The sequence below is a fragment of the Lactuca sativa genome, chromosome 1, assembly GCF_002870075.4.
Source record: "Lactuca sativa cultivar Salinas chromosome 1, Lsat_Salinas_v11, whole genome shotgun sequence".
NCBI lineage: Eukaryota > Viridiplantae > Streptophyta > Magnoliopsida > Asterales > Asteraceae > Lactuca > Lactuca sativa.
The window spans coordinates 201,187,394-201,331,572 of NC_056623.2; the positions used below are offsets into that span (position 1 = coordinate 201,187,394).

Here is a 144,179-nt window from a genome sequence, read left to right on the forward strand (position 1 = left end):
TCGCGGGCGGAGAAGGCGGAAAAATCACTCAGATAGGAACTGTGACAAACGGAGTGCTGATTTTCGAGAAAGTCAACTATACTCCCGATTTAAAACATAGCTTGTTGAGTGTCTCTCAGATTTGTGACAAGGGTTATTCAACACATTTTACTAATAAAGATTGTCTGATCTTAAATCCAGACATTGTCATCCCGGATGAGTGGATTCTTGTTAAGTCAAAGCGGGATGGAAATGCATACATTATGAACATGAATAGCAGTATTACTAAGCGAGTCACTTGCCTCTTTTCAAAAGGCTCAGAAAAAAGTGCTATGTTGTGGCACCGACGACTCGGTCATGTGAACACTAAGAATCCGAATCGTCTTGCTAAACATGAAATGGTGTGTGGCCTGCCTTTCAGAGACTTCATAACATTTGAAAAGTGTGTGTCATGTGCCCAAGGAAAGCATCACAGGAAACCACACTTGCAAAAATAGATAAATTCAATCAGCCAAGTCCTCCAATTGTTGCACATGGATTTATTTGGTTCGGTCAATGTCCTAAGCATCAACAGAAATTCATACTGTCTCGTTGCGATCGATGACTTCTCGCATTTCACGTGGGTTTTCTTCTTATCCAACAAAGCTGGGGTATCTGATCTGATCAAGAAATTCATCGTAATGATAGAGAACCAAACCAATAACCGGGTGAAGGCGCTTAGAACTGATAATGGAATAGAATTCAAGAAAGTAGTTCTTGATCACTTTTGTGCAGAAAAGGGTATCTTGCATCAATTCAGTTCTGTTCGCATGCCTCAACAATACGTTGTTGCTAAACGGAGGAATCGAACGTTGCAAGACGCTGCAAGGATGATGTTGTGTGACTCAAAATTACCTGTTTTCTTTTGGGCTGAGGCGATCAATGCCGCATGTTATGTTCAGAATCGTGTTTTGATCAACAAAATCTAAATGAAGACTCCATACAAAATTCTATATGGTCACAAGCCATCTGTCAGCCATTTTCGTGTATTTGGTTGCCCTTGTACCCTTCTTCACCTGGAGTCCAACCTGAAGTTTAATGCCAAAGATGATGACTGCTATTTTGTGGGGTACGCTGCTCGCACTACGTACAAGGTCTACAACAAAAGAACAAAGCAAATTGTAGAATCCTTCGATGTGCTCTGGCTGGAGGAGAATGAAACGGATGATATAGTGGGTCCTGATTAGCTATTTGATTACATGTCATTGTTCAAATCGTTCAATGTGTGTTCAGATAGTGTATATGGTTCTACTTCTAGTTCCAAGACTATACTTGAAGATGAAGACGAAGAAGTTGTCTACAGACCGTCGATAGTATCTTCTGCAATTCCTGCGGTGGAGTCATCTGTTCCAATTTCTTTTCCATTCCAAGTAAACTAAATGCTCCATATGCCGATGCCACACCTTTAACTCCTGATGTTACTCAAACTTTTATGGAACTTCTCTTTCCTGAGCAAATCGCAAATGAGTTTGTGGCAGATACTACTATTGAGACCGGTTTGTCTGAAGTGGAACATTCAGCAAATGATGCAGTTAAAATTCACAATCTTCCTATTTCACCCAATGACATCAGCTAGGTGATACCTTCATGTATTCAACGCGATCATCCGATCGATAATGTCATTGGCCAACTAGGTGATGGTGTTCGAACAAGAAGCCAGAGTGGAGATGTTAATCAATGTCGCACCCCAAAACCGGTAACGGCGGAATATGTTTCGGGGTGGAGGACGTCATGTACAGTATCATCACAATTGTATAATAGTAAAAACAAGAAACATGCAACCATTTCATTTACATAGTGAGTATAATTACAAGTGTGTTCTGTAAAGTTCATCAAACACCAAAAGTATGCAAAAATAAGAGATGGATCTTGTATGCTCCACCTACTCTAAAATGTAGCACCTGTACCTCTCTCTGTTTGACCTAAGGATAAAAGTTATTTTGAAAATGAGTATCAGCATAAAGCTGGTGAGTTCATAAGAGTTTAGTGTAAATTTTAGTATAAAATGTATTAGTACAGATAGTGTGAAAAGCTGCAGTTTACATTCGTAGGTAGTAGAAACTCTAGAAACTCCTATATTTCCAGAAAATACCTTGTAAGTGAAAGCCTTTAAGTTGCATGTACTTATCTTCATTTAAAACCATTTGTTGTAAGGTATATTAGTGAGTCACCAATAGGTAGTGTAATAAGAAAAATTATGCATGATATCGGTAATAGTGGGGCAAACTCCCATAAGAAATAGATACTTAGTTAGTTCGGGATTTTAACTTATTCTTTAGTGTTAGTATTTTAGTGTGAATGTAATGTATTCCTTGTATGCTACTGATAGTGTGAGTAATAGAGTACCCCATGACCTTCCCGGTCATGCATAGTGTAGAGAAGTAGCGGCATCCCTGGGCCTGCACGGCTCGGACTGAGGTTAACAGTCAGAATGTAATAGTGTCTGCCCCGTATAGATCTATACATGTAGTGTCGTCTTCCTGTTGGAAAACTCTGGGCATAGTATGTAGCGAATAGCGTATCTCGTAGTGAGTTAGTGTGTTATCCCCTGATTACTGCTTTCTCTTGTATTATAGTGTAGTAGTCTTTTGTATAGCTCATAGTGAGTTCTCTTACTAGTGTGATGTCTCATAATAGTGTGTATTATAGTAGGTAAAGTAGTGACAGTAACAAGTAGTAGTGGCCTTAACTATACCCATTATAGTTAACTTAGTGTATATGGTTCTTGGTATTTTAGTAGTATAGGCATCGAATGAAATGAAAATACTCATATCCAACACCAATATACATGATATATAACTAAGAATTCAACGACAATCGGACAGATAACAACTACCCTAAGCCCACAATCAAACAAGAACAGGAAGTAAGGCAAGCTATCGGTCCTAAGTCCTTCAAGTCTTACTTATATACATATATTAGAGTGGTTACATTTTTATAAGAAAACAAATTTAATAAAGTCTTGTCAAAAGGGAACATTTAGAAAATAGTTTATTTATTCAAAGTAGTTTTGAAAACGCAAAGTTCTTTTATAAGGCATAGCGATAAATCACATATGATTTGAGTTACGGATAGTGAATCACATGTGATTTATTTAAATAAATATGTATATTTGACTTGTATCCCCCCCTAAAACATATAAAAACATTTGAAAGGTTCATTAAAGGGGTATGAACTCACAGTTTATCGTAGGGTTCGAGTGTCAACGAATGCCCTGAATGCCAATGGTCCCTATAAATCATGTGATGACACATAATTAGGTTAGAACTAGGGTGTTTCATGCTTAAACATGATGGAAAAACATTCTTAGGGCTCGGAATTACTGAGTATAAATGTCTCATGATCCATACTTAGTGATTCATGCAAGTATAGGGCCAAAAGTGGGCATTTGAGTGAGTGCAAGGCCTTGATACTTAGTGTGCGGCTGAGGTGTGCAGCCAGAAGGGTGTGTGAGGCTGCACACAAGTGTGTGCGGCCGTTCAGAGTGTGTGTACGGCCGTACACAGGAGTGTGCGGCCGTACACTCCTCTTGTGAGTCCATATGAAGTGTTTGCTCTTCACACTAGGGGGTTTTGAATGTGTGCTGCCCCCTTCATGAAGGTTTGCGGTCGTACACCTTCAAGGGACTATGAATATGATGAAAATGATGAGTTTTAAAGCTTGGGGTTCAAGTGTTTATTACTAATAAGCTTGAAGATGAACTAGATCACAATATGAAGCCTTCAAGGTGTTCTTGGTTGAAGATTTTAGAGAGAAGAAGTAGAGAGAGAGAGAGAGTAAGGAGCATCCAAATGAAAGAATGAAGAAGGTATCCAACTATATATAGGTTTGGGTGTGAGGCTAGAGGGTGTGCGGTTGGGTGTGCGGCCGCACACATGGGTGTATGGCCGTACACACAAAAGTGTGGCCGCACACACCTCCTTTGGTGTGTTTGATCTGATTCCATGATGCAAAACACTTTCCAACACTTCCTAAGACCCATAGTTAGACTATATTATGTCCAAAACACGCATTTGGAACCACAAGATTTACAAAGGATGATGAATTCAAGATTTAAAGACAATACGCGGACCAATTACATAGGATGAGAGTTTCGGGTTGTCACATTATCCCCCTATTAGAGGGAATTTCGTCCCGAAATTTAGAATTCCTACAGAGTTTGGTTACAGAACTATTAGGAAAAGAGATAGGGATATTTGAGTTTCATTTGATCCTCGCACTCCCAAGTGAATTCCGGTCCCCGCTTGGCGTTCCACCGAACCTTCACAATTGGGATGCAGCTTTGTTTCGTTCGTTTCACTTCTCGATCCATAATTTCCGCAGGCTCTTCCACAAATTTGAGGTTTTCATTGACCTCATTCTCGTCGAGGGGAATCACGAGAGTTTCGTCGGATAGGCATTTCTTCAAGTTCGAGACGTGGAAGATAGGATGTATGTTACTTAGCCCGAGGGGTAAGTTTAGTTTGTAAGCTACAGGGCCGATTCTAGTAAGAATTTCGAAAGGTCCTATGTACCTTGGGTTCAGCTTTCCACGCTTTCTGACGCGTATCATGCCCTTCCAGGGCGAGACCTTCAAAAGGACTCGGTCTCCCACCTGAAACTCCAAGGGTTTTCTTCGTTTGTCCGCGTAGCTTTTCTGTTGATCCCTAGCGTCTTTTAATCGTTCACGAATATGTACAATCTTCTCGGTCGTTTCTCGAATGATCTCTGGACCAGTGAGAGTGCTGTCAGGAACTCGTCCTTTAGCTAACTGAGTGTCACCCACCTCAGCCCAACACAGAGGGGATCTGCACTTTCGACCGTAGAGGGCTTCGAATGGAGCTGCCTTGATGCTCGTATGATACCTATTATTGTAGGAAAATTCTACAAGAGGTAAGTGTGTATCCCACGATTTACCGAAGTCGATCACACAAGCTCGCAGCATGTCTTCTAAAGTTTGAATCGTTCTCTCACTTTGCCCGTCAGTCTGTGGATGGTAGGCCGTACTCATATCCAGCCTTGTCCCTAGTGCTTTTTGTAGTGATGGCCAAAATCTCGATGTAAACCTACTATCTCTATCTGAGATAATAGATATAGGGACGCCATGTAGACGTACTATCTCCTTAAGGTATGTTCTTGTGATCTTCTCCATCTTGTCTGTTTCTCTGATGGGTAGGAAGTGTGCGGACTTGGTCAATCTGTCGACAATGACCCAAATGGTATCCAACCCACCCGTTGTCTTGGGCAGCTTGGTTATAAAATCCATTGTGATCCGTTCCCACTTCCATTCCGGTATCTCCGGTTGTTGGAGGAGACCTGATGGTTTCTGGTATTCGACCTTGACCTTCGCGCAAGTAAGGCACTTACTCACGAAGGTAGCTATCTCAGCTTTCATGTTAGGCCACCATTATAGCTTTTTGAGATCCAGATACATCTTATCCGAACCTAAGTGGACGGAATATCGAGTGTTGTGAGCTTCCTTCATGACCAAATCTCTGAAACCTCCGTGGCGTGGAGTCCATATTCGGTCCATGAGATAGTAAGCTCCGCCACCTTTGATCTCCAAACTTTTATCCATTCCGCGCAGGGATTCTCCCGTCACATTCTCAGGCTTTAATGCTTCAAGCTGAGCCTCCTTGATCTGTGTGGATAGATGCGATTGGATAGTCATTGTTAATGACTTGGTTCTTTGACCTGAATACTCTTTCCTACTCAGGGCGTCTGCTACCACGTTGGCTTTCCCCGGGTGATATCGAATTTCGCAGTCGTAATCGTTGAGTAGCTCAACCCATCGGCGTTGTCTCATGTTGAGCTCTTTCTGGTTCAGTATGTGTTGGAGGCTTTTATGGTCAGTATACACTACACTCTTCGTCCCATACAAGTAGTGTCTCCAGATTTTTAGTGCGTAGACGACCGCACCTAGCTCGAGGTCGTGAGTAGTGAAGTTCGCCTCGTGTGTCTTTAGTTGTCTTGAGGCATAAGCGATGACTTTACCTCGTTGCATCAAGACACAGCCGAGTCCCTGATTCGATGCATCACAGTATACCACGAAGTCTTCGGTTCCTTCGGGAAGGGATAATACTGGTGCGGTGCATAGGGCTCGCTTCAGGGTCTGGAATGCCTTCTCCTGTTTCTCTTCACAGTTGAAGGATACGCCCTTCTGTGTCAGCATAGTGAGAGGTTTCGCAATCCGAGAGAAGTTTTGGATGAACCTGCGATAGTAGCCAGCGAGGCCTAGAAATTGACGAATCTCCGTAGGCGTCTTTGGTGCTGACCAGTTCTCAATAGCTTTAATTTTGGAGGGATCCACGTGGATTCCTTCTTCACTAACCACGTGTCCTAAGAATTCAACTCTTCGGATCCAAAACTCGCACTTAGAGAACTTCGCATATAACTTCTCTGATCGCAGTGTTTCCAGGACTCATCGCAGGTGATCCTTATGTTCTTCCTCGCTCCGAGAGTAGACGAGTATATCATCAATGAAGACGATGACGAATTGATCTAGATACGGACGACATACCCTATTCATTAAGTCCATGAATACTGCGGGAGCATTAGTCAGTCCAAAGGGCATCACTACAAACTCGAAGTGCCCGTAACGGGTTCGGAAAGCTGTCTTCGGAACATCTTCCTCAAGCACTTGTAACTGGTGATACCCGGACCTAAGATCAATCTTGGAGAAGTAACTCGCTCCTTGTAGTTGGTCGAATAGATCGTCGATACGAGGGAGAGGTTAGCGATTTTTGACAGTGAGTTTGTTGAGTTCTCTATAATCGATGCACATACGGAACGATCCGTCTTTCTTCTTTACGAACAAGACCGAAGCTCCCCAAGGTGAGAAGCTTGGTCTTATAAAGCCCTTGCTGAGCAGTTCGTTAAGTTGACCGGATAGTTCTTGCATCTTTGCAGGTGCTAAACGATAAGGCGACTTAGCTACGGCAGTAGCTCCTGGGACCAGGTCAATTCTGAATTCAACCTGACGTTTGGGAGGTAGACCCGGAAGGTCCTCCGGAAAGACATCGGGGAAATTGCATACAACGGGAATGTCTTTCGGATCTTTCGTTTTCTGACTAATGTCAACAACGTGAGCAAGAAAGGTGCGGTATTCCTTACGTAAGTATTTATGAGCCTGAATACTGGAGATGATACGTAGGTTCGTTCCGAGTTTATCTCCATAGATCAATAGAGTTTCGTGGTTCGAAAGATTCAGGCGAATGGGTTTGTCAGAGCATAGGATATCGGCACGATGGAGACTCAACCAGTCCATACCGACAATGACATCGAAATTTTTTATAGAGACTGGTATGAGATCGATTGGAAATCAGTGATCGTCTAACGTGAGGGTACAACCTATGTAGATTTCGTTAGAGTTTTCGGTCTTCCCGTTAGCCATCTCTACGACGAATGTTTCTTTTAGTGGTTGAGGGGATTGTTTGAGTAAGTGTTTAAAGTTTTGGTTTATGAAGCTTCTTTCTGCACCACTATTGAATAAGACACAGGCATAAGAGTTGTTGAGAAGAAACGTACCCGTGACTACTGTGGGATCCGCTACCGCCTCGTTGTGACCAATAGCGAGTAGCCTTCCAGTTCCCCCAGCATTCGCAGCCTTTGGACAGTTCTTCTTGAAATGACCAGCCTCACCGCAGCCATTACACGTCGGGGTCACTCCCGAACCGGAAACTTGCAAGATAGGTTTGGGAGGGGCCTTGCAGAATCGCACAGTATGGCCCTTTCGACCGCAGTTGGAACACTGCAATTCACGGCAGGGGCCGTTGTGGTGGAAAGGGCACTTGGGACACTTGGGCAGATTTCCACTATAAGCTTTTGGTGGTGTAGGAGTGGCTGGAGTAGTGGCAGCATGGACAGCCACAATTTGCTGGTCCTTGGAGGAGGTTTGAGTTTTCTTGCCTTTCTTCTTATCCCATTGCTTCCTCTTTCTATCAGATGAATCGGGTGGTGCAGTGGTAGTTGTGGTTGCTGTTGCTGGAGTGGAAGAGACTTCATGGTTGATCAGACTTTGGGCCAATTACTTGGCACTGTCGAAAGTGGTAGGGCGCGAGGCTAGAACATTTCCTCGATACGGGGGCATTAGACCCCATATGTATCGTTCAATATTCTTGCTTTCGGATGGGATCATGTTGGGACACATAGCCGCCAAGTCGCAGAACTTGGCCGTGTAAGCTGTTATGTCAGTCCCTTCCATCTTGAGGTTCCAGAGTTCCTCCTCAAGTTTCTGAATTTCGCCCCTCGGGCAGTATTCCTTTCTCATGAAATCCTTTAGAGTGTCCCAGTCCATGGCATTGGCTGTGACCAAGGAGAGTGCGTTGACATGGCCGTTCCACCATGTCAGGGCCCTGTTAGTGAGAGTGGCAGTAGTGAACTTGATTTTGCTCTCTTCGGGGCAAGAGCACATTTCAAATACAGCCTCGGTTCTTTCGAACCATTGGGATAATGCCAGAATTCCTCCAGTACCTCGAAGAAGGTAGGTTTACAGTTCATGAAGTCCTTATAAGTGCATCCCTGCACTCTTTGATGGACTTCACCAAATCTAGAGTTACCACCGCTCGCATCGCCGGAGTTCATTTGAGCCATGGCTGCCGTTACAGCCGCAGTCACAGCCGTTTGGAATAGCACTAGATCGAACTGCGGAGGAGGAGGTGGTGGAGGAGAGGTTTGAGTTGCTGGTCTTCCTCTGCTTGGACGCTTTCGTGGAGGCATCTTTTACTGGAAGATCACAGGAATGATAGCAATAGTAAGAGTCTATTGCGAAATAGGAATAGGGTGTTTCATGGATTAATTCAACATAATCCAAAATTCAGATTGAGAGTCATAGTAATAGGATAGTTAGCTGCCAATATACTAGTATTGATGATGTAATACAAGTTCAGGAAAAATTGACCTAACAAAAGGTCTTACATCAAACCATAGGGAAAATGTTGGCAGTTTAGAGATCTAGTTAGCGTGCTTTCTAGAGCTAGGATTATTTACAGACAAGAGATCTACAGAACATTGAGAGAAAAGGCTAGTCCTTTAGACAAAAGAGTGAGGTAATTGGGTGTCTTCTACTGGTGACGGTTACTTGTTGGGCGAACCCTCAGATCCGCTAGTCGACGCATAATTTCCTGAAGGTGTCGATCATGAATCCTTTGACGTGCTTGGAGTTCCCTAACTTCGGCTCGGGATGCAGCCAGCTGATGCTGCAGAGCCTCGTTGGTCCTCCTTGTCCTGTCCATGGCTTCTTCGAGTTGGCAGATGCGAACCGTGTTGAGATTCGAGTTGGCATCCACTTCTATAACTCGACCAATGGCTGCTTGACCCTGCTCGACATTCCTGGCAATTCTTCGGACCATGATGGGCAGAACCCGATCCGCTGATCCTCCTTCGCTTACGTTGTAGAAGCTTCGGTCTCCATTGTAAGGTATAGGCTGGCCTTGCTCCTCGCTCCATCGATGCAAGGATATGGCCCACATAGGGGTGCGACCCTGAAATACCGGACGGGGGTTGGGATTTGGAGCTTCAGGAGGTTGGTTGTTAACTTCTGGTTCGGAGTTGGAACTATCAGAGAAGCCTTCAGCATGATGATCGTCCAAAGGGATCGGGTGATCATTATCTGACTCCTCATCGAGCCATCCTCCATTGCCCTGGTTTGGATAGTACGGATCGCCGGGTAGGTGGAAGCCAGCCATGCTATCTATGCGAGAAAGGGGAAAAGAAGATTAATAGACGTACTAACCTAAATTACTTATAAGATGAATCGTTACTAGTCGACCCAATACTTGCGTAGTGCATACCAATTACATGCAATCGAAGCAAGATAGTCCTTCGAATAAGCAACCCTCACTCTAGATCCCCAATCAAACAAGAACAGGAAATGAAGCAAAGGCTACAAATTCTGAGTCTATAGCACCCTAGTCACATGTAACCGTGGCGTATTCACTTATCAACTATTGTCCTACCAGTAACGACCCTTTTTGTTCTCACATATGTATGTTTTAGAGATACAGAATACTCCTATAGTATTCTTAGGGTAACGTTATTGTGGTAGTGTTGGTAAGTTTTAGACTTGTTGCAACACCACAACTAAGCTTAGGCACATGCTAGTCACTCCCAGGAAAACGTAGTTGATCAGGCTACATTCCTCCCAAATATGACTATATGTCTCTAAACCGAATTTGTGTTGTCCAACAATCTTAATACTTTTTGTTCTATTCTAGTGTGATACTAACTTCTGTGTTTTATACAGATGTGTGTGTATATATACTTAGTTAAACCTTTTAAATACTTAACAATATATATTCTTGGTCAGAGTGTTTTAGTCCCGAAGTGTTTATAGTTCGTATATCTTTTATAGGTTGATATACTTGATTCACTATAAACAAATCTCTGATACCAATCTATCGCACCCCAAAACTGGTAACGGCGGAATACGTTTCGGGGTGGAGGACGTCATGTACAGTATCATCACAATTGTATAATAGTAAAAACAAGAAACATGCAACCATTTCATTTACATAGTGAGTATAATTACAAGTGTGTTCTGTAAAGTTCATCAAACACCTAAAGTATGCAAAAATAAGAGATGGATCTTGTATGCTCCACCTTCTCCAAAATGTAGCACCTGTACCTGTCTATCTTTGACTAGAGGATACAAGTTATTTTGAAAACGAGTATCAGCATAAAGCTGGTGAGTTCATAAGAGTTTAGTGTAAATTTTAGTATAAAATGTATTAGTACAGATAGTGTGAAAAGCTGCAGTTTACATTCGTAGGTAGTAGAAAACTCTAGAAAATCCTATATTTTCCAGAAAATACCTTGTAAGTGAAAGCCTTTAAGTTGCATGTACTTATCTTCATTTAAAACCATTTGTTGTAAGGTATATTAGTGAGTCACCAATAGGTAGTGTAATAAGAAAAATTATGCCTGATATCGGTAATAGTGGGGCAAACTCCCATAAGAAATAGATACTTAGTTAGTTCGGGATTTTAACTTATTCTTTAGTGTTAGTATTTTAGTGTGAATGTAATGTATTCCTTGTATGCTACTGATAGTGTGAGTAATAGAGTACCCCATGACCTTCCCGGTCATGCATAGTGTAGAGAAGTAGCGGCATCCCTGGGCCTGCACGGCTCGGACTGAGGTTAACAGTCAGAATGTAATAGTGTCTGCCCCGTATAGATCTATACATGTAGTGTCGTCTTCCTGTTGGAAAACTCTGGGCATAGTATGTAGCGAATAGCGTATCTCGTAGTGAGTTAGTGTGTTATCCCCTGATTAGTGCTTTCTCTTGTATTATAGTGTAGTAGTCTTTTGTATAGCTCGTAGTGAGTTCTCTTACTAGTGTGACGTCTCATAATAGTGTGTATTATAGTAGGTAAAGTAGTGACAGTAACGAGTAGTAGTGGCCTTAACTATACCCATTATAGTTAACTTAGTGTATATGGTTCTTGGTATTTTAGTAGTATAGGCATCGAATGAAATGAAAATACTCGTATCCAACACCAATATACATGATATATAACTAAGAATTCAACGACAGTCGGACAGATAACAACTACCCTAAGCCCACAATCAAACAAGAACAGGAAGTAAGGCGAGCTATCGGTCCTAAGTCCTTCAAGTCTTACTTATATACATATATTAGAGTGGTTACATTTTTATTAGAAAACAAATTTAATAAAGTCTTGTCAAAAGGGAACATTTAGAAAATAGTTTATTTATTCAAAGTAGTTTTGAAAACGCAAAGTTCCTTTATAAGGCATACCGATAAATCACATATGATTTGAGTTACGGATAGTGAATCACATTTGATTAATTTTCATAAATATGTATATTTGACTTGTATCCCCCCCTAAAACATATAAAAACATTTGAAAGGTTCATTAAAGGGGTATGAACTCACAGTTTATCGTAGGGTTCGAGTGTCAACGAATGCCCTGAATGCCAATGGTCCCTATAAATCATGTGATGACACATAATTAGGTTAGAACTAGGGTGTTTCATGCTTAAACATGATGGAAAAACATTCTTAGGGCTCGGAAGTACTGAGTATAAATGTCTTATGATCCATACTTAGTGATTCATGCAAGTATAGGGCCAAAAGTGGGCATTTGAGTGAGTGCAAGGCCTTGAAACTTAGTGTGCGGCTGAGGTGTGCGGCCAGAAGGGTGTGTGAGGCTGCACACAAGTGTGTGCGGCCGTTCAGAGTGTGTGTACGGCCGTACACAGGAGTGTGTGGCCGTACACTCCTCTTGTGAGTCCATCTGAAGTGTTTGCTCTTCACACTAGGGGGTTTTGAATGTGTGTTGCCCCCTTCATGAAGGTGTGCGGCCGTACACCTTCAAGGGACTATGAATATGATGAACATGATGAGTTTTAAAGCTTGGGGTTCAAGTGTTTACCACTAATAAGCTTGAAGATGAACTAGATCACAATATGAAGCCTTCAAGGTGTTCTTGGTTGAAGATTTTAGAGAGAAGAAGTAGAGAGAGAGAGAGAGAGTAAGGAGCATCCAAATGAAAGAATGAAGAAGGTATCCAACTATATATAGGTTTGGGTGTGAGGCTAGAGGGTGTGCGGTTGGGTGTGAGGCCATACACAGAAAAGTGTGGTCGTACACACCTCCTTTGGTGTGTTTGATCCGATTCCATGATGCAAAAGACTTTCCAACACTTCCTAAGACCCATAGTTAGACTATATTATGTCTAAAACATGCATTTGGAACCACAAGATTTACAAAGGATAATGAATTCAAGATTTAAAGACAATACGCTGACCAATTACATAGGATGAGAGTTTCGGGTTGTCACAATCAATATCTCTATTCTTGCATTATCTCTCAAATAGAGCCAAAGAACATTGAAATGGATTTGAATAAGCCCAGGTGGGTTAATGCTATGCACGAAGAGTTAAATCAATTTGAAAAACTCAGGATTTGGATGCTGGTTGAACTTCCTAAGGGCAAAGAGTCTCTTGACACACGATGGGTATACCGCAATAACCAAGATGATTCAGGAGTCATAGTGCACAACAAGGCAAGGTTGGTGGTTCGTGGTTTTAGATAGATTGAGGGTCTTGACTACACTGAGGTTTATGTTCCGGTGGCTCGCTTGGAGACTATCTGTATATTTCTTGCATACGCTTCCTACATGAACTTCACTGTTTATCAGATGGATGTCAAGACAACCTTTTTGTATGGCAAGGTGAAAGAAGAAATCTACGTTGATCAACCCCCTGGGTTTGTTAAATCGAACTTTCCTAATCATGTCTACAAGTTGGACAAGGCATTGTATGGGTTACATCAAGCTCCTGGAGCATGGTATGCAACTCTCACAAAGCACTTGCTCGAACATGGATATTCTCGCGACACTATCGATCAGACTTTGTTCATTAAGCATGCAGGTAATGATCAGATTCTAGTCCAAATCTATGTTGACGACATTATCTTCGGGTCTACAAGTCCACAGCTTTGCACAGAGTTCGAAGGAGTGATGAAAAAGCGGTTCGAGATGAGCTCGTTAGGAGAAATGACCATGTTTTTGGGGCTTCAGGTCCAACAAAGATCAACCAAAATCCTAATCCATCAAGAAAAGTATGTGGTCGATATACTTGAGAAGTTCGAGTTTCAAGACGCAAAACCTGCCTTGATGCCAATGGCCGAGAGACCCCTGCTGACTCCAGATATTGAAGGCAAATCTGTAGATCAAACTCATTATAGATCGATGATCGGTTCGTTGATGTATCTAACTGCAAGCCGTCCAAACATGATATTTGCAATTTGTCAATGCGCACGCTATCAGGCTAATTCTAAACTTTCACATCTTATTGTTGTCAAAAGAATTTTTCGGTATCTCAAAGGCAGCCCATATTTGGGTCTTTAGCATCCGAAAAACTCTGAATTTGATTTATATGCATTTGCTGATAGTAATTATGGAGGCTGTGAGCTTGATAGGAAATCTACATCAGGAGGGTGTCAATTCCTTGGTGACCGGATGGTGTCTTGCCAGTGCAAAAAACAACACACCGTCTCAACCTCAACAGCAGAGGTCGAATATGTTGCTGCCTCTGCTTATTGCTCTCAAGTTATATGGATCCAACATCAGCTGTTGGATTACGGTTTGAATTATTTAGAAACCCCTATATTTTGTGATAATGAGGCTGCAATTCATATTGCTAAAAATCCAGTACAGCACTTGAAAAGCAAGCACATTGACATCAAATTCATTTCATCAGAGATTGTTATGAGCGTTCGCTCATTCAGCTGGAATAGGTTCCCACTGCTAATAATGTGGCGAATCTGTTCACAAAGCCGTTTAACAAAGCTCGATTCGATGTGCTTGTGAGCTTGTTGAAAATGATTCGTTTTGAGGACTAATTTTTGCTTTAGGTTATTTAAATTTGCGTATTTTAATTTCATTCTCACCCATGCACAAATTTATGGGGGGAAATAAACAAAAACCAAACAAAAATTAGAAAATCAAAAAAAAAAATAGTGTTATTTCTGTTTTATTTTTTTTCAAAAAATACTCCAAAAACCCAAAAACATTACAAAATCAGAAAATTAAAAAAATAATATATGTTGTTAATAGTTTTGTTTGTAGGTGATGTGAAGGGAGGTGATATAATCATGTGATAACAGATAACCTGAATCTGTGTAAGGTGCCTAAGTCGAATTGTCTGTGCTCTGTGTTTGATGTGCTGATAGGCATGAAGGATTTTAAAATGGACTTGACTAGGATCAGATGAACTTAAGGAGTTTAGAGTCTAGACAAATCTTGACCTAGATAGTTCCATTGAGTGTGACAATACGACGCTTAGGTAGGTTGAGCAGAGAGATATACATGGGAATTTGGGGATACACTAAATGATCTGTATTTAGAACTGTGGATTGACTTTTCCTCGATGTGCAGACTTTGTCCTTAATTCCTATATTGACGGGGCGACTGGGGAATTCCGATAAACTAGGTCTGTAGAAAGTTATTATCTTTCTTTCTTACTGTCAGTCATATGTTACTTCCTTTGTGTGATCGAAAGATCCGACTTGGACTGTAACATATGCAATTTTGTCTCTCTGCATCTTCTTCTAGGCTATTCTTCCTACCTGTTAGCCATATGTTGTCTCCTTTGTGTGATTAACAATCCGACCTGGTACACAGCATATGCAACCTTCTACTTCTCAATCCCTCTAAACTCTAGTTAGTTATACGTTTCACTCTCTGCGTGATTGGTAGAGATCCAACCTGAGTGTAAAACATATGCATTCTAAATCTATTTTCCTCCTTAATAATTGTCTGCTCATCTGAAGTAAGGAGTATTCTAGAAGTCCTTGATTATTGGGGTATATTAGGAAGCGGGAAACACGTTCTAATACAATTAAAATTGAACACTTATAGGTTGTCTGTAGCTCTTGCTGCTCAATTTAGGTGGACAACAATATCCTTGGTTGTCGTCAGCTAAATGGTCTTTAGGATGTGTATCTAGATTCATAGGATCCAAGGTCTTGTCACTCTTATCTTGTCCAAAACTTATCACAAATCTTTCGTGTTTAAGTGGACCACAATACCAACGATCGACTAGACATAGACATGAAGGTAGATGTAACGCCTGTGTTTCCGGGCTTGCCATTTGTAGCAATATAATAGTCTAGGTTAACCTTTGTAACCCGTTTTGAAATAATAAGATTGTATTATTTTAGTATTGTGTGTTTTGTGCTTAATTGCTTAATTATGTGGTTTGATTAATTAAGAATAAAAATAAGCGTCAAAAATTTAAGTGTAAATAAACTTAATATCTTTGGTTAATGTTGTAGTAATTGAAACGAGGTTTCCGAATATATATAGAACGCCCAAATCTGACCTCGTATGAGGAAGTTATGATTTATCGAAGTTCCGGCTTAGCGGTATGCAGCCTGAAATACTCGATTTGAGATCGAGCGGTTTTTAGCCGAAGCAATCTAAATGAGAATCGAAGATCTCATTGTTGGTATCGAAGCGATAAAAAGTTAGGCGAGAACGGACGTCAAACGAAGAAGTTATGAATTTATAACGAAAGTTTCTGTCCCGGCCTATTAAAAATAATTAATAAAAATAAAGTCAAAATTAGCCGACGGAGTCTAAACGAAAGTCGTAGAGCGTGGTCTCACCTTTCCGTGGATATAAAGAACGTCGAAAACGGAGTTCGTATGAAGAAGATATGAATTTCCGAAGTTTGATAAATAAATTGTATTTATTTTTAAATCAAAAATCCGGCATTATCCGAAGGGGGAGTCACCAGTCCGATCCGACGTACGCCCCGCGTACTCCGAGAGCGTCGACACTTCGGATGACGCATGCAGTGACGATTTCGGAAGCAGTACGCGCTGCGTACTGCAGTACGCCCCGCGTACTCCGAGGCTCCAGCCTCTATAAAAGGGATCCGAAGGCAGCCGAGAGTTTTGTTCATTTCTTCTCCTCTCTCCCGTTTTGCATCGTTTTGCATGCCAGCAATATCCCGAAGCCCCGGTAATATTCCCAAGTCCCGAAGCAAGTCCCAAGATCCCGAAGATCCCGAGAAGTGCGGTTCCCGAGCCGAAGCTCTGCCCGCGAGAAGTTCGATTTTTGAAGAGATCTTCCAGATCTGCTGAGGAATACTACTTCCGTAAGCCGTAGTGCTGTCAGATCATCTTCTGATCAAGTGAGTGTGTAGCTATTTTCTTCTAATACAATAATACGAAGTATTTTATATGAAATACGTGCTATGTGTATATATTTGGTTGTGTTACGTGTGAATGTGTATTCACTCTCTTCTATCTTATAGATCTAATTATTTCTCTATGAGATATGTGTTATGTGTGTGTGTGCCTCATCTTTTATGTGATATATGTGTTGATTAAAGCATGCTATACAGGTTTTTAAACTATGTATACAAATGTATATTTTTATCTACTAATATGCTGGGTAGAACATGGGTAGACAGTCGGTGTGTAATAAACAGATGAGAGGCCTCGTTGTTGTTTGATTTAGTCATCTAGCGGAGTTTAGATGACGACCACATACTATTCTAGACAGTCTTGTGGAAACATTAGCAGGTTCGCCACCTGTAGGTGTTAATGAACTTGGGTGTTCATTCGCTGTACTCCATCCCCCTCATGGTTGCCTTATTTGACTTATATTGCTGAGGTACCCCCGAAGCATGTGTTGTCGCCCCGATGAAATATTCTTAGACTAGGTCCCTCATGTTAGTTGTTTTAGGGACATTAAAGTGAGAATAACGGGAATGGGTAATTGGGTTATTGTTGGTTGGTGAAAATTAAATATGATATTTATTGTGGGTTGAAAACCCTATATGCTCACCAAGCTCCCAAGCCTGACCCACTCAGTTTTAAATTGTATTACAGGAAGTGGCGGAAGGGCATGAGATGGATGAACTATCAAGTTGTTTTGTTTACAAGTCTGCATATGTTTATATTTGTTATATGACTTGTAATGTATTCGTTTATGCTTATTGGTCTGTATCGGAACATGACACCCCGAGTTTTGATTATAATGAAAATACATTTCTTTTATGAAATGCTTCGGTAAACATTGTTTTATCATGTTTTGTTTTTGGGAACAAATTCCGCAACTCTTTCAAATCAAAAGGATTTACTCTGAAAATATTTAAAAGCATAAATGAAAATCGGTCTTTTCTGGCCGAGATTTTGGGGATGTCACAGTTGGTATCAGAGCATTAGTTTAAGCGAACTAGGAATTTGTAGGATTTCTAGACTTAAACTTAGAGTGCTAAGTGAAATTTTGAGATGTGTGTCTGTTGTGATTTAGACGCAAGCACTAGTTTATTTTAGGAAAGTTGTCTAAAATGCTTTATGTGCTAAATGTTATATGTTGCCATATATGATATTATTTGTTCGGATCTATGGTCTGTTGCCGACCGGATCTAGAAACCTTATGTGTGTAGGATTCTAAGCGTACGTCTACGATATTAGAACTAGCATGTAAACATTTCGGAGTGATAAGGATGATTTGAATATCTATCATGATTGAGGATCTAATTTCACCTTATTCGATGTGTAGATCAAAATGGTGAGAACAAGAAGTGGAGTTGGAAATGCTGACGAAAACAGGAATCAACCACCAGTGATTGAGCCAATACCTGTCGTAGCAGCAGCACCTGAGCCAATAACCATGGCTGGTGTGCAATTGATGATTCAGACGATGTTGGATCGTCAGATGGATGAAACTAGACGGTTGCTTCAACAAAATCGTGAAGAACTGTCGATTCGTGTGGAAGAGCCTGAACTGAATGAAGGGCACTCGGAAGGTGGAAACTTCAGTGGGTCTGTTGGTCAAGCCAACCCACCGATAGTTAGGCAAGACAACCGTGATGGAAGGAATGATGGAATGGGATGCAAGTACAAGGACTTTTTGACTTGCAAACCATCGACCTTCAATGGAAAGGAGGATCCGATTGGGGTTATGGATTGGATCTCCGAAATGGAGCTAGCCTTCATGACGTGTGGCTGCAGAGGTAAGTTGCAAACTATCTATGCAGTGCGTCAGTTCCGAGGTGGAGTCGTTCGTTGGTGGAACACTCTAGGGAAGACTTTGAGCCCTAATGAGCCACTGCAATTGTCATGGGCAGAGTTCTTGGTGCAGTTTAAGCGCAAGTTCTGCTTGGCTCAAAATCTGTTGGAGTTGAAGAATAAGTTTTTGACATTGACGAAGGGTAGCATGTCAGTTGATGAGTACACCAATAACTTCACCGATAAGATGGAGTTTGCCTTGCGTATCGTTCCAGACGAGCTGACAAAGGTGGATCGGTATGCGAAGGGACTTCCATGGGAGTACGAGGTGCCAGTACGTCAGGCACTTACCCTAGAGGCAGCTATCTGGGCTGCCAAGTCTGTGGAGAACATGATCAAGGGGAGAACCACCGACAAGGTTAATGTTGGTGAGAAAAGAAAGTTTGAGGGAACATCTGGTTCCGGTAAGAAAGGAAAATTTTTGAAATCTGATTCGAAAAAGTTTGGAGGAAAAGGAGGCGAAGCAAAGTGGTGTGATAAGTGTAAGAAAAAGCACTTTGGGATATGTAGCGAGGATGTGACCTGCTACAAGTGTGGAAAGGTTGGACATTTTGCCAATGAATGTCCGAACAACAAAAGGATGTGTTTTGGGTGTAATGAAGAGGGGCACATTTTGAAGGACTGTCCGAAGAAGAAGGAGGCAACAAAGCCCAACATTCCACCAAAGCCAAAGGCGAGAGCATTCCAGATGACACTGGAAGCTGCTAAAGATGAAGCTGATGTCGCTTCAGGTACCTTTCTCGTTAACGAATTGCCTGCCCAAATTTTATTTGATTCTGGAGCCAACTACTCCTTTATTTCGCATGAGTTTGGTAGAAAGCTAGCTTTGCCTATTGATAGACTAGATAATGCTTTATTAGTCGAAGTAGCTAGTGGCAAGTTTGTACCTGTTAGCCATCGTATGAAAAACGTCTTGATCGACCTTAATGGGAATAAGTTTCGCGAGGCATTATTGCCTATCGAACTTAATGGTTTCGACATCGTCTTGGGAATGGATTGGCTTAGCGCCAATGATGCCGAAATTTTATGCAAGAAAAAGATAGTTAACGTAAACCCGCCTGGAAAAGATTCGTTTATGGTGTATGGGGACAAACGGCGAGTGAATTCTGGGATCATTTCTCTAATGAAATCCAGAAAGTGTTTGACCAAGGGATGTACATCATATTTAGCATTTGTGATTGATGCTAAGAAGGAAAAGAAGGTGATGCAGAGCATTCCAGTGGTGTGTGATTATCCGGAAGTATTCCCCGAAGATCTTCCTGGATTACCACCTGATAGACAAGTGGAGTTCAGAATAGACTTGTTACCAGGAACCACGCCAATAGCAAAAGCACCTTATCGATTAGCACCGACGGAGATGAAGGAGCTAATGATGCAACTTCAGGAATTATTGGACAAAGGTTTCATTAGACCTAGTTCATCGCCCTGGGGAGCTCCGGTGTTATTTGTGAAGAAGAAAGATGGAAGTATGAGAATGTGCATCGATTATAGAGAGCTGAACAAGGCAACAATAAAGAATAGATATCCGTTGCCGAGGATTGATGACATGTTTGATCAATTGCAAGGTTCGAGCTATTTCTCGAAGATCGATCTAAGGTCAGGATATCATCAGCTAAGAGTAAGAGAGCAAGATATCGAGAAGACTGCATTCAGAACTAGATATGGGCACTACGAGTTCTTGGTTATGTCGTTTGGACTAACCAATGCTCCGGCAGCATTCATGGATTTGATGAATAGGGTTTGTAACCCGTTCCTTGATAAATCTGTGATAGTGTTCATAGACAACATTCTGATTTACTTGAAAAGCCAGGAGGAGCATGGCAGACACTTGCGAGAAGTGTTAGAAGTTTTGAAGAAGGAGAAGCTTTATGCGAAGTTCTCCAAATGTGATTTTTGGATTCGTGAAGTCCAACTCTTGGGTCACGTGGTCAACCAAGAAGGGATAATGGTTGATCCAGCGAAGATCGAAGCTGTGATGAAGTGGGAACAACCGAAAAGTCCCACGGAGATTCGAAGCTTTTTGGGATTAGCCGGATATTACCGCAGGTTTATCCAAGGCTTTTCTTCGATTACTACTCCATTGACAGCTTTGACCCACAAAGGAGCTACTTATGCTTGGAGTGAGAAGCATAAAGAAGCATTCGAGAAGTTAAAGAAGAAGCTATGCGAGGCACCGATACTTTCTCTACCCGATGGAGTTGAAGACTTCGCTGTTTATAGCGATGCGTCTGGTGTTGGATTGGGTTGTGTTTTGACCCAAAGAGAAAAGGTGATAGCATATGCGTCTCGACAGCTGAAGGAGCATGAAAAGAATTACCCGACTCATGATTTGGAGTTGGCAGCGGTAGTTTTCGCTCTGAAAATATGGAGGCATTACCTCTATGGCACGAAGTGCAAACTTTTCACTGATCATAAGAGTCTCCAATACCTCTTTAATCAGAAAAAATTGAATATGAGGCAACGATGCTGGCTAGAATTACTTAAAGACTACGACTGCGAGATACTTTACCACCCCGGTAAAGCTAATGTTGTTGCTGATGCTCTCAGTCGGAAAGTCAATCTTGAAAGGAAAAGGCCAAGAGCGTTGAGAATTGAAGTTGTCTCGACTATTGTGGAAAGTATAAAGAAAGCTCAAGAGGAAGCTTCTGAGAAAAATGACCGAAAGGAGGAACGTTTGGGTAAAACGTTGGTGTTTGGTACTAACGGTCATGGACTGAAGGTATTCCAAGATCGTATTTGGGTACCTAAGTCAGGAGGAATTAGGGATCTTCTGATGGAAGAAGCTCACAAAACCATGTACTCAATTCATCCGGGTAGCACTAAAATGTATAGGGACTTGAAACCCTACTACTGGTGGCCGACGATGAAGCTTGATGTTGCAAAGTATGTGGTCGAGTGTGTGACTTGTGCAAGAGTCAAGACACAACATCAGAAACCTTACGGGAGTTTAGAACCATTGCATGTGCCTATGGGTAAGTGGGAAGACATTGCTATGGATTTTGTCACTAAACTGCCCAGAACAAAGAATGGTCACGACATGATTTGGGTGGTCGTTGATCGATTCACTAAGAGTGCGCATTTCATAGTGGCCAGGGAGAAATGGTCTATGGAAAAGCTTGTGAATTCTTACGTGAAGGAAATTGTGAGGCTTCACGGTGTTCCGTTAACGATTGTATCGGATCGTGATAGCCGTTTCACCTCAACGTTTTGGAAAAGTCTACAAGAGGAAATGGGTACCAAGTTATGTTTAAGCACAGCTTACCATCCGCAGACTGATGGTCAGAGTGAAAGAACAATACAAACACTTGAAGATATGTTGAGAGCATGTACCTTGGAATTCCTAGGTAATTGGGATGAACATTTACCGTTGGTAGAATTTTCCTATAATAATAGTTTTCACTCGAGCATTAAGATGGCACCTTATCAAGCTTTGTATGGACAGAAGTGTCGTACACCGTCTTGTTGGCTTGAGGCTGGGGAAAAGCAGTTTATGGGACCGGAGATGGTTCATCAAACTACTGAAAAGTTGAAAATAATTAGGGAAAGAATGTTAGCAGCTCAAGATCGTCAAAAGAGCTATGCTGACAAGAAGCGAAGACCGATGACTTTTGAGGTTGGAGATTCGGTTATGCTTAAAGTCTCGCCGTGGAAGGGACTTATAAGATTTTGTAAAAGGGGAAAGTTGAGTCCAAGGTTTATCGGACCGTTTAAAGTCCTTCAGAGGATTGGGAACCAAGCTTACAAGCTCGAATTACCCGAAGAACTGAATGGAATTCACAACACTTTTCATGTGTGTTATTTGAGGAAGTTCACGGGAGAAGTTCCCGATATAATTCCAATTTCTGAATTGAGAATTGATGAGAACAAAAGGTTGATTGAAGAACCAGAGGCAATTGTTGACCAAAAGACTAAGAAGTTGCGACGCAAAATGGTTGGGTTAGTGCTTGTCCGATGGAAACACACGAATGGGCCGAATCTCACCTGGGAGACGGAGAGTGACATGTTGAGTCGCTATCCGCATTTGTTTGTTGATGTGTGATTCCGGGGACGGAATCATTCTAAGGTGGAGAGAATTGTAACGCCTGTGTTTCCGGGCTTGCAATTTGTAGCAATATAATAGTCTAGGTTAATCTTTGTAACCCGTTTTGAAATAATAAGATTGTATTATTTGAGTATTGTGTGTTTTGTGCTTAATTGCTTAATTATGTGGTTTGATTAATTAAGAATAAAAATAAGCGTCAAAAATTTAAGTGTAAATAAACTTAATATCTTGTTTAATGTTGTAGTAATTGAAACGAGGTTTCCGAATATATATAGAACGCCCAAATCTGACTTCGTATGAGGAAGTTATGATTTATCGAAGTTCCGGCTTAGCGGTATGCAGCCTGAAATACTCGATTTGAGATCGAGCGGTTTTTAGCCGAAGCAATCTAAATGAGAATCGAAGATCTCATTGTTGGTATCGAAGCGATAAAAAGTTAGGCGAGAACGGACGTCAAACAAAGAAGTTATGAATTTATAACGAAAGTTTCTGTCCCGGCCTATTAAAAATAATTAATAAAAATAAATTCAAAGTTAGCCGACGGAGTCTAAACAAAAGTCGTAGAGCGTGGTCTCACCTTTCCGTGGATATAAAGAACGTCGAAAACGGAGTTCGTATGAAGAAGATATGAATTTCCAAAGTTTGATAAATAAATTGTATTTATTTTTAAATCAAAAATCCGGCATTATCCGAAGGGGGAGTCACCAGTCCGATCCGACGTACGCGCCGCGTACGCGAGAACGCCCCGCATACTCCGAGAGTGTCGACACTTCGGATGACGCATGCAGTGACGATTTCGGAAGCAGTACGCGTTGCGTACTGCAGTACGCCCCGCGTACTCCGAGGCTCCAGCCTCTATAAAAGGGATCCGAAGGCAGCCGAGAGTTTTGTTCATTTCTTCTCCTCTCTCTCCCGTTTTGCATCGTTTTGCGTGCCAGAAATATCCCGAAGCCCCGGTAATATTCCCAAGTCTCGAAGCAAGTCCCGAGATCCCGAGAAGTGCGGTTCCCGAGCCGAAGCTCTGCCCGCGAGAAGTTAGATTTTTGAAGAGATCTTCCAGATCTGCTGAGGAATACTACTTCCATAAGCCGTAGTGTTGTCAGATCATCTTCTGATCAAGTGAGTGTGTAGTTATTTTCTTCTAATACAATAATACGAAGTATTTTATATGAAATACGTGCTATGTGTATATATTTGATTGTGTTATGTGTGAATGTGTATTCACTCTCTTCTATCTTATAGATCTGATTATTTCTCTATGAGATATGTGTTGTGTGTGTGTGTGCCTCATCTTTTATGTGATATATGTGTTGATTAAAGCATGCTATACAGGTTTTTAAACTATGTATACAAATGTATATTTTTATCTACTAATATGCTGGGTAGAACATGGGTAGACAGTTGGTGTGTAATAAACAGATGAGAGGCCTCGTTGTTGTTTGATTTAGTCATCTAGCGGAGTTTAGATGACGTCCACATACTATTCTAGACAGTCTTGTGGAAACATTAGCAGGTTCGCCACCTGTAGGTGTTAATGAACTTGGGTGTTCATTCGCTATACTCCATCCCCCTCATGGTTGCCTTATTTGACTTATATTGCTGAGGTACCCCCGAAGCATGTGTTGTCGCCCCGATGAAATATTCTTAGACTAGGTCCCTTATGTTAGTTGTTTTAGGGACATTAAAGTGAGAATAACGGGAATGGGTAATTGGGTTATTGTTGGTTGGTGAAAATTAAATATGATATTTATTGTGGGTTGAAAACCCTATATGCTCACCAGGTTCCCAAGCCTGACCCTCTCAGTTTTAAATTGTATTACAGGAAGTGGCGGAAGGGCATGAGATGGATGAACCATCAAGTTGTTTTGTTTACAAGTCTACATATGTTTATATCTGTTATATGACTTGTAATGTATTCGTTTATGCTTATTGGTCTGTATCGGAACATGACACCCCGAGTTTTGATTATAATGAAAATACATTTCTTTTATGAAATGCTTCGGTAAACATTGTTTTATCATGTTTTGTTTTTGGGAACAAATTCCGCAACTCTTTCAAATCAAAAGGATTTACTCTGAAAATATTTAAAAGCATAAATGAAAATCGGTCTTTTCTGGCCGAGATTTTGGGGATGTCACAGTAGACGTACCGATAAGTGGACTAAGGCTGTCTAATAACTTTGATCCCAGTGTTACAAAATTAATTTCAGTGTCAGATTAGATGAAACAAGATTTACTTTTTAATTCTCAATTTTTAATTTTATTTTTAATTTTTAACTTTTCATTTTTATTTTTGATAAAAAATTTATTTTTAAAATTTAGTTTTATTTTAGTTTACTTTATTTTATTTTTATTTTTATTTTTATTTTTATTCTTTATCCTCGAAATGTTTTATTTTTAAAAATTTTGGGGTATTGGACTTCGTTTTATACAGTGTGGATTGCAACCCAACTTTTCAACCAGATATATAAAGGAGTTTACAGCCGAATTCAACCCCACCCTCTCATTTTCTGTGTTCTCAGCCGTAAACTCTCTAGATTCTCTCTCTCTCTCTCTCTCAAAAAAAAAATTGTGAAATTTAGTGAAATTGATCCATTGAAACTATAAGTATGCCAATTTCGATCTTGGAAATGTGATTATCGCATCAAATCGACATATATTGTGGCTTTTATCGAGGAAAATCCAACTGTTGGCGTTTACAGCCAGGCTGTTTACATGCAGGCTGTTTACGGCTAGGCTGTTTACAGGTAGGCTGTTTATGGCCGCGAACTTACTTTTGGTCAAATAAAAATTATTTTTTTGTGTTTCACTTAAATGCCAATCTGAATAGCTAACATGAGTAAATTCTAAATATTTAAATATATTGTTTTCTCATTTGGCTCGTTTTAGTTCAAATTGAAATGTTAGAGCTTAAATTTGCTGACAATCACAACCTGGCAATCCTTCTGGCTGAACCTCCTGTTGCTCATGGAGAGTTCAAGTCAATGATTCATGGTTTAAGGGAATGCTGCTTGTCCATTGCTCTTACCGTGAATTTTGTAGTCTATCAAGTACTCATCAAGGAGTTCTGGAAATCTGCTAAGTTGAAGAGAGGAAATGATAGATCTATATCTATTGAAGCTGATGTAAAAGGGTGCAATGTTATCATAACAGAGAAATCAATCAGAGAAGCGTTACAAATTGACCATCAATCTACCTTCTCTACTGAAATTGCAATTGATGAAGCTCAAGAAATTCTTGACAAGATGGGCTATGAAGGCGAATTTCCTCCCAACATAAAGAAACTACTTTCACCGTACTGGAGATTCTTGGCTCACATCTTTGTGAAATGCATATCCGGCAGACGAACTGGTGTTGATGAGATCTCATTAAGAAACACAGGATCCATTACCGCTCTTGCTGCAGGAATCAATTTCAATTTCTCAAGGTTTATCCTGGACGAATTTGTTACGAACATCAACGTGAAGACTAGAGACACATTCTTGATGTATCCCAGGTTTATTCAGGTGTTTATTGATGTGCAATTTCCTGAAGTAGTCACAGATGGAGAAATCTTGGATATGAAGTCTCTTGGTCCACACACTGTTGGGTTGATCAAATAAAATCGAAAAGGAAAAGTCGTTTTTCAAGGAAAGTTTCCCCAGGTAGAGTTTGGTAAGTTTGCTGAGTTGAATGAACTATCTGAATCTCACTGGTCTTCAGACAGAGTATCTTCGGAGCGTGTATATTCAGAACATGTGTGTTCAGAAGATGATGTCATTACAGTTTCTAATCATGAAGACGATGAAGTTGCACCTGCAGCTATTGTAGCTGAAGAGCATGACCTTCACTCTGTATAGGTTGAGAGTGATTTCAACGAAGAAATTGATTCCTTTGAGGATTTGGACCTTACGGGCTTTAACAAGGATGATATTCCCTTTAACCTTGGAGGAAATGAAAATCTCTTGTCAAATGAGGATCTTGACACTTTCTTTGACACTATCCATGATGTTTGCTCATCCAAAAACGGAGATAAGGGAGTCAGAAGACATTCTTGAGACAACGCTTCCTTCTCCAAATCAAATGACTGAAACTTCAACTCCAATGGAGACATCTTCATAGATTCCTCCCTCTGAGAATGTTCCTCCTTCTATTGACCCATCAGTGAGTGAACCTCTAACAACTCAGACCTCATTGCCTTCATTGAAGAGAAGAAGACTTGATCCTAGACCGGGTGTATTTGTGCCTGATCTATCTCAAGGCTTGTCAACTCCACCAATTACTACTTTTGTTGCATCTTCACATATTCCATCAAATGAAGGACCAAGCACATTTTATGAAGCTAGTGGTTCCTCAGTCCCTTCAGGATCATCTCCTCTTATGCTCTATTACGATGTTGCCTCTGAGAGGCTTACTCTACATTTGGCCCACGAACAAAGCTCAGTGCCTTCCTCCCGAGCTAAGGGAATTTTTTTTAGGAAGGCCATTCAAAAGAGGATGATCCAACCATAACTGACCTTCAAATGGAAATCAGCGTGCTTAATCAGATGAATATTGAGCTTAATATCTGGGTGGCTAATCTTGAAGCTGAAAAGGTCCAACTTGAAATTCAAGTTGCAGATATTAACGCAGATAAAACCCAAAAAACTCAGCAAATTTCGGATCTGCAAACCCATCTGGGAGCCTTGAGTGCAAGTTACTTTGATCTTAAGAAGAAGCTAGCAGAAGAATTTGGCAACAAATTCAAGTCTTCAGTTCACAATGTCAACACTGGCCAGTCTGCTGATCAACAAGTTCAAGAACCCCTGTTGACCTGCCCACTCAAAAAAGAACGATGATTGTCAATCACTTTGACAAGGGACCTGCTCAAGCACCAAATGTTGTTGCACTCAAGCGTGCCAAGCTAGTAGCTTCTAACAAGAAAAAGCAACTTCTTTTTCAAGAAATACTCTGATCTGAATGCTCCTAAAAATCAACCCAAAATCACTTTCACTAATCTTGAAAAAAAGAAATTTGGACACAAGTATGGTGATAGGTCAGGAATTTTCTCATGGGGCTTTCATGATGGGCTAAACATGTGGTTAGTGAGACATAAAAGCAAAAATGTGGAGCACTACAAAGACTTCCATGATTTTAGTTCCTAGACAAGGGTTGATCTTTCAGAACTATCAAGTGTTCCATTTTCAAATCCTTCTAGAGATCCAAAGGCAAATCATTTCAAGGGATTCTTGGAGGATCAAGTAAAGAAGGGATTCTCTAGTATGAAGATTGCCGAGTCTTTTATTAAGAGCATCCCTAAGGTAGTGGACCCCAAGAAAAATAATCCTTTTCAGAATGTTATGTGGCCACCAACCAATCAAGTCAGGCAGATTCCGGTGCTGCAAAACCTTAATGATGGATCTCTCATGAAAATGCATTACTAGGTCTATGAAGAAACAACTGTGACTACTATCATAAAATTTCAAAAGGGTTGCTTTCGCCTATATGAAAAAAGAGACCTACTTCAATTTAGCAAGTGGGATATTCATCAGTTGGCCTTACATCAGATAAAGGTAGCTGAAGATATTTTCGAGCCTGGTGCGAAAGAGTACACAACAATGGTTGCTAAGATTATTGCGAAGGAGATGTGGCAAGGGGAAATAGGAGGGTCTGATGTGCTTATAATTGAAAAGGACTAAATTACAGCTAGCCCTAACCAAGGGGAGATTGAAGGGTCCATGTTATGGTTTGGGCTAGGCTTTTAGATGTATAGGTCATTTCTACTTTAAGTATTGTAATAGAAGTGCTTTTGGTGTGTTTCAGCCATGAGTGTGTTTACGGGCATGTCCAGTTTATGATCATGTGTTCTTTGCTATATATAGGATCAGTTTGTATTTTTTGTTGGTTGTTGATAATTCATTGTGTTAACGGTCATTATCAGAGTTGTACCAGACGTTTTATGAATACAAATGTGTGCAAGCTTTGATTCATTCTTCTTCTACTTAATTCTCATCTTAATTGATTGTTAGATTGCTTGATTACTGGTTAAGATCCTGTTTCTAGGACCTTACATACGGCATGCTTCAAGAACATGATGCACAGTCGGTTTCAAAAATCCAGATTTCATCCATGTTACAACCTATAAGCTATAGGGGATCGATAGTTGAGGCTTAGACAAGAAAAATACACTACCAATTTCACCCTAAACATCAAAAAATCAACAGATTAAGCAAAACCCTAGATTTTTTTACCATAACCAGAAATGCCATATCTAGGTTAGATTAATTAATTAAATCATAAATTATGCATTGGGGTTTAGTAATCAGTTGTTAAACTAGATATACAGCTAATCAATTTTGAGTATTACGAGCAAAAGTGATAAAATCCTAAAAAGCCTTAAAAACGCTATATACATAATTAATAGATTGTTAGGTACTAAATGTAAGATAAGATTAGGAGTAAGGAGTATCCTAGATGTAGGAGAAATCAGAACCCGAAGTCAAAATCAATGAATGCGCAACGTGTCTATCGCGTGTGGTGGCCAGTTAGGAGAAAGAGTTGCGGCACTTGTTGTCGAATAAAGACAAAATCGTCATTAAATAACGAATTAATCAAGGTGTGAGAGATGCATATGCCATGCACGAAGTGCAATACCCTATTTTTAAAATTTGACACTTTTTACCTCAAATTTATTTCATCTATCAGTTTTGTACCCTAAGAATTAAAAAGTCATTTAAACATAGAAACCTTACCTATCCAAAGTCGTAAAGCACGAAAGGAATAATGTACCATTATTCATAATAATTCCATTAAATAACAATGAATCTCATTTATAGACAACCAATCCATCTAAGTAAAGCATAGACCGATAATAAGACATATTTCTATGGAATTAACTAGTTAGAAACCATAGTATGTGCTAAAAAATAAGTATGAAGAATATTACATTCCCAAAAAAATTAAAACACATAAAAATTTAAAAATTTCAATTATACCAATCAAATCTATGAGAAAGAAATAACAAGTAACATCATTATAGGATGAAAACAGGACAATGTTAGCATTAGTAGATCCAACCACCATCAAGTCAATGATTGAGCATCAAGTCTATGATGTTATAGGAAATTATGGACTCGCTACGAAGGAATGAAATATCAACCAAGGGGATAAAGAAGGTAGGTACAAGCACCTACAAGGAGTTTATCACAACAAACAAAGACCCTTCTATGGAGATGTGTAACACCGTGATTTCCAAAAACAAAATTTTCATTTAAATAATCAAATTAATATTAAAACACTTGTTTAAAATCTTATTCACATTCAAATTGCAAAACATAGTTTCATTTTCGTTATAATAGAAGACCAGGATCCTCCAAAACACAACTCTTTCTTCGGTGTGTACAATCGAACCGTTGCCATCCCGCGTTACTGTAAGATCCTGAAACAACATAACATAAACAACGTAAGCACGAAGCTTAGTGAGTTCCCCAATATACCTTACGCACATACGTCATCCGGCCCGGACCTTTCGGTCCACATAACATTGCCTTTCGGCCCGGACCTTTCGGTCCACATAACATTGCCTTCCGGCCCGGACCTTTCGGTCCACATAGTATTGCCTTCCGGCCCGGACCTTTCGGTCCACATAGTATTGCCTTCCGGCCCGTAACATAATCGCCTTCCGGCCCATAACAGTATAAACATAACACATGTAACATAACGCACATAACACATAAGTCATACATCATACCGTTCTTCCTATCACATGAAGTCTCGCCTTCCGGCCCGTATAAGTATACATCATATATAAGCATACATCACATATAAAGCATCTATCTCTCTAGCCATAGCATAAATATAACACATACGACCTTCCGGTCTCACAATCAAACCCTTCCGGGTAAAGTATAGTGAGAAGACTCACCTCGCGGACACTGGAAGATAGCAACTCCTGAAATCCCTTGCACTTGATCCTCCGAGCTACAAGCTCCCTGTAACACCATATATCCCTTAGTAATACTTCTATCTTCCACGTTAACTGACCCTAAGAAATCACACCGGTCAACTCTGGTCAACAGCCCGTTGTCAGCTCGACTGGACTCGGCGAGTTCCCTGGCGACTCGGCGAGTCTGGTCGTCCTTCAATCCTCTAAGAGTCCCCTTCTACTCGTCGAGTATCCTCTTTGACTCGACGAGTTACTCCTGGAAGAATCGCGGGGCCACCCCGACTCTACTCGCCGAGTCTGAAGAACCAACTCGGCGAGTCCCAGTGAACCTTCAAGCTACTCGCCGAGTCTGATCATCCGACTCGGCGAGTCCACGCCATGCAGTCGATCGAACTGCTTCCTGAGATACATATATTCCCGAATATACAAACATGGGACCCTCTGGACCTCTAAGGGTCCTAATACAAGGTTATAAACATTGGATAACGACACAACAATCCATCTAACCTCCAAATGGGTTTCACAAACCCTAAATCCGTGCACACATTCACATAGCAGTAAATAATCCGAAAGGTTACCTGAATCATGCACTCTCAGTGTCCCCAAGACTCAAAACGTGATTCCCTTACTGTCCCATTAGCCAAAACCTTCTCCTTCTTGAACAATAACTTCCTCAAATCACCAATGATCTTCAATCCTTGTTCTGGATGCCCACAACCGGTTTAGGATCCTTCTCAGTCGGCCAAAAGGCGAACAATGACGGCATAAGGTCCCTTATATACGACCCAATACGAAACGGCTAGGGTTTCCGCTGAACAGCATCGACTCGCCGAGTCCATATCTGGACTCGTCGAGTCCAGTCGCGAACCCGCGACCAAATCTGCGACCCTACTCGGCGAGTCTGGCTCCAACTCGCCGAGTCCCCCCTTTAAAACACCCTAAAATGCAATTTAACAATACTTGAGATTTTGGGCTGTTACAATTCTCCCCCACTTGAATTAGACTTCGCCCTCGAAGTCTCACTCTGAAAATAGTTCTGGCTGCTGCTCCCGCATCTCACGATTCGGCTCCCCTAGACACTACCGATCTCTCTCGAGGCCGCTACTGAACCAATACCAGAGGTACCTCCTTGTTCCTCAGAATTTTGATCTTCTGATCTCCGACGGCCACTGGCCTCTCGACGTAACACAGGCTCGCATCCACCTAATCGTTCTCAAGTAGAACCACTGCTGACTCATCCGCTATACACCTCTTCAATTGCGATACATACAAGCGTCATGGATCCGTCCCAATTCCGTTGACAGCTCCAACAATAGGTCACCCTTCCTACCTTCGTACCTTCACGAAAAGACCCAACATACCGGGGCCCCCCATTTACTCCTCTTCCTAAATCCAAACACCCCGTCAGAATTACGAAGTCGCCGACCGGAATCTCATGCTCGTAACGGTGTCTGCCTGCATAACCTTCCTGTTAACTCTAGACGATCACTAACTCTCTTTAACCTGCTGAGTCTGCTCTGTCAACTAAAGCACGAACTCTGAACTGCTCATCACTCTCTGTAATCGGAAATTACCCAAGATGCACTCTGCTCCAAATCTCAACGATCACTCAACCCATAAGGGTTAGGATACCCTGAACCACCAGATCCCCTATCCAAGGCCCACTTTGCCCATTCCGGTTCGACTGAGAGATCCATTCTCCCTCTCAGATCAACTCTCACAAGTTCCCTCTTGCCATCACATACACATACTGAACTAGTCCCAACACTCGCAGGTTGAAAAACCCGGTACACTAATGATATCCTCGAACATCTCCCAAGGAGAACCACTAATATCCGTCCTATACTCTGATCAGAATCACACTGAGAATTCAAGATTCTCTATTCTCTTGCATCCTTTCTGAGTCTCGTCAGTCATCCCAACCCGGATGGTTCCTACTTCATTGCCGCATACATGATGCTCGAAACCATACTTGAAATACTCTAACCATAACCCTGCTCTGCAAATTTCACTTTCGTGAACTTGCACCCCTTCGGAGTTACACACCTTCCTCTTTTCCTTTTTCCAAGGAACCCTCTTGGCCATAATGCCACTCCAACCGGTGCCACGGTGCTCGCCCCAAGCGACACCACCCTTTTTGCATAACCGCTAACCACATACTCTGGTTCTCATTGCAGGGGCTCTCAATCTCATGCACTCCCTCCACTCATCAAAATCACTGCCTCAGCTAAACAAGATCACTAACCCGGGGCCAGACCTTCCAATGCAATCACACTGCAACATACACAATCCGCAATCTCAAACTGATCCAGCAATACCAACAGAGTCTCCAGCATGACTGGACCGACTCTCATAACACATACCAGCCACTCGAGGCTATGTCTCTGTGGGTCCGTACACCCAACTCTGCGAACCCTCAGGTTCTAACTCTGGAACCTTTCGGTTCCAGCTCTAGAAACATGCACAACATAATCTCGGTTACTTACTCAAGCTTGATCCTGACCTTCTCTCAGGCCTCCACAATCGAATGCCCTAGGTCTGAATCCCGCCCCGCATACCCGACGCTCACTCTCGTCGGCCTATACTCTGCGCTGACAACCACTGCTGAATCCCAACAGCTAAGCACCCTCACATACTCATCGATCTCCCGGAGAATTTTCTAATTCTCCCCCACTAAAACACTGACTAACTGCCACCGATCGTCATTAACGACCTTACAGAACAATCCTGTACAAAGAGAACGATTACACACTGACTGCTTCCCCCAAGCACAAGCAACCCTCAGCAAAACACACATCCTCCCTGATCAACCCACTCACAAGAATCTAGTCCTTCAATCATCCACTCCACGACTGTAGATGCTACCCGACAATCAACCCAGTGCCGCATCTCCCCTAACAACCCCCACGGACGATAACCAAAGGAATCCGCGACCATAACCCATAACCAAACCCACAATCTGCCCAAGGGATGAACACCACATCGAAAACCGCACAAGACTACTGACACTAAAACACCAATTATAACCATACCCAACCATCAGGGAACAACGAATGCCAAAGCGAAAACCTGAAACACCAATCCATCACCATGCCAGACCCGCGAAACAACGAATACCGCATCGAAATCCGTACAAGATACCAGCACAACCAATACGTCAAATCAATGCAAGACAATTAAGACATCATGAAAACATCATACCCGCTGCCTCCGGCACTGCTCCGTCTCCCTCTGTCGTACGCAGATAAACACGATCCTGAGCCCTCTGGGGCTCCGCTCCATCTTGTCCTCCTCAAGTCCCGAATTGGCACGGACTGCCAACAATCCCGTGCACAGTGCCCCTCCTTTCCGCACTTGCGGCATGCACCACCGGACCCGCAAGCTCCGATGTAACCCCTTTTTACTCGATCGACGACACCTTTGGTCTCATGCTTTCCTACTGCATCTCTACACTCCACTTATTACTACTCCTGACAATTCTTGCTTTCTTACATACTGCACCCGGTTCTCCCCCACTAGGGTTCGAACCAACACCAATTAATATACAATCAACCCACGACTATCTTTCATCAGCGAAATCGTATCTGCTCCAGAAAAGTGTTGTGCAACACCCGATAGTCCCTCCCCTTATGGAGTCAAACAATCCCCTATACTCTGAACCTCTAGCTAACTCTCCAAGAACTTCTCATCACGGCTGCCTCTAATCGTTCCAAATCCCATACTGATCTAATACTAAGCACCTGCACTGCTCGACAACATATCTGGCCAGAAGAATGCACCGCAGCATCATCGTTCCTCTCATCTCAACTCATCAATCCGTATCCAACGCCGGATTTGTCCCAAGAACAGGGACTTATTCTCAACATAGACGACAACTCTCCGCACTGCAAAACTCGTCTGAACTCTTCACTGCTACCACTATAACCCAACCTATTATTCTCAATTAGGTGTGGTGTGGTTCTCGACTACCTCAGCCCCAACTGACTGTCTGTTCACGGTAAATCCCGGTCTCGCGGTACACCCGCTACCTGATGCTCTGAGGGAAGTCATTATCGATAACTACCTGCAGGGTGTACTCCCAAATCCAGAACTGAAACACCAGACCTATCGCGTCTTGCACACGAGTATAAATAACACTACCCACCCAAAAGGTGACCTCTCCTCTGTCGTCTGATTGCTCGACTCAACTGAAATTCTCCCCTGCCTTTGACTCTTACCAAAATACTCTGATAGGCACTTGACTTTCCCCTCGAGGAACGCCTCTCCGTACTCAATCATGGTCTATAGGCCTGAAACCCATAGCGTCCAATCTCTACCTCATCGGTCATAACCGGATAACAAGATAGCCACAAACATCATCCCATGACATCCCTCCTTGACATGCTTCAGTGTATGGTACCTGAACCATAGCACCACTCCTCAATCTGCTCCAATGCATAGCACTCGGACCACAACATCTATCTCAATCTGTTCCGATGTATGGTGCCCGGACCATAACATCACTCTGTATCCGCTCCGATGTATGGTATCCGAACCATAACATCACCCCTCAATCTGTTCCTTAGGACCTTTAGGATGCCCCCTGTATCAAGTATGGGTCCTCTGCTTTCAGTAGTACGGGCCCATACTACCTGCCACATCTACCCATACTTTCCACACGGACCATCCCAGAGTTCCTAAATAGCTGATCGACCTGCTCTTTTTCACCAATCCCATCTTGCATGCTCGCTCCCCAGTGAAATCCTCTACTCTACCCGCGCACCCATCTTGGCTAGGTTTAATCTCTAGCCCATTCCGCCGTCCTCCCACTTCTTTGCTATCAGCTGCTGAAAAGCTCCTGATGATGCCAAACATCTACCTCCTGAGTATCGTCATACTCACTTAGTAGCTGTCTCCCATCATCGAGAACTCCACAAAGCACGAAGCAAGCAGCATTCGAGCATCGAAGCATACACAGGACTCCTTAGCTGTGATAGCTCCACCTTCTCGGCTCATCCTCGGAAGTACCACTGTACTCCGTAGCTCTACCCCTCGTGCGTTCTAACTAGATACCCTCACTCATCACATACACACAAAAGCATAACGCACATATAACAGCAAACCCTAGACTAAGGCATCACAAATCAGGCCACTCTAGTCCTAAGATGTGAAATACCTAGCCTGTCTCTAGCATGCAATAATGTTTCATAGAGTGCATAATAGATATTTCATAATACAAAAGTAAGGGTATTTTGGGAAATCACCGTTTGGCTCTGGCTGATTGTACACACTGCTCTTTCTTGCTTTCTCTTTGAACTCTTATTCACTTTTAGAAAACTATTTATTTGAAAACCTTTTTCTTAATTCCTCAGTTTGAGTCCAGACTCACCCGTAGGCGCGTCCGAATCCCTCAAACCAAGGCTCTGATACCAATTTGTAACACCGTGATTTCCAAAAACAAAATTTTCATTTAAATAATCAAATTAATATTAAAACACTTGTTTAAAATCTTATTCACATTCAAATTGCAAAACATAGTTTCATTTTCGTTATAATAGAAGACCAGGATCCTCCAAAACACAACTCTTTCTTCGGTGTGTACAATCGAACCGTTGCCATCCCGCGTTACTGTAAGATCCTGAAACAACATAACATAAACAACGTAAGCACGAAGCTTAGTGAGTTCCCCAATATACCTTACGCACATACGCCATCCGGCCCGGACCTTTCGGTCCACATAACATTGCCTTCCGGCCCGGACCTTTCGGTCCACATAACATTGCCTTCCGGCCCGGACCTTTCGGTCCACATAGTATTGCCTTCCGGCCCGGACCTTTCGGTCCACATAGTATTGCCTTCCGGCCCGTAACATAATCGCCTTCCGGCCCATAACAGTATAAACATAACACATGTAACATAACGCACATAACACATAAGTCATACATCATACCGTTCTTCCTATCACATGAAGTCTCGCCTTCCGGCCCGTATAAGTATACATCATATATAAGCATACATCACATATAAAGCATCTATCTCTCTAGCCATAGCATAAATATAACACATACGACCTTCCGGTCTCACAATCAAACCCTTCCGGGTAAAGTATAGTGAGAAGACTCACCTCGCGGACACTGGAAGATAGCAACTCCTGAAATCCCTTGCACTTGATCCTCCGAGCTACAAGCTCCCTGTAACACCATATATCCCTTAGTAATACTTCTATCTTCCACGTTAACTGACCCTAAGAAATCACACCGGTCAACTCTGGTCAACAGCCCGTTGTCAGCTCGACTGGACTCGGCGAGTTCCCTGGCGACTCGGCGAGTCTGGTCGTCCCTCAATCCTCTAAGAGTCCCCTTCTACTCGTCGAGTATCCTCTTTGACTCGACGAGTTACTCCTGGAAGAATCGCGGGGCCACCCCGACTCTACTCGCCGAGTCTGAAGAACCAACTCGGCGAGTCCCAGTGAACCTTCAAGCTACTCGCCGAGTCTGATCATCCGACTCGGCGAGTCCACGCCATGCAGTCGATCGAACTGCTTCCTGAGATACATATATTCCCGAATATACAAACATGGGACCCTCTGGACCTCTAAGGGTCCTAATACAAGGTTATAAACATTGGATAACGACACAACAATCCATCTAACCTCCAAATGGGTTTCACAAACCCTAAATCCGTGCACACATTCACATAGCAGTAAATAATCCGAAAGGTTACCTGAATCATGCACTCTCAGTGTCCCCAAGACTCAAAACGTGATTCCCTTACTGTCCCATTAGCCAAAACCTTCTCCTTCTTGAACAATAACTTCCTCAAATCACCAATGATCTTCAATCCTTGTTCTGGATGCCCACAACCGGTATAGGATCCTTCTCAGTCGGCCAAAAGGCGAACAATGACGGCATAAGGTCCCTTATATACGACCCAATACGAAACGGCTAGGGTTTCCGCTGAACAGCGTCGACTCGCCGAGTCCATATCTGGACTCGTCGAGTCCAGTCGCGAACCCGCGACCAAATCTGCGACCCTACTCGGCGAGTCTGGCTCCAACTCGCCGAGTCCCCCCTTTAAAACACCCTAAAATGCAATTTAACAATACTTGAGATTTTGGGCTGTTACAAGATGAAGGAGTAAATGGCTTAATCCACTATATAGAAGAGATGGAAATCAAGTGTGCCAAGGATTATTGGGTAAAGTTTACAACCTACACATTTATGAGTAAGGCTCTTATCTGGTGGAATGCTCATGTAAAAACCTTAGGAATAAATACAGTTTACATAGTTTCATTGGATAAACTAAAGAAGCGATGATAAGAGAATTTTGTTCTAGGGAAGACATGATCTGAGTGGAACATGAATTCCATCGTATAATTACAAGAAACACAAGCTTGGAAACCTATATCATATGCTTTGATGACCTAGACACAATATGCCCATGATTGATTGGCTCGGAATGCAAGAAGATCGCAACATACATCAAGGAGTTAGCTCCACAAATTCAAAGGATGATATACATACACAACCTAACCCAATACCTACAAAGATGCTTGACAATTAGCCTTTAGTCTAACATAACCGATAATCAGGAAGAAACCATTAAATTCAAGAAAGAATAAGAAAGGAGTCAAGGATTTCAGAAGTAAGTGGGGAGAAGGTGTGACAACCCAAAATTTCCATCCAGTTCAGTCTAACACTTCTTTGAAAGTCAAACTCATTGCTGTTATCTTTTAGCACAATTAGAAGTTTATTTGAGCATTCTGAGCCTTGTACACTTAAGGAATAAGTGTCAGGGTTAATTGGCTGAAGTTTTAGCTCAAAGAAATGACCTCAAACACTCATGCAAGGAGTTCACGGCCAACACATTGGATTTTACGGCTGTAAACTCCATGTGGGCCGTAAACTCTTGCCTATATGATGAAAAGGTGGCCATTTGTTCATTCCTTCCTTCCATTTGGCCCAAATCCTCTCAAGTATCATCCCGTTCTTTGTCCCCGATCTTCAAAACTCATAAGCTTATTGTCTTAACTAGTTGATATCTTGCATGAACTAGTAATCTTACATGATTTCATCCATGAAATCATTCCATTTTGTAGATCTTCAAGTTTCACCAACAACACCAAGAACACACACTCTTGTTCTTGGCCAATATTGACCATTTGAGCTCGTAGATTGTAAGTACTCTTGATCCAACTCATTGTAAACTAAGTTTATCATATTTAGAGCTTAGAAAACATAAGAAATCATGGGATTCAAGGAGTTTACGGCCAAGGCATGTTCTTGGGCCGTAAACCCCTTTTTTAAGGGTGCAAATGACACCTTAACACCTTAGTAAGATTTGGTTAGTGACATAGAACCTTACCCCATCGACCTAAGAACCAAGATTCATGAAATGGTACTCCTTACCATGAGTTTATGGCCGTAAACTCATGGGGAAGTGGTCCCAGGGCCGTGAACATCAAACAAGGTCATTTTAGGACCTTAAACCCACCCAAACACTTGTTTAAAGCTTTGGAGCACTTAACCAATTAAGACCTTAGAGTTTTAAGCCCCTTTTGGTGACTAATGGAGAGTTTACGGCCAGGAGTAAACTCCCCTGGGCCATAAACTCCAATAAAGATGGTCATTGGACCATAAACTCCCGTATGAGGCTTTGCACTCCTTTGTTGCAACCCGATAGCCTCCTAGCACTTGACCAAAGTGTTTTTCTTGCAATAGGATGTTCATACATGTTTAATTAGTGTTATAATCACTAATTGTTTATATACATATTTCTTCATATGTAATTAGGATCATTGTGTGTGTCTAAGTCTTCACTTGACACCAAGCACTTGTACGACACTTCCTTCCGATCCGCTCACTGCAAGTGAGTTCATACCCCTTGAATTAAGCTTTTAAATATTTTCAAATGTTTATAAATGCTTTATGGGGGGGAGGGAATACAAGTTGAATCATGTTTAGTTATTATATCAATCACATGTGATTAATAATTAACATACAAATGGCTTTACTTTACGTTAACTGTTTTACCAATCAGTTTTCTTCAAATGTTTATCTTAAACGTTTTTAAGTGTTTAAAACACTTTATTAAACTGTTTATTAAACACTGTATGTTTCATTTCAAACCCTGTTACATTTGTGGTTCAAACAAAGGTTCCTTTATACTTAAATTGTTTTTATGAAACAAATACTTTCAAACAGTTTTATAAATTGACATCAAGTCGATCTTTTCTTAGGTATTAATCTTTTTCAAAGGTTTTACAAAACTCCTTATATGCTTTTATATTGTCAGTTGCATGCCTGCATATGTATAGTTATATAAATAATGTTTAAAGGACTTAGGAAGGCTAACCTGCTTTATTTCCTTTTCCCCGTTGGGATGTGGTCTGGTAGGGTATCGGGTATCCGTCCGAAGGTCGTTTAACTATCAGTTATATATCATGTATACATATAGAGACATAAAAGTTTTCCTCAGTCATTTCAGTACCTTTAGGTAGCAAAGGCATTACTTCAGGTTATACACTTACATGGTTAGTAACTATTATAGGTATAGTTACGAGATACCACTTACCATTCCAAGTACAAGGAATCACACAAGAGTCAGTTCATTCATGAGTCTATACTAGTACATTACATGATACATGAGTATGTTTACATAGATACGCTTACATGAGTGCGTTTACATAGATACAGTTACATGAGTGCGTTTACATAGATACGCTTACATGAGTGCGTTTACATAGATATGCTTACATGAGTACGTTTACATAGATACGCTTACATGAGTGTGTTTACATAGATACGCTTACATAAGTACGCTTACATGAGTACGTTTACATGAATACTTTTACCTGGATACTTTTACATAGATAATATATGACAAGTTACTATTACATATTATATGAATAGATTATGTTATATACTTCTCCTTCTTATCTTTATTTTGTGATGCAATCACATAATCGACGAGATAGATTGGACTTTATATCCTAGTACAAGAGGATACTTTGTGGGACTAACCATTCCTATCACCGCTGTTAGTTACAGAGGTAAATGCACATCTACGGATATCTTAGGTTGATACCATTATAGGTATACTTTAAGGGACTAACTATTCCTACACCCAGCTGTTAGCAACAGAGGTAAATGTACATCTACAGATGTCTTAATTTAACACTGTTAGTTATCCTAGTGCAAAAGGATAGTACTTAAGTTATTATGTTATTTTCTTCCTTTACTTTGTGATACGTTCACATGAACGACAAGGTAGGATATATTTGATATAGATAACTATTTTCGTTATTACCTTTATATTGTGACTCATACACATAAACGATGAGGTATACTATAGTTTTATACTAATAGTTAAACAGGGAAAAACCATCACATTTACAGAGATACTTACTTTCAAAACAGTCGGGTATTGGTAGAAGACAACTTTCAAAACAGTCTGGTCTTGGTAGAAGACTACTTTCAAAACAGTCGGGTCTTGGTAGAAACTTTCAAAATAGTAGGGTCTTGGTAGAAGACTTCTTTTATACATAGGGATTTCTAGGGTTATTCAAACGCTTTCCACTACTTACAAACATTTACATACTTATATGAGCTTTCTTTCAAAACAATGTCAAGACTTTCATTACAAGTTTTACACATCAAAGACACATGAATACTTATGAATTCACCAGCTTTTTGGCTGATACTCGCTTTCAAAATAACTTGTATTCTCAGGTCACAAATAGACAGGTACGACGACTAGGTTTTGTGAAGACGGAGCAGTCCAGACTCGTCTTATTCTGATTATTCATTTTATTGTTGTATATTATGAAAGAACTCTTGTAATTAAAATTATACTATTGATGCAATGGATGATGTTGTTGCTTGTTTACTACTTTACATTGTTGTGATATATTACATGACGTCCTCCGCCCCAGAACGTTTCTGCCGTTCTCGGTTTTGGGGTGTGACAGAAGGTCCCAAGGGAGAATCAAGTCGATCATCATGGAAGAAAGTATACAACAATAAATCTCGGGAAAGATCACCGACTCCACCAAGAGAATACTTGGGGAGGCTTCCTAAGTGTGACAGTTGCAATTATTACCATCAGGGCAATTGTAAGGAGGTAGTTGTGACAACTATGGTAGAAAAGAGCACATCACAAAGCCTTGCACAAACTAACACATCAAGTGAAGAAATGGTTGAAGAAAAGTACCTAGGTACAATGTAATAATATAATAAATTCTAGGACTACCCTATGAAAACACCTATGTAATGCTTAAGAAATGAAGTGAAAGGACTAGCAATCCTAGAAATGTTTACCTTTGAAAGGAATGTAATATATACACACCTATTTTAATACAATTACGTGTAAGATATTCCTAAGAATAGTTCAAACCAATACTTAAACATGGAGATTCGAACATAGAAATCCCTCTAGAAATCTATAATAACAAAAATAGGAAATAAAACTTAATCCTAGGTTTCCTAGTCGTGTAAATAAAAATAAATAAATACCAAAAAATGATGTTAAAGAATTATAAGTAAAAACAACGAACACCTAAAAGAAGTGTGACCAAGGAAAATTAATTATCCCAGCAAAAAGGAAGGATCAAATGGGGATTAAGAAACTGGTCTCCCCAAATAATATAACCCTATGATCTGAATTTTGAGACAAAATTCCTTAAATATGGGAGAATGTAACAATTGCAACAATTGCCACCAGTCACCAATTATAAAACAGTCTTAGAATATGATAATTATCTAAACACAAGGCTTAGAACCTTGATACATGAGAGAAAGTAGTCCAACATATGCGTAAATTGCATAAATAAGTGCGCAAGAAGTTGCATTAATTGGTATAAAGGGTAACATATTAGTAAAATACATTACGGTGTCATTTCAAGGATATAAACTTCATTAAAATTGGACTTCGATTGGAGGAGTTATGATTATTAGTAAAAAAGTAAAATAAACCGCGTAAATAAATTTTACAACATCAAAGTGATACTAAGAGATTGGTTAGGTTTTGGCTAGTGCCATAAAAAGGAGAGTCGTTGTACTCCTTGAGATAAAAATTTTGAGATGAAGAATGCCATAAATGGTGTAGGTACAATGAAGATATGATTTTTGGAAAAACATAAAATACGGGCTAAAAACGAAAGTAGGAATCAGCCAAAACAACCTAAAGGAAAGTTGTATTACTAATCAATAGCTACACAAATATATAAGAATGTCGCAAACAAGATTCATATAAGAGAGAAATGAATTTTAAGAAAAAATTAATCGTGCATGCGTTACACACGCCACGCACGATGTGCACCTCTGACTCCCATATTCGTCAAGATGCGAGAGACATAGACCTCCAGGAAAGTGACATGTGACAAGTTTTGAATGGAGCCACGATACTTTTGTGAAACGCATATAGATATTTGCGCCATGTGGACATTAAAATCGGCCCGATAGATAGAGGCCTTCACCCCCTTCAACTTCCACACCTCAACCAACCTCTCTTCCCTCTGAGCCGATCTGAAAGCATCTTCCTCTTCCTGATGAATCGAAACTACCAATGTGATAGTCAGAGTCTCTTTAATCATCCTACAAAGGTGAGTTCACGACCCCACTTTTACTATTTTTAAATATTTTATGGGGCGAATAGATATTATAAAATTATATCAATGAGTTTACAAAAATATTATTAGTTGTAATATATCAGTAGTTTATACAGTACACAAAACGTTAGCATAATATTATGTCTGGTAGTTACTCTGCCTAAATTTTAAGCTTGATATTAAGCCTAGTCGTTATAATACCTAAAATTAAACTGGAAGATTTTACGTAGTTATTATGTTAGTACATAGTCGTTATGCTGACCAATTTTAAGGATAAACATTGTACCTAGTTATTACCCTGCCCTAATATCCTATCGATATCAAAATCATAATATTCTTATATATATATATATATATATATATATATATATATATATATATATATATATATATATATAAGAATAATTATGTAAGAGAACTACATTAAAGGCAAACCTAAGGATAAGCAATGTACTTAGAATTACTCTGCCCGAAAACCCTATCAAAGAATATCATTATATATATATATATATATATATATATATATATATATATATATATATATATATATATATATAGTAGAATCCCATTTTTTCAATTTTTACCGATCAGCTTGTGCGGAATAATAAGATCTTGAGATTTAACGATAACAAAAAGATGAAGAACAAAAGAAGATAAGTAATCTGATGATTTACTAGAAATAGAGAAAATATTACAATGAAGAACATATGGGATGGGAGTGATAACTCTTCCTTTCTCTCTAACTAGACAAAGAAACTACATTTTGGTGTACACAAAACAAATTACCACTCCTTCTCTACTTTTAGAGAGAGGTGACCTACAATACAATAAAATGATTATAATAACCTAACTATTACTCATAATTTGTAGAGAATTTGTATGCTCCAACAATCTCTGCCTAAATGCTCGCAAAATGATGAATGATACAAATACATTGATAAAAGGCTAAAATACATAGTAAACAACTAGCAAATACAATAATAAAATGAAACATAATAAGAGGCAAATGTTGAAATGTCTCTGAAACTATGAAGTGTCTGTGATGTATGATGGTGGATCTAAATCTCTAATCGGTAAAAGTCATCGACTTCAAAACTTCACATTTGAGGCAAAAAAATAAGTTTTGGGTCTTCACAGTTATCATAATCCTAATCATCAAGTTGAAGATCCCATTAGAAAACACTTCGACTTCAAATATCTGAAACATCACCTGTTCTCGAATCATAATACACCTAAATTCTTCAAAAGAATAACCTGGTAAAACATAAAAACATTATGTGGTAGAGTTGGAATAATAAACAAGTATGGATCCAGGAATAGAGGTTGTAATGATCCGCATGAAAGAATCGGACTTCAAACATCGTTAAGAACTATCATCATAGCATTGGTTTGACTAAAAAGTAGATGATAAGACAAAATCAATTAGCATGCCAAATACTAAATAATCTCCTTTTCCCAGATATCTTTAAAATCTACCCTCTGAAAAATATAACCAATAATCTGGATGATCATAATGTTATCTCCCTATTTTTGATAACCAATACTCGTATATCAAAAATAAATAAATCAATCAGGGTGGAGAGTGTAGGATACCAAGAGCTTCTCATTCTCTCCTTAAATGAATGAAGGCTCTCGATAAAACATCATCAAGAAAGTATATTGGTAATTCCATGGTAATAAGTAGCTGGTTTATTATGTTGTTGAAAACTATCTGAACAAGTACCGAAGTAACAATAAGAACTCTGCGTGAAAAGTCTTTGCTCTTCGGAAAAATGGTGATGTACCCAAACTGCAGTGTTGGAACTCCTGAAGAGGTCTTTAATAAATAAATTCCACTTGCTCAAGACACAAGGTTCGTCAAGCGAATATCAAGACTAACAAGTCATAAAAAGTCTTCACAGAGCGAAGGTTGCGAAGCAACTTTGTTGATGAGACACAACTGCGGTGAAATCATCCCGAAGAAAAATATGATGTCTGACTGGGGTGTGAAGGATAACTGGTCATAAAACACTGATCCAAGGAATGTTGGTCATCGAACCTTGATTAAAGGGCAATCATCATAGTAATAATTATAAAATTCTTCCAATATAATCAGCAAGAAGTAATCCATCGTGACAATCCAAGCTTGAATAAATCTCCAATAATAATATATTTCTTGAAGACAAAAAAATAGTATTGTAAAAATTATTGTACACAAAAGAGCTTCCGATCAAGGGTTGCAGTGGTAGAAATTGGTGCTTAAAAATAATTGCTTTTAAAAAAGATAATTGACTTCAAAAAATTGGTGTAAAATAAATATTTGTTGGGGTTTGGTTTTAGCAAAATAAAATAAATGGCTAACAAAAAAAGGTATTGAAAAAATAATTGGTGATAAGTAAAAGAATAAATGAGTATTAAATAAAAACAAAAAATTAGGCTTAAAAAAATAGGCTGGAGTATGAGAACAAGTGGGTTGAATGAGGTTTAACAAAATGGCGAGGTTTAGAAAATAAGAGGTTATTGTTGTGAGGAAGGATGAGAAGAGGAGGCGATGAGGGAAGGCTACCAAGGACTAGAGGTCTTCGGTGGCTTTGTGGGGTCCGTATTGATGGTTTGCAAATAGAAGCCGGTCACCGAAGATTGAGGTCTTCGGAAAGGTATGTGGTCAAGGCATAAGGCGGGTGAATTGCTAAGATAAGGGTAGCAGAGTGGAAGTAGCGAAGGACACGAGGGTTACGGTATGCTTTAGATATGTGGTGGCAAGGATAGAACACAAGGTCTATGGTGTCTCTGATTAAGAGGGACCATTAAGGCTGCTGCACAGGCGAAGGCCTCATATGCGAGGACTAGTATCATGACTCCAGTATGGCTTCAACTCCTCGGGTATGGCATGTCTTTGGTGCTGGGCACTGCGGATGAGGAGGCTGACAATGATAAAAAGCCCTTTTTCATGACATTTTGATACCGAAAAGGCAATAACTTTGTGTTTATCAATGGAAATGTTTTCTAAAGCATATGGGGATAAGGGATGGTTAGGAAAGGTAAACAGTGGCATAAAGTAGGATGGAGAAAGACAAAAAGTAAAGGACAATGCATGGTTTCAAGGTAAAATGTTGAGTATATAGGTGGTAAAGTCACAAGGATTTTCAAGAAGCATGGGAATGCATTAAATGGTGGAGTAAAGGGCATGTGCTTTTTCCAAATAACATCATAACGCCCATAGACTTTTAATTAAGATTATCAGCATCAAATGAATAACAAGGAGCTTTATACCTTCTGTGATGAACTCAAAAATAATATGTTGATAAACTCTTCAAAAAGAGGTATTCTCCAATCTTTTGGCAAGATGAAAATCTTCAAGATGTATGAATTCAAAAATTTCTTTGATATATTCCTCAAGAACAATCTTTTCCATAAAAACTCAAGATATTGTGTCTTCATTGAATAACATAAAAATGACTGGAGCAAAATTTAAAAATGTTCAAGACAACAAACATCTTCTTCCTTCTTCTTTTACTTCAACAACAAAATAGAAAACTGTATAAAGACAGATTTTTGGAGAAACATTTATTCTTGAAAGCTTGAATCAACACTTCAAAAATCAAAAATTCATAGCAAAAATTTCAAGTTGCGAACCAAGAAATATTAGTAGAGAAATCAAAAAATCATGAAGATAAGATAATCGAATAGGAGTAGTTCCCTTTAAATAATCGCTTAGATTTTCAAGGTACGACTCTGATACCAACCGTAGTATCTCATTTTTAACGATCGGCTTGTGAAAAATAATAAGATATTTTGATTAAATGATATTAAAAATATGAAGAACAAAAGAAGATGAGTAATCCGATGATTTGCTAGAAAGAGAGAAGATATTATAATGAAAAACACATAGGTTGGGAGAGATAACTCTCTCATTCTCTCTAACTAGACAAATAGACTATATATTGGTGCACACAAAACAAATGACCACTCTCACTCTATTTATAGAGAGATGTAACTTACAATATAATAAAATGAATATAATAACCTAACTATCATCATTTCCATCCTCCAACATATATATATATATATATATATATATATATATATATACATATATATATATATATATATGGGAGAGTTCAATTGAGAAAAAAAAAAGATTGAGAATGGGGGAATCATTCTCAGCCAATCATTTATTTTTGCCGCAAAATCCTCCATTGTACCGGCGGAAATGGGAAACGAATGCACATGTGTTTTCCAACGTAACATATTTCTTTAAACTATGCTAATCATTACCTTAATATATACAAAAACATAGTTTTTTTTTCGTTTTTTTAAATTTTTATAAGCTATTTTTATCAAAAAATGATTTTAAATATACCAAAATTCATGATTTTTTTTCTCTACAAATAGACATCCATATTGATGTAGTTTTAAGATAAAATAAAAAATTTATTTTTTTATATTTTCAACTATCGTTATTCATAAGTGAATAAAAATGAATCAGGTTTTTACTACAGTACATTCGTTATTCGGTTATGAATAAAAACTATGATTAATTTTTTTTTACAATTTAAGTATATTCATATATGAATATAATATATAATAAACATAGTATATTCATATTTAAATATTAGACGATGCATTCACTTATGAATATTAGATAGTATATTCACTTGTGAATATTAGATGGTATATTCACTTATGAATATTAGATAATATTTTCATATCTGAATATTACATAGTATTATATGGTATATCACATGTGAATATTACATAGTATATTCATTTGTGAATATTAGATGATATATTCACTTATGAATATTACACAGTATATTCACATATGAATATTACAAGGTATTTTCACAAATATATATATTTTTTATATGTTATTCACATATGAATAACATACAGACTTGCATATTTGTTTTTTTGTTTTAATAATCATATACTGAGAAAACATATTCATATATGAATATAACGTGGTAATTTAGTTCATGCATTTCATCAAACAGTTGGAGTGCATACAATTTAACTTTTTTTAAAAATGTTAAAAACATGATATTTTGACCATTTAAATCTTACAAAAGAGTAGATTGATTGAGAATTATATAAAATTTTTCAAAAAAAAAAACGATTTTGATATTTTTCTAACCTCAATTTTCAAGTTTTATTTGATAATCGATGTTGAATGAATGATATGAAGTGGATTTTTGTTGATTATCGATGATGTTGATCTAATAACGCTGAGAGTATAACTAATCATAGATGTTGAAGATCTGATCGTATTCAAACACAATTGAAGGTTGAATTAAAAGAACCAAAAACGAATTTTTGTTGTTAACTGTTGAATCGTGTTGATTATTGACGAAGATCGATGATTGATTAGCACTGGATGATGTTGATGATGGTTTAATTGAAAAAATCTGAATGATTGTTGAAAGTTGGAAAAGAAATTTGGATGATGAACGATGAATGGGTTTGAACTACAGATATGTATTTGAGATTGAAGGTTGTTTTCATATTTACAAGTTTGCCACCTTGTCTTTTTATGCTTGAATAAAATGAGTGACTGAAAATGATTCCCCCATTCTCAACATTTTTTATTTTCTCAATTGAACCCACCTATATATATATATATATATATATATATATATATATATATATATATATAGGGTAAAGTGAATATACCTAACAACCTTATATAAGCTTAGGTACCTAACCTCATCAAACTACGTCATTTTGCATTAAATTTTCATTGCAATCATCTGAGGTTCTTAAACTTCATCCCTAAACTTGATTTACTTCAAAAAAAATTTGGAAATTCATCATTATATTTCTCCTACATCTTTTCATTTGTAGCGGTAGGATATGAAGGCCACAGGTGGTATTCGATAGAAAGATGTGATGTAAAAGAAAGATATTGTTGAAAGTCCAAAATTTTTAGAAGTAATCAAATTATGGGGTTGAAGTTTAAGAACTTTAGGCAATTACAATGTAAATATGATACAAACTGATGTAGTATTATGGAGTTAGGTACCTAAGCTTATATAAGGTTGTTAGGTATATTCACTTTACCTATACATATATATATATATATATATATATATATATATATATATATATATATATATATATATATATATATATATATATATATAGAGAGAGAGAGAGAGAGAGAGAATTAGGTTCAAATGTTTTCAACAAGTATTGTGTGTACATATGAATCAATAAGAATTAAAAAAATAATTAATTAAATTATTTAAGTGTATAATCGTAATCTTTGCTATATTTAATTATGGTAGATAATTAAAATATTTATTATCCTTTAAACACGGAAAATCAAAGTCAAACCCATATATTAAGGAACCCACCCTACGCCTAATTATCATAGTCGATACACATATTCACCTATCATCAGTAAATGCCGAATACCAGCTCCACATTCATGCTGCCTCTACCGTTGATACTCATGATTTTCTCGTTTGGTCCATTTTAAATTTGATAGATTTCTTTATGGAGGGTTTGTTTTCTAAGATATTTAGTTTTGAAGATGGTGCTTTTTGAGGATTTTAAAGTGTGTATGTCATTTCAGATCTTCAATTGTTTTTGAAGATAATAAATGTAAATATTCTTCTTCTTCCCATCCAGTTAATTGATTTTTAACTTCTAGTTAGATTACATATAATCAAATTACTTTATAGATATTATCACCGCCTCTACTTATGTTTTTTTTTTATATATTCGTAAAAACTAATTCCAAGTACGTAATTGATTTTTTATATATTCGTAAGAATCAATTTTAATTATTAACTGGTTATGTTTTTTTATGGGTTGAACAATTACATTATTAAGTCGATTATTTGGATTACTTAAAAAAACTCATTCTATCAGAATTTTAACAAAATGAATTAATAATATCTACTACATTTTATCACAATTTATAGATTTTTATTCTTTTAGAATACATTGAATTTTTTAATATTTGAAAGTTGATTATGCATTCTTTGTGGATTTAGGTTTTGAAGAAGAATGAAAACAATGTATAACAAGAATATTCTAACGGAATGTATTTTACCGGAATATATAAAATGCTCTTAACAATAATATTTTTTCATAATGGATTAATGTTTTTATTAGATTTTGATGTTTTTTTTTTTAACTATTCTTACTTTTAATCTGTAAGAATATATATATGAATTTGTGTTTAAGTTTGATGTATAAGAATATATTAGAATGTTGTTATTATTTAATCTCGGATTCAATAATTTTGTTATTTTTCAATACTATTCTAATAGAATAAAATTCTGAAAGAACATCATTGTAACAAAAAAAATATTCTGACAAAATAAAATCGATTATTTTTACAAATTACGTTAGGATTAAAATTGAATTAAATAAAAAAAAATTTAGATTTTTAAAATTAGGAGAATTAGTTATACAAAAAAATCTGCAAATTTCCTTTTATAATTGTAGTTAATTATCCAAAATATCCTTTAGCTAAAATTTGTGTGATTATATGGTACATGTTATTCCATTGTAATATCATAGACCCTCAGATCATGACCTTTGATTATATTCAATCCGATGATTCAGATCTGTGTTACTAAAAACAAAATAACCCTATATATATATATATATATATATAAGTAATTTAATTGTTCTTTTTATGTTGACTGAGTGCAATATTCACAAACAAACAATGTAGCCTATCAAATTTTTAACTTAAAGACTGCATATTCGACCAAATCACAAGGACAATTTTTGTAATTTACTGTTATAAATATGGCAAAGATTATTAGTTAAGGCAACACGTATATATGTAGTTATGTACTTACATAACATAACAAACAACTATTCCCTCTTCATGTTTCATATGTCATGCATTTTGGTCTATAAATACGGCTTGAAACCAATGAAATTAGTTGCAGATTCAAAAAGAAATGGATGGAATCGCTAATAATTGGAAAATCTATAATGGAGTCACCCACTGGCTAGGATTATTAGACTCTCCCCCAAGCGACTTCCGCACCTACATCAACCACTACGGTGAAATGGCTGAAGCCACTTACGATGCTTACATTAAGACACCGGTCTCAAAAAACGCAGGAAATTGTCGTTTCTCACGCAAAAATCTGTTCGACCGATGTGGGATTCTTCGTGGGCGCCCGTTGAACCAGTATAAAGTGACCAAGTACATATACGCCACATCTGCTGTCCCAGTTCCTGGTGCATTTGTCACGTCTTCGTCAACACAGGCTTGGAGCAAAAAGTCAAACTGGATAGCGTTTATCGCAGTGGCTACTGATGAAGGGAAGAAGGTGTTGGGAAGGCGAGATATTATGATTGTTTGGAGAGGGACAGTCAACCCTTCGGATATGGTTCATGATGCTGAGTTAGTGAAGGTTTCCGCTAAAAAAATATTTGGTGAAATGCATCTAGATAACCCGAAAGTACACATGGGCTGGTACTCCATCTACACTACATCGGATCCGAATACACGTTACAATCAAACTAGTGCTAGAGACCAGGTAATGTATAATCCCCAAGAGTCCTTAATTATTTATTTTACATGTTCAGTATCATATCATTCATGAAAAAGAAATTCATTTTGTTATGTTTAGGCGTTGGCTGAGGTGAAGAAACTAGTGGATGAATACAGGGAGGAGGAAACTAGCCTCACCATTACTGGGCACAGCATGGGTGCAGTAGTAGGGACACTAAACGCTATTGACATAGTCTTTAATGGAATCAACAAGCAAGCAGTTGTGCCACCGAGGGCCTGCCTTGTAACCATGTTCGCTTTCGCCTGCCCAAAAGTAGGAGATGCCAACTTTCAAAAAGTATTCAATTCACAGACTAATCTTCATTGCCTACGCATTAATAATGCGCTAGATATAGTTCCCAAGTATCCTCTGGTAGGGTATTCGGATGTTGGGCACGAGTTGGGGATTGATACCACAAAGTCTACTTACTTGAAGACTGTTGGGGATCCCGTGAGTTGGCATAGCATGGAGGGTTATATGCATGGTGTTGCAGGAACACAAGGTATTAAGGGAGGGTTTAAGCTGGAGATTAATCGTGATCTCTCTCTTATAAACAAGTATTCAGGTACATTAAAGGATGAATATGGTATACCTAGTAGTTGGTGGACTGAGAAGCATAATGGAATGGTTCAAAACGATAACGGAAATTGGGAATTGAACGATCGTGAAGTAGATGACGATCAGTGAGACCGATGGCAGAATTTTATTCAATCCTATTATATGGACGTGTGTTGGGTTTGTTTGAAATTGTCCTTTACTTGTTTTTATGTTGTGCGTACTTATAATGTGTTTCTTGTTGTCGTATTTATGAGATGAATTGTATCGATGTTGGTTAATGGACTATGGGTGAAACTGAAACTATTATCAGTATCTCATTTTCCCCATATCCGGTGATATTTTATTTATAACAATAATATTTTAATATTTGTAGTTACTGAGTTAATACATAAATTAATATATAGTGTACTATTCGTTAGTATAGCGTCTGCGGAAATTAAAAGAATGTTTTGAGATAAAATTATCTCTCTGTTTTTTTCTTACTGAAATGAAAACATACAAGGAATATATACAACAAGTTTAGGGCCGGCTACACTAATCAGATCCTAGATTAAAGGAATCTCAAATCAATTCTAATCCTATCTAAAAATAAATACAAGGAATAAAATCTACTAAATATAACTTCGTAATATTCAACACTCCCCCTCAAGCTTGGTTGTAGATATTGAACAAACCAAGCTTGGAAATAAGTTCTTCGAAGTTAGTCCTTGGCAAAGCTTTAGTTAAGACATCAGCTATCTGGAGACGAGATGGAACATGGCTTAGATGAACAGTTATGTTATCAACCTTTTCAGAAATGAAATGTCGATCAATTTCTATGTGTTTTGTACGGTCTTGGTGAACTGGATTTTTTGCTATGTCAATAGCAGGTTGACTATCAGTGAACATCTTTACTGATTCTTCCTTCTTCATTCCAAGTTTCTTGAGAAGTCTTTGAATCCACATTCCTTCACAATGTCTTTATAATGCATACATATTATGGGGTCTACCAAATTTTAAGACTAAGGTCTTAAAAAACAAGGAGGTGAAATTTTATCCATTTGATATTTTTTGGATGGTATGGATCAAAAGTTGGTGATACATGTGAGTTAAAATAAACCACTGAAAATCAAGTATTATTTTGAAACCCTACATATAAAACCCACTATTATAGAAAACCGTAACCCCATTTCAAGTTTGATGGCCTCCTCTTTCTCTCTTTAACAAATCCCATCCGCCCAGTTCAAACACCATTTTTCTCTGTAGAAAAACCAGTCACCACCAATTCATCTTTCTACTCCGGTATAACTACGACCACCATCGTTGCCACATTTGTCATCCATCCGACATCGCAACCCACAATCGTTATTGTTGCCTATCCAAGACTGAGAATTCCAAACTACCACTACTCACTCTTTTTATCCCTTTCTGTCTTTTGTCTTTTCTGGTCTACCACCATAAACAACCGTCACTACCTCCTGAAACCCTATATCTATACTATCAGCCGTATTTTATCTTCACCACTGTTTATCTCCCTATTTCTATGGCTGTCTACAACCATTCTACGAGAAGTGTTTTTCACACCATCGTTGCTACAAATCTGTGTTAGTGTATGTAAAGGATATGTGAATACGTATATAGTTTTTTAGATATGTATCTTCAAATGAAGGTTAGTGATATACATCATTTATTGAAAAAAGAAATTTGCCATGTCTTCAAGCTTCTATCACCATTTTCTTCCCTCCAGAAGTTTCACATTGTAGCCCTATAAAGTTTCACATGTATTTTACAAATTCATGTGTTTACATATTTTATATATATGTGTATGTTTGATATCTGAGATTTTACTCTTTTTTGTTTTTGTTTTTCAGGTCCAGGTCACACATACTTATGATGTGTCTCATATGTGTACTCATTGTTTTGAAGATTTTGATTTTCAAATGTTTATTTTAACTTAGATTAGCTATATTTTGTTTTACAAATCTGGAAATGTTTATAGTGCCGCCAACAGCGTTTTTATAGTTTTGTATACTTAATGTGTTTTTTCGGAAGGAAACAAATATTGTGGTGTGTATTTTTTGTATATATGAAAAAGGGAATGAAAGTTAGTTTTATTTTTGTTCTTATACTTGTTCTGAATAGCAAATATATGGTTAAAAATATCTTCACATCAGGTTGTAATAAAAAACTTCACATCTGTGTTTAAAAAACTTAAAAGATAACATAAATCTTGCTAAATAAATAGCCATGTTTTTTTTTTTTTTTTTTTTTTTTTTTTTTTTTTTTTGTGATTTAAATATTTGTATGGAAAACCTTTACATTTTTTTAAGTTACTTGGAAACGAGATATTGAAACAAATTATATTCCTAATATGGTTATCTTTACAAATGAATTTATGTGTATTATTCATGTACTTTTTTTTAAACGTATATAATAATTATAATATTGAAACCAGTTATGTCACAATTAAGAAAAAATAACTTATTATAATATGCTTTCTTTTTGTACATAAATTGTTTTATTATATACATCCGATTGTGTATTATTTGATAAAGTACCAAGTAACTCTATTAAATATATATAACTAAAACTTATAATTAGAAACAAATAAAAAGGGAAATTATAATCTAAAATAAAGAAGAGATGTAATTAAGTAAAAAGAAAGATGAGGTATGGAAAGGAAGGGTTGGTGTATAAGGTATCCAACATCACTTGTACACATTGAAAAAACAAAAAATAAAATAGACCGTCATCATTCACTTGTATCTACTCAAAAAGCAAAATGATGGATAAAATAGGTTGTTATCATTCACTTGTATCTACTCAAAAAGCAAAATTATGGATAATTATGAGTTAAGTTGGTGTAAAAATTATATATAAGCATGACATGAATTTGTTTGTATTATTCAAGTAGTTTTTGTTTTTTAAGCGTATATAATCATTATATTTATTATATTTTAAGACGACAAAATGAAAAATGAAAATAAAATATTGAAACAAGTTATGTAACAAAAAGTGAAAACTAAATTACTTCTAATATGCTTGCTTTTTTGTATATAAATTGTTTTATTTTATACTCTCAACTGTTTACTATTTGAATAGATGATTTTATAAAGTACGAAGTACTCTATTAATGATATAACTAAATACTTATAATTATAAAAAAAAATTATGTAAAATAAAGAAGAGATGTAAATTATTAAAAAAAGATACGAAAGATTATGAAAGATGAGGTAGAGAGAGGAAATGTTGGTGCATAGACATGACTGATACTCATTGAAAAAGAAAAAATAGAATAGCTATCATCATTCACTTAAATCTACTCTAAAAGCTATGAAAAATTATAAGTTAAGTTGGTACAATATATTTATATTCTTTTAAAAAAAACCACATTATTATATTTGTTCAACCCCTCTCCCTTCCTCCTAAATCTTAATTATCGAAAACAATCTATTTCCTGAAATGAAAGTATATATCAAAACTTTTCTCGTATGTTACAAAATTATTATATCTTATTATTTATGTTATAATTACTTAATACTTAGGTGGTATGACATATTTAGACGGTTTATAGAATAATAATGACAAGTAACACAATATACAAAACTAAACGTAGAACTATAGATTTTTTTAATTTTATTTTATTTTATTTTTTGCAATATGACAACATAAATAATGTTATATAAATTTCTATATATAAAGTTTTAGTCTAATTTGTACGAACATCAAAATCTATAAAAATCGAACTGAAATGAAATGACTGAAACCGAACAAAAATGTGAATTTGAAAAAAAAAAAAAAAAAAAAAAAACACACGGAAAAGACTACTAGGCCAAATTGGTCAAGAATAAAACCAAATTGAAAAAAAAAAAAGACGAGTCGAAAAAAAAAAAAAAGAATGGATCAAAAAGACCGGTATAAAAAAAGAGTGGTCGAGACCTCTCAAAATAGGTCAAAAGCAAATTATTCGTCCTTCGGAAAAACGTTAATTAATCTAAAGAATGAAGCTATTTGTCGACCGCTGCATCGCACGGGTTCGCTGCTAGTATATATATATATATATATATATATATATATATATATATATATATATATATATATATATATATATATATATATATATATATATATATATATATATATATATATATATATATATATATATATATATATATATATATATATAAACCAAATATTCACAAACTCGTATCAAAATTTTAACTTAACGACCGAAACTGCAAATTCTACCAAATCACAAGGACAATTTTTGTAATTTACTGTTATAAATATGGCAAAGATTATTAGTTAAGGGAACACGTATATATGTAGTTATGTACTTACATTTCTTCACGTTCATAAACATAACAAACAACTATTCCCTCTTCACGTTTCATATGTCATGCATTTTGGTCTATAAATACGGCTTGAAACCAATGAAATTAGTTGCAGATTCAAAAAGAAATGGGTGGAATCGCTAATAATTGGAAAATCTATAATGGAGTCACCCACTGGCTAGGATTATTAGACTCTCCCCCAAGCGACTTCCGCACCTACATCAACCACTACGGTGAAATGGCTGAAGCCACTTACGATGCTTACATTAAGACACCGGTCTCAAAAAACGCAGGAAACTGTCGTTTCTCACGCAAAAATCTGTTCGACCGATGTGGGATTCTTCGTGGGCGCCCGTTGAACCAGTATAAAGTGACCAAGTACATATACGCCACATCTGCTGTCCCAGTTCCTGGTGCATTTGTCACGTCTTCGTCAACACAGGCTTGGAGCAAAAAGTCAAACTGGATAGGGTTTATCGCAGTGGCTACTGATGAAGGGAAGAAGGTGTTGGGAAGGCGAGATATTATGATTGTTTGGAGAGGGACAGTCAACCCTTCGGATATGGTTCATGATGCTGAGTTAGTGAAGGTTTCCGCTAAAAAAATATTTGGTGAAATGCATCTAGATAACCCGAAAGTACACATGGGCTGGTACTCCATCTACACTACTTCGGATCCGAATACACGTTACAATCAAACTAGTGCTAGAGACCAGGTAATGTATAATCCCCAAGAGTCCTTAATTATTTATTTTACATGTTCAGTATCATATCATTCGTGAAAAAGAAATTCATTTTGTTATGTTTAGGCGTTGGCTGAGGTGAAGAAACTAGTGGATGAATACAGGGAGGAGGAAACTAGCCTCACCATTACTGGGCACAGCATGGGTGCAGCAGTAGGGACACTAAACGCTATTGACATAGTCTTTAATGGAATCAACAAGCAAGCAGTTGTGCCACCGAGGGCCTGCCTTGTAACCATGTTCGCTTTCGCCTGCCCAAAAGTAGGAGATGCCAACTTTCAAAAAGTATTCAATTCACAGACTAATCTTCATTGCCTACGCATTAATAATGCGCTAGATATAGTTCCCAAGTATCCTATGGTAGGGTATTCGGATGTTGGGCACGAGTTGGGGATTGATACCACAAAGTCTACTTACTTGAAGACTGTTGGGGATCCCGTGAGTTGGCATAGCATGGAGGGTTATATGCATGGTGTTGCAGGAACACAAGGTATTAAGGGAGGGTTTAAGCTGGAGATTAATCGTGATCTCTCTCTTATAAACAAGTATTCAGGTACTTTAAAGGATGAATATGGTATACCTAGTAGTTGGTGGACTGAGAAGCATAATGGAATGGTTCAAAATGATAACGGAAATTGGGAATTGAACGATCGTGAAGTAGATGACGATCAGTGAGACCGATGGCAGAATTTTATTCAATCCTATTATATGGACGTGTGTTGGGTTTGTTTGAAATTGTCCTTTACTTGTTTTTATGTTGTGCGTACTTATAATGTGTTTCTTGTTGTCGTATTTATGAGATGAATTGTATCGATGTTGGTTAATGGACTATGGGTGAAACTTAAACTATTACACTTTATGAGTATCTCATCTTCCCCATATCCGGTGATATTTTATTTATAACAATAATATTTTAATGTTTGTAGTTACTGACTTAATACATAAATAAATATATAGTGTACTATTCGTTAGTATAGCTTCTATACATCATAGAATGCTTGTACGTAGTACTAATAGGCTGTGACGAAAATTGTACCACTATGTATGTCATTTATATAGTAAATATGTATGATTACATATGTAAATGAACTGAACATTCACCAAACTGTTCATAAACAATTCGGCAGGAAGTTCATTTATGTTCACTTATTTAATAAATGAACATGAACACAATTTCTTGTTCATTTAGTTAAACGAGCAAACATGAACAATGGTCCCTTTCGTTCGATTATGTTCATGAACATTCATTTATGTTGTTCGTTTACGTTTGTTTATATTCGTTTATATAATTTCCATTTACGTTCATATATGCTTAATTTTGTTTGATTACATTTATATATTATATGTTCATTTATGTTCATATAGTTTCAATTATGTTTGTTTATCTTTGTTCACGTTTGTTTATGTTCGTTTAGCATGTTCATGAACATAAACGAACGAATATGAACAATGTAATTTCTTAAACGAACGAACATGAACAAATAAAACTCGTTCATTTATCTGTTAGTGTTCGTTTATTTGTTTGGCTAACTTAAACGAACGAATATGAACAAGCCTCCGTTCGTGTTCGTTCGGTTCGTTTACAGCCTTATGTATGATTATTAATTTTGTGTACAAACCTTTTAGGAATTTTAACTAATGAATTCGTTTGATTCTAACTATCTAGTTACTACGAAGAAGTGTCTTACACTCTTTGGTTTTGACTATGGAGCCAATAGTGTATGATCTTTATCGAGCTAGTTGCATGAGTGTGGTCCACTACTAGAAAACATACTCTTTAATACTTACAACATATTACGTAGGTAATCTGTAGGAAAAACATGTTACCTACAAATTGCCTACGGAAACAGCTCCGTAGGAATACAGCTCGTGGGTAATTGGTTGTAACGGATTAACTACGGAATTTCCTACGGACTCCCTACGAAAATTTTCGTCAGTAATTTACCTACATATTGCCCACAGCTACATTTAACTACAAATCACCTACGGAACTTGCTTTACTACAGATTGCTTAAGGATTTTTTATCCACAGATTACCTACATAATATTAGCTATAGATTCCCTACAAAAATATTACCTATCGATTTCCTACGACTTTTGCCAATTTGTTGTGACGAATTTATCTGTCGCAAATCCATCACTAAAATGATTTTAGTTTTTCTTTAAATGAATTAATTCCAAGTTTTTGCAGCCCAAAATGAAGAAAAGAACCCTGTAAATTAGACATAAAATTACATTCAAATTCAATGAAAAAAGTAAATTTTCTAATACATTATAAATTGTCTAACATACAATAATATTCAATTTCAACCACAAAACTAATAAACATTAACACACAAATGGTCCATTACATTTAAAGTGTCTAATACAATTACATAAAACATGTATTACATGTTTAACAAAGTGTTTAAAAGAAAAAACTAACAATCATTCTATGGATTACCGGATGGGTTTATTTAATTGTCTCATTATGTCACACCCCCAAACCTGAATGGCGGAAACGTTCGGGGGCGGATGACTTCATGTGGTAACGTAACAAATGAATACATAGTAAAGAAAGAAATACAACCATCATATATATAATTGAAAGTTTACATTTGTCAAAGTTACATGTTCAAAACCAATTACAATATGATGTCAAAATATGAGATTTAACTGGCGCCGCAGCATCCCTTCATCAAAAGCATAATGATACCCGAAATTACTGATTCCCTGGGACCTACAAATAATTTTGAAAGAGTAGATCAGCATTTAAGCTGGTGAGTTTCATAAGTATTTAAATGAAAATGTTTGTATGAAATGAAATGTTTTGACCTTGTTTGTTTGTGTTTAGAAAATCCTATATTTTCTACTAGTATAAAAGTAGTCTTCACTCGAGACCAAAGTTTGTTTCAGAAATGTATGTAAGTGTATAAATAACCAATATGTTTGAAAACCCCGTAACTCAATGTATTTTTAATACCTCATGTGAGTTTTATAACCATACTATTGACTCGGAATGCCTATACACAACGTTCTTCAGGCGTTGGAATGTTATGACGTTTGTCACACCAAATGGTGGACTGTAGCTAACAGTCAAGGCGCGGGTTTTCAAGCCCGTATAGATCTATACACAAACACCATGCTCCCCCTCCAAGGGATTCTGGTATATAATACAGGACTTGAAATGTGTACTCAAACGTACGTGAAGTTAATGTCTCACAAAACCGTGGTATAAAAACAGATTTACGTGTTAAAATGTTCGTTTGTTCTTGTATATGAAAGTGATTTCTTGAAAATCGTGTTTCTAGTATGTAAAAGTTAGCAATATCCTCGTAAAACTATACCTATTATAGTTTTCTAAAAGTGTGCCTCGTTTGTTTTAGAATATCTAGAAAAAGGAATCACTTGTTATGAAAGCATAGATTTTTGTAAAGCCTAAGATAGACACATATACATTAAATCTAGGAAAATGTTCGGTTTATACATGCATTACAACAATTTATAGTTTTTAAAGATAGAATACTATTGAAATATGTTTTGTACACGGGAGTTCCCTATAAAGTTTATAAATCACATATGATTCTACTTAATAAAAGTGTATAATAATCTTTATATATAACATCCGATAGTAGTCGTGTGTTTTACTTGTATTTCCCCCCCTTAGAAAGCAAATAAAAGCATTTACAATATTTAAAAAGGGTTAATCAAGGGGTATGAACTCACTTGAAAGTTTGAAGATAGCGAGATGGAAAACCAGGCAGAGTTTCATCTCGGGAAGCGGATTTTTCTCGGGATCCTCGGGAATCTCGGGAGTAAAATCGACCTTCAGGACTTGAGCAAAATGACCAGGGCTTCGGGGTAGTGCGGGCACGGAAAACGAGGCAAAACGCAATAAAAGTGAGATAGAATGAGCAATTTTTCCGAGAACCCTCGCATCTCTATTTATAGGAGGCTGGAACCGCCTCGGTACGCGGGGCGTACGCTCGTACGCGGGGCGTACGCGTACGTCATGCATGACTGAGTCCTCGACTGCCTCGGACTTCGGATGGGACAGGCTAGGCTTCGTATAGACCGAGACGTGGACGATCCCAAGCCTTGGCCTTGAGTACGCGGGGCGTACGAGGGTACGCAGGGCATACTCCCACCCTATCTGCTGACTCCTTCGGATAATACCAAGAGTTTATAAATAAATTTATATATAATTTATTTAATAAACTTCTAAAATTCATATCTTCTTCATACGAATTCCGTTTTCGATGGTCTTTATATCCACGCGTAGGTGAGACTACGCTCTACAACTTTCGTTTAGACTCCGTCGGCAAATTCCGAAATTATTTTTATTATTTATTTATTAAAATGACGTGATTAAGGAAATTCTTCTAAAATTCATAACTTCTTTATCTGACGTCGGTTTTTGCCAGACTTTTTACCGCTGAAATACCATTGCCGAGAATTTCGATTCTCGTTTAGGTCATTCCGGCCAAAAGTCGTTCGATCTTCGATTCGAGTTTTTAGCTGTCTGTTGCTAAGCTGAACTTGGAAAAAAATCTTAACTTTAGTATACGAAGCCGGATTTGGGCATCCTTTTTACGTACGATCCCGGTTTAATGATATTAAACATAGTAGGAATTTAAATAGATACTTTTTGGGCATTTTATTATCAAAGTTAATTTTATTAACTCCAAGGTGTTTACAATACTTGACTTTTTAGGTCATTACAAAGAGTTGAAATATCGGGTTGTCACATCATCCCCCCGTTAGAGGGAATTTCGTCCTGAAATTTAAAGTAGTAAAGATACTAGTGAACATGAAAGAGATGAGGGTACTTTTGTTTCATCTGATCTTCGCGTTCCCATGTGAATTCAGGTCCCCGCTTGGGGTTCCAGCGAACCTTCACGATGGGTATGCGACTTTGTTTTGTTTGTTTGACCTCTCAGTCCATGATTTCTACTGGTTCTTCCACAAAGTTAAGGCTCTCGTTGATCTCGATCTCGTCGAGTGGAATAACAAGAGTCTCATCGGACAGACACTTTTTCAAGTTTGAGACGTGGAAGGTTGGATGTATGTTACTAAGTTCACGTGGTAGGTTAAGCTTGTAAGCCACAGGGCCGATTCTGGCAAGAATCTCGAAAGGCCCTATGTATCTTGGATTTAGTTTCCCATGCTTTCCAAAGCGTATTAAACCCTTCCACGGTGAGACCTTTAATAAAACGTGGTCTCCTACCTAGAATTCCAAAGGTTTCCTCCTTTGGTCAGCGTAGCTTTTCTGTCGGTCTCTAGAGGCTTTCAATCATTCATGAATCTGAACGATCTTCTCTGTCGTTTCTCGTATGATTTCCGGACCGGTAAGAGTGCTTTCAGGAACTCTTCCTTTAGCTAACTGGGTATCGCCAACTTCAGCCCAACACAGAGGGGATCTGCACTTTCGACCATAGAGGGCTTCAAACGGAGCAGCCTTTATGCTTGTATGATAACTATTGTTGTATGAAAATTCGACAAGGGGTAAATGGATATCCCATGCCTTTCCAAAGTCAATCACACAAGCTCTCAGCATATCTTCTAATGTTTGTATCGTTCTCTGACTTTGCCCGTCTGTTTGTGGGTGGTAGGCTGTACTCATGTCTAGCCTAGTCCCCAGGGAACTTTGTAGTGACTGCCAGAATCTTGAAGTGAATCTACTATCTCTATCGGAGATAATGGATATCGGAACACCATGCAGTCGCACTACTTCCCTTAAGTAAGTTCTTGTAAGCTTTTCCATTTTGTCAGTCTCCTTGATGGGTAGGAAATGTGCGGATTTGGTCAATCTGTCGACGATGACCCATATAGTATCGAGTCCACTCGTCGTCTTGGGTAAATTGGTTATGAAGTCCATAGTAATCCGCTCCCATTTCCATTATGGTATCTCCGGTTGTTGTAGTAATCCTGACGGTTTTTGATATTCGACCTTAACCTTAGCGCAAGTAAGGCATTTACTTACGAAGGTAGAAATTTCTGCTTTCATGTTAGGCCACCAGTACAGTTTCTTAAGATCCAGATACATTTTATCTGAACCTGGGTGAACGGAATATCTTGAGTTGTGTGCCTCGGTCATGACTACGTCTCTGAAACCACCATGTTTCGGTGTCCAGATTCGGTCCATGAGATAATAGGCTCTGCCACCCTTGACTTCTAGATTCTTTTCCATTCCTCGCAAGGATTCACCCGCCACATTTTCAGGTCGCAAAGCTTCCATTTGTGCCTCTTTAATTTGTGTGGATAAGTGGGAATGGATAGTCATAGTCAGAGATCTCACCCTCCGACCAGTGTATTCCTTTCGACTGAGGGCGTCAGCTACCACATTGGCCTTGCTAGGATGATAATGAATTTTGCATTCATAGTCATTTAGTAACTCAACCCATCGTCGTTGTCGCATGTTGAGTTCCTTCTGATCGAAAATGTGTTGAAGGCTCTTGTGATCGGTGAAAATAGTACTCTTTGTTCCGTATAAGTAGTGTCTCTAGATCTTCAGAGCAAACACCACTGCTCCTAACTCAAGATCGTGTGTCGTATAGTTCACTTCGTGTGTCTTAAGCTGTCGAGAGGCATAAGCAATAACCTTCCCTCTCTGCATAAGAACACAACCAAGTCCTTGGTTGGATGCGTCGCAATACAGTACGAAATCTTCTATCCCTTCTGGGAGGGATAGTATCGGTGCGGTGCACAAGGCCTGTTTTAGCATTTGGAACGCCTTCTCTTGTTTCGCTTCCCAGTCAAAGGCCACGCCTTTTTGGGTTAATGTAGTAAGAGGTTTCACAATGCTGGAGAAGTTCTTTATGAATCTGTGATAGTAGCCGGCGAGACCTAGAAATTGACGAATCTTTGTAGGTGTCTTTGGTGCCGACCAGTTCTCAATGGCCTTAATTTTGGAGGGGTCCACGTGTATCCTATTCTCACTAACAACGTGGCCCAAAAATTCGACTCTTCGAATCCAAAATTCGCATTTAGAGAACTTCGCATAGAGTTTCTCCGTTCGCAGTGTTTCTAGGACTTTTCGTAGGTGCTGACTATGCTCTTCCTTACTTCGGGAGTAGATAAGTATATCATCGATAAAGACGATGAAGAACTGATCCAAGTAAGGATGGCACACCATATTCATTAGGTCCATAAATACTGCTGGTGCATTGGTTAATCCGAACGGCATCACTACAAATTCGTAGTGCCCATAACGAGTTCGGAAAGCTGTCTTAGGAATATCCCCCTTTAGTACTCATAATTGGTGGTATCCGGATCGTAGATCTATCTTTGAGAAGCAGTTCGCTACTTGTAGTTGATCGAATAGGTCGTTAATACGGGGTAGAGGATAACGGTTCTTGACAGTAAGTTTGTTCAGTTCTCTGTAGTCGATGCACATACAGAACGATCCGTCTTTCTTCTTTACAAACAAGACCAGTGCTCCCCAAGGTGAGAAACTTGGTCTTATGAATCCTTTTTGAAGGAGTTCATTAAGTTGACTGGAAAGTTCTTGCATCTCTGCTGGTGCTAGACGATAAGGCGACTTCGCTACTGGGGTAGCCCCAGGAACTAAGTCGATTCTGAATTCAACATGGCGTTGTGGTGGTAATCCTGGTAGTTCTTCTGGAAAGATATCGGGAAAGTCGCGTACTTCTGGAATGTTCTTGATGTCCTTCAGTTCCTGACTTGTATCGACGATGTGCGCTAGGAATGATCGACAATCCTTCCGTAAACACTTTCGAGCTTGGATGCACGAAATGATACGAAGGTTTGTACTTGATTTGTCGCCGTAGAGCACTAATGTTTCGTTGTTAGGGAGATTAAGGTGCTGCTTGTTTTTTCGAAGCAAAAATTCAAAAAGTCTGCGGACCACCTCTGCAAACCTCTGCAGCAGAAGAGGTGGACCAAACGGCTGCAGACTGTAATAAGAAGCGTGTTTGTTTTTATTAACATCTGCAGACTGCTGCAGACATTAAAAAATTAAAATAAACTAAATAATAGACACTTATTTAAAAAGAAAATAAAAAATGAAATTCTAGACACTTATTTAAAAAACAACACTAAAATTAATTAACTTATGTAAATTAAATGGGAGAAAAGAATTAAAGAGATATAAATTTATTGTATTAAATGTTAAAGGGATGAAAATAGAATTTAATATATAAGTAAAGGACCTTTAATGTAAATTTAAATATACTTCATGGAGAAATGTAATATTAAACACGTTCAATTTTTGAAAAAAAAAAACACCGATGGTTTTTTGGGGTTGGATTTTGTTAGTTTAGGTTTGAAGAGGTGAGAAGAGGTGGGAACAGGTATAACAAGTGCTTCCCCAAGAAGCACACGGGCAGAGGTTTTAAGCCCCGAAGACTTCCGAAAAACAAACTGCTGCGGGACAAAAAGTGCTGCGCGCGTGCTGCGCCGCGCAGCAATAAGAGTTTTGAAGAGGTTTTTTAAGAAAAACAAACAGCACCTAAGACGAACTGCTTTTTCAAAACACATGATGTCGGTGCGAAGAAGACTTAACCAATCCATGCCGACTATGACGTCGAAACTTTTAATTGGGACCGGCATGAGATTGATTGGGAAAGAATGACCATCTAAAGTTAACGTACAGTCCTTGTATATGCAGTTAGTGTTTTCGGTTTTTCCATTGGCCATCTCTACAGTGAATGATTTTTCTAACTTGCTAGGTTTAGGTTTAAGTAAGTGAATAAAGTTTTGACTCACGAAGCTTCTCTCCGCTCCACTATCGAATAATATGCATGCATATGAATTATCGAGAAGGAACGTAGCAGCAACTACAGTTGGGTCAGCTACAGCTTCGTCATGGCCTATAGCCATAACTCGTCCCACACCGCCGGTGCCTGCTGCCTTAGGGCAGTTCCTCTTGTAGTGGCCCACCTCGCCACAACCGTAGCAAGTCTGGCCTACACCCGCACTGGGAACTTGAGTGATCGGCTTTGCGGGGTCCTTGCAGAAACGGGCTGTGTGTCCCTTTCTGTTGCAGTTGGCGCACTGCATTTCCCGACAAGGTCCATGGTGGTGGTAAGCGCATTTGGTGCACTTTGGAAGGTTACCTACATAAGGCTTTGTGGGGTAGGGATTTGTAGGGACTGTAGTAGGTACAGTGGCAGCATTCACTGAAACCAGTTGTTTCCTTTCGGGCTCCTGGGAAGACCCACCCTTCCCTTTATTCCATACCCTCTTCTTGCTATTGTTGTTGTTGTTGTTGTTGTTGTTGTTGTTTGCCTTTTGTGGTTCTGGTGTAGCAACCGTTGAGTTCTGATGACCTCCATAATCAACAAGAGATTGTGCCAGTTCTTTGGCACTTTCAAAGGTGTCAGGTTTTGAAGCCAACACGCTTGACCTAATTTGGGACGACATTCCCCAAATGTACCTCTCTATTTTCTTGCTCTCTGGAGTAGTCATATCTGGGCAAAGGATTGCCAGATCACAGAACCTGTTGGTATAAGTCGCGATGTCGTTACCAACCATTCCAAGAGTCCAGAGCTCGTGTTCGAGTTTTTGAATCTCTCCTCTTGGATAGTATTCTCTCATCAGCATGACCTTTAAGCTCTCCCAGCTTATGGAGTTTGCCACAATCAGGGTAAGTACCTTAACGTGACCATTCCACCAAGTTAAAGCTCTATCGATAAGGGTGAAAGTTGCAAACTTGACTTTGCTGTGCTCGGGACAGGAGCAGATTTCAAAGACTGACTCCATCCTTTCAATATACTGCCTCAGGGATATCACACCACCAGTTCCATAAAACATCCGGGGCTTGGCATTAGTAAAGTCCTTATAGGTGCATTCTCGGGGTGGTCCATGACTCTCGCCATGGTTGCATGGGTGTGTGCCAGATCCCGAGCCATTAGTACTCGAGTTATTGATCTATGATATGGCAGCTGCTACCACTGCGGTGACTGCTGCTTGGAACATAACAGCATCAAATTGAGGTGGTGGAGGTGGTGGTGGTACAGGTGTTTCCCTACCGTTGTTTCGCCTTGGGTTCCTACGCAGAGGCATCCTTCAACTATAGGTTGAAAAGGTAAAGATAGGAATTCCATAGAATAGAAAATTTATGTGTCTCATGAACTAAATTGCTATAGTTCAACAACAGGTGATAGTATGAGTCTTAAAATAGAAGAATGAAAGTATTTGTAAGACTGAAAGTATGAAACAAGTATTTGGTTTCTTGATGACTTTCCAAGGTTTGAACGAAATACTCAACGTAGTAATAATAGTGTCACTTATATTAATATAAAAGTTGATACAACGATCATGAAAATTTGACCCTTATAAGGGTCTCCGATTACAAAGTTCGAGAAAATTAAAGACTTTTAGCCGAGGTCTTAAGCTATAACAAAATTTGAGTCTTTGACAAGCACTACTTGCGACGTAGGTTGCGCTTGGAGCTTGGCTCCGCATCTGATTGCTTTGACTCCATTAGACGCCTATCAAAAGCGGCTTGTTGTTCCCTCAGCTCAGCGAGGGCTGCAATCATTTGCGCTTGGAATGCCTTGGTTTGGAGTTGAGCATGGTCTTGCATCTTGTCCAGCCTACGGATGTCAGAAGTGTGAACCTGTACTTCCATGTTGACATCTCGGAGTCGGCTAGCTTGAACTCCAGACTGATTGGCTAGCTTACCCACCATTATTGGGAGTGCCCGATCAGTCGAACCTCCGCCGCGGACATCATAGAAGTCCCGGCACATGCCGTAGGGAGGGCGTAGGTTTTGTTGTTGGCTCCAATGGTGGAGGTGACTTCCCCAGATGGGAGTCGGTCCTTGAAAGTTCCTTACGAAGACGGGAGGTTGAACGGGTGGTGGATTGATCACCTCCGACTCTGAGTCGGTACCGGAGTCACTATCCACTTCTATGGGTTCCTCGTCCTCTTCGGGATCATCTTCGACCCATCCTCCGTTGCCTTGGTTGGGAAAGTAGAGGTCCCCAGGGTGGTGAAATCCAGCCATTTGACTGTACGCGAAATAGGGTTATAAGAATTGAATAAAGTTGAAACATGCAAAACATGTAAGTTAAACTAGTTTAGGTAGCAAATACTCCTATAGTATTTAAATTCTTGTGTTTGATTCTTGTAATGGTTTGGTAAGTTTTGACTTATTGCTTACTACAAGCAATCCTCGATATATATTGGTCCGATCTCGGGCAAATATAGTTGATCACGCTATATTTGTCCAAAATCTGATTACATATATCGAGTCTTAATCGTAGTGTCAACTTGTCTAAATACTTGTTGTATAGTTAGATATCATGAAAATAATTTGTTGTATGCATGTAATTGTACTTAAATGAACTATCAATTTAAGTTAAACGTAACGCTGCTTAAGCGTAAAAAAAAAAAAGAAAAATGTTTTGTCAGAGAGTATTAGTCCCTTAAGCATTTATAGTTTGTATATCTTATGTGGTTCGATATACTTAGTTCACTATAAACATTGCTCTGATACCAATCTGTCACACCCCCAAACCTGAACGGCGGAAACGTTTCGGGGGCGGATGACTTCATGTGGTAACGTAACAAATGAATACATAGTAAAGAAAGCAATACAACCATCATATATATAATTGAAAGTTTACATTTGTCAAAGTTACATGTTCAAAACCAATTACAATATGATGTCAAAATATGAGATTTAACTGGCGCCGCAGCATCCCTTCATCAAAAGCATAATGATACCTGAAATTACTGATTCCCTAGGACATACAAGTAATTTTGAAGGAGTAGATCAACATTTAAGCTGGTGAGTTTCATAAGTATTTAAATGAAAATGTTTGTATGAAATGAAATGTTTTGACCTTGTTTGTTTGTGTTTAGAAAATCCTATATTTTCTACTAGTATAAAAGTAGTCTTCACTCGAGACCAAAGTTTGTTTCAGAAATGTATGTAAGCGTATAAATAACCAATATGTTTGAAAACCCCGTAACTCAATGTATTTTTAATACCTCATGTGAGTTTTATAAGCATACTATTGACTCGGAATGCCTATACACAACGTTCTTCAGGCGTTGGAATGTTATGACGTTTGTCACCCCAAATGGTGGACTGTAGCTAACAGTCAAGGCGCGGGTTGTCAAGCCCGTATAGATCTATACACAAACACCATGCTCCCCCTCCAAGGGATTCTAGTATATAATACATGATTTGAAATGTGTACTCGAACGTACGTGAAGTTAATGTCTCACAAAACCATGGTATAAAAACAAATTTACGTGTTAAAATGTTCGTTTGTTCTTGTATATGAAAGTGATTTCTTGAAAACCGTGTTTCTAGTATGTAAAAGTTAGCAATATCCTCGTAAAACTATACCTATTATAGTTTTCTAAAAGTGTGCCTTGTTTGTTTTAGAATATCTAGAAAAGGAATCACTTGTTATGAAAGAATAGATTTTTGTAAAGCCTAAGATAGACACATATACAGTAAATCTAGGAAAATGTTCGGTTTATACATGCATTACAACAATTTATAGTTTTTAAAGATAGAATACTATTGTAATATGTTTTGTACACGGGAGTTCCCTATAAAGTTTATAAATCACATATGATTCTACTTAATAAAAGTGTATAATAATCTTTATATATAACACCCGATAGTAGTCGTGTGTTTTACTTGTATTTCCCCCTTAGAAAGCATATTAAAGCATTTAGAATATTTAAAAAGGGTTAATCAAGGGGTATGAACTCACTTGAAATCTTGAAGATAGCGAGATGGAAAACCGGGCAGAGTTTCGTCTCGGGAAGCGGATTTTTCTCGGGATCCTTGGGAATCTCGGAAGTAAAATCGACCTTCGGGACTTGAGCAAAATGACCAGGGCTTCGGGGTAGTGCGGGCACGGAAAACGAGGCAAAATGCAATAAAAGTGAAAGAGAATGAGCAATTTTTCCGAGAACGCTCGCATCTCTATTTATAGGAGGCTGGAACCACCTCGGTACGCGGGGCGTACGCGTACGTCATGCATGACCGAGTCCTCGACTGCCTCGGACTTCAGATGGGACAGGCTAGGCTTCGCATGGACCGGGACGTGGACGATCCGAGGCCTTGGCCTTGAGTACGCGGGGCGTACGAGGGTACGCAGGGCGTACTTCGGCCCTATCTGCTGACTCCTTCGGATAATACCAAGAGTTTATAAATAAATTTATATATAATTTATTTAATAAACTTCTAAAATTCATATCTTCTTCATACGAATTCCGTTTTCGATGGTCTTTATATCCACGCGTAGGTGAGACTACGCTCTACAACTTTCGTTTAGACTCCGTCGGCAAATTCCGAAATTATTTTTATTCTTTATTTATTAAAATGACGTGATTAAGGAAATTCTTCTAAAATTCATAACTTCTTTATCTGACGTCGGTTTTTGCCAGACTTTTTACCGCTGAAATACCATTGCCGAGACCTTCGATTCTCGTTTAGGTCATTCCGGCCAAAAGTCGTTCGATCTTCGATTCGAGTTTTTAGCTGTCTGTTGCTAAGCTGAACTTGGAAAAATCTTAACTTTAGTATACGAAGCCGGATTTGGGCATCCTTTTTACGTACGATCCTGGTTTAATGATATTAAACATAGTAGGAATTTAAATTGATACTTTTTGGGAATTTTATTATCAAAGTTAATTTTATTAACTCCAAGGTGTTTACAATACTTGACTTTTTAGGTCATTACAAAGAGTTGAAATATCGGGTTGTCACACATTAAATCTGTCTACACTCTTCAAGTTGTCTTTGTCTTTGTTTAGTTTTTTCATGGAAAGGAAGAGGAAACCCGAGTGGGTGCAGACAATGAGTGCGGGCAACAAGCCCAAGATGTCAGATCACAATTCGAGGAGCCAGCAGGGCCGCAGCCGGTGTGGCAAATGCGGCAAGATGCACGAGGGGTCGTGCAAGGCTGAGAGTTCAGGCTGCTTCAAGTGCGGCGGGACTGGTCATATGAGCACGGATTTTATTGATGCTACCACTACAACATTATTAGATCTTATTTGCTTTCAGTGCAATCAAAGGGGACACAAGAGGTCCCCGTGCCCGAGTTTAGCTGCAACAGGACAAGTTGCGGCACCTGCTCCCGACACACTAAGGATTACAGATAGCCATCAGGGCCGGGCTGAGGCCCCCACAGCGAGGAGAAGGGCTTTTCAGCTGTCTATAGAGGTGGCATGAGCGGCTTCCAATGTTGTGACTTGTATGTATTCTCTCCTTATCTCTTTATTTATCTTGATTGGCGCTCATGTTTTATGTGTTTTATTATAGTATCGTTCCTAGTGAATGGTATATCAGTTTTGGTACTATTTGATTCGGGTGCCACCCGATCTTTTGTGTCGCTCGCGCTCAACAAGCGATTTATAGGAGCTCCGGGAGAGCTGGGTTGTCCACTGGATGTGGAGATAATAGATGACACGACCGTTAGGGTCACGAGGGTTCACATAGGATGTAAGCTACAACTATTCGATCAACTTTTCTCAGTAGACCTGGTTCCTATTCCCCTGCATGAGAATAAGGTTATAGTGGGTATGGATTGGTTGAGCCTTAATGGGGCAGTGATAGCCTACAAGCAACAGCTGGTGAGGGTTCGCACTCCTAGTGGGGGAGAGCTAGTGATCCAGGGCGAGAGGCCACAACGCGGACCGAGTTTCTGTTCAACAGCAAGGGTGAAGTGCCACATTCAGCAGGGTTGTGCATGGTACGTCGCCTATGTCATGGATACCCAAGAGAAGGTTAAGGTGACGGTTGATGACGTATTGGTGGTTCAAGAATACCGGGATGTAGTTCCGGAGGATATGCCTAGGGTACTTCTAGAGAGACAGGTTGACTTTGTTTGATTTAATGTCTAAGCCAATAACTATTATTGGTATGTACTCGACCCGAGAGTAGCATGGTCCATTTGGATTGCATATCGTCAGGACAATTTGTTAGGATTGACTCTTGAGAGAAGGTTATATATGATTTATTAATATATTATAAGTTCTAATATATTAATATGAAATCATATGTTTTAATTAGTATTGATCAAGAATTATTTTGGAATTAATTTAGTGATCAAAAGAGACTAATTAAATCTATGGGGACTAATTATGGTAATTAGTTCTATTTATATGTGTTGGTCTTATGATCCATGTTGTACCAAGTTTATCTATGGATACATAAAGAGTCGGGCCACTTGAACCATGGATCATAACACCCATGGGTATGGGTTTGGGTTAACCCATGACCTTTGGAATTCCACATATAAATATGTCACTGCATAGCCAAAATCATAACGAATGTATTCTTTTAGGATATGGAAGGTTTTGGTGTGTGTGAATTCTCTCTCAAGTTTCATCCTTTGTCCATGATGTGTTGTGACTTCATTTGAGACTTCCACACTAAGCTTTCAAGCTACATAAAAGGTATGTTACCCTAACTAGTATTTTATATGGTTTATGTCAAATGCATGCTAATTATAGGTTTAATGCCTTAGAAACCATTTGCATGTATAATTAGTGAAAAGATAGATCCAAGGTATTTAGGGTTGTATGTGCACCATAGGATGTTGTAGTACCCTAAAACCCAACAGTGGTATCAGAGCCATCAGTTGCTTTCAATTATACTTGATGTTATTTGCAAGAAAAATTGTTTTTCTGGAATCGGCGAGTTCACCACGAGGTGGTAAAATTTACCATAAGGTAGTGACTGTTCAGTGAATTTTTTTTTTGTTTTTTTGGCCTGTTTTGGATTAGAATCATTACTACAAAGTGTTTTTGTTCATAAAATTTGATTTTGTTGTTACGGTAATGTTAAGTCTCTTCCAATTATTACATAATTGTCATAATTTCAAGTTTTGTATTAGTTTATATAAATATGCAAATTTCTTGAAGATTGATGATATGAATTATCTTGTTCTTATGAGTTAGTTTAGATTAATTGAAAATTTATGTGAAAATTGTTTTCGATCCAAATTGATCTAGAAGTTGTTCATAATATGTGTTTTTGTAACTTGTCCTCAAGTTATATGAAAAGTCTCATTTATGAATTTTGAAAACTCATAATATTTCCATAGGTTAGGAAAAGGGTTTTTGTCATAGAGACCCATCTAACTTTTACTTTAGGTTTTAAAAGACCAATATTGTTTTTTGGTCTTTATGGACCCTCAAACTCGAAAATTACATGTCTCTTATACCCTTATTGATTTCGTAATTTATTTAGCCGGTTAAAAGGTTGATGTGGCCGCTGACTTAGGTGGTCATTTAGTAATTGTGCCAAGTGTGTAATTCTAGAGTAGAAAAAACTTGTAAATAATCTTAATTCATTTTCCATAGTCGTTTTATAAGAAGAGGAATGGAGATTTGAACTAGGGTTTTTAACCATCGTATATAATATCGAGATTACACTGCTGTTGTTGAAGGTATTCTACTCTTTGAAGATTGTTTCACTGTTGCATGGCTGAGAACGATAACGAAGCTGTATATCTTACATTTCATCTACAATACAATGGTGTATTTGTTCGACATCCTTCTGGGTATGTTGGTGGGAATAAGTTCCTCTTCACTGATGTTGATTGGGCAGGTATGGATGTAAGGGACTTTTTTGACTTTATTTATAGAGCTATCAGGGAAGACATTCAAAACGCCTACTACTGCTCACCTAACATCCCTTTATATAGACAGATTCATCCCATTGTAGATGATTTGGATTTTGCCCAGTTTGTAGATAGTGGGTATGAATATGGGGAAATTTTAGTTTATGTTGATCATAATGGGAATGGGTTGGAGGAATGGTGGGATGATGAGATGAATCTGGTTGTTAGTGAAGATAATGAAAGTGTCCTTGAAAATGATGGTGTACCTAGAAAAGAAGAAAACAATGCCCCTGATGAAACCCATCCCAATGTTGGTCTTAACGATGAAGTAATTGACATTGACAAAGTACCTTTGAACAAAACGACTAGGGATGAGTTTCTTAGTAAGTTATGTCCTCCAGAAGGTGATACTGGTGACAATGAAGTTGAAGAAGAAGACGTTGAGATCCATTCCATTTTCAACCATGATATGCAATGGAAGAGGCAAGTACATGTTCTTGGGATGAAATTTGAAAGTCCAAAGCAGCTGAAAAATATGTTATGTAACTATGTTGTGGCAAATGGATACAAACTATGCTTCAAGAAGAATGATGGTAAAAGGTTGTTGGTGGTGTGTTGCAAAAGAGCTTGCCCATTCAGGTTATGGGCAACATGGATGAGGCAGGAGGTGTTATTTTAAATATAGTCATTGAAGATTGGGCATAATTGTGATAGAAACTAAAAACTAGGATCAATTGTCACATACTCTTGGATAGGAGAGCATTATACAAAGCAAATTTCGCATAGACAAAAGTTAACAATTAGACAATTGAGATTGGAGTTCATCAGGAAGTTTTGAATACAGGTTAGTTTAAGTCAATGTAGAAGAGCAAAGGCACATGCCATGAATCTTATCGAGGGGACTCTTATTGAGCATTATGCAATATTGTGGTCTTATGGGGAGGAAATTGGAAGAAGCAATCCAGGTTCAACAGTCAAAATGGATGTCTAATGCATGCCTGTTGGTTTGACTTACTTCAGTAAGTTATATGTATGTTTTGCTAATGTGAAATCTGGTTGGTTAGAATGTTGTAGAAAGGTGTTAGGTATAGATGGATGTTTCCTTAAGGGTGTATGCAATGGGGAATTATTGTGTGTTGTGGGTAGAGATGCTAACAACCACATATTTCTAGTTGCATGGGCAATAGTGTGTCTTGAGAATAAGGAAAATTGGATGTGGTTTTTGGAGTTGCTCAGAGATGATATTGAACTAGGTATGGGCATTGGGTTTACCTTAATGTCTGACCAACACAACGGTCTTATGGAGGCAGTTAAGGATGTGCTTCCTTGTGTTGAGCATAGACAATGTGCAAGGCACATTGTTGCAAATTTTAAGAAGAGGTTTGCAGGGTCTATTTTTGAGAACCTTTTTTGAAAGGCTTGCAATGCAACAACACCACAATCCTTCAACGAATTCATGCAAAAAATTGAAAGATTAAGTCTAGAAGCCCATAAGTACTTGATGGAGAAGGAACCAAAGACCTGGTCAAGAGAATTTTATGAGGTAGGGAGGGCATGTGCTGCAGTGGACAATGGTATTTCTGAGAGCTTTAATGCAGTAATTGTTGAGGCTAGAAGGAAACCAGTAATCACTATGTTGGAGGAGTTGAGGATATATATATTGGAGAGGATGTTTAAATTAAAACAGAAGAAATGGACAAAGGATGTAATTACTGCAATAAGGAAGTTACTAAATGGTTTAAAGATTGAAGCTAGGTACTGGCAAGTGCTCCCAAGTGGACTAAACAAGTTTGAGACATGAAATGAAGGTCAAGCTTATGATGTGGATCTTGAAAACATGACATGTTCTTGTAGGTTATGGTAACTAAATGGATATGGGTGTGCCCATTTAGTTGCTACAATCTTATTTCTGAATAAGGATGTTGACACGTTTGTAGATCCCATTATCTGCAGAGCAAACTACAATAAAACATACTTGAATAATATCTTGCCTATGAATGGTAGTAACATGTGGCCAGAGACATCATTACCCCACCCTTACCTCCCCAAAGAAGAAGGATGCCTGGAAGACCTGCAACAAAAAGGAAGATAGATGTGATAGAGAAAATGTTGAAGCGTAAGGTATCAAAGAAGGGTAAACCCATTGTGTACAGTGCTTGTCATATGCCTGGCCACAACAAGATGACTTGCCCCACAACAAATAAGCCATAAATAGGGAAGCATAGGGTATCAAAGAAGGGTAAACCCATTGTGTGAAGTGCTTGTCATATACCTGGCCACAACAAGGTTACTTGCCCCACAAAAAATAAGCCAGTTAAGCTCAGCGTGAAAAGACCAAAGATAACCAAGACTACACAGGTATATTGAAATGATGTTGTCTTTTTAGCAAAGCAAATTTTTAAATCTTAAATATTAACATGTTACCTTGTACATGAATTTGTAGTTGAAGGTTCGGTGAATGGTGGTGCAGTAAGTGTACAAGGATCAGTTAACAATGTTGTAGGTGGTGTACATGGAGGTGAAGGTGGTGTGCATGGTGGTGCAGGTGGTGGAGTGCATGGTGTTCGAAAGAAAAAGGTACTTTGAAACTGTACAAGTATACCCCTAATAATGTTTTTAGTATTATTAATGGAAGGGTGATATGGTAATTTTATTATTTAATGGAAGGGTAATATGGTAATTTTATTATTTAATGGAAGGGTAATATGGTAATTTTATTTTTTGAAACTGTACAAGTATACCCCTAATATTGTTTTAAGTATTTTGAATGGAAGGGTAGTATGGTAATTTTCTTATTTACAAGTGAAAGTAAGAGGAGTGGGGGTTGCAGTTAGAATAAGAAAGCCTTCTGAGAGAATTTTGAAAACCAAACTTGCAAAAGCAGTGTATGGGAAAAATGTTGAAGGCAGGTCAAACCTTTATGTTATGTAATAGTTTATGTTGTTGCTGCATGGGGAACATTTGTGTCTTTCGAACCTTTACTTAACTTCTCATGCATCCCCTAATTCTGTCGTTTGAACCTTATGTAATTTGTCTTTATGACTTATTGTTCTAATATCACATGTGATAGTACCATACTATTTTATCAGTATTCAATCCTTGAGTTGGTCCACAAATGTACACTCCTCCCAAAATGTTGTCATTTTAATCCGTACGTGGGTCCCATGTGTGGTCCTCATTTTACCCAATGCCTTTTAACTGTATTGGTCCACAAACTCAATCACTTTCACTTGTCTGTTGTACCCATGTGATATTCATTATATTCAATTGTTTTGGTCCACAATAACCAATGCCATTTATCGGTATTCAATTGCACTTAACAAGACCATTCAGTGGAACAAAATTATCTTAAAATAAGAGGCTTGTTTACATAGGTACAAAACTACATGGGGCATACCAAATTTGATTAAATTACAGGGGCATTTGCTTGAAAAGGGCATTTACATCCATACATATACTAATCTATATCCTACCCACCAAAAACCATAGAAGATCTTCATATCCCCAACCCTAAGTTTACAAAAAGGGAGAGCATCTATACCACCAAAAAACATTCACTGCCTCAATCCCTTAGCCCTAACCATATCTATCCTACCACCTTTGATTTCTGCAACATCAACACAGCAACAAGAAGCACAAGAAACATCATAGCAATCCTAACCTTCAACCTCACGAACTTCAACTCACCCCTCAATTGTTTCTTTTCTTCAACAACCATGGCTAGCTCACCATCAACAATTTTTTTAGCAACAATGGCTTCAGCATTCAGGTTCTCTAGCAAAGCTACCCTTCTCTATAATCTTGCAGCATAACCAGTGTCTTTCATTAGTTTCAACTCATACTTGAGATTGTTGAAAGCATTCTTGTAGTGTGGTGTCAGCTCATCATCGATCCACTTGAAGTATTTACACTTCTCAGCTGCCATCTCCACTTACAAACAAACATACCAACAAAATATTCAGTCACACACACCAGAAGCTCGTTCCACTATCCACTTAATCGAGAACAGTAAACCCTAAACTCAAAATTATCCTCATTGTTTGCTAAACCCTAATTCCACAATCTTGACAACAGATTTAAAGAAGACGTTGCTTACCAAAGAGTCAACACAGTTGCAAAATCTACGAGCTAGATTCTTATCTGACATCGGCATCCTTTCTACGCTTAACTTTGGATGACGACAAGTGCACAACTCAGTTTCATGATTCCTAGTAGCGAGAACATTGTGGTTATCAGATGATGATCCAGATTAGTATGCCATCGAAAGAGAAGCTAATCGATTCTTAAGGATTCGTGACCTAAAGAGTATAAGACACCGATAATTTTCGAGTTTGAGGGTCCATAAAGACCAAAACAAAATATTGGTATTTAAAAACCTAAAATAAAAGTTAGATAGGTCCCTATGACAAATACCCTTATGTAAATGAAAAGTCTTATTTTCTTAAATGATTTAAAAGTCTTCCATAACTTGTCCTCAAGTTATGGAACTTGAAGAGTTTTTCATTAAACTACTTTGAACTCATAGGTTATGGAAACCAAAAGTATTTGAATTGTTCAAAAACTGCCCTCATGTTTTGGAATTTGGAAAGTAACCCCCCCATGTATACTTCAATTCCAACCCCTAGAATTTTAATAGTTTCAAATTCAACCCTTATTCTATTATTTAATAGTTATATATATATATATATATATATATATATATATATATATATATATATATATATATATATATATTGTGACATCCCCAAAATCTCGGCCAGAAAAGACCGATTTTCATTTATGCTTTTAAAATATTTTCAGAGTAAATCCTTTTGATTTGAAAGAGTTGCGGAATTTGTTCCCAAAAACAAAACATGATAAAACAATGTTTACCAAAGCATTTCATAAAAGAAATGTATTTTTCATTATATAATCAAAACTCGGGGTGTCATGTTCCGATACAGACCAATGAGCATAAACGATAACATTACAAGTCATTCAACAAATGTATACATATACAGACTTGTAAACAAAACAACTGATGGTTCCTGCATCTCATGCCCTTGCGCCACTTCCTGTAATACAAATAAAACTGAGTGGGTCAGGCTTGGGAGCCTGGTGAGCATATAGGGTTTTCAACCCACAATAAATAATCATATTTAATTTTCACCAACCAACAATAACCCAATTACCCATTCCCGTTATTCTCACTTTATGTCCCTAAGACAACTAACATAAGGGACCTAGTCTAAGAATATTTCATCGGGGCGACAACACATGCTTCGGGGGTACCTCAGCAATATAAGTCAAATAAGGCAACCATGAGGGCGATGGAGTACAACGAATGAACACCCAAGTTCATTAACACCTACAGGTGGCGAACCTGATAATGTTCCACAAGACTGTCTAGAATAGTCCGTGGTCGTCATCTAAACTTCACTAGATGACTAATCAAACAACAACGAGGCCTCTCATCTGTTTATTACACACCAACTATCTACCCATGTTCTACCCAACATATTAGTAGATAAAAATATACATTTTATACATAGTTTAAAAAACCTGCATAGCATGCTTTAATCAACACATATTTCATATAACAGATGAGGCACACACAATAATAACATGTATCTCATAGAGAATAAATCATATCTATGAGTTAGAAGAAAGTGAATACACATTCACACACATAACCACAAAATTATACACATAATACGTATTCCGTATAAAATACTTCATAATTATGCGTTAGAAGAAAGTAACTACACACTCACTTGATCAGAAGATGATCGGACAGCACTACGTCTTGCAAAAGTAGTAATCCTCAGCAGATCTTGAAGATCTCTACAAAAATCGAACTTCTCGCGGGCAGAGCTTCGGCTTGGGAACCGCACTTCTCGGGATCTTCGGGATCTCGGGACTTGCTTCGGGACTCGGGAATATTACCGGGGCTTTGGGATGGCTTCGGGGGTTTACGCGCAGAGCTTCGGCACAAAAACGAGGGGAAATTAGCAAATAAGCTCGGAACCCTCGCATCCTATTTATAGGAGGCTGGAGCCTCGGAGTACGCGGGGCGTACGCCTGTACGCAGGGCGTACAGGTCCGAAATCGTCACTGCGTTCGTCATCCGAAGCCACTTGATGCGAGTGTCGACATCCTCGGTGTACGCGAGGCGTACACGAGTACGCGGGGCGTACTTCGGATCGGATCGCTGACTCCTCTTCGGATAATACCGGATTTTCCAATTAAATTTAAATACAAAATATTTAATAAACTTCGGAAATTCATATCTTCTTCATAAGAACTCCGTTTTCGACGTACTTTATATCCACGCGAAGGTGAGACTACGCTCTACAACTTTCGTTTAGACTCCGTCGGCTAATTTTGAATTTATTTTTATGATTTATTTTTAATAGGCCGGGACAGAAACTTTCGTTATAAATTCATAACTTCTTCGTTTGACGTCCGTTCTCGCCTAACTTTTTATCGCTTCGATACCAACAACGAGATCTTCGATCCTCGTTTAGATTGCTTTGGCTAAAAAACTCTCGTTCTCAAATCGAGTATTTCAGGCTGCACACCGCTAAGCCGAAACTTCGATAAATCATAACTTCCTCATACGAAGTCAGATTTGGGCGTTCTATATACATTCGGAAACCTCGTTTCAACTACTACAACATTATCCAAAGATATTAAGTTTATTTTACACTTATCTTTTGACGCTTATTTATATTCTTAATTAATCAAACCACATAATTAAGCAATTAAGCACAAAACACATAATACTCAAATAATAAACTCTTATTATTTCAAAACGGGTTACAAAGGTTAACCTAGACTATTACATTGCTAAAAATGGCAAGCCCGAAAACACAGGCGTTACAATTCTCTCCACCTTAGAATGATTCCGTCCCCGGAATCACACATCAACAAACAAATGCGGATAGCGACTCAACATGTCACTCTCCGTCTCCCAGGTGAGATTCGGCCCAATCGTGTGTTTCCATCGGACAAGCACTAACCCAACCATTTTGCGTCGCAACGTCTTAGTCTTTCGGTCAACAATTGCCTCTGGTTCTTCAATCAACCTTTTGTTCTCATCAATTCTCAATTCAGAAATTGGAATTATATCGGGAACTTCTCCCGTGAACTTTCTCAAATAACACATATGAAAAGTGTTGTGAATTCCATTCAGTTATTCGGGTAATTCGAGCTTGTATGCTTGATTCCCAATCATCTCAAGAACTTTAAACGGTCCAATAAACCTTGGACTCAACTTTCCCCTTTTACCAAATCTTATAAGTCCCTTCCACGGCGAGACTTTAAGCAAAACCGAATCTCCAACCTCAAAATTCATCGGTCTTCGCTTTTTGTCAGCATAGCTCTTTTGACGATCTTGAGCTGCTAACATTCTTTCTCTAATTATTTTCAACTTTTCAGCAGTTTGATGAACCATCTCTGGTCCCATAAACTGCTTTTCCCCAGCCTCAAGCCAACAAGACGGCGTACGACACTTCTGTCCGTACAAAGCTTGATAAGGTGCCATCTTAATGCTCGAGTGAAAACTATTATTATAGGAAAATTCTACCAAAGGTAAATGTTCATCCCAATTACCTAGGAATTCCAAGGTACATGCTCTCAGCATATCTTCAAATGTTTGTATTGTTCTTTCACTCTGACCATCAGTCTGTGGAGGGTAAGCTGTGCTTAAACATAACTTGGTACCCATTTCCTCTTGTAGACATTTCCAAAACCTTGAGGTGAAACGACTATCACGATCCGATACAATCGTTAACGAAAAACCGTGAAGCCTCACAATTTCCTTCACGTAAGAATTTGCAAGCTTTTCCATAGACCATTTCTCCTTGGCTGCTATGAAATGCGCACTCTTAGTGAATCGATCAACGACCACCCAAATCATGTCATGACCATTCTTTGTTCTGGGCAGTTTAGTGACAAAATCCATAGCAATGTCTTCCCACTTACCCATAGGCACAAGCAATGGTTCTAAACTCCTGTACATTTTCTGATGTTGTGTCTTGACTCTCGCACAAGTCACACACTCGGCCACATACTTTACAACATCAAGCTTCATCGTCGGCCACCAGTAGTAGGGTTTCAAGTCCCTATACATTTTAGTGCTACCGGGATGAATCGAGTACATGGTTTTGTGAGCTTCTTCCATCAGAAGATCCCTAATTCCTCCTGACTTAGGTACCCAAATACGATCTTGGAATACCTTCAGTTCATGACCGTTTGTACCAAACACCAACGTTTTACCCAAACGTTCCTCCTTTCGGTCATTTTTCTCAGAAGCTTCCTCTTGAGCTTTCTTTATACTCTCCACAATGGTCGAGACAACATCAATTCTCAACGCTCTTGTCCTTTTCCTTTCAATATTGGCTTTCCAAGTAAGAGCATCAGCAACAACATTAGCTTTACCGGGGTGGTAAAGTATCTCGCAGTCGTAGTCTTTAAGTAATTCTAGCCAGCGTCATTGCCTCATATTCAATTCTTTCTGATTAAAGAGATATTGGAGACTCTTATGATCAGTAAGAAGTTTGCACTTCGTGCCATAGAGGTAATGCCTCCATATTTTCAGAGCGAAAACTACCGCTGCCAACTCCAAATCATGAGTCGGGTAATTCTTTTCATGCTCCTTCAGCTGTCGAGATGCATATGCTATCACCTTTTCTCTTTGGGTTAAAACACAACCCAATCCAACACCAGACGCATCGCTATAAATAGTGAAGTCTTCAACTCCATTGGGTAGAGAAAGTATCGGTGCCTCGCATAGCTTCTTCTTTAGCTTCTCGAATGCTTCTTTATGCTTATCACTCAAAGCATAAGTAGCTCCTTTGTGGGTCAAAGTTGTCAATGGAGCAGCGATCGAAGAAAAACCTTGGAAAAACCTTCGGTAATATCCGGCTAATCCCAAAAAGCTTCGAATCTCCGTGGGACTTTTCGGTTGCTCCCACTTCGTCACAGCTTCGATCTTCGCTGGATCAACCATTATCCCTTCTTGGTTGACCACGTGACCCAAGGATTGGACTTCACGAATCCAAAAATCACATTTGGAGAACTTCGCATACAACTTCTCCTTCTTCAAGACTTCCAACACTTATCGCAAGTGTCTGCCATGCTCCTCTTGGCTTTTCGAGTAAATCAGAATGTCGTCTATGAACACTATCACAGATTTATCAAGGAAAGGATTACAAACCCTATTCATTAAATCCATGAATGCTGCCGGAGCATTGGTTAGTCCAAATGACATAACCAAGAACTCGTAGTGTCCATATCTAGTTCTGAATGCAGTCTTCTCGATATCTTGCTCTCTTACTTTTAGCTGATGATATCCTGACCTAAGATCGATCTTCGAGAAGTAGCTCGAACCTTGCAATTGATCAAACAGGTCATCAATCCTTGGCAACGAATATCTATTCTTTATTGTTGCCTTGTTCAGCTCTCTGTAATCAATGCACATTCTCATAATTCTATCTTTCTTCTTCACAAATAACACCGGAGCTCCCTAGGGTGATGAACTAGGTCTAATGAAACCTTTGTCCAATAACTCCTGAAGTTTCATCATCAGCTCCTTCATCTCTGTCGGTGCTAATCGATAAGGTGCTTTTGCTATTGGCGTGGTTCCTGGTAACAAGTCTATTCTGAACTCCACTTGTCTATCAGGTGGTAATCCAGGAAGATCTTCGGGAAATACTTCCGGATAATCACACACCACTGGAATACTCTGCATCACCTTATTTTCTTTCTTAGCATCAATCACGAATGCTAAATATGATGTACATCCCTTGGTCAAACACTTTCTGGCTTTCATTAGAGAAATGATTCCAGAATTCACTCTGCGTTTGTCCCCATACACCATAAACGAATCTTTCCCAGGCGAGTTTACTTTAACTATCTTCTTCTTGCATAATATCTCGGCATCATTGGCGCTAAGCCAATCCATTCCCAAAACGATGTCGAAACCATTTAGTTCGATAGGCAATAATTCCTCGTGGAACTTATTCCCATTAAGGTCGATTAAGATGTTTTTCATAGGATGGCTAACAGGTACAAACTTGCCACTAGCTACTTCGACTAATAAATTATCTAGTCTATCAACAGGCAAAGCTAGCTTTCTACCAAACACATGCGAAATAAAGGAGTAGTTGGCTCCAGAATCAAACAAAATTTGAGCAGGTAATTCATTTACGAGAAAGGTACCTGAAGTGACATCAACTTCATCTTTAGCAGCCTCAAGTGTCATCTGGAAGGCTCTCGCCTTTGGCTTTGGTGGAATGTTGGGCCTAGTTGCCTCCTTCTTCTTCGGACAGTCTTTCAAAATGTGCCCCTCTTCATTACACATCCTTTTATTGTTCGGACATTCATTAGCAAAATGTCCAACCTTTCCACACTTGTAGCAGGTTACATCCTCGCTACATTTCCCAAAGTGCTTTTTCTTACACTTATCACACCACTTCGCTTCGCATCCTTTTCCTCCAAACTTTTTCGAATCAGATTTCGAAAATTTGCCTTTCTTACCGGAACCAAATGTTCCCTCAAACTTTCTCTTCTCACCAACCTCAACCTTGTCAGTGGTTCTCCCCTTAATCATGTTCTCAACAGACTTGGCAGCCCAGATAGCTGCCTCTAGAGTATGTGCCTGGCGTACTGGCACCTCGTACTCCCATGGTAGTCCCTTCGCATACCGGTCCACCTTTGTCAGCTCGTCTGGGATGATAGGCAAGGCAAACTCCATCTTATCGGTGAAGTTATTGGTGTATTCATAAACTGACAAGCTGCCCTTCGTCAATGTCAAAAACTTATTCTCCAACTCCAACAGATTTTGAGCCGAGCAGAACTTGCGCTTGAACTGCACCAAGAATTCTGCCCATGACAATTGCAGCGGCTCATTAGGGCTTAAGGTCTTCTCTAGAGTGTTCCACCAACGAACGGCTCCACCTCGGAACTGTCGCACTGCATAGATAGTCTGCAACTTGCCTCTGCAGCCACAAGTAATGAAGGCTAACTCCATTTCGGAGATCCAATCCATAACCCCAATCGGATCCTCCTTTCCATTGAAGGTCGATGGTTTGCAAGTTAAAAAGTCCTTGTACTTGCATCCCATTCCATCATTCCTTCCATCATGGTTGTCTTGCCTAACTATCGGTGAGTTGGCTTGACCAACAGACCCACTGAAGTTTCCACCTTCCGAGTGCCCTTCATTTAATTCGGGCTCTTCCACACGAATTGACAGTTCTTCATGATTTTGTTGAAGCAACCGCCTAGTTTCATCCATCTGACGATCCAACATTGTTTGAATCATCATTTGCACACCAGCCATGGTTATTGGCTCAGGTGCTGCTGCTACGACAGGTATTTGTTCAATCACTGGTGGTTGATTCCTGTTTTCATCAGCATTTCCAACTCCACTTCTTGTTCTCACCATTTTGATCTACAAACCAAATAAGGTGAAATTAGATCCTCAATCACGGTAGATATTCAAATCATCCTTATCACTCCGAAACGTTTACATGCTAGTTCTAATATCGTATACGTACGCTTAGAATCCTACACACATAAGGTTTCTAGATCCGGTCGGCAACAAACCATAGATCCAAACAAATAATATCATATATGGCAGCATATAACATTTAGCACATAAAGCATTTTAGGCAACTTTCCTAAAATAAACTAGTGCTCGTGTCTAAAACACAACAGACACACATCTCAAAATTCCACTTAGCATTCTATGTTTAAGTCTAGAAATCCTACAAATTCCTAGTTCACTTAAACTAATGCTCTAATACCAACTGTGACATCCCCAAAATCTCGGCCAGAAAAGACCGATTTTCATTTATGCTTTTAAAATATTTTCAGAGTAAATCCTTTTGATTTGAAAGAGTTGCGGAATTTGTTCCCAAAAACAAAACATGATAAAACAATGTTTACCAAAGCATTTCATAAAAGAAATGTATTTTTCATTATATAATCAAAACTTGGGGTGTCATGTTCCGATACAGACCAATAAGCATAAACGATAACATTACAAGTCATTCAACAAAAATATACATATACAGACTTGTAAACAAAACAACTGATGGTTCCTCCATCTCATGCCCTTGCGCCACTTCCTGTAATACAAATAAAACTGAGTGGGTCAGGCTTGGGAGCCTGGTGAGCATATAGGGTTTTCAACCCACAATAAATAATCATATTTAATTTTCACCAACCAACAATAACCTAATTACCCATTCCCGTTATTCTCACTTTATGTCCCTAAGACAACTAACATAAGGGATCTAGTCTAAGAATATTTCATCGGGGCGACAACATATGCTTCGGGGGTACCTCAGCAATATAAGTCAAATAAGGCAACCATGAGGGCGATGGAGTACAGCGAATGAACACCCAAGTTCATTAACACCTACAGGTGGCGAATCTGATAATGTTCCACATGACTGTCTAGAATAGTCCGTGGTCGTCATCTAAACTTCGCTAGATGACTAATCAAACAACAACGAGGCCTCTCATCTGTTTATTACACACCAACTATCTACCCATGTTCTACCCAACATATTAGTAGATAAAAATATACATTTTATACATAGTTTAAAAAACCTGCATAGCATGCTTTAATCAACACATATTTCACATAACAGATGAGGCACACACACTAATAACACGTATCTCATAGAGAATAAATCATATCTATGAGTTAGAAGAAAGTGAATACACATTCACACACATAACCACAAAATTATACACATAATACGTATTCCGTATAAAATACTTCATAATTATGTGTTAGAAGAAAGTAACTACACACTCACTTGATCAGAAGATGATTGGACAGCACTACGACTTGCAAAAGTAGTAATCCTCAGCAGATCTAGAAGATCTCTACAAAAATCGAACTTCTCGCGGGCAGAGCTTCGGCTCGGGAACCGCACTTCTCGGGATCTTTGGGATCTCGGGACTTGCTTCGGGACTCGGGAATATTACCGGGGCTTCAGGATGGCTTCGGGGGTTTACGCGCAGAGCTTCGGCACAAAAACGAGGGGAAATGAGCAAATAAGCCCGGAACCCTCGCATCCTATTTATAGGAGGCTGGAGCCTCGGAGTACGCGGGGCGTATAGGTCCGAAATCGTCACTGCGTTCGTCATCCGAAGCCACTTGATGCGAGTGTTGACATCCTCGGTGTACACGGGGCGTACACAAGTACGCGGGGCGTACACAAGTACGCGGGGCGTACTTCGGATCGGATCGCTGACTCCTCTTCGGATAATACCGGATTTTCCAATTAAATTTAAATACAAAAAATATTTAATAAACTTCGGAAATTCATATCTTCTTCATACGAACTCCGTTTTCGACGTTCTTTATATCCACGCGAAGGTGAGACTACGCTCTACAACTTTCGTTTAGACTCCGTCGGCTAATTTTGAATTTATTTTTATTATTTATTTTTAATAGGCCGGGACAGAAACTTTCGTTATAAATTCATAACTTCTTCGTTTGACGTCCGTTCTCGCCTAACTTTTTATCGCTTCGATACCAACAACGAGATCTTCGATCCTCGTTTAGATTGCTTCGGCTAAAAAACTCTCGATCTCAAATCGAGTATTTCAGGCTGCACACCGCTAAGCCGAAACTTCGATAAATCATAACTTCCTCATACGAAGTCGGATTTGGGCGTTCTATATATATATTCGGAAACCTCGTTTCAACTACTACAACATTATCCAAAGATATTAAGTTTATTTTACACTTAAATTTTGACGCTTATTTATATTCTTAATTAATCAAACCACATAATTAAGCAATTAAGCACAAAACACATAATAATCAAATAATACACTCTTATTATTTCAAAACGGGTTACAAAGGTTAACCTAGACTATTACATTGCTAAAAATGGCAAGCCCGGAAACACAGGCGTTATATATATATATATATATATATATATATATATATATATATATATATATATATATATATATATATATATATATATATATATATGTATATAAGCACAAAGTCAGTCTTACCGTTAGTAGGTCTCATTCACGAAGCCGGTCTAAAATGGGGGTATAAGGTTACGGCCTATAAAATGGCAGTTTAATAGTTGTCCACTCTCACCCACCGCTTCCTTGACTGGTGGTGGGTCGTTAGCCGAACGGATAGGACAAGGGCTATAATTCTCATTAAAAGTATAATGATGAATATAAAGTAACTAAAGCTTTTATAAATTCCCAATCTTAGTTACTTTAGGAAAATGTGAATTTGGTGCTAACCCATGAAATTACACTTTGTACATTACCAAGTCGTTGGTGGAGCGTGTTTGGGTAACCGACACACTAACATGGACTAGTAAGAGTGGCAAAGGGTGACTTAATGTTTATCATAGATCGGTGGAGCGCATATGGGTAACCGACACATTGATTAGCTGATATAGATTAAGGGTACCAAGTTAATTTGCATGGTTATTCACACCTTGTTTGTGATCCTCGGCATGCCAGTGGCAAACTTGAGAGGGCACAATCAAGATTTAAACACGCCAATGAAAAGTTCAATGAATCTTAAAAGATTTAGGAGTTTCAAACCAATTAAAACCTAATATATATTTCGTTTTTTATGGTGGAAATTGGTGAATCGTCATTCACCTACCTTCAAATATTTCATAGCTTGGATTTATGGCATCCCTCTTCCAAGTTATAAAATATTGTGTTGGGTCCTAGCCTTAATATTTCATATTGGATGTTATATTAAGGTCTTAAATCAACTAACTTGAATTTCTCTGATTGTAGATGTCTGGTTTAGATAACTATGATCTTCCAAAATATCTTGGAATAGGCTTTCCTAATGAAGATGATGTCTCGTGATTGGATCATGGAAATCATACTTCTCTTCCTCCACCTCCTCTAACAATTCTCCCTAACCCACAAGTTCTTGAAAAGTTCAAGGTAACTCAATCCCTATTGGAAAGCAATGTCTATATGTGCTCACATCTTGGAGATGAAGTTGCATATTGAAGGGCTAGGAGAGTTGGGTGTCGAAGTCTCGAGGTAGCTAGCTGTTGACTTGGTTCTTCTGTCACTCCCTGATGACAGATCATGACATGAACCTTATTGATCTTACCCCTTTTCTTATTGTTGATGAATCAACAATGATTTAGGGCACTAGTAAAGAAAATTTGTTTGGAAGATCTACTTTCCAAAAATTCATGGACATTGACAATGGAAACATTGGAAGTCCAGAAAAGTATTCTCTTCCCAATGGAAAGGGATCGGCCATAGTCAACTCGGTTGACCAAATGGTAAAGATACATGCTAAGTCTAAGATAGTCTCGTGTACCATTCCCAAAAGAGTCCATATGTTTCTATTGCCAAAGGAAGGGGCATTGGTTGTGAAGTTGCCATATTTACCTTAGAGATCATAAGGATGGTAAAGTCAAAAGTTTGAGTCTACTTCGGGTAAAATCCATTATCAAACTCTATTAAGTTAATATTTGGAGATTCTTAATACATGATGTAATGTAATTACATTTTGATGTTTTGAACAATCGAAGGAAGCTTAAACAAAGAGTAAGCTGATTCTGATCGCAAAGATGGATTTCTATCACATGACTCGAAGATCAGAATTTTGAGTTGCCGCTGAGAGTTATGATATCTTGCTTAGGAATAGATAAAAACATGTTTTCATATGCATTTACATTGTATGGATAAGTTTTTCCGCAGTTTTAAAATAAAAGGAAAATTTTTGATTTTGTTTATTTTTAAATTTCCTTACAATGGGATTTGTGAAAAAAATTTGTTTATATGATTCCATTAATAGCAATACTGGAAAATGGATTTGATTCTTTCGTTTTTGGTAGTGTCATAATTTACGAAATAAGGAAAGATTCTCATCACCCCAAGTTTCAACTGGATAGAAACTTGGAATATTGCAACTTGTATTGTGTGATGAATGAGAATTTTCATCTTTGGAAAATTAAGACTAATTCCTTGTTCACATGTATTTGTGAGTCAAGTGAAGGACTAGGGGATCGGGTACATTTCGTTGTGCGTTGATCAGGTCCGCTACAAAGAACGATAATACTATTCGTAATGATTTACAAAAGTTTAGTAAATATGGTTATGCTTACAAGTTTTAGTGTAATTCTGAAACATTGGAAAAGTTTCAATGCATGGAAGAACGAATGAGAAGAATCAAATTAGGCAGAAAGATAAAAGTTTCTCCAATCTGAAAAGATGGGAGAGTACTTTAGTATCATGTTTTATGGTTATCTTAGTGATTATGAAACCATGTCACAATTGATTCACTAATGACATCTTAGTGCATTTGTTTGGATAAGAAGAGGAATCGTGAATTGCTGAAATGTTTGAATCAAAAGATGAATCATACTTCGTTCAAAAAACAAGTCTTAGAGTCATACTCCAAGATTGTAACTTGAGTGACATAAGGTTTATAACACTTGTCAAATGTAGAGTAAAATATTTTCTACTCTTGTACATTTGAAATTGGTAAGTTGTGATGTTCCGGGTAAGACAAAGACCCATTAAGACTAATTGTGTGAAGTGTTTATCTTGATAAGAAACCGCATTAACTCTTGAATATTTGTTTGTCACGTAATGGTTCTCGACAAGAGAAACATATATGTCAAGAGGTTAGTGGGAGTCTTAAAAATCTTGAAAAAGGTTTCAATAACTAATCAAGAATAAAACATGTTATTTATCACTAGCACACAATTTGAGGTTTATAACCTATCATGTTGACACATTCTTATTTCTGTGCTCATTCCAGTTAAAATTTAACTATGCATGTGAGTTATATGAGTCCTCAATTGTTTTCATAACAACTTGGAAGACATGATAGGCCCTGGTGCTGCCAGGTGACAAGAAATTAAGATTGAACAAGTTCAATCCATATGAGTTTGGATTTGTCACTAACCTAGTCTTGTGCTTATGGTTTTGACAAATTCATATGGATAGGAACACATACACCATAAAAAATCTAGGTGTCATAAGGTTTCTCTCCGATTCATGAAAATGATGGTGAGGAAACGCTTTCATTAAGTAGATTTTAAGTAGATGTCAATTCTGATATTTACATTGTCAAATTCGTTAGTGGAGCATGTGTGGTTAACCGACACACTAACATGGACTTGTGAGAAATGGTAAAGGTCTAAACAATTGAGACTATGATTACGACATCCCTTTTCATAGTTCTAAAAAAATTTGTTTTGACACACAAGTAAGCTATCTAAGAAAAGGTGTTTGATCTTCATAAAGTCTTATCAAAGTATCTCGTATCAGAAATCTGAACTTTGGTAAGAAAGTCAATAAATTATTGATTTCTAGAAGTCCTGCTGATTTCTGGATACCTTTCAAAGCTAGTGGGAGCATAAGAGTTACGATAGTAATTATTATGCTAGTAGGAGCATAATAAACTATGATAAGTGTTGCAAGTTAGCAATGTTAATTAGAGAAAACAAAAGTTTCAATTAGGAAAAGTTGTTTTGCTATAATTAAGGGAGAGCAAATTATATTTCATTTCAATTCTAAAAGCTTAGATTGAGATTTTAATCATCTTTAGTCAAGGATATATATATATATATATATATATATATATATATATATATATATATATATATATATATATTGCGTTGTCAAAATTTGATTATGATTATGACATCCCTCTTCATAGTTGAATTATGAAAACATGGCAAATAAAAAAATATTGTAGCAAAAGACTGGTCTAGGATCATATATTTATGTGAGACATCATGAATTGTGTCCCATATGCTTCAGGTATAGGATCGATTACATGTTCTATAATATTTATCCTTTCTAAATTTTCCGAATGCTTAGGGAATTTAGAAGGGAAAGGTCTAGAATTGGATATGACTAAAATGATTGAGCAATTGTCGAGGGCAATATGAGGTTTACCAAAGATTGGTTGCTCATGGATAGTTGGAAGTATGGTGTAAATTTTTAAAAGGACCATATTGACATATTCTGAAAGGAGGCAACCCTTGTTCAGAAGTGATAGTCAAAATGGGAATCTGGAAATGTTTCCATAGGTGGAAGTTATTCATCAAATATGTGTAAAATTAGAAAACTTAATGCAAGAAGGATGTTTAAAGGAATGTACTTTGAATTTGAGACTTTGTTTCCATGGAATTAATCTGCCATGTCTTTTGAGAAATCTTTGTGACTTTATGTAACATCTCAAGTTCAGAAGCAAGAGTTCAGGGGTGTAAAGTTTAAATAGGAGAGTGGACTCAGCAAGTTGGAGCTATAACTCGTCGAGTCGGAGCGAGTGAAGAGCATGTGATTAAGTGGCATGACTCACTGAGTCGGAGGCTGGACTCGACGAGTCAGTGTTGGGAAGAGAAAACCCTAAGATTTAGGGTTTGCACCTTATTTAAAGGATCTATTGTTCACCCTCCGCCCCCTTACTACCCTTTTGAGATCCAGAAACCCTAAATCGTGAGTGAGAGTCCTTGGAAGCAATTTGGTGCTTAGATAAGTGATTTTGCAAAGAGATCTTGACGATCAAGAAGCTTGGATCAAGGAGATTTGTGGAGATTTGGATTATTCTTCAGCGGGAGGTTATTTTGGAGGTAATGAATCGTTATCATGGCCTCATCCTTTCTTGATCCATCTTTCACGGAGTTTTATGGTTTGTTTGGGGATAACATGATGAGATTTTGGTGCATGAGTTAGATCTGGAGTTGAAACTCCAGATCTGAGTTCTATTTGGATCTAATTTGCAGAAAGCCCTTTGAATTTCTATACAAAAGCCATCCCCCATGAGTTAAGTTCCTTTTCTTGCTTGGTTTTTGAATTATGGGACATGAAAGCATGTAAAGATAGCAACTTTATGTTGCTAATGCACTATTGGGACCCAGATCTATTGTTTGGAGCAAAGGAGTAGCTATGTATCTTTCGATTATGGGAATGCCCGTATGAACTCGGTGAGTCTGGGAGATGACTCGGCGATTCGGCTCGGGGTTTGTTTCAATTAAGTTCCGAGTGAACTCGGCGAGTCTGAGAGATGACTCGGCGAGGTGGTATGGGGTTTCAGGAACTGAGTCTTGTAGTGACTCGATGAGTCGGTTGGGAACTCTGCGAGTCGAGTTGTGTATGGTGGGTTTCAGAGTTAAGTGAACTCGGCGAGTCACTAGGTTGACTCGGCGAGTAGGGTTAACAAGGATGGTTGACTTTGACCAGGACTGGGACTTTGACCAAGAATATGACCAGTTGACTTTCAAGGGTATGTTGGTAATTTGGATTCTGATGGTTATGGTTTCATTGAAGTAATATGTGGTGGTGTTCGTGGCGGTGATCGGGAGTTTTGATTCTATATCTGCAGCTCGGCAAGTGCAAAGTGAGTTATCCTCACTATAATCAAGGGTCTAAGGCACCAAGGTCGTCCCTTTGAATTGTATTTGAGATAGTTACACTGTGATCAGATTGTTCTATATCCTGGTAGATAGGATGGTTATTATGCTGGTGTGATTGGTTAGATCGGTATTTTGGTAGAATGGGAGCGGTTATGCTTCGTGACCTATAGTTAGGTCTAACTGTTTGTATGTTGGTAGGAGATCACCTATTATATGCACACATGATTGTTTGCTAGTTGTGGGGTATTCCATACTGAGGATGATAGGACCCTAGTATGTCGGGTATTCTATGTTTTCTTTTGTTTTAGCAGCAGTGTTACTGCTAAGGTATATATTATTTTTCCCCTAGTATTTTCACTTGTGATTTCCTCATTATTCTTTTAAAGTCAATTCTGTATTTTGGTAATGATAGTAATTTGGGGAAAACTGCTCCTTAATACATAAATTCGTCGGGTCTTGGTAGAAGACTGCTTTTATTTAGAAAATATAGGATTTTCTGGAAAGGACGCTAATACACCGTAGATTCTAAAATACTATCGTTCATAAACTTATTTTGATTAAAAATGTGTATTTATACAAATGACACTAAATACTTATGAACTCACCAGCATTATAAAAATGCTGATACTCGCTTTTTAAATAACTTGTATTCTCAGGTCATCGATAGACAGGTACATCCCGGGAGCTTTTGTGAAGACAACCTAGTACCAAGCTACATCTTGTTATGTTCTGTATTTACTTTGATGTTGCTATGAAATGTAACCTATGTAAAATTATTGCTATTAATGAAATGGTTGTTGTACTTTGATTACTATACTGCATATGTTGTGATACTTGACATGATGTCATCCACCCTATAACGTTTCCGGCATTTCGGTTTTGGGGTGTGACAGATTGGTATCAGAACATTGTTTATAGTGAGCTCTGTATATCAATTCATAAAAGATATACAGTCTATAAATACATAGGGATAAAACACTATGACCAAGAATTATACTTAAAAATATAACCATATTTTACCAAAGTATAAGAACATCCAGAATCTAAACACTCGAACAAAAGTATCACAAGAAGAACAAATAAAAGTCTTTGGATGTTGACCATTACCGTCAAACCTGGACAGTTATGTAATCGTAAGCTGGAATAAATGTAACCTGATCAACTACATTTATTCGAGATGCGACCAACGTGTTCTTGGGAGTGATGGTGGTGTTGCAACGAATCTGAAACTTACCAACTAGGAATGCTAGATCCAAACATAAAATTTAAAATACTATGGGAGTATTTTGGAATACTAAAAGCCTCACATTAATCCCAAAATCATATTCAGAAGTTAAGAATCATTCAACAAATTAAAATACCATAAGGGTATTTTAGGATCCATAGATAACCTTGTGTGAAAAACTAAAAAGATCCTTATTGATATACCTATGATTACAGAGGGTATACTTCCAAGGTTATATATAATAAGGATCCCATAGACTAAGAATGTGTGGTTTCGCTCTACTTCCTTTTCCTCGTTGGGGTGTGGATATAGAGTAGTATCACATATTCGAAGGCCTATCAGATCTAAGTTATATATAATTTGTGTACCCTATGTAATTGTAGTAGGACTTGATATGGATCACCCAGTGAAATGTTAATAATCTCTTAGGATTCTCTAGACATTTCAATTCTCGCACGAACCCTGTAGAAAACCTTATCCACTTCAGTGTTCGACAGAAGAGTTGATTCAAACCCAAAAGAGGTTCATTGAGAAGATTTCCAGATCGGAAATAAATGAACTAGGACGAGACTATTGAAACCACCATGTGCCTATACCTTTTAGGGACACCGGTGGGAAATCCGCCTGAACTTCCGAGATTTCCAGTCATCCATCATGAAGCGATAAGAGGTAGATAGAGGGATCAGAAGTAAGTTAGCAATGACACTCAGAGTCAGGATCGGAAGTAAGACGGAGTAGAAATTCAATTTGTTTTCACGAGAAGAGAACCCTAGGTAACTACCCAAAGAAAACCAACGCCGATCCCAGTCAAGGATAAGAGGTAGACAGAGGGAGCCAATACATGGAACCCGAGAAGTGTCTTTTCCTCGTATTCGTCGCGCTAATACACCCATAAAATAATACAATTTAGTGAGTTAATGATTACACTACTTACGCTATGTGTTAGGTAAATCGCCTTTTCCCATCGCAAGTAATACGATTAGATCGGATTTCAAAACTTCGAATTGAGGGTGTTTAGCCATAAGTTTTCATGAGCCCTTTTCTTCCGTGATCCTCGTTCCGAACGTCCCTCAAATCTTTCCAAGCCGGAGAGTGAACCTTTCCAGCATAAAGATAACTTAGTAGGAACGACTCCCATCTTATGGCTTTCCGATACTCTTACTCCTACCTTGATACCCGGACTGCATCATAGGGATGTAGGTCGACACTCAGATAACCAATATACGAGGCGTGAGAAAATATATGCCTATTATAGTAAGGATAGGTACGTCTAGAGTTAAACATCGTCTCTCATCAGCTTCTGTTCCTTTCCGTGTAGGAAAACCATGCCTCCGAAGAAACGTAACCAATCCGCTGGCAAGAAACCAACTCTCCTATTCGATGTAGCTACGTTCCAAGCTGCAGTCTCAGCAGCCGTAGCAGCTGTCATGACTCAACTGAATGCTAACAATGCCAATGTTACCAAGAGCCCTCTCGAGATTCCCGATCCTAGCAATGGACGACAGCAACGAACACCTACGTACCCAACCACCCAAGAACCTCAACCAACTCCACTAAAGAGAAAGTTCAAGAACGAGGAGGGAAGTACCTCAGCTCAAGGACCTTCCGAAAGGAAACGAGCTGAGATAGTCAATAACCCTACCAACCCTTCCATCCCGACACCTAGAAGAGCATACCTAGGAAGCCAACAAATGGTGGCAGTCACGGACACGCAAAGTTGTAAAATAGAGAGGAGGAAACGAAATCGCCGAGCCTGAAAGGAGCGCCAACGACTCCATAGATTTGCCGCGCAATAGCAGCAAGTGGCAACCCCCGCCCCTTCAGCGCCAGCATGACCCATTTCACAAGTCCCTGACATCGGGACCATCCCTACACACAAAGGTGGTGATAAAGACGGACTCTTTAAAAGGAAATTTTCAAAGTGGAGGAACGAGGAGGGCACTCGTGTCCACGTAACTCTTACAAAGCACCTCACTCCCACCACCAATACTAGTACGAAGCAGACATGTCACCAGTGCAGCGAGATGGTACACCTCAAAAACGACTGTCCAATAATAAAGAACTCCGGCACAGACGGGAAGATACTAAGGATCACTGCTGCAGGAGAAACTACTCCAGACCCTCGTTAAAGTATTTAAAGCGTTGGTTGTATCAAACTCATAAACTGTTTAAAACTAGTGCAACCAGAGTCTTATCTTTTGCAAGATCCCGTCAGTGAAGGGACCCTTGTACTACGTATACTTGCTTCTGTAATATACCTAGTTCACCGCATTAATCTTGTAGTAAATCTAGTACTGTAACTCTATAAAAGTCGCAGCACTGTTGAAAAATTCAAAATTTCATTAGGTAAAGCGATAATGGATCGGTATATACGTTAAAGCCATGTATAATTAAGATGGATAGACCTCGAGTGAGTGATGCTGCCTCGTTTCTTCTTCCTCGTTTGTTGTGGATTTAGGGCAGAGTCGCTCAGTCAACAGTCCTTCCCACCTTAATTATACATGACTAGTGTATGCTAAGCGATTATAGAAAGACCTTGTGAGAATCCATTCATGAAAAGTACATTATTCCGAAACCTTAGGACCCTCTATAGTTCCGCGTCGACTCTATCGGTCCAAGTATCCGTGACAGTGATACAAGGGATGAAACCCGAGACGCCAAGAACTTGTGTGCCCATTCAGCACATGGCCCTATCGACCCTCATTCTATGTCATGTCGATGTATGCCAACATCGACACCTCTATCAATCATGGTTCGACTTAGTGCAACCATGTGTAAATTCCTAGTGCTGTGTAAAAAGAACTTTCACCGTAGTCATTTCGGCAAATACAGGTCCTTCCAAACCTAATAATAAAACCTAATGCAATCCATCAGTCGTCTCTCTTATCTAAAACCTTCCGAAATACCTCTGAGTAGGGTATCGCGCGCTGTTAACCAACACTTTCTTAGGTAGATAGAACCTGAAGCGAACGACACTGCATGCATTCCAGAAGACGATAACCACCCAAAACCTACTCCGTAGATTCCCCAGAAAGACCCTTAGCACCTCACAATCAGGTTCGTGAATCAAGAGGAAAGAACTCATGGGATTGACTACTATTAACTGAGTATATGTATAAGAGTGGTATATAATTTAGATCAAAAAGATTTAAGATGTGTGCTTCCTCCCTACTCCCTGTTCCTCGTTGGGTTGTGGGTCTGGGGTGGAGTCGCGCAACTGAACATCCTGTCGATCTCAATTATATACGGCTTGCATACACCAAGTATTAGTGGTTAAGCCAAGTATGAGCTCTATCACGAACCTCATAGTAAAACCCTTCATCCTATCCCATAGAATAGGAACTAGAGTCAAGAGAACCACTGCGGGTTGAGCTACTAAAATGACCACAAATCTGAAATTTGTTGTCATTCCGGTTAAGCCAATATAGTAGCTAATACCCTCAGCTGGTAAAGAAACCTGAGTCGTAAGAGTCAAGGACATTAACTATGACCATCCATTCACGCTTAATCCCACGAATTAAGCTTCTCAGCAGATATCCCGGAAACCTCAAAGCTGCGATGAGATAAGCTCTGAGAAGAAATTATAGACTTGACACCAGTCTAGGTGTTATTCGATGGGTTATACAAGAGCACGCACTTTCTGCAACTGAAATAAACTGGCGCCTTAGAGAATAAGGCATGTCATAGAGATTCATTGGACTAATAGGTGTTCCAAGGATACTATCTCACACAGAAATAGTAGAACCACCTCCCGAGATAGTCCAACACTTTAGAAAATCTCTAAGGATTGAGTTAGCCCTGAGCAGAGATTGCTATTCATGAAACAGCAAAGCAAGTAAGAGCATGATTCTTTCCTGTTAGGAATCATATTGTGAAAACGTCAACTAGACGATGATGAGTAGTTTGAAAACTTTCTAAACAATCGTCTGGTAAAACCCTATCTCACCGACCTTGAGAGTTTCCGTTAGAAACATCTCAAGAATCAGAAGTGCAGGTTCATTTTGCACAAGGTTGAGATAGATACCCTACAGCAAATAGATACCAGTAGATATCCAATTCATTCAATGATCCAGAAAACCTCCAAAGGCCAATCAGCAGGAAACACGAATCCGAGGATAACCAAAGCCTTCTAAGAACCAACCCGAAGAACTACACCCCAGTATGAGAGGACGTCTAGAACTTCAAAATGGTGATCACGCCAGTGATGATCTCACCATGGAAGTACATTATGTTCTAAGTAATGAAAAGCTCTATCTTTCCAAGAGCTTAGGACCATCCGAGATTCCTTACAAAAATTGGACCAACCCTCGTTAGACCACGACTAGTTTCGAAATTCCATAAGTTTCACCCCGAATCAATCCATGTTCTAGACTTGCAAGAGTTCTTGCCCGACGTAACTCTCTAAATCCCACCTGTCTTGATAAGAAATCATTGGGAACCCTAATTTTGTAAAGGAGCCTGTAGGAATCGCGAACTGAGCGATCAAGTGAACGAAAAGAAATCCGCATCTCGTTAAGTGAAGGTTTGCTGGAACACCAAGCGAAGGCCGGAGTTCACTTGGGAGTGCGACGACCAACCGAAAAGGAAGTACCCTCATCTCTCTACCCAATTGTTCATGCCTACTTCCTTGCCTAAACCCTAATTTCGGGATGAAATTCCCTCTGACGGGGGGATGATGTGACAACCTAAAATTTATCCCGTCACAGTAAACCCTTTTCCCGCTAATAAAACTCGTTTTATTAAATTGTTCCATTAACCTTTTTTGATAAGGTTAATTAAATTGGGACTTTTATATTGACTTCGTGAGTGTCCAAACGAATTAGAAACACGTGAAACATCCTCGGTATCCCTTTGAAAAGTTTTTAGATTACGACCACATCGAGTTACAACCACTTAATCGGGTACGACCATAAGCCCTGTTTAACGTCGGTATCCGGTAGATTTCCACCGGGCAGCAAACTCAACCCTTATATAAAGGTGAGTGAACCTCATTTACACCCTTTCCGCTCTCTCTACCCTCTCTCTCTACAAAGCCGATTTTGATCCAAAAACGCCCCTCTCAAGCTCCAAACTAGTAAGTGATCTATCCTAACTTGTTGTTTAGCTCATTTAACATGCAAATTCGTGTTTAGAACATCGAAAAGTCTCAAAGTCATGTGTTTACGGCCCAAGAACACTTGGACCGCAAACACCCATAAGTGGGGTTTTGAAGGCCCAAAACCCTTCCAAATCACTTCTAGTGCTTAGCTATGACTTAGGGACTTGCATGTATAAGCTTAGAACACCAAAAACTTGTCATTTGAGGAGTAAACATGAGTTTACGGCCCTAGAACATTCTTGGACCGTAAACCCCTCTTCATTGGCCGTGAACACCATTTAAGGTGTTAAATTGCCCCTTAAACACCCCATATGGCTTGGAATAATGTCTAGAACCAACCACTATCAAAGTAGGACCCTTAAACACCAAGGAAACCATGACCCTAGGAGATTATGGCCATAAACCCCCCAAGGATTGGTCCCTTGGCCATAAACTCCTCTAAGGAGGTCAAATGGTGCCCTAACTTCCTTCCATGGCTTGTATATTGGACTAGAATCATGTGTTCTTAACCTAGAACCATCAAAACATAAAAGGAAGGGACAAGTAAGAGTTTACGGCCATAAACTCTATGTTTACAGCCGTAAACTCCCATAAATGGTCCATTTGAGGACTTAACCACTTCCTATGCCCTAGAATTGAACCTAGCCTAATTCCACAAGTGTTGTAAGACCTTTAAACATCCAAGAACACACCACCCATGAGTTTACGGCCGTAAACTCATGGGGATATGGTCATTAGGCCGAAATCTCCTTTAAGAGTTTACTCTTGAAGAGTAAACTCCCTAACTAGGCCATACACCCCCTTATTGCAACCCAATAGCCTCCTACCACTTGACCAAAGTGTTTTTCCGCACATTAGGATGCTTATATGTGTTTAATCAGTGTTATAATCACTAATTATATGTGAACATATGTCTTCATATGTTATTAGGTCATTAAGTGTGTTCAAGTCTTTACTTGCCACCAAGCACCCAACCGACACCTCCATCCGATCCACTCGCAGCAGGTGAGTTCATACCCCTGAAATAACCTTTTAACTGATTTTAACTGCTTTTATAGGGGGGGGGGGAATACAAGTTGAACTATACAGTTATTAGATAAATCACATGTGATTAATAACTGTATAGCAAAATAGATTTTGCATGTTAAACTGTTTTATAAAATCATTTTCAAAGCTGTTTACGAAAGGTTTTTCAAAGGATTCCAAAGGTTTACAAAACTTGTTTTACAAAATGACATCAAGTCATAAATTTCTTATGTTTAAAGGTTTTCCAAAGGTTTTACCAAAGTTTTCTTCTATGCTTTTATTTCGTTAAATGCATGCCTATATTTGTATAGTTATATAAATAATGTTTAAAGGACTTAGGAAAGGTAGTTTGCCCTATTTCCTTTTCCTCGTTGGGATGTGGTCTGGTGGGTATCGGTTATCCAACTGAAGGTCGTTTAAACATTAGTTATATATCATGTATACATGTATGGACATAAAAGCTCTCCCTCTAAGCCAATTCATCGCCTTGAGTAGTACAGGCATCCTTCTATTATTCATGTTTCTGGAACCCTAGTAACTATTATCGGAATAGTTAGGAGACTCTCTCTCTCTCTCTCTCTCTCTCTCTCTCTCTCTCTTTCTCTTTTACTTTAGAATGTGACACACTATTCCCTCTACGACGCTTCATTGCGCTAATGTCGTGTAACCAGAGTCTCCGGGAAATAGAGCGAACATCATGTGTATAGATCTATACGGGCTGACACTCCCACACCCAGACTACTAGCTACAGTCCGCGCTGGTAAGGCCCATGGGTGACATAATGCCACTACCTCTACGCGTGACCTGGAGGGTCATCGGATACTTTATCGTCGATCAGCATGGTTACATACAAGTTCACATTCACCCTTTGTTTTAGACTTTGCTATCTGTATCGTTCATTGGACACTGTCTGGAGTCTGTGCTTCCTTTTGTTAGACTGAGCTAGGCGTATCATTCATTCGATACTCTCCTGGAGTCTATGTTTTCTTTTGTTTTAGTCAGTAGTGTTACTGCTGAGGTATATATTATTTTCCCCTAGTATTTTCACTTGTGATTTCCTCATTATTCTTTTAAAGTCAATTCTGTATTTTGGTAATGATAGTAATTTGGGGAAAACTGCTCCTTAAAACATAAATTCGCCGGGTCTTGGTAGAAGACTGCCTTTATTTAGAAAATATAGGATTTTCTAGAAAAGACGCTAATACACCGTAGATTCTAAACTACTATCTTTCATAAAGTTATTTTGATTAAAAATGTGTATTTATTCAAATGACACTAAATACTTATGGACTTACCAGCATTATAAAAATGTTGATACTCGCTTTCAAAATAACTTGTATTCTCAGGTCATCGATAGATAGGTACATCCCGGGAGCTTTTGCGAAGACAGCCTAGTACCAAGCTACATCTTGTTATGTTCTGTATTTACTTTGATGTTGCTATGAAATGTAACCTATGTAAAATTATTACTATTAATGCAATGGTTGTTGTACTTTGATTACTATACTGCATATGTTGTGATACTTGACATGACGTCATCCACCCCAGAACGTTTCCGCTGTTTCGGTTTTGGGGTGTGACAGTGAGGGCCTGGGGTATTCCATCCTGATGGATGATTGGACCCATTGTAGTTAGAATAGATGTAGGAGTGTGGGCGTTCCAACCCAACGATTGTGGGCCAAGAGTATTCCATCTTGGTAGGCCGATAGGATGAGTGGACTCATAGTATGTTGGCATTCCAACCTGGTGGTTGAGGGCCTGGGGTATTCCATCCAGAAGGATAATTGGACCTATAATAGTTATTGTAGGTATAGGGACATGGGCATTCCAACCCGATGGTTGTGGACCGAGAGTATTCCATCTGGTAGGATGATTGGACTTGTAGTATGTTGGCAATCTAACCCAATGGTTGCAGGCCACGGATATTCCAACCTGATGGTTGACTGGACCCATAGTATGATGTTTTGTTACTGTATGTGTATGGTTGTATGTGTGTGGGTATTTTGGGGGTAACTCACTAAGCTTTCGGGCTTACAGTTTCAGTGTATTGTTTCAGGTACATTAGGAGATCGTGGCAAGGAAAAGGCGTGATCGTACTGCTCCTCATTTTTATGCTGATGTTTCTGGGATACTATGATAATTACAAGAGGATCAATGTATATAAGTGCAGAATCTAACAGATTTCGGTAAATGGCAGGTATTTAGAATTCTTACATTTACGATAAGGATTTGAATTGTGAAATGAGCATAACTGGAGTCATGTTCAATTGATCTATTTCACAAAGTAAGGATCATAGACAAACATAGTGTGCATACTTGGAGTATGGCATAGCTATTGTTTAGACAAAACATAGCGTGCATGCTTGGAGCATGGCATGACTATTGTTCCAAGTTCAAGTATTAAGTTGATTATTTGAAACATTATACAATGAATAATGTGTAATCAATATGGTGATAAATAAAAGGTGTTTTATTTATATTCATAAGTTTTGAGACCATATTGGATTCGATTATTCTTGTGTTTCACTTTGCATGTTTTCACTTACCGAATAACTAGGTTATTCAAACTCTCCATAGTCAAGCATACTTTGGAAGTACGTATGAATCAAGGTTGTCATGAATTGGGCATGTAGATTTCTTAAGTATTTAGACATAGCAAAAGTTGCTGCAACATTCATGAGTGCTCCTGGAATGAGATTCAAGTATTGGATTAAAACCACGCTCATTTGAATCACTTCATGGATTTTATCACGAGTGATCATGAGACGATAATATCTTATATTTTTCAAACCTATAGATATGAGTTATTGACTATGAGTTGGTTGTACAATGATTGTACGAAAACGCATCAGTAACTTGATGTTATAAAATGTGCCTTTGTGTATGATTCAACAAGTAGTTAGTACAAGCATATGTTTTGAAATTTATACATTCCGTTTACCCTTGGAGGGACAAAAGCGATATATGTGGGCCCCTCGATGATTTAGTGATAAAAACCTAAGTGCTCGATCGGGCCTGGACTGATTTGAATTTGTTCAATTAGTCGGTCATCATAAATTGGAAATCGGGAAACAACAAATGGACAGAGAGAATGATTATAATCCGTGTCTCAGTCCATATGATATCTAGAATGGAGGAATATACGATCCCTTATATAATGGACGTGTCATTGACTAGGTCTGAGTTCGACAACGTCTTTTAAGAGCTACGATTGCTAGTCGGGTTTTGGACTCATACTTGCCATAATAGTTTTAGACTTATCCAAGTGGGAGACTGTTGGATTAGATGTCTAAGCCCATAACTATTATTTGTATGTACTCGACCCGAGAGAAGCATGGTCGATTTCGGTTGCATTTCATCAGGACAATTTGTTAGGATTGACTCCTTAGAGAAGGTTATATATGATTTATTAATATATTATAAGTTCTAATATATTAATATGAAATCATATGTTTTAATTAGTATTGATCAAGAATTAATTTGGAGTTAATTTAGTGATCAAAAGAGACTAATTAAATATATGGAGACTAATTATGGTAATTAGTTATATTTATATGTGTTGGACTTATGATCCATGTTGGACCTAGTTTATGTATGGATACATAAAGAGTTGGGCACATGAACCATGGATTATAACACTCATGGGTATGGGTTTGGGTTAACCCATGAGCTTTAGAATTCCAATTATAAATATGTTACTTCATAGCCAAAATCACAACGAATGTATTCTTGGAGCATATGGACAGTTTTGGTGTGTGTGAATTCTCTCTCAAGTTTCATCCTTTGTCAATGATGTGTTGTGACTTCATTTGAGGCTTTCACACTATTGGGGCTAAGCTCTTAACGCCAAATACATGAAGACTTCAAACTACATAAAACGTATGTTACCCTAACTAGTATCTTATATGGTTTATCTCAAATGCATGCTAGTTATAGATTTAATGCCTTGGAAATCATTTGCATGTATAATTAGTGAAAACATAGATCCAAGGTATTTAGGGTTGTATGTTCACCATAGGATGTTGTAGTATACAAAACCCAATAGAGTTTAGGATTGACCTGGTTCCTGGTGCGGCTCCGATAGCCAAGGCACCGTATCGGTTGGCTCCTCCCGAGATGCAGGAGTTGTCTATGCAGCTGCAAGAGCTGCTAGACAATGGTTTTATCATGCTGAGAAGTTCACCATGGTGAACCCCGATCTTCTTTTTAAGAAGAAGGACGGGTCACATCGCATGTGCATAGAATACTGGGAGCTAAACAAGGTAACGGTGAAGAACCGTTACCCACTCCCGATGATAGATGATTTATTTGACCAGCTTCAGGGAGCATCTTGGTTCTCCAAGATTGATCTACGGTCAGGGTATCATAGGGAGGATGACGTGCGTTATACAACTTTTAGGTATCGCTATGGTCATTATGAGTTTGTACTGATGCCGTTTGGGCTCACCAATGCTCCAGTCGTGTTCATGGACCACATGAACTGCCTGCGAAAACCAATGTCAGATTGGTCTGTAATAGTATTCATTTGCGATATATTGGTTTACTCGAAGACTCAAGAGCAGCATGAGGAGCACCCGAGAGAGGTGTTGGAGACACTGAGGAGGGCGAGACTCTTTGCGAAGTTCTCCAAGTGTGAGTTTTGGTTACACGAGGTGCAGTTTCTTATGCATCTTGTTAACCATAAGGGTATTCTGTTCGATCCGGCCAAGATAGAGGTTGTGATGCAGTGGGAGATTCCAGGGTCTTCAACTAACATTCGGAGTTTCCTGGGTCTAGTGGGTTATTACCAGAGATTCATTTAGGACTTCTCCAAGATTGCAGTTTCTTTGACCCGATTGACCAAGAAGTGGTTTTTTGTTGGCGACATGAGCAGTAGGCATCCTTTGAGACGCTCAGGCAGCGGTTGTGCGAGGCAACGATTCTCACCTTGACAGAGGGTGTAGATGACTTCGTAGTCTATTGTGATGCTTCGATCACAGGCATGGGAGCAATGTTGATGAACGGGGTCATGTGATAGCTTATGCTTCAAGACAGTTGAAGCCTTACGAGACGAACTATCCGATGCACGATTTAGACTTGGGGGATGTGGTGTTCGCTCTCAAGATTTGGCGGCACTACCTATATGGGGTCGTTTGTACCATTTACACGGATCACAAGAGTTTGAGGTACCTCATGGATCGGTCGAATCTGAACATGAGGCAGCGTCGGTGGTTAGATGTGGTAAAAGACTATGATTGTGAGATCCTTTACCACCCGGGCAAGGCCAACGTAGTGGTCAGCACCCTTAGCTGCAAGGCAGTAGCGGCCCCAATCCGAGGCATCTGTTTGAGGATGATAGTGATTACTCCATTGCTGGAGCAAATCCTTGAGGCACAAGTCGAATGCCTGAAGGAGGAGAGCCGGAAGTGCAAACAGATTATAGGCCAGGTGGCCTCCTTTGATTATTATAGTCATGGACTATTAACCCTGCACGGGAGGGTCTGGGTACCTTACTGGGGCGGAGTATAACAAATATTTATGGATGAGGCCCATAAGTCCAGGTTCTCCATCCATCCAGGGGCGACGATGATGTACAGAGATCTTCGACCAGATTACTGGTGGCCCTGCATGAACTGGGATGTAGCCTGGTATGTTAAGAAATGTCTGACCTGCAGGAAGGTCAAGGCAGAGAACCAGAGGCGCCATGGCTCTATGAAGCCGCTAGATATCCGCATGTGGAAATGGGAGTATATTACTATGGATTTTATCACTAAGCTTCCCAAGACTGCATGTGGGGTTAATTTGATATGGTCATCATGGATCGGTTGACCAAGAGCGCTCACTTTATCCCGATACAGGAGAGCATATCGGCCGAGATTTATGTGTGAGAGGTAGTGGCACGGCATGGAGGGTCTGTCTCAATAGTGTCATACCAAGATGTTCGTTTTACTCCCAGGTTTTGGAAGCGGTTTCACGATGAGATGGGTACTCGTCTCCATTTTAGCACCGCTTTCCACCCCCAGACAGATGGACAAAGCGAGAGGACGATTCAGACACTCAAGGACATGCTTCAATCATGCGTTTTGGATTTCGGTGGCAGTTAGGATACATATCTTCCATTGGAGGAATTTTCGTATAACCACAGTTACCACGCCAGTATAGACCGGCCTCCCTTCGAGATGCTCTGCAGGAGGAAGTGTATGACCCCAATCTGTAGGGGTGAGGTCGGTCAGAGGGTCATGGGGAGTACGGAGGTAATAATCAAGACTACAGAGCGGATCCAACAGGTCCAGAGCAGGCTTCAGACTGCCCAGAGTCGGCAGAAGAGCTACGCCGATAAGCGGCGTTCAGACTTGGAGTTTCAGTTAGGCGACATTGTCCTCCTGAAAGTGTTACCTTGGAAGGGTGTCATTCGGTTCTGGAAAAGGGGCAAGCTAGGCCCTAGGTATATTGGCCCTCTTAGAATCATGTCCCGGGTGGGCAAGGTAGCATACATATTGGATCTTCTAGCCGAGATCAGCCAGATCCACAACACTTTCCATGTTTCCTAGTTATGGAAGTGCCTGTCGGATGACTAGGAGATTGTTCCCTTAGAGGATATTCAGGTTGATGACAGACTGAATTACAATGAGAGACCGGTGGCGATACTGGATCTCAAGATAAAGGAGCTGAGGAACAAAAGAGTTGAGTTAGTGAAGGTGCAGTGGCAGCACCGAAAGGGCTCAGAGTGGACGTGGGATCCCGAGGAGGAGATGAGGGAGCACTACCCAAAGTTGTTTTCGGATACAATAGACTTCGAGGACGAAGTCTAAAACAAGCGGGCGAGAATGGTAACGCCCCGTTCCTGGTATGTATTTAATCTATTAAAGTATTCATTTTGTAAGAGCGACTCGACAAGTTGGTAGCCCTAAATCGTCGAGTAGATTCCAGTTTGGATGCAGGATTTAAGTAGTCTAATCGATGAGTTGAAATCCTTGACTCGTCGAGTAGGTCCATCAGGAGGAAACCCTAATCTTTAGTGTTTGCACCCTATTTAAGCATCATATTAGGCCTCCACCCCAGCCTCCATCACCTCTACATCCTACTCTCAAAACCCTAATCAGCCCTTGAGTGTTCTTCAGTTTTTCTTGCCTTTTTTGTGTGATTTGAAGCTAGGAGAAGGAAGGAAACCCTTGGTGATTCAAGAAGAGGCAATAGATCCAGAGCTTGTGTTACATTTCAGACCCTTTGGTGGTATAAAGCTTATACCTTGGCTTCTTTTCACTTATATATATATATATATATATATATATATATATATATATATTCATTTAAGCTTGCTTTTTGTCATTTTTCTGGACATTTCTAAGGCCATTTCCGAGTTGTGAGCTTTTGGGGACGTAAGGACTTCAGATATGGGCACTCTTGAGCTCCAAAAGCTCAAAATTACCACCATAATTCAGCCATGTCCCCATTCTATGCGATAGGTCTTCATTTTAGCTTGGTTTTGGTGTTTAAGCTTCATAACACCATGCATTCACGTAAAGTTAGCAATTTTTCATGTTATGGAGTCTAGATATGTGAGTTGGAAGCATTGGAATTGATTAGAATCGACTGTATGGTTTTGGAATGCAAGGTACTTGATGAGTTGTTCATGTGACTCGGTGAGTCGAGTCATAGTCCCTAAACCTTTTCTGTTTTCGAGTGAGCTCGTTGAGTTAGTAAGTAACTCAGCTAGATGGACGAGATCTAGAGTATGAAGCTGAAGAGCTCGGCGAGTCTCTGAAGGGACTCGACGAGTTGACATATTTTGTCCTGAATTTGTACTAAAAAGAACTCGACGAGTCTGAGAAGGGACTTGATGAGTTGACTTAGTTTATCATGGGTCTGATAGCATAGGTCTCGACGATTTAGCAGATAACTCAATGAGTTAGGTTGACTAGGAGTTGACCTTAGCTTTGACTTTGACTAGAGCATTGACTTTGACCAAGGTTAAAATGGACATTTTACCCGGAGAAGGATTTTCATATCTTGACTAAGTATTTTTGAGATTTTGATAGTCGGAGAGACGTTGGAGCAGCTATTAGAAATTCCTCACCTCGAGATTTCACAGACAACTTTGCAAGGTGAGTTTTCCTCTAGTAGGAGCGGGTCGAAGGCACCAATGCCGGCCCGTTTATGTATATTAGTGTATGTCGAACTTAGGTTCGATGTCGATGATAGCCCGATGCAACTTATATGTTCCGGACTCCGGTCCGATGTCGGGGCTATCCCGAGGAATGCTTGTATGCTTGTATGCTTGATGTCTTTGTGATTCTTGCATGTGTTTGCTATGTGTTAGGAGTTCCATATTTCGGTCAGATGTCGTGGCAAGCCCGAGGAATTTCTAGTTAGTATGCATGATAGTATGTTTCGGACTCCGATCTGATGTCGGGGTGGTTCCTTAGGAATGTTAGTATGCTTTCAGATTTAGGCCCGATGTCGGGGTAAGCCCGAGGAATGTCTAGATAGTATGATATGATATTACGCTTTTGGATCTCGGTCCGATGCCTAATAGGGTTCGATGCTGGGCGGGGCTAGATGTCGGGAAAGCCGATGCCAAGCTAGACTCGATGTAGCAGGGACGGGGCCCAAGAAATGTTAAATGTTATGTGTATGGTATGTGGTTGTGACAACCCAAAGTTTATTCCGTTACATCACCCCGGTACTGTTAACGAAATATTCAATTTTATAAAAGCTCTGTTAATTAGAGGTCAAAATAAATAAACATTATATTTATTTATAATATGTCATTAACGTTGTGATAAAAGAGATAAAGACACTTACTTTAAATTTCCATTTTATTTGGAAAAAGGTTAAACTTTATTACGACCAGTAAATCGGGTACGACCAAAAGCCCCGTATAACGACAGTATCGGGTAGAATCCCACTGAGCCCCAACTCCAACCCCTATATAAGGGTGAGTGGAGTCCATTGGAGACTTTTTACACTCCCTAAACTCCCTCTCTATACAACTTAAATTCGAGCCAAAAATCGTCTGTTTCGAGCCCCAAACGAGTAGGTAAGCTATCCTAACTTGTTGTATAACCTATCTAGCATGCAAATTCGTGTTTAAATCATAAAATAGAGACAAAATCATGAGTTTACGGCCCAAGAACACTCTTGGGCCGTGAACACCAATTAATGGGGTTTTTAAGCCCCAAAACCCCTCCAAATTGCCCCTAAGGCTTAGATATGATTTTTAGGCTTGCATATTCGGACTAAGAACAACTTGAAACGAGTTTTTGAAGAGAAAACATGAGTTTACTGCCCAAGAACATGCTTGGGCCGTAAACTCCTCTTCATGGGGAGTAAACTCATATTTGTGTGTTAAAAATGCCCTTAAACACACCAATGGCATTGGATTAAATTCTAGAATCAACCACAAAGGAAGAGGTCTTTGGGAGCTTACGGCCGTAAACTCCCATGGTTGGGGCCGTAAACTCCCATTTGGTCCCTTTAAATGCCTTAAACCCATTCATACCTTTTGGATTTGGACCTAGAATAAATTCATGATCAAGATAGAGCCTTTAAACACTCTAGAACACTCTCACCATGAGTTTACGGCCGTAAACTCATGGGAGTTGTCCCTGGGCCGTAAACACCCTATGGTGAGTTTACTCTTGGAGAGTAAACTCCATTCATAAGTCATTCACACCCTTAGATGTTACCCGGGACACCCCAAACACTTAACCAAAGTGTTTTCCGCTCCTTAGAGTGCGTATACTTGTTTAATTAGTATACAATATACTAATTGTATGTGAACATATGTTATCATATGTTAAATAGGTCTCTAAGTGTGTCTAAGTCTTCACTTGGCACCGAGCACCCAACTGACACCTTCGTCGGATCCACTTACACCAGGTGAGTTCATACCCCTGAATGAACCTTTTAAATGTTTTTACATGTTTTATAGGGGGGGAATACAAGTTAAACATGCTAGTTATCATATCAATCACATATGATTGATAACCCGCATGCACAAGGATTTACCACACTGTAAACTGTTTTACCGAGTAGGGTACTATAAATGGTTTTCTAAAATGTTTTCGCTTGTTCAACCTCTTACTCATACTGTTTTATCAAAGTTCATTTTTAAACTGGTTTATGAAAGGTTTCCAAAGAAATTCTAAAGATTTACAAACTTATTTTACCGAAAAATACCAGGTTGTGATTTTCCTAAGTATAAAGGTTTTTCCAAGGTTTTCATCAAAGCTCTCTTTCTTGTCGTATACTTTTACTTTTACCTGTTAGATACCGCTGCTTCGCTTTTACCTAGTTTAAACTCCTACTCGATAACGCTTCCACTTCATGATACACTTATACTTCACGATTCGATTATCCCACATTGTATGCTTATACTTCACAAGTCGGTTATTCCACTGTACGCTTATACTTCACAAGTCGGTTATTCCACTATATGTTTATACTTCACAAGTCGGTTATTCCACTGTATGCTTATACTTCACAAGTCGGTTATTCTACTATACACTTATACTTCACAAGTCGGTTATTCCACTGTACGCTTATACTTCACAAGTCGGTTATTCCACACTGTACGCTTATACTTCACGATATGATTCCACTTGATACACACTCAAGCGTAGTTAGATGTATGTCTGTGCTTGTATAGATGCATATAAATAATGATTGAAGGACTTATAGAAAGGCTTGTCCGCCCTATTTCCTTTTCTTCGTTGAGATGTGGTCTGGTGGGATCGGATGTCCATCTGAAGGTCGTTTGATTCATTAGTTATATATTATGTACACAAGCATAGACATATAGGATTACTTTAGTCAGTTCAGTTATGAGTCTCTACCTCTAGTTCAACATTGTATTGGAAACACAGTACCCACTATTTGGGATGCATCTTCGGGACACAGCCTTCTCCGTCGTCTAGTTGGTAACCAGAGTCTCCTGTAGGGAGAGCGGACATTGTGTGTGTAGATCTATACGGGATTGACACCCCCGCACCCTGACTGCTAGCTACAGTCCACAGCCTACCAAGCCAAGGGGTGACAAATGTCATATTCTCTAGACACTTGTAGGGCGTCAAGTACTCTAGTGTCGGTTAGTATGGTTACGAGTATCCCAGGTTACCTTATAATTCATGGCCTTAAGGTAATGGTTTTTCACCATCAATTTACACTGTGTTGGGATTGAAACCCTAATTGAGATTTGATGAACAAGATGCGGAAAATAAGAACAAACACAAATAATGAAGATTATGTCGAATGATCACTCGATTTATTGAAATATGAGGAATAAATTACACTTAAAGTATAGACTAAAGAATCTAACACTACATAAGAAACCTCACGTGGCGGCTACATTTTGCCTCACACTCTTAACCCTAATTGTGAATAATACATGACTATTTATAGGGAAAAGACAAGTCTTGGGCTTTTAACCTAGAATTCATCAAAGGGGCCCATTGCCATCATCCATGGAGTGCTTTGAAACCCTACAATCTCCCCCTCAAAGTATGGAATGGATGACAATGCTTTAACTTCCAAAACAAGCATCTAGCAAATAAAAAGATCTGCAACGAGGAATATATGAAGCAATCCACGAATCTTGATTCTTCAATAGTCTTCAAACACGGGCTCTAGGATATATAAATCAAGCACTGAAGTAATGTCTTTAAACTTCATTTTCGAATGTAATCCCAAAGAATCTTCATGAAAACCAAACCCGCCATAAAACCCATTTCAGAACAAAGAAACTGAATCACTTCTTGTCTTTGAAGAGCTCCACCTCCAAGTCACAATGATCTTCAAATAAGCTAATGATATAAGCCATCAAAAAATGTCATGTAACAACCCAAACTTTAAGATTCGTAACGCCACTTGATCGAGAAAATACAAGAAGTCGGAGATATAACAAGTCCTTAGCAGAGCTCGATGAAAAACTTCCGCTGTAAAGGATACTTCTCTGTAAAAACCTTAGTAGAGCTCGATGAAGAACTTCTGTTGTAAAAGCTACCTTCATAATTCTCCCACAAGCTTTATCAAAAATCTTCAACTTTGAAAAGTCACAAATCCAATTTCGAATGGCCATACCAAATTCTCCCCCGATTTATAATCAAAAACATGATTATAAAGCCTTCAAATGGTCATGAGAATGATCTTGAATGGATAAAAATTTACTATGCTCCCCCGCGACAAAAAGATATACACAATGAAGTATAAAATCCGAAAAAAAATCGTGAAAATTTGACGTTATAAAAAAAACGACTTTCCGAACCGCCAAGACTTGATGGAATCTTTATTTTTCTGTTCACGAAAAAAAATATGAGCGTTGAAAAATCCAAAACTGTTCACCAGCCCTTAAAATTGCAAATTTTTCGAAAAATGGGCTGAAATTGTCACTTTGCTGAAAGATCCAGGACTGAAAAGGTAATTCTGCATCAGATGCCCCTTCATTTGTAACAGATTCTGGAAATGGTCCATAATCGCCAAGCCATGAAAACAATAGGGACCAGAAGTGTCATTTTGTTGAAGTTTCAGGGACCATTAATGTAACTTGATATCTTCTTCCCCAATTTAGACGCCTGATAAAAGAGATGCGCGACTGGAACAAATGCGAGACCCCAAAATTAATACCCGCAAATCATACTTTTGTTTCAATTACAAGCAACCGAACCTAAGTTCGTTTCAAGACCGCCATTTATTCACGCGAACACAACCGAACGTTCGGTTCGTTTCTTATTTCCATATCAAGCTTCATCAGGAGAAACTCCTTTCGCTTTTGGTTCATCCTTCTCTTTCAGTCCCAGCATAAACACGCGAACCCAAGATCGAGGTTCGTTCCAATAGCTACCAAAGCGAATCTCCCTCCTTTCGTTCCAAGTGCTAACAAATGACCCCAAGTTTGTTCCACGTTCGTTTTGAGCACAAGCCTTCATACCGAGCCCTGAGTTCTGAACACCAAGAATCTCACCCAAAGCGAACCAATTTCAAACACGAACCCAATCACAGGTTCACTTCCGAATCAAATGATCGTGGGAGAAGAACGAGTGCAATCCCATATTTCCGTTCCCGATTTCTCACCCTTTCGCTCCAAATCAATAGATCACAGAACAAAATCGAAACTTTAGCCAAACCGAATCCAATCACAGATTCGCTAAGAATCACACTCAGCAAACGTTCGTGGGTAAGACCAACATCATTGTTATTAAGCCTCTATTAAGAGACCTGCTTGGCGAAGCGAACAGGGCATCAAGATAGCTCCAGTACACTTTTGTTCCGAATCATGTCAATCCATTTCATAAATCCGAATCCAGGTCTTGATTTCTTTTCCGATTTGTGAGTATTTCCGATTGCGAGACCCATTACAATGCTCAACAAACACCAATTTCATTTCCTTTGAATCGATTTCAGATCAAAAGACTCTTCTAATAAAATTCATTACAATTATCAACAGTTCTTCACCATTGAAACGAAAATAAGCAGATAGACTTAATTTAAATAAAGAATCAATTGATAAAATCAAGATTGATTTTGATAACGCCATTAATCACAAGGATCGATTCCAGAACATATGAGCAAAAGAATTAGCAATCATGGATAAGGATTCGTCGATTGCTGTTCAAGAATACTAAGAACATGGTAGAGAGGCCAAACAATCACCGATGAACAGAACAGGAAGACAGGAGTCGATGATTTTCAATCGTTGACAAGCCTCAATCACAGAGAGATTGTTGATTGTTCAATTTGAGAATTGTGAATTTGAGTATAGATCAAGACGATATCGGAAACTGAAATAAAACTTTAGGGCCAAGGAAAAGAGACCTAGATTAACACCAAAAACTCGCTTTATGAACAGTGACGGACTGAACATTTGGGCCAAAGCAAAAGTAAATACGATCAGATTCAAAGGCTTAAAACAAAAGAATTAATTGATTTGGGATTAAGCAAATTATTTGATCTCAGACGAACAGAAAAGAGAATCAGATTAAAAAAAAATACCAGATGAACAGTATAAATCTCCATGAACAGTAACTTGAACAAAAATCTTGATTCCATACCGCCAAAACACCAAAATCTTCAATAACTTGTGCAGAAAATCATCAAATCAAGAACCGATACTTCAAAAATCAATAGATCTTCAAAGACCCGCTCTGATACCACTTGTTGGGATTAAAACCCTAATTGAGATTTGATGAACAAGATGCGGAAAATAAGAACAAACACAATAATGAAGATTATGTCGAATGATCACTCGATTTATTGAAATATGAGGAATAAATTACACTTAAAGTATAGACTAAAGAATCTAACACTACATAAGAAACCTCACATGGCGGCTACATTTTGCCTCACACTCTTAACCCTAATTGTGAATAATACATGACTATTTATAGGGAAAAGACAAGTCTTGGGCTTTTAACCTAGAATTCATCAAAGGGGCCCATTGCCATCATCCATGGAGTGCTTTGAAACCCTACACACTGTATGCTTGAACCCATTCTCGGAGTCACACTCTTTTAGACCTTGCTAGACGTAGCATTCATTTGATAATGTCTGGGGTCTGTATTCACTGTATTCACTGTAGTCACTGTTTTAGACCTTGCTAGAAGTATCATTCAGTTGATACTGTCTGGGGTCTGTGTTCACTGTTTTAGACCTTAATAGCTGTACCTTTCATTTGGTACCGTCTGGGGTCTGTGTCTCTTTCTGTTAGACTGAGCTAGGCGTGTCGTTCATTTGATACTCTCCTGGAGTCTATGATTCCTTTGCCTTAGTCAGCAGTCCTCACTGCTGAGGCATATGTTATTTCCCTAAATTCTCCTGCTTTCTTAATAATCAAATTCTGTATTTTGATAATGATAACGATTAAGGGAAAATTACCTTTTTACCACTTAACTCCATCCAGTCTTGGTAGAAGACTGCTTTTATTAAAGAAAATATAGGATTTTCTGGAAAAGACACTAATGTAATGGATACTCTAAACTACCACTTATATAAAGTTATTTGATTAAAATATCACTAAATACTTATGAACTCACCAGCGTTTGTAAAAATGCTGATACTCGCTTTTCAAATAATATGTATTCTCAGGTTAGCATTAGATATGTACATCCCCGGAGCTGTTGATGAAGATAGCTTAGTACCATGCTGTACTTACTTATATTTACTTGTATTACTTTGATGTATTGTAATGTAAATTATGTAAAACTATTATTATTAATTCAATGGTTGTTGTACTTTGATTACTATAATGCATGTGTTGTGATACTTGACATGACGTCATCCACCCTAGAACGTTTCCGCCGTTCCGGTTTTGGGGTGTGATAGATTGGTATCAGAGCATTGTTTATAGTGAGCTAAGTATATCAATTCATAAAAGATATACAACCTATAAACACAAAGGGATAAAGCACTCTGACCAAGAATTATACTTTAAAATATAACCATATTTTACCAAAGTATAAGAACATCCAGAACCTAAACACTCGAACAAAAGTATCACAAGAAGAACAATAATAAAAGTGTTCGGATGTTGAGCACGACAGTCAACCCTGGGCAGTTATGTAATCGTAAGCTGGAATAAATGTAACCTGATCAACTACATTTATTCGAGATGCGATGAACGTGTGCTTAGGAGTGATAGTGGTGTTGCAACAGGTTTGAAACTTACCAACTAGGAATGTTAGAGCCAAACATAAAGTTAAAGATACTATAGGAGTATTTTGGAACACTAAAAGATTCATACAAGTCCCAGAATCATATTCAAAAGATAAGAAACAAACAAGAAATTAAAATACCATAGGGGTATTTTAGGATCCATAACTAACCTTGTGTGAAGAACTAAAAAGATCCTTATTGATATACCTACAACTACAGAGGGTATACTCCCAAGGTTACATATAATAAGGATCCCATAGGCTAAGAATGTGTGGTTTCGCCCTACTTCCTTTTCCTTGTTTGGATGTGGATCTAGAGTAGTATCACATATTCGAAGGCCTATTGGATCTAAGCTATATATGATTTGTATACCCTGTGTAATCGTAGCAGGACTCGATATGGATCATCCAGTGAAATGTTAATAATCTCTTAGGATTCTTTAGACATTTCCATTCTCACATGAACCCTATAGAAAACCCTACCCACTTCAGTGCTTGACAGAAGAGTTGATTCCGACCCCGAAGAAGTTCATTGAGAAGATTTCCAGTTCGGAAATAAATGAACTAGGTTGGGACTATTGAATTCACCAAGTGCCTATATCTTTAAGGGACAGTGGTGAGAGATTCGCCTAAGCTTCCGAGATTCCAGTCATCCGTCATTATGTGATGACACCCAGAGTTGAAATCAGAAGGAAGGCGGAGTAGAAATTCAATATATCCATACGAGGAGAGAACCCTAGGTAACTACCCGAAGGAAACCAACGCCGACTTCAGTCAAAGATACGAGGTAGACAGCGGGAGCCAGTACATGGAACCCGAGAAGTGTCTTTTCCTCGTGTTCGTCACACTAATACACCCTTAAAAGAATACAATTTAGTGAGTTAGTGGTTACACCACTCACGCTATGTGTTAGGTAAATCGTCGTTTTCCTGTTGCGAGTCACACATTTAGGGCGGATCCCCACGCCTCTGTTGAGGTTGTTTAGCCATAAGTCTTCATGAGCCTTTCTTTCCGCGGTCTTCGTTCCGAACTTTTCTCAAATCTTTCCAGGTCGGAGAGTGAAACCTTTCCCAGTATAAAGGTAACTTAGTAGGAACGACTCGCATCTTATAGCCTTTCCTGACACTCATACTCCTACCTTGATTACCAAGACTACATCATAGGGATGTAGGTTGGCACTCAGACAACCAGTACCCGAGGCATGGGAAAAATTTATGCCTAATACAGTCATGACAGATATGTCCAGGGATAGCCATCGTCTCTCATTATCTTGTATCCCTTTCCATGTAGGAAAACCATGCCACCGAAGAAGCGTAACCAATCCACAAGCAAGAAACCTACTCTCTTATTCGATGAAGGTACGTTCCAAGCTGCAGTCTCGGCAGACGTAGCAGCTGTCATGGCTCACCTAAATGCTAACAATGCTAATGTTAGCAAGGGCCCTATCGGGATTTCCGATCCTAGCAATGGACAGCTGCAACCAATACCTGCATACCCAACCGCCCAAGAACCTCACTCAAACCCACTGAAGAGAAAGATCAAGATCGAGGAGGGAAGTACCTCGGCTCAAGGACCTTCTGAAGGGCAACAAGCTGAAATGGTCAAATTCCCCACCAACCCTTCCATCCCTACACCTAGGAGACCATACTTAGGAAGCCTTCCCCATTGCAGCAAGTGCAACTACCATCATCATGGTGTCTGCCGGGAGCTCTATTGTGTTAGGTGCCACATGTTGGGGCATACTGCTCGCATCTGCAGAACCCCGGTTGAGTTCATTACATCAACCACCAACGTGGCGAACCGTATAGTTTGCCACCTATGTGGTGAAATGGGACACTTCAAGAAGGACTGCCCAACCGAAGGGAAAGACAAAGACACAGGAGGAGTCTAACTCTAATGCTTAGGGAGAAGCATCAAGAACCTAGTAGATTTTGGTATGTCTCTTGATCTCGGATAACTAAACTGAAAACAATAAAAGGCTAATTCAAATGTAAATACTTCCCCATTAAGGCGAAAGTCGCAGCACTGTTATAAAATTTAAAATTCATTAGGTAAAACTATAATGGCTAAACATATACGTTACGGTCATGTATAGTGAAGATGGATAGACCTAGAGTGAGTGAATGTCGCCTCATTTCCTGTTCCTCGTTTGGTTGTGGACTTAGGGCAGAGTCGCTCAATCAACAGCCCTCCCCACCTTAATTATACATGACTAGTATATGTTAGGCGGTTATAGAAATGCCTCGTGAGAATCCATTCATGAAAAGGTACTCTACTCGGAAACACTTAGGACTCTCTATAGTTCTGCGTCTACTCTATCGGTCCAACTATCCGCGACAGTGATACACAGGAAGAAACCCGAGACGCCTAGAACTTGTGTGCCTGTTCGGCGCATGACTCTATTGACCCTCACTTTATATCATGTCGAAGTGTGCCAACTTCGACGACTCTATCGATCATGGTTTGACTTCGTTCAACCATTTGTTCATCCCTAGTGTTGTGTAAAAAGAACTTTCTCCATAGCCATGTCGGCAAATAAAGGTTCTTCTGAACCTAAACATAATGCAAATAACTAAACCTAATGCGATCCGTTAGTCGTCACTTTTATTTCAAATCTTCCGAAGTACCTAGGAGAGGGGTACCGCGCGCTGTTAACCAACCCTCCTTAGACAGATAAGAACTAAAGCGAAAGACACTGCATGCATTCCGGAAGACGATAACCACCTGAAGCATACCTTGTAGATTCCCTAGAAAGACCCTTCATCCTACCCCATGGAACGAGAGCTAAAGTCAAGACCATTGACCGCGACCATCCATTCATGCTCAAATCCCTGATTTGAGCATCGCAACGGATGTCCTAGAAATCTGAAAGCTGCGATGAGTTGAACTCCGAGCAGAATGGATGAAGAGAATAAAGTTCCGTGTAATGAAATCCTATACTCACTAGACTCGACCTAGACCGAGAAAACTTAGAACCTTCGGAAGAGTAGTTGCAGTAGATGTCGCACTACTCAGGCACTTCGTCCACCCTGTTACAGACAAGTAGTGCCTATAACCCTCCACCCTCTCGTATGGAGGAAATCGTCGTCGCCCCGTAGACGATAGACTTCATTCCATAAAGTAAACACTAGAATGCCGAGAACCATAGTATAACCTCCGCAGCCAGGAATACTTGATCAAAGTGCGGAAGTAGTTGCGTTAAGCCTCATGACCCAGATCCCGAAGAGATTACAGACTTGACACCAGCCTTGGTGTTAGTCGAGAGGTTATGCAGGAACATGCGCTTTCCGCACTAGAATAAACCAAAGTCTTAGAGATTAATTGGACTATTAGGTGTCCCACGAATACTATCTTGCCCAGAAATAGTAGAACCACCTCCCGAGATAGTCCAACACTCGTCTGGTGAAACCCTATCTCCTCGGCCCTGAGGGTTTCCATATCTCAAGATTCATTAGTGCAGGTTCATTTTGCACGAGCTTGAGATAGACACTCTACAGCAGACAGATAACCGTAGATACGCAACCCATCCGATGACCTAGAAAGCCTCTAAAAGCCAATTGACAGGATGCACGAAACCAAAGACAACCCGAGACTCCTAAGAACCAACCTGAAGGACTACACTACCAGTACGGGAGAGAACGTTAGGAACTTCGGAATGACGATCACGCTAGTGATGATCTTGCCATAGAAGTACACTATGTTCTAAGTACTGAAAAGCTCTACCCTTCCGAGAGCTTAGGACCATCTGAGAATCCTCACAGAGATTTGGTCCAACCCTCGTCAGACCACTACTACTTTCGGATATTCCACAAGTTTCACACCCGAACGATCCACTTATTAGACTTGATCATTGTTTACCCGACGTCACTCTTCGTATCCCACACATCTTGATAGAAACCATTGAGAAACCTAACCTCGTAAATACACTAGTCGGAACCCACTAACTACACGAGACGGAATCTGCATCCCGGAGGTAAAGGTTTGTTGGATTGAAAAACACAGACCAGAGTTCACACGGGAATGCGAGGACAAACAGAATAGGAAGTACCCTACTGCCTCTACTCGGTCATTCATACCTAATTCCTTGCCTAGATCTAAATTTCGGGACGAAATTCCCTCTAATGAGGGGATGATGTGACAACCCAAAGTTTATTCCGTTACATCACCCCGTTACCGTTAACGGAATATTCCATTTTATAAAAGTTCAGTTAATTAGAGGTCAAAATAAATAAACGTTATATTTATTTATAATATGTCATTAACGTCGTGATAAAAGAGATAAAGACACTTACTTTACATTTCCATTTTATTTGGAAAAAGGTTAAATTTTATTATGACCACTAAATCGGGTGCGACCAAAAGCCCCGTATAACAACAGTATCAGGTAGAATCCCACTGAGCCCCAACTACAACCCCTATATAAGGGTGAGTGGACTCCATTGGAGACTTTTTACACTCCCTAAACTCCCTCTCTCTACAACTTAAATTCGAGCCAAAAATCATCCGTTTCGAGCCCCAAACGAATAGGTAAAGTATCCTAACTTGTTGTATAACCTATCTAGCATGCAAATTCGTGTTTAAATCATAAAATAGGGACAAAATCATGAGTTTACGTCCCAAGAACACTCTTGGGCTGAGAACACCAATTAATGGGGTTTTTAAGCCCCAAAACCCCTCCAAATTGCCCCTAAGGCTTAGATATGATTGTTAGGCTTGCATATTCGGACTTAGAACACCTTGAAACGAGTTTTTGAAGAGTAAACATGAGTTTACTGCCCAACAACATGCTTGGGCCGTAAAATCCTCTTCATGGGGAGTAAACTCATATTTGTGTGTTAAAAATGCCCTTAAACACACCAATGGCCTTGGATTAAATTCTAGAATCAACCACAAACAAGCTAGGGACCTTAAACTCAATTAAAACAACTCCATAAGGAGTTCATGGCAGTAAACCCCTCCTGAAAGGGTACCTGGGTCGTAAACTCCTATAAAGGGGTAGAATGGTGCCCTAAGCTCCCCATTTGACTTGGAAAAATGCTTAGGATTTTATCCTCTACCATTTAAGACTTAAAACATCCAAGGAAGAGGTCTTTGGGAGCTTACGGCCGTAAACTCCCATGGTTGGGGTCGTAAACTCCCATTTGGTCCCTTTAAATGCCTTAAACCCTTTCATACCTTTTGGATTTGGACCTAGCATAATTTCATGATCAAGATAGAGCCTTTAAACACTCTAGAACACTCTCACCATGAGTTTATGGCCGTAAACTCATGGGAGTTGTCCCTGGGCTGTAAACACCCTATGGTGATTTTACTCTTGGAGAGTAAACTCCATTCCTAAGTCATTCACACCTTTAGATGTTACCCGGGACACCCCCAAACACTTAACCAAAGTGTTTTCCGCTCCTTAGAGTGCGTCTACTTGTTTAATTAGTATATAATATACTAATTGTATGTGAACATATGTTATCATATGTTAAATAGGTCTCTAAGTGTGTCCTAGTCTTCACTTGACACCGAGCACCCAACCGGTGCCTTCGTCGGATCCACTTACGCCAGGTGAGTTCATACCCCTGAATGAACCTTTTAAATGTTTTTACATGGTTTATAGGGGGAATACAAGTTAAACATGGCAGTTATCATATCAATCACATGTGATTGATAACCCATATGCACAAGGATTTTCCACACTGTAAACTGTTTTACCGAGTAGGATACTATAAATGGTTTTCTAAAATGTTTTCGCTTGTTCAAGCTCTTACTTATATTGTTTTATCAAATTTCATTTTTAAACTGGTTTATGAAAGGTTTCCAAAGAAATTCTAAAGATTTACAAACTTATTTTACCGAAAAATACCAGGTTGTGATTTTCCTAAGTATAAAGGTTTTTCCAAGGTTTTCATCAAAGCTCTCTTTCTTGTCGTATACTTTTACTTTTACCTGTTAGATACCGCTGCTTCGCTTTTACCTAGTTTAAACTCCCACTCGATAACGCTTCCATTTCATGATACACTTATACTTCACGATTCGATTATCCCACACTGTACGCTTATACTTCACAAGTCGGTTATTCCACTGTACGCTTATACTTCACAAGTCGGTTATTCCACTGTACGCTTATACTTCACAAGTTGTTATTCCACACTGTACGCTTATACTTCACGATATGATTCCACTTGATACACACTCAAGCATAGTTATATGTATGTTTGTGCTTGTATAGATGCATATAAATAATGATTGAAGGACTTAGGAAGGCTTGTCCGCCCTATTTCCTTTTCTTCATTGAGATGTGGTCTGGTGGGATCGGATGTCCATCCGAAGGTCGTTTGATTCATTAGTTATATATTATGTACACAAGCATAGACATATTGGATTACTTTAGTCAGTTCAGTTATGAGTCTCTACCTCTAGTTCAACACTGTATTGGAAACACACTACCCACTATTTGGGATGCATCTTCAGGACACGGCCTTCTCCGTCGTCTAGTTGGTAACCAGAGTCTCCTGTAGGGAGAGAGGACATTGTCTGTATAGATCTATACGGGATTGACACTCCCACTCCCTGACTACTAGCTACAGTCCACGGCCTACCAAGCCAAGGGGTGACAAATGTCATATTCTGTAGACGCTTGTAGGGCGTCAAGTACTCTAGTGTCGGTTAGTATGGTTACGAGTATCCCAGGTTACCTTATAATTCATGGCCTTAAGGTAATGGTTTTTCACCAGCAATTTACACTGTATGTTGGAATCCACTCTCGAAGTCACACTGTTTTAGACCTTGCTAGATGTATCATTCATTTGATACTGTGCGGGGTCTGTATTCACTGTATTCACTGTAGTCACTGTTTTAGACCTTGCTAGACGTATCATTCAGTTGATATTGTCTGGGGTCTGTGTTCACTTTGTTAGACCTTACTAGCTGTACCTTTCATTTGGTACCGTCTGGGGTCTGTGTCTCTTTCTGTTAGACTGAGCCAGGCGTGTCGTTCATTTGATACTCTCCTGGAGTCTATGATTCATTTGCCTTAGTCAGCAGTCCTCACTGCTGAGGCATATGTTATTTCCCTGAATTCTCCTGCTTTCTTAATAATCAAATTCTTTATTTTGATAATGATAGTGATTAAGGGAAAATTACGTTTTTACCACTTAACTCCGTCCAGTCTTGGTAGAAGACTGCTTTTATTAAAGAAAATATAGGATTTTCTGGAAAAGACACTAATGTAATGGATACTCTAAACTACCACTTATATAAAGTTATTTGATTAAAATGTCACTAAATACTTATGAACTCACCAGCATTTGTAAAAATGCTGATACTCGCTTTTCAAATAACTTGTATTCTCAGGTTAGCATTAGACATGTACATCCCCGGAGCTGTTGATGAAGATAGCTTAGTACCATGCTGTACTTACTTATATTTACTTGTATTACTTTGATGTATTGTAATGTAAACTACGTAAAAAAATTACTATTGATGCAATGGTTGTTGTACTTTGATTACTATAATGCATGTGTTGTGATACTTGACATGACGTCATCCACCCCAGAACGTTTCCGCCGTCCCGGTTTTGGGGTGTGACAGTGGTAGTTTGGGGGAGCTCACTAAGCTTCGTGCTTACAATTTTCAGTTTGGCTTCAAGTACTTCAGCTAGTAAAGAGAACGGCTCGGGATGATCGCATGACACATACCACAGTTTCCAGCTTAGGATATTTACTCTGATATTTAATACATGTTTGATACATTGACAGATTTTTATGATGTTGCGAATTAGATGGCTTATGTTTTGATGTGAAGGTTGATATTCATGGTTTCTTGTAATGTTTTAAAATGAAAATTTTGGGTTGTATTTTTGGGGTGTTTAAGTTGTAAAAAAAAATGAAGCAAAAAAAAACGACATTTAACCCTCAGAAATTGAAGAATACAAAAAAAATTTCGTAGGTAAGCCGTAGTCAATTACCGACGGATTACCTACTGATTTTTTGTTCTGTGGGTAATCTGTTGGTAGTTAACTACATATTACCTACGGAATACAACATCCGTAGGTGATTGCCTACGGATTACCTATGGAATTTTTTGTATTTTTCATTTTCGAAGGGTTAAATGTCGTTCTTTTTGCTTCATTTTTTTCACAACACTATTATACATGGATTACTTTGTTTTCACCAAGTTATACATCATATAAACATACATACATGCATGTGAACCATTGTATACATACACATACACAAAAATGATTAAAAGTGAAATGAGTATCGGGGTTTGATTGTGTATATGGGTGTATGTATCTTTGTATGATGTATAACTTGGTGAAAACAAAATAATAAATGTATAATAATGTTGTGAAAAAAATGACACTTAAACCTCCGAAATTGAAAAATACAAAAAATTTCATAGGTAAGCTATAGGCAATTACCGAAAGATTACCAACGTATTTTGTATTCCGTAGGTAATCTGTAGTTACCTACAGATTACCTACAGAATACAACATACGTAAGTAATCTTTAGATAATTGCTTACAGATTACCTACATATTTTTTGTATTTTTCATTTTCGAAGGGTTAAATGTCGTTCTTTCGCTTCATTTTATTCACAACATTATTATACATTGATTACTTTGTTTCACCAAGTTATACATCATATAAACATACATACATGCATGTGCACCATTGTATACATACACAAACAAAAATGATTAAAAGTGAAACGAGTACCGGGGTTTGATTGTGTATATGGATGTATGAATGTTTGTATGATGTATAACCTGGTGAAAAGCATATAATTAATGTATAATGATGTTGTGAAAGAAATGAAGCGAAAAAAACGACATTTAACCCTCCGAAATTGAAAAATACAAAAAATTTTGTAGGTAATCTGTAGGCAATTACCTACAGATTTTGTATTTCGTAGGTAATCTATAGGTATTTAACTACAGATTACCAAGATATGTTTTTGTATTCTTCATTTTGAAGGGTTAAATGTCGTTCTTTTCACTTCATTTTCTTCACAACATTATTATACATTGATTAATTTGTTTTCGTCAAGATATATATCATATAAACATACATACATGCATATGCACCATTGTATACATATACATACAAAAAAATGATTAAACTTGAAATGAGTATCGAGGTTTGATTGTGTACATGGATGTATGTTTGTTTATATGATGTACAACTTTGTGAAAACAAATTAATCAATGTGTAATAATGTTGTAAAAATATAAACGAAAAAAACAACAATTAACGGTTCGAAAGTAAAAAATACAAAATATTTGTTGGTAATCAGTTGGTATTTAACTACAGATTATCTACGGAATACAAATTTCGTAGGTAATCCGTAGGTAATTACCTACAGCTTACCTACAGATGATTTTTTATTTTTCATTTTCAAAGGATCAAACGTCGTTTTTTTTATAACATTGTTATACATTGATTACCTTGTTTTCGCCAAGTTATAAATCATATAAAAATACATACATCCATGTACACCATTTTATACATACTCATACAAAAAAATGATTTAACTTGAAATGAGTAATGAATTTTGAATGTGTACATGAATGTATATATATTAATATGATGTATGACTTGGAGAAAACATAGTAATCAATATATAATAATGTTGTGAAAAAATTGAAGCGAAAAAAAATACATCTAATCCTTCGAAAATGAAAAATACAAAAAAAAATCCATAGATAATCTATAGGTAATTACCTACTGCTTCCTACAAATGTTTTTGTATTTTTTGTTTTTGAAGGGTTGAATGTTGTTTTTTTCGCTTCATTTTTTTCACAACATTGTTATACATTGATTATTTTGTTTTCACCAAGTTATAAATCATATAAACAAACATATATATATATATATATATATATATATATATATATATATATATATATATATATATATATATATATATATATATATATATATATATATATATATATATATATATATATATAGAGGGGGTGTTCATTTCTCATATTTCTCATTATACTAATGAATTAATGAAGAATACTAATAAAAAAAAAAGGAAAATGGAAATAGTTCACTACGAATAATTAAAAAGTTCTATTTTTTTTTTCCTGTGGGTAGGTAATATGTAGTTAATTGCCTACAAAATTCCTACAGTACTTTTAAGTCAATTAAAGAATTGGGGTTTATCAACTTTCCATAGTTATGCCGTAGGTAAATTCCTACGGGATAAATAAAGAATGCTAATTTGGAATATGGTATTATTATTCGTAGGTAAGGTGTAGGTGATTATCAATGGATTACCTACATAAATTATTTTTGTAGTTTGTAGGTGATTTAGGGAAAATATTTTAGTGGTTATTTCGTAGGCATTTGGTATGTAATTACCAATAGATCGTAGGTGATTTTTCTAGGTAAATAAGAATTTTCTAGTAGTGGTCTTCACATTAACGTCCCATACTTGTACTTGTTGTACATATTTTGATTTGATTAAAAGTATGGTGCACCTTATATATATATATATATATATATATATATATATATATATATATATATATATATATATATATATATATATATATATATATATATATATATATATATATATATATATATATATATATATATATATATATATATATATATATACCCCCATAATGCGGTGGTATGGGATGGTTTCTTTCCACGATTAGTTTTTTTTTGGCAGGTTATTTTGTGATAAAAATAAAAGTATGATATAAAAATGCGGCATCTCGTGATTACTATTCTTTTCAACAATCTTATATTTCAAACATGATTAGATCTAACGTCATTAGTGCATATAGTCAACCATTTTAAGTTAAATTAAAATATCATAACTTTAAAACAATAATTATTAATATTAAAGATAACAAAATCTAATAAAAACAATTGCAAACCCGTTTACAAATCTTATCCAAAACACATAATTCAAACAGAAAATATCACTTTAACGAATCTAAACCAAAGCTTTATTTTTCCAATTTTAACATAAATAACCCAACCTGTAAAATATCAGAAACAATTACAAGTTTAAAAAAGCTTAACGAAATCAAATATCCATGTCAAATTTAGTAATAAACTTTTTAAACATATATGTAAAGAAACTTTATTTTGAGAAGCTAAAGAAACACTTCAAAAGTATCAAAATAGCACATTAAATATAGTTTTTCATCCATATCAACTACACAAAAATTACAGATAACAAAAGGCAGAACATAAACAAAGCTAAAAAATGAACAAATCCATATACATAAGGTGGTAAGCTGTTAGATCTATCAACCTTTCTCTAAAAAGCGAATGAATTCCAAATGAATATTCGTAAAACTGAAAAAGACAAAAAAATGTCATGTTAGACTATATTAAAGAATGTAAAGGTGAATAAACATTAGAAAGATCAATGTGATGGAATGTTGGTGTTTAGTACAATATCTAAGGTGGTGACAGCAGATGTATATGTTGCTGAGGTCGGCTGCAGCCACAATAGAGGTGGTCCATGAAGGCTGTGACCGTAGCGGTATACTTGGTTGTGCTGGGGAGTAACGAAGAGTGACAGATCGGAGGTTTAAAAGTGACATCAATGGGTGGTTAATATACTTTACAATTAAACAGGTTAATATAACCCAACCTGCATGCATATTTTTTGAATGCTTTCTTGTCAATCAAACTGTAAGAAAATTGATCAATAGTAAATTTACATACTTTAAATAAAAAAAGGACTTAAAATGTCTACAAATTACACATACGAGTAGAATCAAAACCACAAGATAGAACAATAATGAGTAAAAAGCTCACCTTCTAGTCAAATGTGGTGGCTGTCACATCTTTTGTTTATCATTTCTTCTTCCTCTGTAGTACTTAAAAACATCAACATTAGATACACATACGTATAGATACAGAAACACACAGACATACAAAGATATATATAGACATATAGAGAGACCTACACATACCTCTGCATCGCATTTTTTTCTACCATCGTCTCCAACCTTCTTCAAGCCTCCAATTTCAAGTTCATCTATTAAGCACACACATAGATCTAAAACTAAAACCTTAAATTCCTATGAGATTTGTAAGTTTTAAAAGTATTCAAGAGAAATAGTAATGTGTGTAACAAATCTAAAGAAGAAAAAAAAGTAAAGTTCTGATATGTGTGTAACGACCCAAAAATCATGACTAAAAATTTCTTTTAAAACATTACTAAAATCATATTTATAAAAATCGCATCATAAGTCATAACATAATTTCTAGAGTATTAAATCAAAACATAACATCATTATCAGAGTCAAACGTTCCCAGGCTAACTGACTATGGTTTGTGCACTGCAATCTTCCCGAGCTCCTCTTTTGAAAACCGGGTACCTGAAACCAAAATTGAAAACCGTAAGCACGAAGCTTAGTGAGCTCCTCCAATCTACCACATACCACACAATAACATATAAAGTACATACTAGGCCTTGACCACTGCATCGGACCGAAGTCCGGACTAACTAGGGCCTTGCCCCCTACATCGGACCGAAGTCCGAAGCTGACTGGGACCTTGTCCCCTACATCAGACCGAAGTCCGAAGCTGACTGGGACCTTGTCCCCTACATCAGACCGAAGTCCGAAGCTGACTGGGACCTTGTCCGAAGCTGATTGGGACCTTGTCCCCTACATCGGACCGAGTCCGAAGCTGACTGGGACCTTGTCCCCTACATCGGACCGAAGTCCGAAGCTGACTGGGACCTTGTCCCCTACATCGGACTGAAGTCCGAAGCTGACTAGATATAGCATAACATATCCACTAGCATGAACACACATATACTACATCTGGTCGTAGCCCGGCTCACATAACACATAAATCCTGTCTGAACCACGAAGGCATCAAACATGCTAACTACTGCATCGGACCGAGGTCCAGAAACTACTGCCAACTGAACGGGTCGGCATTGTGGCCTTAGACCCGTTCCTACTGGAAGGAAACTCACCTGTACTGCTGAGCTCTGCTGATAACCTCTGGCTGCTACTCGACAATCTCCTGAACCGTTGTTCCTCTAGCTCTCCGAGCTGTCAATATCCATATAACACTTAGTCCAACTGACCACCAAATGTCAACTAGGGACAAAATCATGAGTTTACGTCCCAAGAACACTCTTGGGCTGAGAACACCAATTAATGGGGTTTTTAAGCCCCAAAACCCCTCCAAATTGCCCCTAAGGCTTAGATATGATTGTTAGGCTTGCATATTCGGACTTAGAACACCTTGAAACGAGTTTTTGAAGAGTAAACATGATTTTACTGCCCAACAACATGCTTGGGCCGTAAAATCCTCTTCATGGGGAGTAAACTCATATTTGTGTGTTAAAAATGCCCTTAAACACACCAATGGCCTTGGATTAAATTCTAGAATCAACCACAAACATGTCACACCCCCGAACCAGACGGCGGAAATGTCCGGGGGCTGTCGTGACTCAATTGAATACCATAACATTGAATATATATGAAACATAACAACATTCGTCACCATTCATCAACATAGTACAACCAGTAGTGTTTACATATCGTACATTGTTTAAACATTACATTCCCCCAAAAATTAATTTGTTCAATTCATACAAAAATAAACTGCAACCGTCACTGGATATGATTTCTCTTGATTCACTGGTTCCCTGAGAATACAAGTATTTTGAAAAACGTCAACATATGAAATGTTGGTGAGTTCATAAGTTGTATTTGAAAACAATGCTTCGTATCGTTTGAAAACCACCAGAAAATCCGATATTTTCTGAAAATAGTATAGTCAAAAAGGTGTGAAGATCCATAAGTATGCCTGTTTGTTTTCTATACTTGTAAAATATTGTTTATTGAAATCGTATGTATTCTGAATTTGTATGTATTGAAAACCCTAGGAAAACCCGATGTTTTCCTAATTCCTTGAATTCCATGAAATTACTTGAAACCATTGCAACGCATGAAGTTGTCATTCCAGACGACATTGGATCATTGATGAGCATGACTATTCGCCACAAACACGCGTTACACAAACGACTAGTCTATAGCAATACTAACGATCCCGAAGGCGTCGTCCGTACTAGTCACGCTATCCAACCGTCCTGTTGTCCCACATCCGAAGAGAAGGAGGACACGAAGGCCTCGACGACTCCATTAGTCGGTTGGGGATAAAAGGTACGAGGGGTCCCAGACCCGCCTCGCAAAAAAAAGGCAGACTTTACTAGCGACACTAAAGGACCCTTGGGGACCAGTAGTCTACAGCCATTGAAAGTCCGGTTACGTTGTGTCGGGTTGGTAAAACCCAACACTTCGTAAGATGAAGTCTTTGGGCCTTAAGATCAGGTCGTCGGGCTAGCTAGGCTCAACGAACAAGATTTTACACTTGTGGGGCCCAAAGATAGTGCGTAGACGTCTGTGCACATGTATAATGTATTCCGAATCGTTATTTGTATGAATCATAGTATTGTAGTATCATAGTATCGTTGTGTTTGTGGTTTCGGATTTTTATTGGTTCGAGACCGAACCAATTCGTTTGACAACGACTTTTGGTATTGTAGTGTATTGTATTTTGTCGATAGTAGTAGTACCATTATTTGATCATATTGCATGTATAGAATTAGTCTTGGAAATTTTCTGTTTTCAGCCCCTCCTCGTTTGTAAAATTTACTTTTTCAAGCCTTTATTTAAAATATTTTCCGGTTTGGTATTTAAATCAATTTTCTTGACATTTTAACACCAAAAATTATTGAAATAAACATTTTCCAGCATTTTTCATAGAAAACAGCTTAAGACCCTGAAAATGCAGTTTTCTTGGTTTTAATCCCTTCTTTTCGCAAATTTGACAATTTTGGCCCAAATGGGAAATTTTTTGCAACTTTGGTCCTTTTTAAATTTAAAAAGCATTTTAAACCTTTGAAAAGGATTTGGAACACTTATAGTCCACTGTTTTACAGAAAGTTACAGTTTTGGCCCTCCAAAACAGAAAAATTCGCATAATGGGCCTCATTGGGCCGAAATTTTCATTTTTAGCCCATTAAGCTTGAAATTCATGTTTTTAGTCCTCTAATTAAGTGTAATTCCAGAAATAGTTTTATGGAAACTGTTTTGGCACACTTCATCCATCAGAATCTGTGAAATGTCAATTTGGGCCCTTATTTTTGTATTTTTCACATTTTAGGCCCAAAATTTGTGTTTTTAACCCAAAGAAAATTATTACTAAACCACTTAACCATTTTTCTTGAAACACTTTGTGTTTAGAAATATATTTGAAGCTAAAATCATTTAACACAAGTTATATCTCGGTTTTGATGGGTTTTATGGCTAGATCCAACATTAAAACACATAAAAGCATACATATAAGCATGGAAATCATACAAGGTATACAAACACATATAGATCTACACTTTCACTTGTATTCCCCCCCCCCCCCCACAAAACTCATAAAAACAGAAAATAGGGGGTATGAAGCTCACCTTGGGGTGTTGATTCGGTTTTTGAAGAAAGATTGGAAGAAATGAAGTGATTTTTGGCCTTTGCACTCCTTGATGAACTTTTCGAGATTATGGGGGTTTCTAGAGTGCAAGATCATGATTTTTGCATGGATTAGGAAGAGATGTTTGATAAATAAGGAATACAAGTCATAGATCCAAGCAAAACCTTACCTTAGATGTTGATTTTTGTGGAAGAACCTTCTTGAATGCTTCCTAATTTTCGAGATTTTGGATGGAGGGGGAGAGTTGTTCTTGAGTAATCTAGGGAGGAGTTGAGAGATTTTTGTGTGTGTGTGGGTGTATGGCCGAGAGTGAGAGAGAGGAAGAGAAAGAAGTGATTTTTGAAGTGATGCTTGCATGGAGGTATGAGATGTTGCATGGATATCCTATGGATAATAATGATGTGTCACTTGAAAGTCAACTATCTTCAAATCCTCTTGGGCTTGGGTATTGGGCCGAAAACATGGAGGAAAAAAAAGAAATTTGGGCCTTTTGCTCCTAAGCCCAATATTTGAGTTAGCCTTGGGTATGTTTTTAGTCTAAAAGAATGTAGTAGGATTTTTATATTTTTATTGGACTAGTTTAGGTTATTCATGTATCAAGGCTTTTAATTCATTTAATTCTAGGCCCAATATGGCCCAAAATGTTAAAATAAATAAGTGTGGGTCCAATTAGAGCCCAATTAGGGTTTTAAGCCTATGATAGTCTAATTGGAAGCTCATTGGCCCATTTGGATCCAATAAGGAAGTTCTAGTCTAAAATAGACTTAACAAGAACTTCTAGGGTCTCCAATTGTTTGATGACTATTTGTAGTACTAGCATGTTGTGTTTGATTGAAGTTTTTGATTCACATTAACTTGAATGTATAGATTACATAGCTCAAAATTTTCAGTTGTGACATCATCCCCCCGTTAAAGGGAATTTCGTCCCGAAATTCTGTTTGAAAGCTAGATTTGAGAATGCTAAAATAGGTGAGGGTACTTTTGCTTCATTTGATCTTCGCGTTCCCACGTGAATTCTGGCCCACGCTTTGCGTTCCACCGTACCTTCACGATCGGGATGCGACTCTGCTTAGTACGCTTCACCTCCCTGTCCATGATTTCGATTGGCTCTTCGACGAACAGGAGATTCTCATTGATTTCGATTTCGTCAAGAGGAATGACAAGGGTTTCATCTGATAGGCACTTTTTCAGATTAGAAACATGAAACACGGGGTGTACACCGTTTAGCTCCGCGGGTAGTTGTAGTCTGTATGCTACTGGACCTATTCGGGCGACGATTTCGAAAGGTCCAATGTATCGCGGGTTCAGCTTTCCCCGTTTTCCGAAACGTATAACCCCTTTCCAGGGTGAGACTTTCAACAATACTCGATCACCGACCTGGAATTCTAAGGGCTTTCGCAGTTTATCAGCGTAGCTCTTTTGCCGGTCACGCGATGCCTGTAATCGAGCCTTGATCTGGACAATCTTTTCTGTGGTCTCGCGAATGATTTCCGGTCCTGTTATTGCCCTATCCGACGTATGTGTTCTTGCTAGCTGGGTGTCGCCTACTTCAGCCCAACATAACGGTGATCTACATTTATGCCCGTACAGTGCTTCGAAAGGGGCCACCTTAATGCTCGAATGATAACTATTGTTATATGAAAACTCGATCAACGGTAGGTGGGTATCCCAAGACTTTCCGAAGTCTATCACACATGCACGAAGCATGTCTTCAAGCGTCTGAATGGTTCGTTCGCTTTGACCGTCCGTTTGTGGGTGATACGCGGTACTCATATCAAGATGAGTTCCCATGGCCTTGTGGAGCGACTGCCAAAAGCGTGACGTGAACCTACTGTCCCTATCCGAGATGATAGATTTTGGCACTCCATGAAGTCTTACAATCTCTCGTAGGTACAAACGCGTCAGCCTCTCCATCTTGTAGGACTCTTTGATTGGCAGGAAATGGGCAGATTTCGTCAGTCGGTCGATTATTACCCATATGGCGTCCAATCCGTCCGACGTCTTGGGCAGCTTGGTCACGAAGTCCATAGAAATCCCCTTCCATTTCCACTCAGGGATTGCCGGTTGCTGTAACAATCCGGAAGGTTTCTGGTACTCCACTTTTACTTTGGCACACGTAAGACACTTACTAACATAAGTTGCGATTTCCGCCTTCATGTTAGGCCACCAATAGTGCTGCTTAATGTCCAAATACATCTTGTCCGAACCAGGATGAATGGAGTATCGTGTCTTGTGGGCTTCCTTCGTAACGATCTCCCTGAATCCTCCGATTTTTGGAACCCAAATACGGTTCATGAAGTAGTATACCCCATTCTCTTTGACTTCCAGGTTCTTCTCCATTCCGCGTAATGCCTCGCTAGTTCTATTTTCCGCTTTCATAGCCTCTGCCTGGACTGATGCAATTTGAGCGGCCAAATAAGACTGAATGGTTATCGAGTGCGTTTTCGTACGGCGATTGGAGTACTCCTTCCGACTTAAGGCATCGGCTACTACGTTGGCCTTGCCTGGATGGTACTTGATCTCGCATTCGTAGTCGTTTAACAGCTCCACCCATCTTCGTTGTCTCATGTTCAGCTCCTTCTGATTCAAGATGTGCTGGAGGCTCTTGTGGTCTGTGAAGATGGTGCACTTTGTACCGTACAGGTAGTGCCTCCAAATTTTTAGGGCGAAGACCACGGCTCCCAGTTCTAGGTCATGGGTTGTGTAATTTACTTCGTGCGTCTTTAGTTGACGGGACGCATATGCTATCACTCTTCCACGTTGCATGAGAACGCAACCTAAGCCTTGATTTGACGCGTCACAGTAAACTACAAAATCTTCCGTTCCTTCAGGTAGAGATAGTACAGGAGCGCTACAAAGAGCTTGCTTCAAGGCTCGAAACGCAATCTCTTGTCGGTCTGTCCACTTGAATGGCACGCTCTTTTGCGTAAGCAAGGTAAGTGGCTTGGCGATTTTTGAGAAGTTTTGGATGAATCTCCTATAGTAGCCTGCTAAGCCTAAGAACTGACGAATTTCTGTGGGCGTAGTCGGAGTTGTCCATCCTTCCACAGCTTTGACTTTAGAGGGGTCCACATGAATTCCGTCTCGGCTAACCACGTGGCCTAGGAAATTCACACTCCGAAGCCAGAACTCACACTTGGAGAGTTTGGCGTACAGCTTTTCCGTTCGCAGAGTCTCTAAGATTTGTCGGAGATGTTGGCCATGCTCCTCTTTGCTTCGAGAATAGACGAGGATGTCATCGATAAACATAATGACGAAGTTGTCCAAGAACGGTCGACAGATTCGGTTCATTAGGTCCATAAATGCGGCGGGTGCATTTGTTAGACCGAAGGGCATTACGACGAATTCATAATGTCCATAGCGGGTTCGGAAAGCGGTTTTAGGAATATCTTCTTCTCGGACCTTGAGTTGATGGTACCCGGACCGTAAATCTATTTTAGAAAAATAGCTAGCTCCTTGGAGCTGGTCGAATAGATCATCGATTCGTGGGAGTGGGTAGCGGTTTTTAACAGTGAGTTTATTCAACTCTCTGTAATCGATGCACATTCTGAAAGATCCGTCCTTCTTTTTGACAAAGAGCACCGGAGCTCCCCATGGCGAGTAGCTAGGTCGGATAAATCCCTTGTCCAGAAGCTCACTGAGTTGGCTGGACAATTCCTGCATTTCAGCAGGTGCCAATCGATATGGTGATTTAGCGAGAGGAGTTGCTCCTGGAACGAGGTCGATTCGGAACTCAACCTGTCTCTCTGGGGGTACTCCCGGAAGATCTTCAGGAAACACGTCCGGGAATTCACACGCTACCGGAATGTCTTGGATGTTAATTTCTTCTTTGGCCTTGTCCACTATGTGGGCCAAGAACGCTAAGTTGTTCTTTCGCAGATGTTTTTGTGCTTTGATGCACGAGATAAGACGAAGATTCGTGCTAGGTTTGTCTCCGTAAATTACTAGGGTTTCGTGATTTGGGAGACGAAGGCGAACGGCCTTCTCGTGGCACATAATTTCAGCATGGTGGGGGCTTAACCAATCCATGTCGATAATCACATCGAAACTCCTAATTGACACTGGCATCAGATCTATTCGTAAGACGTGTTGGTTGAGGGTTAGGGTACATCCGATGTAGATCTCCCTAGTGGATTCGGTTTTCCCATTGGCCATTTCCACCGTATAGGTTTCATTTAGCTTCTAGGGTTGTTGTTTTAGTAAATGTTTAAACTTCTCACTTACGAAACTTCGCTCCGCTCCAGTATCAAATAAGATGCATGCATAAGTGTGGTTTAGGAGGAACGTACCGGTCACAACTGCGGGGTCCTGAACTGCATCACTCTGACCCATAGTCAGCATTCTTCCTGCTCCTCTGTTTCCTGAGTTATTGTTGTTAGGGCAATCTCGACGGAAATGTCCCGTCCTTCCACACCCAAAACAGGTGTGGCTAGGCCCTGCATTGTTGCTGCCGGCATTGGTGTTGTTGGTATTGCGGTGGTTATTGTTGTTGTTCTGGTTGTTTCCCTGACTCTGGTTCTGAGAAGGATAAGTCCTGCAGAACCTTGCAGTGTGTCCCCTTCGGTTGCAACTGGTGCAATGGAGTTCCCTGCATTCGCCGTGATGGTGGAGGCCGCACTTATTGCAACTAGGAAGAGTACCGGAGTAGGGTCTTGAAGCATTTGAAGCAGCTGAGGCTGGAGCATGTGATGTGACTGGTACCGGCGCAGTGACAGCGTGAACTGCCACCGTTTGCTGCTTTTTAGAGGTCTCGGGACCCTGACGCCCCTTCCTCTTGTTGTTCCATCCTTTCTTACCATCACTCTCCTTCTTCTTCTCAGTCTCTACCAGTTTCTCGCCCTTTTTGTGGTTATGATCATATAGCCTCTTTGCCAATCTTTTCGCACTGTCAAAAGTTTCAGGGTTCGCAGCTATCACATTCCCTTGAATGGGGGATGTCAGTCCCCAGATGAATCGTTCAATCTTCTTTCCCTCGGATGTGATCATACCCGGGCACAACAGAGATAGTTCGCTGAATCTCGATATGTAAGCATCGATGTTCCCATTCTGCACCGTGAGATTCCATAGTTCCTGCTCCATCTTCTGTATTTCGCCTCGGGGGCAGTACTCAGCCATCAACATCTCTTTCATTTCTGCCCAAGGAATAGAGTTGGCGACAGGGAGTGTCATAGCTTCTACATGACCATTCCACCAAGTGAGTGCTTGGTCCACAAAAGTGCAGGCCGCGAACTTCACTTTCATCTGCTCGGGGCACTCGCATATCTCGAATACCGACTCTACCTTCTCGATCCATCGCTTCAGGGCGATCACTCCTCCGGTACCGTTGAAAGTTCGGGGTTTAGCGTTCGCAAAATCCTTGTAGGTGCACGTTTTAGTGAGTCCTTGGTTCGTCCCGTTGTTCGAACTTCCGGATCCTTGCCCGTTACCTCCTCCGTTGTTCCCTCGGTGAAGTTGTGCCATAGCCGCTGTGACTGCAGCAGACACGGCTGCCTGGAAAGCAGTGGAGTCAACTTCCGGCAGGGTTGGTTCGGGATTTCCGCGAGTAGCTGGGCGAGGCATCTTTCTGTCATGAAACGGAAAGATGTTGAGTGTACGTGGTTTCTGTGAGGTGGTGACCCTACTAACTAGGTGTATGGTGCGAACCTAAACATTACTATCATCAAGCATACAATCATAACGTCTTAACACATGACAACTGAGAATATTATGGCAAAACACACAAAAGTTTATTAATATTATCCGCATTTAGTACAAGAAAATTTTGCTCGTAAGAGCATACATAAGTAATACTAATCCGACAGCATAACGGCTCCATGAGTAGTGTAGTCACTTAAACATAGAGTCGGAGTACATAACATAGTTCCTAATAACCTACTATGATAAGTCTATTCCTAACCGCGATGAGCTGCGTCAGGAGGTGGTGCCGAAGATGTGGATGCTCCCTGAAGACGAGCCACTAGGCGTTCTGCGTCCTGAAGTCGAGATTCCCACCTTACCTGCCTCATGTGAAACTCCCGGAGGACGTCACGCGTCTCCTGTTCCGCACGCTCGACTCTAGTCCACAACTGGCGTACTTGATCAGCAGTGCCCTGAGCAAGGTCGCCGGTGTCCCGTAGTCGTCTCACCATGACTGGTAGGGCTCGGTCGGCCGGTCCTCCGTCCCTCAAGTCAAAGAACTCACGTGACATGCCAAACGGGGGTCGCTGTCCCTGATGTCTGCTCCATCTCCAAAGATCAATGCCCCAAGGAGGGGTAGGTCCAGTGGGTCCCACACGATATGCAGGCACCCTGATCGGGTAAGGGGGGTCGATGACCTCGGACTCTGCATCCGAATCACCCCCTTCGCTGTCATCGAGCTCCTCTTCGAAAGGTTCTTCGTCTTCTTCGGGTTCGACAGGCTCGCCCTCGACTTCCGCCTCCGGTTCCCCGTCAGATTCCTCTTCGGGGTCCTCCTCAGGTTCTTCTTCAGGCTCTTCCTCAGGCTCCTCCTCCTCCTCTAGCCACCCGTTGTTTCCCTGATTAGGGAAGTAGGGGTCTCCCGGGTGATGAAAGCCAGCCATGCTGTCTGCGCGAGTACGTAAATATGCTACATTATCCTAGGATGCTATGACTATCATACATACTAAGCAAACATTCTCTTTTTGGGTGATAAAAGGTATAGTGTTAGGTTCCCTGGCTATCTCGATCTCATCAAGACGTGTGTTAATTTTACCTTGGAGAGAATGTAGTTGATCAGGCTACATTCACTCCTTGGTATCACTAAGAACAGTCCCGAATTAACCGAGATACCAGTGTTATTGTGTTTGATTCAGCGTTGGATCTTTATTCCTAATGCAAGCAAGTGTGTTTTATTTACTTGTTCTGTTCAGAGTTATGTTAGTCCCTCTTTTTGGTTTATAGTTGCATATCAATGTATGGCTCGACATGCTAGTTCACTATAAACAAAGCTCTGATACCAACCTGTCACACCCCCGAACCAGACGGCGGAAACGTCCGGGGGCTGTCGTGACTCAATTGAATACCATAACATTGAATATATATGAAACATAACAACATTCGTCACCATTCATCAACATAGTACAACCAGTAGTGTTTACATATCGTACATTGTTTAAACATTACATTCCCCCAAAAATTAATTTGTTCAATTCATACAAAAATAAACTGCAACCGTCACTGGATATGATTTCTCTTGATTCACTGGTTCCCTGAGAATACAAGTATTTTGAAAAACATCAACATATGAAATGTTGGTGAGTTCATAAGTTGTATTTGAAAACAATGCTTCGTATCGTTTGAAAACCACCAGAAAATCCAATATTTTCTGAAAATAGTATAGTCAAAAAGGTGTGAAGATCCATAAGTATGCCTGTTTGTTTTCTATACTTGTAAAATATTGTTTATTGAAATCGTATGTATTCTGAATTTGTATGTGTTGAAAACCCTAGGAAAACCCGATGTTTTCCTAATTCCTTGAATTCCATGAAATTACTTGAAACCATTGCAACGCATGAAGTTGTCATTCCAGACGACATTGGATCATTGATGAGCATGACTATTCGCCACAAACACGCGTTACACAAACGACTAGTCTATAGCAATACTAACGATCCCGAAGGCGTCGTCCGTACTAGTCACGCTATCCAACCGTCCTGTTGTCCCACATCCGAAGAGAAGGAGGACACGAAGGCCTCGACGACTCCATTAGTCGGTTGGGGATAAAAGGTACGAGAGGTCCTAGACCCGCCTCGCAAAAAAAAGGCAGACTTTACTAGCGACACTAAAGGACCCTTGGGGACCAGTAGTCTACAGCCATTGAAAGTCCGGTTACGTTGTGTCGGGTTGGTAAAACCCAACACTTCGTAAGATGAAGTCTTTGGGCCTTAAGATCAGGTCGTTGGGCTAGCTAGGCTCAACGAACAAGATTTTACACTTGTGGGGCCCAAAGATAGTGCGTAGACGTCTGTGCACATGTATAATGTATTCCGAATCGTTATTTGTATGAATCATAGTATTGTAGTATCATAGTATCGTTGTGTTTGTGGTTTCGGATTTTTATTGGTTCGAGACCGAACCAATTCGTTTGACAACGACTTTTGGTATTGTAGTGTATTGTATTTTGTCGATAGTAGTAGTACCATTATTTGATCATATTGCATGTATAGAATTAGTCTTGGAAATTTTCAGTTTTCAGCCCCTCCTCGTTTGTAAAATTTACTTTTTCAAGCCTTTATTTAAAATATTTTCCGGTTTGGTATTTAAATCAATTTTCTTGACATTTTAACACCAAAAATTATTGAAATAAACATTTTCCAGCATTTTTCATAGAAAACAGCTTAAGACCCTGAAAATGCAGTTTTCTTGGTTTTAATCCCTTCTTTTCGCAAATTTGACAATTTTGGCCCAAATGGGAAATTTTTTGCAACTTTGGTCCTTTTTAAATTTAAAAAGCATTTTAAACCTTTGAAAAGGATTTGGAACACTTATAGTCCACTGTTTTACAGAAAGTTACAGTTTTGGCCCTCCAAAACAGAAAAATTCGCATAATGGGCCTCATTGGGCCGAAATTTTCATTTTTAGCCCATTAAGCTTGAAATTCATGTTTTTAGTCCTCTAATTAAGTGTAATTCCAGAAATAGTTTTATGGAAACTGTTTTGGCACACTTCATCCATCAGAATCTGTGAAATGTCAATTTGGGCCCTTATTTTTGTATTTTTCACATTTTAGGCCCAAAATTTGTGTTTTTAACCCAAAGAAAATTATTACTAAACCACTTAACCATTTTTCTTGAAACACTTTGTGTTTAGAAATATATTTGAAGCTAAAATCATTTAACACAAGTTATATCTCGGTTTTGATGGGTTTTATGGCTAGATCCAACATTAAAACACATAAAAGCATACATATAAGCATGGAAATCATACAAGGTATACAAACACATATAGATCTACACTTTCACTTGTATTCCCCCCCCCCCACAAAACTCATAAAAACAGAAAATAGGGGGTATGAAGCTCACCTTGGGGTGTTGATTCGGTTTTTGAAGAAAGATTGGAAGAAATGAAGTGATTTTTGGCCTTTGCACTCCTTGATGAACTTTTCGAGATTATGGGGGTTTCTAGAGTGCAAGATCATGATTTTTGCATGGATTAGGAAGAGATGTTTGATAAATAAGGAATACAAGTCATAGATCCAAGCAAAACCTTACCTTAGATGTTGATTTTTGTGGAAGAACCTTCTTGAATGCTTCCTAATTTTCGAGATTTTGGATGGAGGGGGAGAGTTGTTCTTGAGTAATCTAGGGAGGAGTTGAGAGATTTTTGTGTGTGTGTGGGTGTATGGCCGAGAGTGAGAGAGAGGAAGAGAAAGAAGTGATTTTTGAAGTGATGCTTGCATGGAGGTATGAGATGTTGCATGGATATCCTATGGATAATAATGATGTGTCACTTGAAAGTCAACTATCTTCAAATCCTATTGGGCTTGGGTATTGGGCCGAAAACATGGAGGAAAAAAAAGAAATTTGGGCCTTTTGCTCCTAAGCCCAATATTTGAGTTAGCCTTGGGTATGTTTTTAGTCTAAAAGAATGTAGTAGGATTTTTATATTTTTATTAGACTAGTTTAGGTTATTCATGTATCAAGGCTTTTAATTCATTTAATTCTAGGCCCAATATGGCCCAAAATGTTAAAATAAATAAGTGTGGGTCCAATTAGAGCCCAATTAGGGTTTTAAGCCTATGATAGTCTAATTGGAAGCTCATTGGCCCATTTGGATCCAATAAGGAAGTTCTAGTCTAAAATAGACTTAACAAGAACTTCTAGGGTCTCCAATTGTTTGATGACTATTTGTAGTACTAGCATGTTGTGTTTGATTGAAGTTTTTGATTCACATTAACTTGAATGTATAGATTACATAGCTCAAAATTTTCAGTTGTGACAAAACAAGCTAGGGACCTTAAACTCAATTAAAACAACTCCATAAGGAGTTCATGGCAGTAAACCCCTCCTGAAAGGGTACCTGGGTCGTAAACTCCTATAAAGGGGTAGAATGGTGCCCTAAGCTCCCCATTTGACTTGGAAAAATGCTTAGGATTTTATCCTCTACCATTTAAGACTTAAAACATCCAAGGAAGAGGTCTTTGGGAGCTTACGGCCGTAAACTCCCATGGTTGGGGTCGTAAACTCCCATTTGGTCCCTTTAAATGCCTTAAACCCTTTCATACCTTTTGGATTTGGACCTAGCATAATTTCATGATCAAGATAGAGCCTTTAAACACTCTAGAACACTCTCACCATGAGTTTATGGCCGTAAACTCATGGGAGTTGTCCCTGGGCCATAAACACCCTATGGTGATTTTACTCTTGGAGAGTAAACTCCATTCCTAAGTCATTCACACCTTTAGATGTTACCCGGGACACCCCCAAACACTTAACCAAAGTGTTTTCCGCTCCTTAGAGTGCGTATACTTGTTTAATTAGTATATAATATACTAATTGTATGTGAACATATGTTATCATATGTTAAATAGGTCTCTAAGTGTGTCCAAGTCTTCACTTGACACCGAGCACCCAACCGGTGCCTTCGTCGGATCCACTTACGCCAGGTGAGTTCATACCCATGAATGAACCTTTTAAATGTTTTTACATGGTTTATAGGGGGAATACAAGTTAAACATGGCAGTTATCATATCAGAGTCAAACGTTCCCAGGCTAACTGACTATGGTGTGTGCACTGCAATCTTCCCGAGCTCCTCTTTTGAAAACCGGGTACCTGAAACCTAAATTGAAAACCGTAAGCACGAAGCTTAGTGAGCTCCTCCAATCTACCACATACCACACAATAACATATAAAGTACATACTGGGCCTTGCCCACTGCATCGGACCGAAGTCCGGACTAACTGGGGCCTTGCCCCTTACATCGGACCGAAGTCCGAAGCTGACTGGGACCTTGTCCCCTACATCAGACCGAAGTCCGAAGCTGACTGGGACCTTGTCCCCTACATCAGACCGAAGTCCGAAGCTGACTGGGACCTTGTCCGAAGCTGATTGGGACCTTGTCCCCTACATCGGACCGAGTCCGAAGCTGACTGGGACCTTGTCCCCTACATCGGACCGAAGTCCGAAGCTGACTGGGACCTTGTCCCCTACATCGGACTGAAGTCCGAAGCTGACTAGATATAGCATAACATATCCACTAGCATGAACACACATATACTACATCCGGTCGTAGCCCGGCTCACATAACACATAAATCCTGTCTGAACCACGAAGGCATCAAACATGCTAACTACTGCATCGGACCGAGGTCCAGAAACTACTGCCAACTGAACGGGTCGGCATTGTGGCCTTAGACCCGTTCCTACTGGAAGGAAACTCACCTGAACTGCTGAGCTCTGCTGATAACCTCTGGCTGCTACTCGACAATCTCCTAAACCGTTGTTCCTCTAGCTCTCCGAGCTGTCAATATCCATATAACACTTAGTCCAACTGACCTCCAAATGTCAACTAGGTCAACTCTGGTCAAGGTCAAAATCCTGGTCAAAGTCAACCTTCCAGGTCAACCCTACTCGCCGAGTCCTCCTAATGACTCGCCGAGTTCATATGCTCAGGGTCTTTCTATTCGCGACTCGACTCGCCGAGTCAGTCTATGACTCGCCGAGTCCAACTAGTTCCCAGTCCTGCCCTGACCAACTCGCTGAGTCACCACCCGACTCACTGATTCGAGTCTCAACTTGAAGGTTTTGGGGTTTCACGACTTGACTCGCCGAGTCCACTAATAGACTCACCGAGTCCAAGGCAATCTTCAACCAACTCGTCAAGTTGTTCATCCAACTCGCCGAGCTCATGCCTAACTTCATCCGACTCGACGAGCTGTTCATCCCACTCGTCGAGTTCCTCCTCATCTTCAAGCTACTCGCCGAGTCCACTCGAAGGACTCGCCGAGTCTATCCAGTCCTTAACCCATGCAGTGGCTTTTCGAGCCAAACAAGGCTTCCAACTCATAGATCCATACTTCTAAGGCCTATCCCCCACGTAAAGTGGCAAACTTTACGTGTAGATCAGGAGATCTAGGCTCAAAACACATTCAAACTAGGGTTTATGGCAACATACTTCTTCAACATACCAAGGGCTGATACTTTAGGGGATTCTAGACCAAAACAAGCATGGATCTGAGGTAGCAACCTCAGATCTGGACCTCTAACTCGAAATGGTTACTTATCATGCCAAAAATGTCCAAAACTCACACATAAGAATAGGTCTAGGCGCAAAGGGAGTCCAAGCAACAGCTTATTACCTCCAATTTGTCTGAAATGTCTTCTCAATCCCGAATCTACAGTCCCTTCTTGCACCTCCAAGGCCTTTCTTCCTTCTCCAAGCTTTAGTGCACTCTTCAAGGCAAGATCTAGCTCAAAAACGGATATGGTGGCTAGGGTTTGGTGTTCTGGACTATAGGGCCGCAACTGAGCCCTAGGAAAGAGAATAAGATGCTTAAATAGGGTACCAAGTCCCGAAATTAGGGTTTCCAAACCCAGACCTGACTCACCGAGTCCATTTGCCGACTCGCCGAGTCGGTCAATTGCTTTACACCC

The 144,179-nt window shown here is 39.1% G+C and overlaps 2 protein-coding genes and 1 long non-coding RNA gene across 3 annotated transcripts; all 3 read left to right on the top strand.

Annotated features, from left to right (window-relative positions):
* Positions 1–27,096: 27,096 nt before the first annotated feature.
* On the top strand, positions 27,097–52,277 carry LOC111919837 (phospholipase A1-II 1-like). The gene is made up of 3 exons (XM_023915406.3): positions 27,097–27,366; positions 50,970–51,575; positions 51,669–52,277. Exons 1-3 carry the CDS (start codon positions 27,097–27,099, stop codon positions 52,275–52,277), a joined length of 1,485 nt encoding a protein of 494 aa, XP_023771174.2.
* Positions 52,278–53,323: 1,046 nt separating this feature from the next.
* LOC111919838 (uncharacterized) lies at positions 53,324–54,199 on the top strand. Its single transcript, XR_002859620.3, has 2 exons — positions 53,324–53,796; positions 53,999–54,199. It is a non-coding gene; the product is annotated as an uncharacterized LOC111919838 (long non-coding RNA).
* Positions 54,200–56,128: 1,929 nt separating this feature from the next.
* LOC111919851 (phospholipase A1-II 1-like) lies at positions 56,129–58,054 on the top strand. Its single transcript, XM_052767208.1, has 3 exons — positions 56,129–56,161; positions 56,571–57,176; positions 57,270–58,054. The coding sequence occupies exons 1-3, from the start codon at positions 56,129–56,131 to the stop codon at positions 57,876–57,878; spliced, it is 1,248 nt and encodes a 415-aa protein (XP_052623168.1). The 3' UTR covers positions 57,879–58,054.
* The last annotated feature ends 86,125 nt before the right edge of the window (positions 58,055–144,179 follow it).

Excerpts from the sequence above, each read along its gene's own strand:
- LOC111919837 (XM_023915406.3), top strand. The coding sequence starts at position 27,097 with ATGGAAATCAGCGTGCTTAATCAGATGAATATTGAGCTTAATATCTGG. Across the intron at positions 27,367-50,969 it reads GCCAGTCTGCTGATCAACAA|TTGCAGATTCAAAAAGAAAT; the intron begins GTTCAAGAACCC and ends CAATGAAATTAG. Across the intron at positions 51,576-51,668 it reads AAACTAGTGCTAGAGACCAG|GCGTTGGCTGAGGTGAAGAA; the intron begins GTAATGTATAAT and ends TGTTATGTTTAG.
- LOC111919851 (XM_052767208.1), top strand. The coding sequence starts at position 56,129 with ATGAAGCTATTTGTCGACCGCTGCATCGCACGG. Across the intron at positions 56,162-56,570 it reads TCGACCGCTGCATCGCACGG|TTGCAGATTCAAAAAGAAAT; the intron begins GTTCGCTGCTAG and ends CAATGAAATTAG. Across the intron at positions 57,177-57,269 it reads AAACTAGTGCTAGAGACCAG|GCGTTGGCTGAGGTGAAGAA; the intron begins GTAATGTATAAT and ends TGTTATGTTTAG.